The 132,620-nt window shown below is 54.3% G+C and overlaps 13 protein-coding genes and 2 long non-coding RNA genes across 30 annotated transcripts in view; 7 read left to right on the top strand and 8 right to left on the bottom strand.

Moving 5' to 3' along the window:
• The window catches only part of EDC3 (enhancer of mRNA decapping 3), a 21,775-nt gene extending 19,874 nt beyond the window's left edge, over positions 1–1,901 (bottom strand). The window contains exon 1 of one of the 3 annotated variants that reach the window (XM_058846509.1): positions 1,820–1,901. The gene's annotated coding sequence lies outside the window, so the exon portion shown is untranslated. Of the gene's footprint in view, positions 1–1,799 lie in introns of all 3 variants that reach the window. The other 2 variants (XM_058846510.1, XM_058846511.1) reach the window with 2 other exon arrangements.
• A 2,048-nt stretch (positions 1,902–3,949) lies between these two features.
• Positions 3,950–10,172, bottom strand: LOC131583293 (cytochrome P450 1A4-like). Its single transcript, XM_058847239.1, has 7 exons — positions 10,113–10,172; positions 8,082–8,960; positions 7,772–7,898; positions 7,430–7,519; positions 7,225–7,348; positions 6,700–6,786; positions 3,950–5,188 (listed from the first exon to the last, which is right to left on the bottom strand). Exons 2-7 carry the CDS (start codon positions 8,937–8,939, stop codon positions 4,882–4,884), a joined length of 1,593 nt encoding a protein of 530 aa, XP_058703222.1. The 5' UTR covers positions 8,940–8,960; positions 10,113–10,172; the 3' UTR covers positions 3,950–4,881.
• Positions 10,173–13,408: 3,236 nt separating this feature from the next.
• On the top strand, positions 13,409–17,515 carry LOC131583310 (cytochrome P450 1A5-like). Its single transcript, XM_058847264.1, has 7 exons — positions 13,409–13,568; positions 14,141–15,019; positions 15,613–15,739; positions 16,243–16,332; positions 16,414–16,537; positions 16,720–16,806; positions 17,022–17,515. The coding sequence occupies exons 2-7, from the start codon at positions 14,162–14,164 to the stop codon at positions 17,326–17,328; spliced, it is 1,593 nt and encodes a 530-aa protein (XP_058703247.1). The 5' UTR covers positions 13,409–13,568; positions 14,141–14,161; the 3' UTR covers positions 17,329–17,515.
• Positions 17,516–26,537: 9,022 nt separating this feature from the next.
• CSK (C-terminal Src kinase) lies at positions 26,538–36,416 on the top strand. Of its 2 annotated transcripts, none has more exons than XM_058847138.1 (13): positions 26,538–26,671; positions 31,611–31,686; positions 31,844–31,957; positions 32,341–32,453; positions 32,990–33,209; positions 33,502–33,595; positions 33,673–33,738; positions 33,879–33,978; positions 34,120–34,210; positions 34,719–34,792; positions 34,882–35,077; positions 35,266–35,352; positions 35,454–36,416. In XM_058847138.1, exons 2-13 carry the CDS (start codon positions 31,672–31,674, stop codon positions 35,634–35,636), a joined length of 1,353 nt encoding a protein of 450 aa, XP_058703121.1. In that variant the 5' UTR covers positions 26,538–26,671; positions 31,611–31,671; the 3' UTR covers positions 35,637–36,416. The 2 variants fall into 2 exon arrangements, with proteins under 2 accessions (XP_058703121.1, XP_058703122.1); XM_058847139.1 differs by lacking the exon at positions 26,538–26,671 and adding an exon at positions 31,267–31,390.
• A 7,035-nt stretch (positions 36,417–43,451) lies between these two features.
• CPLX3 (complexin 3) lies at positions 43,452–46,653 on the top strand. 2 transcript variants are annotated; one of them, XM_058846936.1, is made up of 4 exons: positions 43,452–43,737; positions 44,401–44,605; positions 44,942–45,029; positions 46,201–46,653. In XM_058846936.1, the coding sequence occupies exons 2-4, from the start codon at positions 44,445–44,447 to the stop codon at positions 46,423–46,425; spliced, it is 474 nt and encodes a 157-aa protein (XP_058702919.1). In that variant the 5' UTR covers positions 43,452–43,737; positions 44,401–44,444; the 3' UTR covers positions 46,426–46,653. The 2 variants fall into 2 exon arrangements, with proteins under 2 accessions (XP_058702919.1, XP_058702920.1); XM_058846937.1 differs by having other exon boundaries at positions 44,367–44,605.
• Positions 46,654–51,130: 4,477 nt separating this feature from the next.
• Positions 51,131–55,141, bottom strand: ULK3 (unc-51 like kinase 3). 5 transcript variants are annotated; one of them, XM_058846520.1, is made up of 15 exons: positions 54,898–55,138; positions 54,520–54,660; positions 54,235–54,355; positions 54,039–54,143; positions 53,643–53,959; positions 53,416–53,571; positions 53,234–53,339; positions 53,080–53,120; positions 52,888–52,990; positions 52,712–52,776; positions 52,516–52,594; positions 52,390–52,430; positions 52,261–52,308; positions 52,130–52,202; positions 51,131–51,963 (listed from the first exon to the last, which is right to left on the bottom strand). In XM_058846520.1, the coding sequence occupies exons 1-15, from the start codon at positions 55,117–55,119 to the stop codon at positions 51,947–51,949; spliced, it is 1,635 nt and encodes a 544-aa protein (XP_058702503.1). In that variant the 5' UTR covers positions 55,120–55,138; the 3' UTR covers positions 51,131–51,946. The 5 variants fall into 5 exon arrangements, 4 of the variants coding, with proteins under 4 accessions (XP_058702503.1, XP_058702505.1, XP_058702501.1 ...); XM_058846522.1 differs by having other exon boundaries at positions 52,130–52,184; positions 54,898–55,134; XM_058846518.1 differs by having other exon boundaries at positions 52,261–52,430; positions 54,898–55,141.
• Positions 55,142–55,242: 101 nt separating this feature from the next.
• On the bottom strand, positions 55,243–68,273 carry SCAMP2 (secretory carrier membrane protein 2). The gene is made up of 9 exons (XM_058846528.1): positions 68,141–68,273; positions 63,151–63,231; positions 62,559–62,648; positions 61,737–61,854; positions 60,965–61,093; positions 60,380–60,539; positions 59,761–59,862; positions 57,719–57,836; positions 55,243–56,670 (listed from the first exon to the last, which is right to left on the bottom strand). The coding sequence occupies exons 1-9, from the start codon at positions 68,195–68,197 to the stop codon at positions 56,524–56,526; spliced, it is 1,002 nt and encodes a 333-aa protein (XP_058702511.1). The 5' UTR covers positions 68,198–68,273; the 3' UTR covers positions 55,243–56,523.
• MPI (mannose phosphate isomerase) lies at positions 66,048–71,344 on the top strand. Of its 5 annotated transcripts, none has more exons than XM_058846525.1 (8): positions 66,048–67,640; positions 68,743–68,870; positions 69,154–69,354; positions 69,437–69,578; positions 69,873–70,055; positions 70,166–70,339; positions 70,444–70,652; positions 71,005–71,344. In XM_058846525.1, the coding sequence occupies exons 3-8, from the start codon at positions 69,160–69,162 to the stop codon at positions 71,221–71,223; spliced, it is 1,122 nt and encodes a 373-aa protein (XP_058702508.1). In that variant the 5' UTR covers positions 66,048–67,640; positions 68,743–68,870; positions 69,154–69,159; the 3' UTR covers positions 71,224–71,344. The 5 variants fall into 5 exon arrangements, with proteins under 5 accessions (XP_058702508.1, XP_058702507.1, XP_058702509.1 ...); XM_058846524.1 differs by having other exon boundaries at positions 66,048–67,739; XM_058846526.1 differs by having other exon boundaries at positions 67,573–67,683.
• A 591-nt stretch (positions 71,345–71,935) lies between these two features.
• FAM219B (family with sequence similarity 219 member B) lies at positions 71,936–75,344 on the bottom strand. Of its 2 annotated transcripts, none has more exons than XM_058846529.1 (6): positions 75,236–75,344; positions 73,649–73,751; positions 73,299–73,383; positions 72,940–73,017; positions 72,640–72,688; positions 71,936–72,487 (listed from the first exon to the last, which is right to left on the bottom strand). In XM_058846529.1, exons 1-6 carry the CDS (start codon positions 75,317–75,319, stop codon positions 72,329–72,331), a joined length of 558 nt encoding a protein of 185 aa, XP_058702512.1. In that variant the 5' UTR covers positions 75,320–75,344; the 3' UTR covers positions 71,936–72,328. The 2 variants fall into 2 exon arrangements, with proteins under 2 accessions (XP_058702512.1, XP_058702514.1); XM_058846531.1 differs by having other exon boundaries at positions 72,345–72,509.
• A 673-nt stretch (positions 75,345–76,017) lies between these two features.
• LOC131583220 (cytochrome c oxidase subunit 5A, mitochondrial) lies at positions 76,018–80,965 on the bottom strand. The gene is made up of 5 exons (XM_058847102.1): positions 80,709–80,965; positions 77,818–77,934; positions 77,124–77,245; positions 76,658–76,780; positions 76,018–76,174 (listed from the first exon to the last, which is right to left on the bottom strand). The coding sequence occupies exons 1-4, from the start codon at positions 80,791–80,793 to the stop codon at positions 76,667–76,669; spliced, it is 438 nt and encodes a 145-aa protein (XP_058703085.1). The 5' UTR covers positions 80,794–80,965; the 3' UTR covers positions 76,018–76,174; positions 76,658–76,666.
• Positions 80,966–82,755: 1,790 nt separating this feature from the next.
• Positions 82,756–85,347, bottom strand: RPP25 (ribonuclease P and MRP subunit p25). Its single transcript, XM_058847101.1, has one exon. The coding sequence runs from the start codon at positions 83,935–83,937 to the stop codon at positions 83,314–83,316; it is 624 nt and encodes a 207-aa protein (XP_058703084.1). The 5' UTR covers positions 83,938–85,347; the 3' UTR covers positions 82,756–83,313.
• A 4,836-nt stretch (positions 85,348–90,183) lies between these two features.
• SCAMP5 (secretory carrier membrane protein 5) lies at positions 90,184–97,514 on the top strand. 3 transcript variants are annotated; one of them, XM_058847244.1, is made up of 8 exons: positions 90,225–90,317; positions 91,224–91,317; positions 91,908–91,984; positions 92,256–92,384; positions 94,085–94,241; positions 94,880–94,981; positions 95,130–95,247; positions 95,356–97,514. In XM_058847244.1, the coding sequence occupies exons 3-8, from the start codon at positions 91,978–91,980 to the stop codon at positions 95,548–95,550; spliced, it is 708 nt and encodes a 235-aa protein (XP_058703227.1). In that variant the 5' UTR covers positions 90,225–90,317; positions 91,224–91,317; positions 91,908–91,977; the 3' UTR covers positions 95,551–97,514. The 3 variants fall into 3 exon arrangements, with proteins under 3 accessions (XP_058703226.1, XP_058703227.1, XP_058703228.1); XM_058847245.1 differs by lacking the exon at positions 91,224–91,317 and adding an exon at positions 91,412–91,490 and having other exon boundaries at positions 90,246–90,317; XM_058847243.1 differs by lacking the exon at positions 91,224–91,317 and having other exon boundaries at positions 90,184–90,317.
• LOC131583297 (uncharacterized) lies at positions 95,707–98,533 on the bottom strand. Its single transcript, XR_009278477.1, has 3 exons — positions 98,385–98,533; positions 97,607–97,878; positions 95,707–95,844 (listed from the first exon to the last, which is right to left on the bottom strand). It is a non-coding gene; the product is annotated as an uncharacterized LOC131583297 (long non-coding RNA).
• Positions 98,534–98,742: 209 nt separating this feature from the next.
• Positions 98,743–113,329, top strand: PPCDC (phosphopantothenoylcysteine decarboxylase). Its single transcript, XM_058847281.1, has 6 exons — positions 98,743–99,015; positions 100,446–100,610; positions 104,492–104,587; positions 106,851–106,979; positions 108,715–108,883; positions 112,714–113,329. The coding sequence occupies exons 2-6, from the start codon at positions 100,458–100,460 to the stop codon at positions 112,797–112,799; spliced, it is 633 nt and encodes a 210-aa protein (XP_058703264.1). The 5' UTR covers positions 98,743–99,015; positions 100,446–100,457; the 3' UTR covers positions 112,800–113,329.
• Positions 113,330–117,568: 4,239 nt separating this feature from the next.
• Positions 117,569–127,339, top strand: LOC131583096 (uncharacterized). The gene is made up of 3 exons (XR_009278442.1): positions 117,569–117,702; positions 123,428–123,672; positions 124,965–127,339. It is a non-coding gene; the product is annotated as an uncharacterized LOC131583096 (long non-coding RNA).
• Positions 127,340–132,620: the final 5,281 nt, after the last annotated feature.

Below are 132,620 nucleotides of genomic sequence, written 5' to 3'. Positions count from 1 at the left end.
GGGATGCTTCAAAGGGAAGAAAACACTGAATTTGGTCACAAAGCCATCAGTTCCTCAGGAGCAGCCTCCTCTCCTTCCTGTGGCTGTGTGTTTATATTAACCCATGATGACAATGTCTGCGTTCCAAGGAGATGGCTGATAAAGAGCACTCTCAAAACACAGATAACACATCCCTGGGTACCCACAAGAAAACTAAAACTTCATTCCATTTCCTGTTTTCTTTTTAATCTCCATTAGGAAACATGGCAAAGAGCTCAGTGCACATCATCGCCTCATGTGGATCCTTTCTAAAAACAACAGCCTCCTTTTAGGGAAAAAAACAAATGAAAAACAACCCCAAAACCAATAAATCTATGTTTGAATGGAAATAAAAATTAAACCATCCCAAGGTTGGATTAGGTGGCTGCAGGAAAACACAGAGGGATCCCAAATATTGTAAACACATGGACCTACCACAAGTAAACTCAACCTGCCCCATGGGTAAACTTAGGGGCCTCACAAGGTAAAAAGAGGGGGATCCCACATGGATAAACACAGGGAATCCCATGGATAAACACAGAGAAAACTCCATAGATAAATACAGGGAACCCCCCCATGGATAAACAGAGGGAACCCCCCATGGATAAACACAGAGAACCCCCCCATGGATAAACACAGAGAACCCCCCCATGGACAAACAGAGGGAACCCCCCATGGATAAACACAGAGAACCCCCATGGATAAACACAGGGAACCCCTCCATGGATAAACACAGGGAACCCCTCCATGGATAAACAGAGGGAACCCCCATGGATAAACAGAGGGAATCCCTCATGGATAAACAGAGGGAATCCCCCATGGATAAACACAGGAAACCCACATGGATAAACAGAGGGAACCCCCCATGGATAAACACGGGGAACCCCCATGGATAAACACAGAGAACCCCCCCATGGATAAACACAGAGAACCCCCCCATGGATAAACACAGAGAACCCCCATGGATAAACACAGGGAACCCCTCCATGGATAAACAGAGGGAACCCCCCCATGGATAAACACAGGAAACCCCCATGGATAAACACAGAGAACCCCCCCATGGATAAACACAGGGAACCCCCCCATGGATAAACACAGAGAACCCCCATGGATAAACACAGGGAACCCCCATGGATAAACACGGGGAACCCCCCCATGGATAAACACAGGGAACCCCTCCATGGATAAACACAGAGAAAACTCCATAGATAAATACAGGGAACCCCCCCATGGATAAACACAGGAAACCCCCATGGATAAACAGAGGGAACCCCCCATGGATAAACACAGAGAAAACTCCATGGATAAACACGGGGAACCCCCATGGATAAACACAGAGAACCCCCATGGATAAACACAGAGAACCCCCATGGATAAACACGGGGAACCCCATGGATAAACACGGGGAACCTCAAAACACAAGACCCCCCCACAACCAGAAGCCCCTCAAAGACAAACACAGGGCACGTCCACAGGACATCACCATAGGTACCATAGGCCCCCATCTACAAACACAGAGCCCCCATATACAAACGCAGAGCCCCCACAACTAAACGCGGGCCCCAGGAGCAAAGCACGGGCCCCCCCAGTTAAACCCAGCCGCTCCCAGCGCTGCCCCCTCAGAGCCGCCCCCGGCTCCACCTCCCCACCACGGGCCGCTCAGGCCGGGCAGGGCCTGGCGCCGCGACCGCGCCTCACGAGAACCCAGGAGAAGCCCAGCCCACCGGGAGGGAATCGTGCCAGCCCAGTCCGCTACGGCCGAAGCCCCGAGCTGTGCCCACCCTTCCACCACAGCCCTCACCCGCCGGTGCCGCCGCCGCCGCCGCTCCCGCCTCACAGCGGCCCCTCCGCCTCCCTGAGGGTGAGTGAGACGTCACTTCCGGTGCCGCTCCTCCCGCGCGGCGCTCCGGCCGCACACAGGACCATAGAGACGGGGACGGGAGAGAACTGTGCGCATGCGCAGTGCCCGCGCCGGGGCACTCCGGCAGCTGGGACACCAATGTCACCCCTGTGTCACACCCCTGTGTCACCCCTGTGTCACCCCTGTGTCACCCCTGTGTCACCCCTGTGTCACACCTGTGTCACACCCCTGTGTCACCCCTGTGTCACACCTGTGTCACCCCTGTGTCACCCCTGTGTCACACCTGTGTCACACCTGTGTCACCCCTGTGTCACACACCTGTGTCACACCCGTGTGTCACACACCTGTGTCACCCCTGTGTCACACACCTGTGTCACACACCTGTGTCACACACCTGTGTCACACACCTGTGTCACACCTGTGTCACACACCTGTGTCACCCCTGTGTCACACCTGTGTCACACACCTGTCACCTGTGCCCCTCCATCCTTTCAGTACACCATGCCTTCCATTTTCTCTATCCCTCCATCCCCTCCATCCATCCTCCATCCCTTCCATCATCTCCAGCACATAATCTTCTCTGAACTCTTCATCCCTCCCTTCTTTCCATCATCTCCTTATATCTGTCACCTCGGTTACACCTTCACATTCTCCATTCCCTCCATCCCTTCCATCATCTCCCTCCATCCCTTCCATCATCTCCTTATGTCTGTCACCTCGGTTACACCTTCACCTTCTCCATTCCCTCCATCCCTTCCATCATCTCCAGCACATAATCTTCTCTGAACTCTTCATCCCTCCCTTCTTTCCATCATCTCCTTATGTCTGTCACCTCGGTTACACCTTCACCTTCTCCATTCCCTCCATCCCTTCCATCACCTCCTTACATCCATCACCTCGGTTACACCTTCACCTTCTCCATTCCCTCATCCTCCCATCATCTCCCTCTATCCCTCCCATCACCTCCTTGTGTCTGTCACCTCAGTTACACCTTCACCTTCTCCATTCCCTCCATCCCTTCCATCATCTTCTTACATCTGTCACCTCGGTTACACCTCCACCTTCTCCATTCCCTCATCCTTCCATCATCTCCTTACATCCATCACCTCAGTTACACCTTCACCTTCTCCATTCCCTCATCCTTCCATCATCTCCCTCCATCCCTTCCATCATCTCCTTACATCCATCACCTCAGTTACACCTTCACCTTCTCCATTCCCTCCATCCCTTCCATCATCTTCTTACATCTGTCACCTCGGTTACACCTCCACCTTCTCCATTCCCTCATCCTTCCATCATCTCCTTACATCCATCACCTCAGTTACACCTTCACCTTCTCCATTCCCTCATCCTTCCATCATCTCCCTCCATCCCTTCCATCATCTCCTTACATCCATCACCTCAGTTACACCTTCACCTTCTCCATTCCCTCATCCTTCCATCATCTCCATCCCACCTCTGTCCCTCCACCCCTTCCCTCCCACCTCAAGGCTGCTCTGCTCCTCAGCACCACACCAAAATTGCCGATAACTCCATGCTCAGGTGTGGCTGGGAACCCTGGAGGGCTGATCCTCGCCACTTTGGGATGAACACACCCCAATTTCAATCGAGTCCTTCCTTATTTCCACGGCAATTTGGTGCTTATTGCCTTTTTTGGTTTGGTTTTTCAGGGATTTTTTGCAAAGCTTTGGATTTAGTGGTGCTCTGTGATGGGGATGGAACATCCCCCATGGCTGGCTCCCTGCAAGGCTGGCTTTCACCTGGCCACTCCATTTTTTCAGGGATAGAAAGCTACTCCCAGTTTTCAGCAAATCCCTGAGCTGACCCTGATGGGTTCTCTGCCTATCCCAGCTGAGACTTTACCCAGGAGAAGGACCAGAACCGGCTCCCTTCGGGATGAAATCCTCCTCCAATACCACTGGAGCCACAGCCCACTCATTTCCCACTGGAAAATCCCTGATCCAACACACCAACTCAGATTTTTAAGGATGATAGAGAAGCATAAAGTGTTTTTCCCCCCTCCCCCCCCCAAAAAAATCATTTCCCAATGGAATAGGATCAGAAAGAAACCCAAGAAACGTTGATATAGTTATTTATTGGGTTAGAAATACGGTGTGGCTTCCATCCCAGCACTGGGCTGCATTCCAAACAGGCACAAACAGGCAGGAATTGCTGCTCCGTTTGCCATGAGGCTTCACCTTCCCACTAAAAGCTGAAAGCAGCACAAGGCACCTCCCTCGATCCTGAAACCTTTGCTCCTTTTTCTGGGTATAGAAATCTATTGCTTGATTAAGGAAAATAAACTCCTGATATTAAAAAAGGCAGCAAATACAGGGTTATTCTGAAAGCTAGGAGTGTCCTACAGTTCCCTCTTCCTCAGTCCTTTGGGATTTCCCAGGGGGCTCCACAGTAGGGATTGATTTAAAATCTCAATTTGTGAGCACCACTGCTGATGTATTTTATTTTATTTTATTTTATTTTTTAATCAGTAGGAACACTCAGGAATTCACTCCACGAGTTTACATTCAAAGAATTCGGGTGTGTGGGTGCCCCCAGGATGGGTCCCCACAGGGTGGACTCTGCTGCAGCCTCCAAAGCCTTTCTGAAGCAGCGGGAAGAGCCCGTTCCCAGTGGCACAAAGGGTTGGAAAAGAGGATTTCAGCCTGTGGGATACTGCTGGGCAGGAGAGGAACCTACAGCTTTATTTATATAGTAAAATATATTATTTTATAATATACAGTGGCAGGTGGAGGACATGGCAAGCCTTGAGCATCGCACTCCCCACCACAGGCTGGACCTCTCCAAGAGACCTCCTGGGAGCATCCCTGTGGGAAGGGGTGATGGAGCTGGCTCCAGGGGCTGGGAAAAGCCTCACCAAGCCCAGCTGCCGTTCCCAGGAGAGGAACCAGCCTCTGGTGAAGCAGCACAGGCAGAGACTGAGCCTCAGCAACCACAGCAAGGCCGAGTGTCCGGCTCCCGGAGCTGCTTCCCCCAGCAGCAGCTCAGGCTGAGCTTTTCAAGGGAAAACGCTGCTGGATCTGGAAAGCCTCGCACTTCTTGTACTTCATGGTCAGTCCGTACTGGGGGGTGATGTCCACGTGCTCCCCAGGCCGCAGGCTGAACTGCAGCTGCTGCAGCAGCGTGGTGAGGAAGAGGAAGATCTCCCAGCGGCCGATGGTCTCCCCGAGGCAGCGCCGCTTGCCCAGCCCAAAGGCCAGCACCTTCTCAGCCTCCGTCCGGTTCAGTTCTGTCCCATCAGGGGTCAGGAACCGCTCGGGCTTGAAGGCTGAGGGCTCCTTCCAAAGGGTCCTGAGACAGAGAGGGGACACTCCTGAGGGGCGGTTTGGTCACAGAATGGTTTGGGGACATCAAAGCTTGACCAGTGCCACTCCCTGCCATGGGTGGGGACACCTTGCACCATCCCAGGCTGCTCCAAGCTTTGTCCAACCTGGCCTTGGGCACTGCCAGGGACCCAGGGGCAGCCACAGCTGCTCTGGGCAGCCCTGCCAGGGCCTGCCCACCTTCACAGGGAAGAATTTATTCCCAATATCCCACCTCACCCTGCCCTCTGGAAGTGGGAAGCCATTCCCCCTTGTGCTAGAGCTCCCTGTCCAGCTCTCTTGGAGCCTCTTTAGGCCCTGGAAGGGGCTCTGAGGTGTCCCCAGGTCCTGGCTCCAGAGCAGAGGGTCCAGCCCTTGGGCATCGTGACAGTTTTGACCCCCTGCAATGGGCCAGAGAGCAAAACCTGTCCTTGCAGAGAGGAGCTTTGCAGCACTGTCTCACTCCAGCATCCCAAACCCTGCCCCAATCTAAAACACAACCCCGTGTCAAACTCCATCAGCTCAGCCTGCTGAAACCTCTGTTCCAGGCTCGGGCTGTGTTTGCCCAGGCAGACACCAGAGATGGAATTAATTCCATCCATTCAATTCCAGCAGCCAGAAAACCTGCAGCTTCAGCACTGGGATCAGCCAGCAGCCCTTCAAACAGGAAAAACATGAACCAGGGTTGTTTTTTTTTTCCTTTTTGAATCCTCTCAGTACAACTTCCCAACCTGTCCCAGTGCAGCTGCTGGGAGATGCCAGGTGGGATTTAACAGTGTCCCAGCTGGGATATCATCTCTGCTCAGATATGTGGAATCCCCTCTGCCCTAAGGACAGCGTTCCCATTCCAGGCTCATGCCGGAGCAGGAGGGATATCAGAAGGTTTCTGGCCTTTTGGGGTATTTGGACCCCAACATCTTGAGCTGTGATCCAGAATTCCCCATTGGGAACACATTGTGTATTGAGCCTCAGATGCTCCCTGCTGGAATATCTCTGCAGGGAAGGGGTGGAAGCGCAGGATGGGGCTCTGCTTTCCAGTCCCCCCATCATTATCTGATTATATTATCTGATTATTATTACAGCTGATTACTGGCAATCACAACACAAGCCACTGAGTTTGACAGAGTCATGTCACTGCATTTTTCTCCCTTAAAAAGGGAACCCAGCAATTCCCACTGAGCACATCCAGAGCTGTCAGCTCAGATCACAGGATCTGGCAGCAGGATTGACCCATTCCTGATTATCTAGCAGCCTGAGCTTCCACATAAATGAGGTAATCCCTGGTGCTGGGGAAGAGCTGAAGCAGGTCCCAAGTCAAGCTGGACCAGCTCCATGCCCAGGAGAACCAAGGCTGCACTCAGCATCAAGCCCGCACCATTTTTGGTCCAATCTGCCTTTTTGTACGTGATCCAGTCATTTTTTGGCACGAGGATCAGCGTGATCTGAATGCCAGGAGAAGCCAGGGCAGCCCAGACGAGCAGGGGGGTTTGGAATACTCACTCATCGTGGTTCACTTGCCACTGGTTGATGAACACGCAGGTGTCCTTGGGGATGTAGTAACCGTTCAGCACTGTCGCTCTCGTCGTGCTGAAGGGAGCACAGGTGGAAAGGGAAGTTAGAGGAGACCCACAGCTCCTGACAAGTCAAAGCCCAGTGAGTCCTGCAGAGGTTTCATCTTCAAAGCCCTGTTTGTGCCCTTAGGACAGGCTAGGAAATACCCCAGATTGTATTTGGGAGATTTAATAGTCTTGGTTTCACTTTCCTCCAGCAGAAAAATTCCAGTTTCACTTGGCAGCTCATTCCAGACAAGTTGTGATGTGGTTCCTCCCAAGGCAGGAAGAAATATGAACCCAGCAAAGATTTGTGGGGTGACACCACCCTCAAAACAAAGGATTCAACCCCAGAAGGGCAACAAGCTGGAATATTTCCCCCTCACAGGGATCGATTCCCTGCTAAAGTGGCACCTCCCAGAAAACCACTCCAAAAAAAAAACCCAGATAAGATGTCAGCCACTCCAGCCCGTACCTGTGTGGGATGGTGAAGGGCACGAAGGAGGAATGCCTGAACATCTCCAGGATGAAAGCTTCCGTGTAGGGCAGCGTGCCCCGGTCCGACAGCCGCGGCCGCCTCTCCCGCCCAATGGTCCGGTCTGGGGGAGGTGGAGAGCAAGAAGGGGGTCAGGGCTGAGCAGAGAGGTTTGGCCCCAGAGGAATGTGGTTCGTGGACTCACCGAGCTCTTCCTGGATCTTCCTCTGGATGTCGGGGTACAAGGCACTGTACATGAGGCTCCAGGACAGGGCAGTTGCCACAGTGTCGAAGCCTAGATGGGCAGGGAAAAGGCATTCAGTTACCACAAGAGCACAGGTGAGTTGGTCTTTCACTGCTCCAGATCTTTGTTCCCCCATCAGCTGCCACCAGAAAGTTCCGGTCACCTCTCAGGAGGGCTTCCAACAGCATCTGCACACACCCAAACGTGACCAACGTGTCCACCCAGCAGCTGCGTGTCTTCACCCAGCCTCCAGCTTTGGGGTTCATCCCAAAGACAGAATGGTGCCCTCTGAAATGTTCCCACCTGCCCCGAAGAGGTCATTGACGATGTGGATGATCTTCTCGTTGGAGAGCTGGACGTGGGCATCCTCCCCGACGCTCTTGTCCTGGCAGTGCCCAATCAGCGAGTCCGTGATGTCCCGGATGTGCTCCTGGGGAAGACCTGGAGGCTCAGGGACACCGTGGACACACAGGGATGGGGAAAACTGCCCCAAATACTCGTGGGGAGGGGGGGAATAACTGCAGCTCAGAGGTCTCCGAGGGGCTTTACTGGGCGAGGCAGGGGCACACTTGCAAGCATCTCCCTCCACAAGCAAGAGCATCCAAGCCCTTACCTTATCAAAGCTGCTGTAATGCTCCTGCACAATTTTCTGCACGAAGGCGTTGAAGCGCCTGTTGATGTCCTTGAAGATCTCCATGGTGCGGCTGGGGAGGTACCGGAGCATGGGGATGAAGTCGGCTGGGTGGCCACCCCCGGCTACCTCTCCAAACTCATTGCCCAGGTTCACCAGGCTGAGCAGCTCCTGGTCCTCGTGCTCGTAGCGCTTGCCGAAGCACATGGCACAGATGACATTGGCCACCGACACCACCAGGTACTGGTTGAGGTCAAACCTCTTCTCCTCCTCCATCAGCTGCAGGAATTTGGTGACCAGGTACTCGGCCTCCTTGGAGACGTGCTCCTCCAGCAGGCAGCTGCAGGACGACGTGGGGCTGGGGGCGATGGAGAAGCTCTTCAGGGCACTCTGGGCCAGCTTCCTGCGCGCTTTCCACACCTCCCCGGAGTCGGGGCTGAACGCCAGGCTCTGCCCGTTGGAGATGTAGTGGAAGCTGTGGAGGTCGGGGCGCCCCATGAAGTCCTCTCCTTGCTTGACCAGGGCTTGTCTGATGGTGTCGAGCCCGCCGAGCACCAGCACGGGCCTCGTGCCGATGCGCACCTCCATCACGTCCCCGTAGCGCCGGCTCAGCCGCGTCAGCGCCAGGTGCGTGTCCTTGCGCAGCTCCAGCACGTTCCCCAGGATGGGATAGCCCCGCGGGCCCGGCGGCCTCCGCAGCCCCTCGGCCACGGCCTCCTGCTGCTGCTGCAGCCACTGGAGCAGCAGGAACACCAGGCAGAAGACGGCGGCCACCAGCATCACCTCGCTGGCCGACACCGCGCCGGGGCTCCCCAGCAGCCCCATGGCAGCCTTCAGCATCCCCGCCGGCTCGGAGCGGCCCTGGGCGAGGGAAACGGAGGCACGGCAAGAGCCGGCATCAGCCAGGGGCTCAGCGCTGCGGCTCTTCCTGACGCTGGCACGGGCAGCCGCAGCCCTGAACCAGCTCAGGGGCCGGAGCTGTCCCCGCATCGCTGGGGCTTTCCAGCGGCACAGGCTGCACATCCAAGAAGGCTCCAAACGCACCCACCCATCCCTTAAGGGGGACCTCAACCCGTCAGAGCCTCCAGCTACACCCCTTTCCCCGCGGCAGAGCCGGCGTGCAGAACCCTCAGGAAGAAAGCAAAGACGCGTTAGGAACTGGGGCTGGTCTCTAGGCTGAGACTCTTGGAGCAGCGACAGAGCAGCGCACGACAGGAGCAGAGCTGGGCTTCACTTCTCATCCGCAGCTGCTGCACTTTAGGAAACTCCTCGCACTAAAAAGCAGCTTTTTCGCTAGCCGGGAGTGGAAGGAATAGGTCCCCCAACTTTTTCTCTAGGTGCCAGGAAAGCAGTGGTGCTTTCTTAACCACAGGACCTTTATTTTCTCCTCTAAGTCTTTTTCAGAACACTTGGCCAGAGGAGAGCTGATCCTAATTCGAGTCACCGAGCAGGTGAAACACAGCAGTGCCAGGCATCGTCCCAAAGATCCATGGCTATCAAAAGCAGCTCTGACTGCAGCGGGGTGGGTGCACCCTGCTCACAGCTCTGTCACAAACCACGGAATCACAGAGTCCCTCAAGCTGGAAGAGACTCCTAAGCATCATCGAGTCCAACTCCCGGCTCCTCGCAGGATGAAATCCTCCCAAAAACCCCGAGCAGAGGTGGGAGGAGGTTGGCAGTCAAGTCGCCCCATCCCTTGGGTTTGGCAGGGTGCCACAGACCCCTTCAGAGGACACCCCTGGGGGGAAATCCTGGGGGATTCTGGGGACCTTGCACTGCAGAGGGTGCAGCCCAGCTGGGACCCCTTCCCAGCCCTCGGCAGCGGAAAGAGCCGTGAGGGGAACATTACCCCCAGGACCCCCAAAAATCACCTTCCAACAGGTGAGGGGAAGGATGCTGCTGGGGTCAGAAAGGGAGGACAGCCCACGGCGGGGGTGTCCATCACCCGGGGGTGCCGTGGGGGTGCTGGAAGGCCCGGGGGGTCCATGGCGGTGCGGGCTCTCCGGTACTCACCTCTGCGGGAGCGGCGCGGAGCGGCGGGAGGGGCCCGATCCCGGGACAGGTGCCCGCTCCCCGCCGCTCCTGCTTTATATGCATCGCCCCGCGCTCTGATTGGCCAGCCCGTCACCCGTCACGTGACCCCCAACTCCCCAAGAACTCCCCGGACCCCCCCAGGACCCCCCCCGAACCCCCTTCCCCTTTCTCCGGGACACTCGTGGATGCGGGACCCCCGCTCCCCGCGCATCTGGCGGAGGGGAGGCTGCGAGGCGGGCAGGGGAGGGAGAGGGGTCCCGGCAGGTCGCGGTGTGGGGTGCGGGGGTGGGGGGGTATCGGTGCCGCCCGTGGGTTCCAGCCCGGGGCGGGCATCGCGTGCGAAGAGGGCGGGATGTTTGGGCAAACCCGCACCGCCCCGGTCACTCCAGTCACGCTACCGGCAGGATCTTAAAGGCGCCGGTCCCGCGCCCCGCTGCTCCCCAGGACCCCCCCGGGGCTGCCCCGCCTGTTCTGCTCCCACCCAGACCCGGAGGGTCCCGTACACCCGCACCCGCAGCCCCGGGACATCCGCGCTGTGCGGAGCCGCGGGGACAGCGGGAGCGTGGGAAAACCGCCCCGGGGAGGGCGGTACGGGCCGGGAGCGGGGGGGATTGGGGGGTTTAACCCCCGCGAACACGCGGGGATGAGCGCGGACCACCAGCCGCGGCGTTTAAGCGATCGCGCATCCCCGCGGGGACCGTGCCCGTCCCGCCGCCGCTGAGCCCGGCGGGGCAGAGCGGGCGCCACCGGCTCCGTGCGTGGCTCCCCACCTCGCTCTGCGGGACCACCCCACAGTTCCCTAGGGTCCCCGTGGGGACGTGGGTGGCGGGGCAGCCCCGGGGGTCACGGCCCTGGCTGCCCCGACCTGGTTAAAGATTGTCCAGGTTCGCGTGAGAAGCCGCCGTGCCCTCTGTCACCTCTGTCCCCTGGGGACAGGGCGACCCGAGGGGCGAGGTGGGGTTGGGATGGGGCAGAGGGTGCAGCCGGAGGGAGAGTGGGCACATCGGGGAGCGATGCTCGATGTCCGATGGGGGACTCTGGCAGCCCCTAGCCCCGGTCTCTGGGGTGACGGGCCAGGTCCTGCCCTTCAGGGAGCACAAGGGGCACCAGCCCGCTCCCAAAATCTGCCCCCTCCGCCCGCATCCTTGTTCCCAGCCCAGCTGCCACGAGGTGGGAAATAGGCCAGGGGGTCCCGCCCCGCCGGGGGGTCCCAGAGGTGGCATTAGGGACATCGCGTGCGAAGGGGCTCCGGCCAGAGCCGGGAGTCAGTGACCCCGGGCACTCGCAGTCACGCTACGGGTGGGTGGGGGGGGAAATGGTTTTTAAAGGACCAGGGCGGTGGCCTCACGTCCAGGAGCCTGGCCCGGGGTCAAGGCGGCGCCGGAGCAGCTCAGGATCAGCTGCCCCCACGGCTGGCTGGGGCTTGGGGAGCTTGTGGGGGGATCTCCTGCGCTGGGGACAATGTTCGGAGTCAACAAGGGTGACCTCTGCCCCAGGATGCTGCATCACCTGCGGGGGGACAGCAGTGCCCCGGGCATTTGTGACCCCTCCACAGGACACGGCCATCCCAGCCTTTTCCAGCCGCGAGGAAAGGGGAGCACAAAGCGGGGAGGTACCGGTCGTGCCCACCTGAAACATCCCCTCTCCGCGACACCGAGCGGTGCCCCGCGCCGCAGGGCTGACCACGAATGTCACAAATGTCACAAATATGCCCCACGGATGGGGACACTCGGCACGGTGTCCATAAAGACACGTGTCCCCAGGTCCCTCAGCGAGGGGCGGCGCCGGGGGTGAGGGTGTTTTGAAGGTGTTTTTGGGATGTGAGGCTGCCTGGCACGCAAGGCAGCAGCTCTTAACTCTGTTCTCATCAGGAGGCAGCCTGCCTGCTTGGCAGCCACCGGCGAGCCGGGGAGGGCTGGGAAGGGGTGGAAAAGGGTCCTGCAGAACCTCTCCGGGACTCTCCTCAGCTTCTCCAGAGTTTTGGGATGTGATGGATGAGGAGTGGATGAGTTCAGGATCAGCGCAAGGTCTGAAACTCTGCTGGGGGGGGTCGGGGGTCACTCAGCTCCCCCCACCCCCAACCCGACCCCATGCAATGGGGTCCGGATAGATCCATTGGGATGGGAGGCGCTGGCAGGATCCAGCCAGCCCTGCTCCCGCAGCCTGCCTCCCCAAAAGCGTTCCCAAGGGTCTTGCCGGGGCTGGGAAGGCTGCGGCATTCCTGGGAATTATCAGCAGGAATATTAGCAGCCGGCGTTTTGTAACTGTTCTTGCCAAACATTAATGAACGGCGTCATTGCTATTAACGAGCCCGATTAGACCAGATGTTGAAAGCCTTTATTAAATATTAGCTCAGCTTTCACCTGGGCCAAATTCCCACCGGAATTTTCAAAGATTGAAGGAAACTTCGGGCCAAACCCCCAAGCTCTGGCTCAGTCCTGCTCATCCCAGCCGCACTTCCCAAACTCCCCTGAATTTTGCCCCGCCCGGAGAAGCAGCCTCGCTAGCTCGAACATTTCTCTGTCGGGTGCCACCCGGTGTTTTGCGGGGATGAACTGCCCCAGCCTTGCCCCGTTCTGCCCCTTCACCTGTCATATCTGCCGGGGTCACCTCCTCCCCTCTGCCCCGCCACTCCTCCTCCTCCTCCTCCTCCTCCTCCTCCTCGCTGCCTGTTTGCCCCGGAGGAGCCGGGGGAAGCGAGCCAGCCGCCTTCTCACGCAAACCTGGCCAATCGTTAACCTGAGCCTGGCTCTGCCCCTGGCCCGGATGATCCTGCCGCTCCCGGGACCTGCCGGCTGATTTCCCTAGGGATGGATCGGCAGGGCTGTGGGTGCCTCGCCACAAACGTGTCCCCTCGCTCACAGCCCGCAGCCCCCCAGCACCTGCCGAGTGCCCGTGCCGGTGACAGCCCACTCTGGCCTCTGGAAACGGCCTGGCCAGCCCAGAAAAGTTTTTTTTGGGAAATGCTAGCACCCACATTCCGTAGGCAAACGATGCTGCCTTCATGTCCTACATCGTCCCCATGGCAGGGCTTAGGGACACCTGCTTCCTCCCTGTCCTAGGAACCCCCTTCTTCCTCCCCACAGAGGCTCCAGGTCCCTGGCCAGGAGGAGAAGTCACCATTCGTGCCCCAGAGCCTGTTGGAGGGGAGAAAGGCTCTTCCTTGGCTTCCTGGGCAGGCTCCAGCCAGGCTCGGCCCAGTCTGTTAATGGGTAGCTATTCCCAAGGGCTTTGCAGCGTCCTGGTCCCATCCCTCGGGAGATAAATACCCAGTGAGGGGCGAGCTTAGAGAGCCTTGGACTTCCAGGTGGCACAAGAAAGAGCAGGCAGAGGAGAACGAGGTGACAGGAGAAGTTTGAGGAGGATTCCCCCTGCTCCCGGTGCCGATCTCTGCTGGGAGCCCTGGACAGTAAAAACCAGCCCAAGGACTTGCAGGTAGGAGCCAGCCTGTGCGTTTTGGGGAGGGAGGATTGAACATGGATACAGGATGGGAAGGTCAGTTTTGGGTGTCCCTGCTCACGCAGTGAGCTGTGTGCTCTCACAGAGCAGCCCTGTGGCATCCCTGCTCCCCAGAGTGCCCCAGGATTGTGGCCAGCAGCTCCATCCTCCTGCCTGTAACTCCTGATGGCTTTGGCAGCCCTAGAGCCACATTTATGGAGGAGCTGCTGTTCCTTTCCTCCTGCTTCCCTGCATGTGCCGAGCTGCAGTTTTGCACGCCCTGGGCAGGAGCCACGGCTGTGCCGGTGGGGCTTTGGGTTTCCAGCAGGGAAAGGGGTGTAGCTGGAGGCTCTGACGGGCTGAGGTCCCCCTTAAGGGATGGGTGGGTGCGTTTGGAGCCTTCTTGGATGTGCAGCCTGTGCCGCTGGAAAGCCCCAGCGATGCGGGGACAGCTCCGGCCCCTGAGCTGGTTCAGGGCTGCGGCTGCCCGTGCCAGCGTCAGGAAGAGCCGCAGCGCTGAGCCCCTGGCTGATGCCGGCTCTTGCCGTGCCTCCGTTTCCCTCGCCCAGGGCCGCTCCGAGCCGGCGGGGATGCTGAAGGCTGCCATGGGGCTGCTGGGGAGCCCCGGCGCGGTGTCGGCCAGCGAGGTGATGCTGGTGGCCGCCGTCTTCTGCCTGGTGTTCCTGCTGCTCCAGTGGCTGCAGCAGCAGCAGGAGGCCGTGGCCGAGGGGCTGCGGAGGCCGCCGGGCCCGCGGGGCTATCCCATCCTGGGGAACGTGCTGGAGCTGCGCAAGGACACGCACCTGGCGCTGACGCGGCTGAGCCGGCGCTACGGGGACGTGATGGAGGTGCGCATCGGCACGAGGCCCGTGCTGGTGCTCGGCGGGCTCGACACCATCAGACAAGCCCTGGTCAAGCAAGGAGAGGACTTCATGGGGCGCCCCGACCTCTACAGCTTCCGTTTTGTCACGGACGGGCAGAGCCTGACGTTCAGCCCCGACTCCGGGGAGGTGTGGAAAGCGCGCAGGAAGCTGGCCCAGAGTGCCCTGAAGAGCTTCTCCATCGCCCCCAGCCCCACGTCGTCCTGCAGCTGCCTGCTGGAGGAGCACGTCTCCAAGGAGGCCGAGTACCTGGTCACCAAATTCCTGCAGCTGATGGAGGAGGAGAAGAGGTTTGAGCCCTACCGGTACCTGGTGGTGTCGGTGGCCAATGTCATCTGTGCCATGTGCTTCGGCAAGCGCTACGAGCACGAGGACCAGGAGCTGCTCAGCCTGGTGAATTCTACCGAGAAGTTCACCAATGTGGCTGCTGCTGGCAACCCAGCCGACTTCATCCCCGTGCTCCAGTATCTCCCCAGCCGCAGCATGAAAATGTTTCTAGATTTCAACAGGTACTTACTCAGCTTTCTGCAGAAGAGGGTCAAGGAGCATTATGAGACCTACGATGAGGTAAGAGCTTGCAGGACCCTCAGCTGCTCTCCTCCCCGCTCTATCAGCACGGTGTTTTAGTTCTGGCGGCCAAGCAGCAATGGCCATTGTCCCACCCCAGTCCTCCTTCTCACAGATTCCTAGAATCTCATGGAATCATGGAATATCCTCAGTTGGCTCTCACGTGGATGATCCAGTCCCGCTCCTGGCCCTGCACACACACCCCAGAGATCCCACCCTGTGCCTCAGAGCTTTGTCCAAACTCCCCTGGAGCTCTGGCAACTTTGGGGCTGTGTCTGTTCCCTGGGGAGCCTGGTCAGAGCCCCACCACCCTCTGGGGGAGGAACCTTTTCCTGACGTCCCACCTGAACCTGCCCAGCCTCAGCTTCATGAGCCTCTCAGCATCTCCTCGATTCCCTGTGCGATGTGACCAGCCTGGTGGTTGAACATCTGCTCTGTGCCTGGGTTCCTGGGAGAGCCCTCTCCTTGTTTCCATCGGGACCACAGGAGCTGAGGGATGATGCTCCCCAGAGCTGGCGTGACCCCAGGCTCCCCCAGGAGCACCCAGCCCTCTGCCAGCCCTGCTCCATGACCTTGTCTCCTCTTCACCTCAGAACAACATCCGGGACATCACGGACTCCCTCATCGAGCAGTGCCTGGACAGAAAACCGGCAGCAAACACAGCCCTGCAGGTCCCCAAGGAGAAGATCGTCAACCTCGTCAACGACCTCTTTGGAGCAGGTATCCTCTCCCACCTTCCCTCAGCTGTGGCAGATGCTCTCAGATTTTCTCCGGCTCCTGCTGTCTCACCCTTGCCCAACACCAGCTGGTTTGGGTCTCAGCACTTGCTCTCCTGCTTGCTGGACCTTCCAGGGATACCTCCAGAGACCAGTCTGGGATATCAGCTCTGGAAAAGTGAAGGGCAGGGGTTACAGCTCAGCAGAGCCTCACAAGCAGGGGTGGCTTTCCTGGCTGTGGGAGATGTCTGTGGGCTGACTCATCTTTCTGTAGAAATTCCCCTAATTCCCAAGAAGTTGTACAAACCTGACACAACCCAGGAGCGGGACAGGTTGGGAAAGCAGGTTATTTTAGTGAAGTTTTTCTCTGGCAGAATAAAGCCCCAAGCCTTGCTGCGTGTCCAGGATGTCCCCTGCCTCCTCAGGCAGCCCAGAGCGTGATGGTCAGCCAGCAGGCCAGGGTGGGTGTCATGCTGAGCTCACCCACACCCCATCCTCTCTGCCCAGGCTTCGACACCGTGACCACAGCCCTGTCCTGGAGCCTCATGTACCTTGTGACGTACCCTGACATCCAGAGGAAGATCCAGGAAGAGCTCGGTGAGTCCATGAACCACATTCCTCTGGGGCCAAACCTCTCTGCTCAGCCCTGACCCCCTTCTCGCTCTCCACCTCCCCCAGACCGGACCATTGGGCGGGAGAGGCGGCCGCGGCTGTCGGACCGGGGCACGCTGCCCTACACGGAAGCTTTTATCCTGGAGATGTTCAGGCATTCCTCCTTCCTGCCCTTCACCATCCCACACAGGTACGGGAGGGCTGGCAGAGCTGCTCTGGGGGTGAGGCAGCCTTGAGGCACCATCTTACGGTTTGTGGAGGACACAACTGCCCCCACAGAACCGACACAGCCTTCAGGAGCAGCCTGACACTCCCCTGAGGATGCAGAAAAACCTTTGGGCTTGCCCAACTCTCCATCTTTTCTCTCCCCAGCACCACCAAGGACACGGTGTTGAACGGCTACTACATCCCAAAGGGTCGCTGCGTGTTCGTCAACCAGTGGCAAACGAACCATGATGAGTAAGTGTCTTGTGAGGCACAAACCCTCCTGTGGTGGCAAACAGGTCCCTTCCTGTGGTGGCAAACTGGTCCCTTCCTGTGGTGGCAAACAGGTCCCCTCCTGTAGTGCAAAACCATCAAGGATGTTCCTCCTGACAGTTCCCACCTTCCAATGTCCCACCGACACCCATGACCAGGAGAAACCATCTCAACATCTCTGATGTTCTCCCTTCCAGGAAGCTTTGGAAGGACCCAGAAACCTTCAGGCCTGAGCGTTTCCTCAGTGCTGATGGGACCAAATTGAACAAGGAGGAGGCGGAGCAGGTGTTGGTGTTTGGCCTGGGGAAGAGGAGGTGCATTGGAGAGAACATTGCCAGGTGGCAGGTGTTCCTCTTCCTGGCCACGCTGCTCCAGCAGCTGGAGTTCAGCGTCTGCAAGGGCAGCAGGGTGGACATGACCCCTCTCTACGGACTGTCCCTGAAGCACAAGAGGTGTGAGCACTTCCAGGTCAGGCAGCGCTTCCCCGTGAAGGACAGGAGCTGAGCGGTGACATCTCCAGAGTGTCCTGGCAGCAGGGCTGGCTCTGGAACAACTTTGTGGGGTGATGGGATAAACTGAAACCATTTGGAATCTTGTTTTATCTGCTTTGCTCTGTAGCAATTGTTGCCTGCTTTGTTTGCTGGTGTTTCTAGCGTTGGGTATTCCATTAAAAGTTGTCTATTCCACCACATCCAGTCTTGGGCTGTATCCTTTCGGAATCGCTCTCTGATAGATGCAGGACAGCCAAGCCAGGCCGTAACCCCACAGCCCCCATCATGATCTCCAAATTACAGAATTACAGAATTGTTTAGGTTGGAAAAGGCTTTAATATCACCAAGGCCACCACTAATCCTCATCCCCACATGCCACACGTTTTTACAGCCCCAGGGATTGTGACTCCACCAGTGACCACTTTTATGGTGAAGAAATTTTCCCATAATCCAAACTTCCCCTGGTGCAACTTGAGCCTTCATCTGCCTCCTTCACCATGGTCACTGGTGGCCCTGAAGGACACGGGGAAGGACACAGGGAAGGACACAGGGAAGGACACCTTCAGCCCTGGCTGCTGAGAAAGCCGAGCCTCTGCTGTTCTGGGCTGGAACAAAGGTGTTTTCACAGCAGGAAGAGAATGAGAATCAGGAATTGCTCCAGCTCAAATCCAAGAGTTTACATTGGCTGCCAGTCAGCCCATGCCAGCAGAGCCAGATGCCTCCTTTTCCCCAGCTCGCACGCAAAGCCACCCCAGCCAACGCCACCGCCCGGCAGCGGTGACACGGGGACAAGCACAACCCCCGGTGTGCTGCGCTCTGCTCCTGCACCCGTTCCCAGGGGAGAATTCTGCCCCCACAGCCCCAGACCCCGAGCAGTGGGGCTCCAGCCAGAGCTCCTGCCATGTCCAAATGCCAATCACTCATCAGGCGTTGCACAAAAGCTTCCCAGAAGAGGCACAGATGAAAGCGTGGTGGGGAAGAGAACGGGGAAGTCGATTGCCCAAGACTTCGGGGAGATCCTGGCTTGCCCAGACCCGCTAAACCAGCCTGGGGGAAAAGGAGTGACTCTGTGTGTCCAGGCTCAGTCGCCAGTTTGTGGTGGAGCACCGAGGTGACGCAGCCTCAGAGAGCCACCCGAATCCTTTGAGCCAGCACAAGCAGCTGTCGGTGTCACACCAGCTTTGTCTTTCCTGCTTAATGCCATAATCCAAATGTTGTAGGAGAAGCACTGGAAGGGAAGGTCCAGACCTGCTGCAGGCTACCAGAGGGAAAAAAGTGGAAGGATGCTTTAGCACAACCCACGAGGTTCACCAGCCAAATAACAGCTCCATCAACTACAGCAAGGACCAGAGCACCAGAGACCCAAAGCCACGTCCCACAAGGGACATCCCAAAGCCAGCATTCCCCTGCTGCAGGGCAAGGTGGGACCATCCACTGGAGGTTCATCTCGGTGAACGTGGTGACTCACAAGAGCAGCAAGACTGCCCAGGACTCATCGGTGCCGCGCTATCCCCGTGGGGCAGACCTGGCCCCACAGGTGATGCCGTGGGTCCACAGGCCCCGTTTGCTGCAGCCATTGCGTGACTCCCGTGCCCTGAAGGCCACCTGGATGTGCTGATAAGGCTGCAATAAGCAGGAGCAGATACAAAGGACAGCGGGAATGTTTTTCCCCTCTTTGCATGATGAGAGTTTTATTGCTCCGGGGCAGATACACAGCTGAATGTTAATATCAGTGGTGTGGAACAGCCCCTGGCTGGTGGAAGGGCTCCCCAAGATCCATTCATGGAGGGCTGAAGAAGTCACCCCTGTGTCAGGATGGAGCAGGGGAAGGGAAGAGGTTGGAGGGGAGAGGAATGAGCAGGCAAGTTATCCTTTCCTTCTCTTCATGGGGCTGGAGGCAAAGCAGCCTCTGTACAACTCCCTACCTACATTTAGCACCTCTCCCTCTCCTGGTGCTGCTGGAACCATCCCCCAGAGCTGTGGAAGACCTTTCCAGGCATTCTGCAAAGGCAGGAAGGACCCCTGAGACCTTGGTCTGAAATCCCTGCGTGCTCACCGCTCCTTGGACATCCCACCCAACAGCCCAGGTGCCAGGTGAGGCCCCAGTTTTCCTGCTGGGGTCCATAAAATCATAGAATTGAATCTCCTGATCTGGTGCTAGGGTCAGACATGCAAGATATATACTTTTATCTGTGATGCCTCACTCTGACACCCAAGAAAGCACTGAATTTCACATAGCACCGTGGAGACAGCTCTTAGAGTTAAGCCGAGAAATTGAAAATGTGTGTAAACTAGAGAGTTTTCTTGAGTCACTGGGTGAGAAAGTTAAAGGTTAAGGTTTAAACTGGTTTAAGAACAGAAGACAAGATGGAGGATCCAGGGTGTTGTCTCTTGTCCTTCTTCATCTTCTTCTTCTGTGGGTTTTTGGGTAATAATCAGTGATTGGGTAGAGAATGCTGCAGTGCAGCACACAGCTGTTGGGTCATTGGGTCACTAAGAAAAATAATTAACTTGGTATCTGTTAATTGGGTAAACAGACATATAAAAGACCTTGAGGAAGTTCATTGTTAGCCATTTTGCACCTTTCTATCTTAGTGCACGTAGCTCCTTGTACCCTGTATCCATTAATGTAGATAAAAGAAGAATAAATAACCAAGTCTGAACAAGAGAAAACTGCCTCCCTCTCATCAATCTCAGTCCAAGGGGAGAAAGAACCCAACCACGAGTGTCCCATCAGGACAATCTGGAAGACACCCCGAGGATCATCAGTGCAGCTCCTGGTGCTGCAGAGACACCCCAGCAATCGCACCCTGTGCCTCAGAGAGCATTGTCCAAACACCCCTGGAGCTCTGTGCCCACCCCTGATCAGTGCCCCACCACCCTCTGGGTGAGGAGCCTTTTCCAGCCTGAACCTCCCCTGTCCATCATCATCATCACTGCCACAAAAGCAACTCACAGTGGGTGAGAGGCTCCAGCTCCCCTATCTTTGCCTGCCCCTAATGACCTTCCTCAATTAAGTCTCCAATTACTCCCCGGGCAGTCTGCGAGCGCCACGGTTTCAGTACTGGAATCGGGGCAGTGATAAGCCGGGGAAGCTTTGATCACTCTGTGGAAAATTGCTTTTATGGCTGGTTTTAAAATGAGTCATGAGTCCAGTGATGGCAGCCGGGCTCCAGCTCCCCTTCCAAATGCTCCCAGCAGCCTCATCCATGCGGGGAAAGCTCTGGGCAGAACTTCTCCCTCTGCCTGGGACACCTGGGACACCTGGGACACCTGGGACACCTGGGACACCTGGGACACCTGGGACACCTGCCCCATGCCAGCACTCGGGCTGGGGGCATCTCCTCGCTGGGAAACGCAGCCCCCAGCCCCAAAATGCACCAGAACAACCTCCTGTGGCTCTCCTTGGGGGAAAAGAGGAGTTGCTCTAACACTGAATGACCCTCCTGATTAAAAGTGAACCTTGCACTTCCAGTTTCTGTTCTTCAGCTGGTTGGGATAAGTTACCAGGATTCATCTCCCCATTTTTAATTAAAAAATCCCTTAAAAAAGGGATTAATACTTCTGCCTCTCAGTTTTGCTAATATTATATATTATATATTACATATTATATATCATGTCTTATATCTTATATCTTATATCTTATATCTATTATATGTTATATGTTATATATTATATATTATAATATATATTATATTATATAGTATATAGTATATATTTTATATTATATATTATATATTATATATTATATATTATATATTATATATTATATATTATATATTATATATTATATATTATGCATTATACATTATACATTATATATTATATCCTATTGCTATATATATTATTATATATATATAATAATATATATATAATAATATAACCCTATAATATATTATATATTATATATTATATATTATATATTATATATTATGCATTATACATTATATCCTATTGCTATATATATTATTATGTATCTAATATATAACATAATGTATATAATAAATATATATAATACTATCAAAGAATATATTCTTATATAATTATAATATACTATATTATATATTAGATATTATATTATATGCTATTATATAATGTATAATATAATTATATAATATATATTATATAGTATATAAAACAAATAATAAATAATATATAAAATATAATGAAACTATATAATATACAATATTATAAAAATAAAATATAGAATATATATTATGTATTTTTAGAATTTTTTCATATTTATATATTATATTTCTATAATATATTTTTATGTTTTTATTAACATATTAATATTATATATAATAAATATTATTTTCCCAGCACTGGTGACAGAAGAAAGCCCCCCAACACCATCTTTTCTTTGCATTTCCACAGGGACACATCTGGGCTCTGAACTCCACACCGGTTCCTGCCTTTTTTTTGGGGGGATAAAAAAAAATCTCATCTCAGCCTCGATGAGCAGCTCGTGGGCTGTCACTGCTGTGCTGTGTGATAGACTGAAATTTAAGGAAAAAAGGGAAACAGCTAAGGAATTTCAGGCTGTTGGGCTGGTGGGAGCTTTTTCTCCTGGCCAATAATTGGTCATTTTTGAGAACTGACAGTAGTTTTGACCATTGAAAAGTGAGATCAAGCTGTGAGCACCAGCCTTTAAAACCTAAAGCCGGGAATTTCTCTTTCTCTTTGGTTTCTGGTTTTTGAAGCGGTGACAGAGCTCCGGTTCAGCCTCCTCCCGCCCTGGGCTGCTGGAGCTGGTGGATGCTGGCTCTCCACTCCATCCAGGCTGAACCTGTGGGTGGATCAGAGCTGGATCCAAAGGATCTGGGCACTTTAAACCTGGCACACGCGGTCCAGCGCTGCTCCCAAACCAGCGGGAACCCTTCCTCCTCCTCCCAGCCTCCCCTCCCTCCTCCCGCTGGGGGTTCGGGCTGATGGATCACCCCGTGCGAGGTACCTGTGAGTCAGAGGGCAGGAAAAAGGGCAAGGATGGAGTTTGTCCCCAGGCTGAGACACGGAGATAACTCCTCCCTGCTCAGGAGAAGCTCCAGGCTCCCAAGAATTCCCTCAAACCTGTGTCCCCCACCCTGGCAGGAATCCAGAAATAGAGAAACATTTCTTTGTTTGTCCTATTCTCCAAAAAGGTATTAATCTTATCACTGACAGAAAGGCTTCCAAATATCCCTGAGTAAACCAAGATTTATAATAAAATCATGTAAAAAGTAGTGTAATGTTTAGTACGTCACTGAAGTAAAAAATATAGATTTTAGAATGTTCAATACATAAATATGGGGGAAAAAAGAGTGTAGTTCTTAATTCTGCTTCTTCCTCCTACTCCATGATTCTGCAGTTTTTAAGAGCACAAAGAGTGATTGATTGAAAGTTAGTCAAAGTTTTAATTACATAAGTGATATAGAAAACTTATTTGTTAATATACAAAAACAATTCACGTGTTTATTGTTAATTGAATAAAAATAGATATAAAGATGAAACAGCCGCGTGGTTTTGGGGTCATTTTGTGCCTTCAAGTGAGCCAGGTTATGGTGAGTTAAACTTGTGCAGAAAGTCTGGAAAGACCTGCCAAGTTTTTTGATAACATCCTAATAAACACAAGAAACAAAATCCTAACGAGCTTTAAAGTTTTCCTCCTGACCCGGAGACAAACGGAGCTCCCCGTGAAGGAGAATCCTAAAATTCTCGTCTGAGAAGAGACAGAGAAATCCGTTTCGGGAAGTGCAGCATCAAACAGCGAAAAAATTTCAGCTGGTGCCCGGTGTGAGGATCGTGGGCTCAGAGATGGGAGCACCGGTGGCCACCGGGTCCCGAGAGCACCGGCAGTGCGAGCCAAAACCCTCCGGGGATGCTCCTCAAACTCTGCCTTGGCTGCAGGGTGTGGGCTGGAGAGCCGGGATGCTCAGGGCTGGCTGTCCCCTGGATGTCCCCAAGGCTGGCGCTGGTGGCTGGTGGGTCACACAGAGGGACAGAGCTCTCTTGTCCCCCCATAACAAGAGGTCACAGTTGTCTGCGCCACTGTCGCACCCCTAAAATCATCTCCTTGAGCCCCAGCGGGGTGGGCAGAGCAGGGCTGGTGCTGCCAGGGTGGGGGACACGGGCTCGGGGGTGAAAATCCACTGCTCTCCTTCAATTCAAAACATCCTGGGCTGCCCTGGAGAGCCCTGACATGAGGCTCTTCCCCACACCCGAGCGGGGTTTGGGGCCGCCATGGGGGGAGAGGCTCCCCGAGGAGCAGAAGCGGGATGGAGGGAGGGGAATCCTGACCCACTGAGGCTCTGCTGTCCCCTCCCGCCGGCCGTGAACGCCCTCCGGTGGCACCGGTGACACGGCTCCGCCACAGCCCGTGGCCCCGAGGAGCTCCGGGTTTCACATTTCTCGTGGGGAGGAACATTTGGGGAGGGGGATCTGTGGCAGACGGACCCCCCTGCAGAGCATCCCGCATCCCCCAGAGGCCCCGGGAGCCTCAGAGCCGGTCAAGCCCGGCTCCCTTCGGGGCTTTTCCAGCTGGAAGGTGAATTCTCCAGGCTGGGATGAGCTGCGAGAGCTGTCACGTTGCCTTTCCTCTGCTGTTCCCAGCCACAATCCTCGGCCGTCCCGTACATCCCAGGCAGGAACGCTTCCCTTTCCCTGCCCGCCCTTCTCGGGATCCCCCTGAGGCTTTGAGCTCCACTGGGAATAACCCGGCCAACCAGCCGGGGATGCAGAGAAGCGGCAGAGCGACAGGGCAGGAGATTTTCCATCCTTTACTCCGCCGCGATTTCACCCTCAGCTCCTCCTCCGCTGCTTTTTTTATTTTTTTTATTTTTTTCCTCTTCTCTTTATTTTCTTTCCCTGCCGATTCCAGCCGGCTGAAGGGCCCCCTCTCCTGGTGCAAGGCGGGGAGATGTCCATCCTGCCTCGCTGGCCTCGAATCCATCCTTCCCTTCCAACCAGGGGACCATTCACTCTCAAACCAAGACCCTTCCAGGGAAAAATTCCAGCCGGGACATCGCAGCAGCAGTGCCTGGAGGATCCCCCTCCGTTGTGTCACCTCCGCCAAATCCCCGCATGGTCCTTCCAGCCACCCTCAGGATGCTGAAGCTCCCGAGGCTTCAGGGGGAAGAGGAAACCCCCAGGGCCGAGCATTTCCCTGCTCCTGGGTCAGATGGACCGGGAACACCCGGCCCTGGGCACCATTCCCCCCCAAAGCTGGATTCCTGCCTGGTTTTATCCTCGCCAGCCTCCTGCTGCTGCCCAGCCCCGGCGAGGGGAGCTCCCTTGTGGATATTTGTGGACATTTATGGATATTTGTGGATATTTGTGGACTTTTATAGATATTTGTGGATATTTGTGGAATTCTGGTCACCCCAAAAATGCCGTGAGCGTGCAGGGCAGCTCGGGGTGCGCTCAGGGCCGGCTCCGTGCGAGGTTTGGTGACCGCGGGTGAGTTTTGGTGCATGAGCTGCTTTCAGTTCCTCGCAAAAAGGAGCCTGGGTGAGCCCCTTCCCACCTCCCCGAGGCCAAAGGGACATTCCGAGCCTCACGCGGGGAACTCGAGGCTGCAAAAGGGGTGCCTGACCCCAGTAACGCGTCCCTGGATCTTTCCTGAGCGCCGTTGGAGCAAGGATGCGCTTCCCAAAAAATGAACTGGGCTTTGCATCCCACTCCCGTGGATGCTGGGATCTCCCCGGTTCTGCACCCCGAGCTTCCCTGTCCCTGCCGTCCCTTTGTCCCCATGGAATCAGGGAATGGGTTAGGTTGGAAAGGACCTTAAAGATGTTATATTATATTATATTATATTATATTATATTATATTATATTATATTATATTATATTATATTATATTATATTATATTATATTATATTATATTATATTATATTATATTATATTATATTATATTATATTATATTATATTATATTATATTATATTATATTATATTATATTATATTATATTATATTATATTATATTATATTATATTATATTATATTATTTTTCATTGTAATTTGGACATTTTACCGTTATTTACTGTATGCTTTTTAACGATTTGTACTATTTTATTGGCATTTTAGCATCACTTCAGTACAACTTCGCACTCATGTGAGCACACATCGGGCAGGCCGGGGGTGGGTCTCGGTCCCGGTGCAGCTCCCGGTGCCGGTGGCGGTGCGGGTCCGGCTCCCGGTGCCGCGGGTCTCTCTGCCATTCCCATTGCCGGTGCAGGTCCCGTTACCGGTCCCGGTGCCGGGCTCGGTGCGGGGCGGATGCCGTTTCCAGTGCGGGTCTCGTTCCCGGTGCGTGTCGCCTTTGCGGGTCCCGCTGTGCCCTCTGTCCCCGCCGTTCCCGGTGTCGCTCCTGCTATTGGTCCCGCTGTCTGTCCTGGTGTCGGTCCTGCTGTCCCCTCTGTTCCCTCTATCGGTGCCTCTGTCCCCTCTGTCACTCTGTCTGTCCCCGCTGTCCGCCCTGTCCCCGGTGTCCCCTCTGTCCCTCTGTCTGTCCCCGGTGTCCCCTCTGTCCCCTCTGTCCCTCTGTCTGTCCCCGGTGTCCGCTGTGTCCCCTCTGTCCCTCTGTCTATCCCCTCTGTCTGTCCCTCTGTCTGTCCCCGGTGTCCCCTCTGTCTGTCCCTCTGTCTGTCCCCTCTGTCTGTCCCCTCTGTCTGTCCCCGGTGTCCCCTCTGTCCCCTCTGTCCCGCTGTCTGTCCCCGCTGTCTGCCCTGTCCGCTGTGTCCCCTCTGTCCCTCTGTCTGTCCCTTCTGTCCCTCTGTCTGTCCCCGGTGTCCGCTCTGTCCCCTCTGTCCCTCTGTCTGTCCCCTCTGTCTGTCCCCTCTGTCTGTCCCCTCTGTCCCTCTGTCTGTCCCCTCTGTCTGTCCCCTCTGTCTGTCCCCTCTGTCTGTCCCCGCTGTCCGCCCTGTCCCCGGTGTCCCCTCTGTCCCTCTGTCTGTCCCCGGTGTCCCTCTGTCTGTCCCCGGTGTCCGCTCTGTCCCCGCTGCCGTTCCCGGTTTGTGGCACTGCCGGCGGTGGCCGCCAGGTGGCGCCGCCGGTGCCCCCGCCCCGCAGCCGGCGCGGTGCTGGCGGCGCATGCGCGCTGCGCTCGGGGCGCTCCGGTTCCGGGCGCCGCTCCCTCGGTCCCTCCTTCCCTTCCCTCCCTCGCTCCGTCCCTCCGGCCCCGCCGCCCCGGGACCCCCGCGCCCCCCCGCGCTCCCCCAGCCGCGCTGGGCCCCGCCGCGCTCCGGCGGCGGCGGCGGCTCCGGCTTCCCCCGCCCCTTCCGCCCCCCCGCGCCCCCCCGCCGGCCCAGGCGAGCCCGGAGGCCCCGGCGGCGCCGCATGGAGCAGCGGGCGGCGGGCTGAGCCCCGGCCCGGAGGGAGGTGAGTGACGGCGGCACCGGCCGGGGCGACAGCGAGCGGGGCGCGGACAATGGGGCTGCGGAGGAGGAGGAGGGGGGGATGGGGGGGGTGTGAGGGGCTCCGGCCCCGCCTGACCCCCGCTGACCCCGGCACGGCCGCTCCCGCCCCGCCGCCGTCCCCGGGACCCCTCGTCCCGCTGCCCGTCCTGCCGGGAGGGACCCCCGCGCATCCATCCCTGCACCGTGCCGGGGGTCCCGCCGGGGGTTCCGCCTCCCCTGCCGCTGCATCCCCATCCCGTACAAAGGCCCGGGGGAACCGGAGAGATCCGCGGAGACCCGGCTGTTCCGAGGGGCTGGCGGCGGCGCCTTGTTGCTTTGAATGTTTTAAAATTTGGGGCTTTTTTTTTTTTTTGCTTTTTTTTTTTTTTTTTACTTCTTTTTTTATTATTTTTTTTCTTTCTTTCTTTTTTTTTTTTTTGGGCAATAAGGCGGCGGCGGGTTATTTATAGCCGCGGCTGTTGCTCGTTGGTTTAGCGAGAGCGAAAGGGGCTGTGCCGTCGGGCGGAAAAAAAAAAAAAAAAGAAGAAAAAAGAAAGAAAAAAAGTCCCCCCCCCACCCCCGACAAAAATCAAAAACGCCGGGCAAAAAGTCCGGGCGAAAAAGAAAAAAGCAAATCGGAGGTTTGAGGGCTGGGGAAGAGGAGGAGGAGGATGGCAGCCTTCCTCCCGGGACAGGGGTTTGTTCCCAGGGGAGGCACTCAGGAGCATCCCGGCAAGGCAGGGAGTGTCGGGAGAGCTCCCCGGAGGGGTGCGGGGGGTTTGGGAGGGATGAAGCCGTGGGATAACCCCAGGGAGTTTTGGGCTGCCTCTTTGCCCTTTGACCGCTGCCTCCCTCCAGATTTTCGGTCCTGTCCCCATCCCCAGGTGACAGCACGTGGGACAGGGATCCCGGGCTGATCTGTGGTGAAAAATCACCTCGGGGAATTTTTTATAGGATAAAGGAGGACCAGGAAAACCTCTCTGCAATGTGGGGCTGGGAGCAGCTTCTCTCCAGGCCTGTCCCCCAGGGTGCCTCCAGCTCTCTGACCAGCAGCATCTTCTCTTTCTCTTCAAAAAGAATTTAAAAACCCCAGGAAAAGAAGCTGCCATCCTCCTTCTCCTCTTTTTTGGCAGCAGGGCAGCCAGCGGGGGCTGCTTTGGGGGAGCAGCTCGGAAACGCTGCGAGCTGAGGTGAAGGAGGAGCGTTTTCCTTTCGATTAGAGTAATCGTAGGTGTTCGTTGTAATAACAGCAGATAAGATCTTTCAGAGGCAGGGAGGATGTTGTCTGGTTTGGGGTTGGTCTGGGTTTTTTTTTTTGTTTGTTTGTTTTTTTGAAGTTTAAAGGATTTCATCGGGAGATGGGGATGGGAACACACACCTGTTCCCCTTGGGAATGAGGCTTCTCTGCCATCCACAACCAAACTTGGTTTGAACAGAGTCATCCTGGTGCTGGGCAGGTGCTGCCCCCTCTCATGGTTGGGTTTGAGAGTGAAATGCAGCATCTTTCACCCACCCCATCCCATGGTGATGGTGCTCCTCAGGTGGGACTCGCTCTGGGGGTCCCAAATTCCCCTCCCAACCTGCCTGTGGGTCTGGCACCACTTGATTTTATTTTGATTGACGAGAGGAATGCTGTCCCCGGCTCATTTCCCGATGCCCTTTGGATTATCAGAGGTGTTGGCTGTACCTGCCCTGCCCACCTTGGCTGCTGGGCCGGCCTTCCTGCTGGGAAATGCAGGAGCAAGGCTGTGGGGGAGGTGTGGGGATGGACCTGGGGGGCTGAGATCCATCCCTGGGGGGTGAGATCCATCCCTGGGGGGTGAGATCCATCCCTGGGGGGGTGAGATCCATCCCTGTGGGGATCAGATCCATCCCTGGGGGGTGAGATCCATCCCTGGGGGGTGAGATCCATCCCTGGGGGGTGAGATCCATCCCTGGGGGATCAGATCCATCCCTGGGGGGTGAGATCCATCCCTGTGGGGGTGAGATCCATCCCTGTGGGGGTGAGATCCATCCCTGGGGGGATCAGATCCATCCCTGTGGGGATCAGATCCATCCCTGGGGGGATGAGATCCATCCCTGGGGGGATGAGATCCATCCCTGTGGGGATCAGATCCATCCCTGGGGGGGATGAGATCCATCCCTGGGGGGATGAGATCCATCCCTGTGGGGATCAGATCCATCCCTGGGGGGTGAGATCCATCCCTGGGGGGTGAGATCCATCCCTGGGGGATCAGATCCATCCTTGGGGGAGTGAGATCCGTCCCTGGGGCCCCTGCACGGATAGATGCTCCCCTGGGGAAAAGAGGCAGGCGGGTTTTGGCAGAGGCTGGGTTCACCTGAGCACATCCCAAGCCCCAATTCAGGCACAGGGAGCTCACACAAGGAACAAACCCTGGCCTGGCAGGGCTGGGAACAGCCAAACCCAGCACTCAGCTCTGCCCAATCAACCAGGCTGCTCCCTGGCTAATTTTTTTTAATTATTATGAATTTCTTTCATGTGCTGCCACACATCCTCCTTGAGGAGAGAAGGGGCGATGCCGTGTTTTCCCGGAAGGCACGAGATGCTGCTTTTAAGCTCTGGATTCCCTCCTCCAGCATCTCCAGGTCCTTCTCCCAGCCCAGCATCCCAGGGGATGCGCGGGGCTGGCGGAAGCGGGGCCGGGGCTGGCCCGGGTGACGCGCGGCAGGAACTGCTGGCTGTCACATGAGGCCATCGGGGGGCTGCTCAGCAGCTGCCCCGTGTGGTTTCCATCTCCTCCTCCTCTTCCTCCTCCTCCTCAAGTCTCAGCTTCGAAGCAGAAATTAGGTAACGATCAAAAGGAAAATGAGGCTCAGAGGAGGAGGGTCTGTGTCAGGCTGAGGGGCAGCCCCTGGTGCTGTAACCACCTCCCTCTTTAAAACTGAAAGGAAATTTATTGTGTGTAATTACAACAATGCCTCAGTCCGGTGTCGTGGATATCCACGATCCAGGAAGATAAAGAAGCCTGGGCTGTGTGAAGCGTGTTCTTGGTGGGGTTTGCTCAGGCAGTTTCCTCTTTAGCAAGGGAAAAAAATTCTCTTTATGAAGGCAGGCTATGAATTTTGTATCCTCGCTGCATTTGTCAAATATAAATGCCGGTGACATCCGTGAGCTGAAAGCCCAAACGAATGGCCTTGGGGATTGGGAGGATTCAGCTCCTGCACGGGGTGGGAAATGTGGGATGAACCTTTGGGCATCCCTTGCACTGGCTCCAGGGTTTTCCCAGCTGGTCACACCTCGGGCTCAGCCTCCATCCTGCTGATTTTGGGATATTCGGGAGTAAGGCCTGGCCGGTGGGAAGCGCTGACTCAGGGCTTTGGGCTGAGCTCTCCTTGAGCAACACCCGGAACCAGGCAGAGCTCGGTGTCCCCACGGGACGCTGGACGGGGAGCAGGGCTGAGAGCCCCAGCCATGGGAAACTCCCTCCTTAAACCTCCTTCCGTGCTTCAGCTAAATCCCTCCACGGCCTGAGAGAGCCGAGTTTATTCCCTGCTTTTCTGCTGCTGCGTTTCAGACTGGCGGGATCCAGACCCCTCTGGCTGAAATTTTTTGTTCCGTGCCAGGTGTAAATCCAAAATTTAAGCAAAGATCAGCTTGGAAGGGCAGGCTGTTGGAGCTGGGAATGTTCTGGGGGGTTGCACTCCCAGCTGGAGCTGCCCAGCTCTCCCCTGGATGCTGGCACTCCTGGCACTGTCCCATCAGGCTGGGTGCGGGTGCCATCTCCAGGGGCTTTTCCCAGCCTGGCTGGGAGAGAAACCGACCCACAGCTGTGGTGATGGAAACCCCTCTGGTCCCCAAACCTCGTCCTGGGGGCCAACACCTGAGCTTCGATGTCTCGGCTGCCGAGAGCAGAGCGCCGTGTGCCATGTCCCCACCCTGGGGAAGGTGAGGAAGGTGAGGAGGGTGAGGAAGGTGAGGAAGGTGGCAGCGTGACGCCTTTTCCAGAACGCTGCAGGCACGTGGTGGAAACAGGGCCGTGTTCTCACCGCGCTCTTCCTCCCCACGGCTCTGCCCCTTATCTCCTTCCTCCTCCCGTCCTCGGCCTTGCCCCCGTTTCACTTCCTCCTTCCCAAAATACTCCCGGCTGCTGACAGCAGGGCTGGTGTTGGTGACCCCGCTGGATGTGGTGAATTCACAGATATTAGGGTGGCTTTTGGGGGTTGCTCTGCCTGTGTCCCGCTCTGTGCCCCCCAGCCCGGCACGACCCCGCTGCCCCAGCCCAAGAAAGCCTGGTTTGATTCCGGGGCCGGTGATTTCATCCCTTGCCGGGGGCTGGAGCGGCGGGAATAAAGGCGGGTTTGTTCCCCTCCCACACACCCATCCCAGAGCACAGCACCCCCGGGCACTGCATCCCCCTGGGCTTTGGGAGCTGCACATTCCGCAGTCCCAGTGGTTTTTAGCCAGCGGGGAGTACTTCTGGTTTATTTCTTTTGGATCCCAGGCCTGGGAAGCTCTCTGGGCTGGATGTTTCCACATGTGGGTCACCAGGGAGAGCAGGGCTCTGGCTGTGCAGCCTGGGAGAGGAGTGGGATGGGCCTCCTAGAGGTCATCTCCATTCCCTTCCCTTCTCTGGACATCTCCACCCGTCCGCTCCACGCTGGATTTTTCCTTGGTGCAGATGCTGCGCTCAAAAACTCCGTTCTTAAGAAGCTGTATCCGTGCAAATGCCTCCTAATCCGGGTGAGCGGCTCCGCGCCGCTCCCGCCCCTGGCTGCGGGGGCTGAGCGCGCCCAGGCTTCCCACTTCCACCTCAGTTTGGGGATATTTTGGATCAGCACCTCGGGCAGGAGCTGTTCCTGGCGGGAGAAGAGGTGCTCAGCTGGCCCCTGAGCATCCTGTGGGGATCCTCGCTGCCGGTTCCCTCCGTGCCTGCTCTCAGCCGCCCTGTCCCCCCGTGCAGGTCTCATGGTACCGAGTGACGCGTCCCCCCTGTGAGAGTCGCTCCCCAGCCTCCTGAGAAGATGTCAGGGATGCAGGTGAGGCTGAGGAGGGGCGGGGATGGAGCCCTCCAGAGGTTTAAATAGACCCTGTTTGGGTTCTCAGCTGCAATGGGGGGACCCTGAGGGTGAGGGGTGCCAGGGGTGGGTGACACTCTCAGGCCAGGCTCTGATGGCACTCCCTGCTCCTGGCCAGGCCGTGTGGCCGTCCGGTACAGAATGTATCGCCAAGTACAACTTCCACGGTACCGCCGAGCAGGACCTGCCCTTCAGCAAAGGAGACGTCCTCACCATCGTCGCTGTCACCAAGGTAAAGCCTCCCCTTTCCCAGGGACACCGTCCTGCCACAGGCAGCCCCTGCTCCTGCCAGCCCCGCCGGGCGTGAATCGGGCCACGCGCTCCGTTAATTAATCCACGGCCTCGTTAGTTAAGGTTTCTCCGAAATGCCAGCGCCTCCTGGGAGGGATGGGAGAGGCAGCGCTCTGGGCTCCACTCCGGGGAAGGAAAAGAGGGGCTGTGGGTTTGGGGGGCTCTGGGAGAGGTCTTGGTTGGGTGGCCCCAGCAATGGGATGCCCTGCTCACCCCATCCTTCCTGCACGGGGGTACCGGGGCGCTCGGGGCAGCCCCAGAGGGCTCCTTGGGTGGGATACAGCCATCCCCAGGGCTGGTGGTGACATCCTGCTGTCCCCACAGGATCCCAACTGGTACAAGGCGAAGAACAAGGTGGGCCGCGAGGGCATCATTCCTGCTAACTACGTCCAGAAGCGGGAAGGGGTCAAAGCTGGCATCAAGCTCAGCCTCATGCCGTGAGTACCCAGCCAGGGCTCTGCCGAGGTGGCTGCGGGGGGAGGCGGCTTGGGCTGGAGCATCCCTGTCCCAGCAGAATGGACATTCCTCCCAGCGAGATCGGGGGGCACAAGGGGCAGCAGCGTGGATTTGGGATTGGGATTTGCCGCTGGGGAGAGCTCTGAGTGTTCTGGGAGGTTTCGGGAGGTGACAGATGGTTTAAGTTGGTTTTTTCCCCCCGAGGCTGGGGTTGTAAAGGCTGCTGGGAGGAAGAGGGAAGGTTGGGATGGGATAAGTACACAAGCGATGGGAGATGGAGAGGTTTGATGTTCCTGCCACATCCCAGAGCTGCCAGCGACTCCCAGTCTGGAGGAGGAGCCCGCTGGGAGCGTGCAGAGGGGCTGAATGCCAGCTCCAGGAGGGCAGCAGGGTGCCATGGAAGGAGCTGGCGTGGAGGAGCACGGCCAGGCAGGCAGGGACAAAAGCTGCTCCACATCCAAACACAGCCCCCCAGGGGTGCAGCCAGCCCTCACCCCACGCTCCGTGTGCCTTGCAGGTGGTTCCACGGGAAGATCACACGGGAGCAGGCGGAGAGGCTGCTGTACCCCCCTGAGACGGGGCTGTTCCTGGTGCGGGAGAGCACCAACTACCCCGGGGACTACACACTGTGCGTCAGCTGTGAGGGCAAGGTGGAGCACTACCGCATCATCTACTCCTCCAGCAAGCTCAGCATCGATGAGGAGGTCTACTTCGAGAACCTCATGCAGCTGGTGGAGGTGAGGCCTCAGCTGGCATCTCCGTCCAGCCCCCGTGGGGGACACACGGGGACATCGGAGCTTGTGTGGCTCTGGAGCTTGGGAGGCGGTGCGTGCTCTTCCTTCTCTGCTGACGCCCTGGGGTGGGGATGCTGGGGACAGAGGGACCTTGGGCTGCCACCGAGCCCATCCGTGGCCTGCTGCTGCCACCTGCTGGGACCTCAGAGCCCGGCAGGGCCTGCGCGGGACCCCCAGCCCTGGCTGTCCCCCGCGCCCCCCGGGCTGTCCCCCACGCCGCGCCGTGTCCCCCCAGCACTACACCACGGACGCGGACGGGCTCTGCACCCGCCTCATCAAGCCCAAGCTGATGGAGGGCACGGTGGCAGCGCAGGACGAGTTCTCCCGCAGTGAGTGGCCGTGCCCCCCTCCCCGGCCCCTGGGGACCCCCCCGGCACCCCCTCACTCCCCCTTCTCCCCCCTTCAGGCGGCTGGGCCCTCAACATGAAGGACCTCAAGTTGCTACAGATCATTGGCAAAGGGGAATTCGGAGGTGAGCCCGCTGTCCCCAGCCCGTGGTGGCCCTGAATGTGGTGGGGGGCTCCTCTGTAGGAGGGTCCAGGGTGCTGGTGGGGCCCCAGGAGGCTGGGATGCTTCCCAGTGCCTCCTGTGCCCATCTCTCCTGGCCTGCAGACGTGATGCTGGGGGATTACCGGGGGAACAAAGTCGCCGTGAAGTGCATTAAAAACGACGCCACAGCGCAGGCCTTCCTGGCAGAGGCGTCCGTCATGACGTGAGTGTCACCCTCAGCGGGGGGACAGCGGGAGGGAGGGGGCTCCTTTGTCCCTGTGAGCAGGGCTGGGTGGTCCCTGATGCCCCCTGGGAGCCCCTCCTGTCCCCAAATCCTCGCCCTGAGCCCTCGTGTGCCGCGCAGGCAGCTCCGACACAGCAACCTGGTGCAGCTCCTGGGGGTGATTGTGGAGGAGAAGAGTGGTCTTTACATCGTCACCGAGTACATGGCCAAGGTGAGACCCCCACCCCACCCCCTGCTCTGTCCCCCTGTGCCCCCCACGCTCCTGGGGCTTCACCCTGGCATGGCTGGGTCATCCTGGCTGGGGCTGCAGGGCTGCCTGGGGGTGTCCCACGTCCCATCCCTGGCTCCCAGGGGGGGTTGGCATCCCCAGATCTGCCCCATCACCGCAGGGGGGACGTTATCCTTGTGTCCCCTCGTTTGAAGGGACATCTCCCCTGCTCCTGCCCCATCATAAACGGGCATTGTCCCTGGATCCTGCCCCACAAGGGAGGGGACATCATCCACGGGTCCTGCCCCATTTTAAAGGGACATCATCCCCAGGTCCTGCCCCATAAGGGAGGGACATCATCCTCAGGTCCTGCCCCTTTTTAAAGGGACATCATCCCCGGATCCTGCCCCACGAGGGAGGGACATCATCCCCAGATCCTGCCCCACGAGGGAGGGGGCAGCAGGTGGGCTGCAGCCCCTGCTGAGCCCACATCTCTCCATCCCTCGTGCAGGGCAGCCTAGTAGATTACCTGCGGTCACGCGGGCGGTCGGTGCTCGGGGCAGACTGTCTGCTCAAGTTCTCCCTGTAAGTGCTGCATCCCCCTACCCTGACCTGCCCCACCCATGCTCTGGGACCGCCCTGCCGACCCCCCTTGTGCTGTCCACCCCTCCCAGAGATGTCTGTGAAGCCATGGAGTACCTGGAAGCCAACAACTTCGTGCACCGGGACCTGGCAGCGAGGAACGTGCTGGTCTCGGAGGACAACATCGCCAAGGTCAGCGATTTCGGGCTCACCAAGGAAGCCTCCTCCACACAGGACACGGGCAAGCTGCCCGTCAAGTGGACAGCACCAGAAGCACTTAGAGAAAAGGTGGGTGAGCCCAGGGGGATACGGTGGAAGCTGCAGGAAGGGGGAACATCCCAGGCTGCTCTAAAGATGGTGCTTGAGTGCTGCATCCCAATGTGGGAGCCCAAAACCAGCTGCCCTGAGGGTGGGGAATATCCCTTACCCCCCATCCCTGCTCACAGGGCTTCTCTCCCCTCCCTCCCTCCCTGCAGAAATTCTCCACCAAGTCGGACGTGTGGAGCTTCGGGATCCTCCTCTGGGAAATCTACTCCTTCGGGCGAGTGCCTTATCCGAGAATTGTGAGTGATGAGCCCCCCTCGGGGCTGGATTTCGGGGGGTGGGGTGGAGCTGAGCTCTGTTGTGGGAAGAGCCCCTCCCTGACACCCCCGATTTCCCCCAGCCCCTGAAGGACGTGGTGCCCCGTGTGGAGAAGGGCTATAAGATGGATGCTCCAGACGGTTGTCCGGCCGTCGTCTACGAGGTGATGAAGAAGTGCTGGACCCTGGACCCCGGCCACCGGCCGTCCTTCCACCAGCTCCGTGAACAGCTAGTGCATATCAAAGAGAAGGAGCTCTACCTGTGAGAGGGGGGCTCTGCCACCCCACAGCCGCAGGGGACCCACGCTGGGGGGGACCAGGGTGTGGGCAGCCCCCCTGCCCCACCACGGCACCAGGAGGGAGCCCCGGGGGTCTGGGTGTCCCCCTCCTTTGCCCCAATTCCCCCGGTTGCTTCCAAACTTCCAAATCTGTCAGTTTTTATTTTTATTTTCTAGGTTTGGGTTTGTTATTTTTCATTTTGGTCTCCCACGCTTTTTTTTTTTTTTTTAATTATTATTATTATTTTTGTGGGTGTTTTTTTTGTCATTTTCTCAGTTTTGGGGGGCGTTTATTGTTTTGGGTTGGTTTTTTGGTTTTTTTTTGTCGTTGTTTTTTTATTATTTCAAGCAGGGCCCAGCTGAGCGCCGGGCATTTTACTAAAGTACGAATCTTATTTTTTAATGTAATTAAAAGAAGAAAAAAAAAATAAGAAAAAAAAAAAAGAAAGAGAAAAGAAGGTTGTTAAAAGGAGAATAATAATAAATAAACCAATGAAACGGACACATGAAAAGGAAACCCCCAGCGACAGAAGTGATGGTTGACGGGGAGACGCTGGACTCGCCGCTCGGTCGGGAGAGCGCGGCCGCGTCCCCGCCAGACGCTTTTTATTTTTTGGGTTGTTTTGCTTTAAACTCGTTGCAATGTTTGCATGCTGTCTCCAGAGGCCTTTTTTTCCAGTCCTGTCCAGTGCTTTATTCTCATGTAATGCTACCGACTGTGAGATTAAAAACTGTAATAAAAAAAAACCATTCCATACGGACGCGGCACACCCTGCCTCCGCCCCCCTCTGTTGCCAGTGGGTCCGGGGGTCCCCCAGCAGGGAAAAAGGGAGGATGGACCCCCCATCTCCTCCCCAAACAGGTGGGGATGAGGCTCCATCCTGTGAGAACACGGTTGTGACGGGGGTGAAGCTGCCAAGGGGTGCCAAAGCTCCCCTTCAGTCCGGGCTTTGCTTTGTGATGCTCTGAGCGGGCAGGGGATACAGTTTGGGGTTGATTCCTGGACCTCTCTGCCTTCCCTCCCGCATCCCAGACCCCCTGAGTCCAAAGCTGTCCCCGTGGAATCCCTGGAGGGAGCTGGGTGGAGGTGGCGTCTGGCAGCTTTAGAATAGTTCCCCTCATCTGCAGGGAATTATTCAGCGTTAAAGCACGCCGGCTCTGCCGCCTGCCTGCTCGGCAAACCTCGGGCCAGAGCTCTCTGCTGGCTTTGGACCGGGGTTGGCACCGAGATTCCGCTTGGAGGAGCCGTTAAAGGGGAAAAAAGGAGCGATGGGACACGGGCAGAGCTCAGGGATGTGTGGGATGGAGCCTGCAGAGGGGAGATGTGCTACTGCCCCATTCCTTGGGACCTCGGGATGTCTGCAGGGCTGAGGATGAGGATGAGGATGAGGATGAGGATGAGGATGAGGATGTGATGTAGCTCCATAGGGCTTCCTCTCCCCTGGACTGACCCCTCTCCTGTTGTCCACGTCCCCCCCCCGGTTCCTCCCAGCGCTCCAGCAGGGCCCAGCCAGATAAGCAGCTTTACTTTTTGGGGCTTATGAAGATTAAAGTCATTTACAGGCAAAGCCTGCAAGAAACGGCTTTGGGAATGGTGAGAAATGCCCGGAACCTTCACGTGATGGGAGAGAGCAGGGAGAGGTCTGCTCCTGTCCCCCACTGTGTGCCCTGGGTTGCTGCTGGGGACAGACACCTGGCAGCCATCAAAAGATGGGGGAAACTCAGCCCAAAAATTATTTAGGTCCTAGATTATTTCGATTTTTTTTTTCTATTTTCCTCCAAATGGCACCACACTTCCTATTTTTGACTGTGCCTGGTCTCAGGGGTGCTGTTTGGTGCTTCAGCATCCTCTGGGATGTAGTTGAAGGATGCTGAGAGAACTGCTGGAAGAAATCACATTCCCCACTGCAAACCAGGGAATTTAACCCTGCCACCACAGTGCCTCAGTTTCCCCACACAGAGAGGGTTGCTCTGCCTTGGGGCTCTCTCGCTCATCCTGGATCCCTCCAAGTGATTTGTCCCGAGGGATGTCGGGGCTGTCCCCATCGGCAGCAGCGTGGGCAGAGGGGACAAGGCTGAGTGACACCCCGGGGCTCCCAAGTGCTGGCTCACATCATGTACCCTTCCTCCTCCTCCTCCTCCTCCTCCTCCCTCGGGCGATGAGATGGGCACTGGGCCCAGTTGTGTCAGCTCCCATCCTGCCTCAGATTCCCGGCGTGAATCATCCTGTGTGCAGGGCCTTATTGCCGTGGCACACCGGGACCTCTCCCCGGCGCTCCCGCAGGGAACAGGGACACGGAGTCTAAAAAAGCTCTGCAAAATCCGGTTCCGGCCCGCTCAGCGGGATCCCAGCTGGGGCTGGAGCTCGGCATCCCAGCTGGATCAGGACAGGGCTGAGGAGAGCTGGGATTTGGTGTGTGGAACCTGCCGGGGGTGAAAGGACCATCTCCATCTCCATCCTTCGCTTTTCCATCCCTGCACCTCACACTGAGCCAAATCATCCATTCCAGCACCGGCCCTGGCTTCCCCCGCTCCCCGCAGATCCTCTTTCCTCCCCAGCAGGGCTCCTTCCACAAGCTCTGCCTCTTCCCCGTGTCCCCGCACCCTGCCTGCCTTCCTCGCCCTAAACACCCCAAAATCCCCGTCTCCCTTCCAAGGACCCCAATTCCAGCTGCGGCAGCTGCTCGCTTCTCATTTCCCGGAGTGAAGAAGCCTCTGTCCCGAGGGGAGAGGGTGCTCTGAGCCCCCCACAAGCGGCTCAGTTCTCTCTGTGCTGCTTGCAGCTAATTACCAGCTCTAATTACTGCCCTTCTGCTCCATCCTCGGAGCAGAACCTCTGGCATCCCTCTCCGGCATCTGCGCGCTGCCGGCACCTCCTCCCCCCTCCACGATCGACTTTATCACAAGGACTATTTTTAGCGTGATGTACAAAGCCATTCCCATCACCGTTCCGTGGCGTTCACCTCTCTCTCTCTCCCCCTTTTTTTGTGCTTTTATTAAATTTTATTTTTTTATTTTATGGGGGTTTTTTTGTTTGATTTGGTTTGGGTTTTTTTGTTTTTATGGAGGGGAGGGTTAGGGTTTTTGGGGTTTGTTTTTTTTTGTTGGTTTTTTTTCTGGTTTTTTGGTTTTTGGGGGTTTTTTTTTTGGGTTTTGGTTTTTTTTTTTTTTTTCCTTCTGAGCACTCCAGGAAATGAAGACAAAGCTGGGAAGATCCCCCGTGGGAACGCTGCGTGTGTGTGGCCGTGTGTGTGTGTGTGTGTGTCGGGGCTGGCGTGTGCCTTTGCTCGGGGCTCGCTCTCCACCAGCGGCACGGAGCAGCACATGCTCTCCCCATGTGCCTGTTTACATGCTCTGTATGTCTGTCCCGCTGCATTTGTGTCACGGCTGGGCTGCAGACACTGCCGTGCGAGCCTCCCCCAGCACCTCCCTCCTCTTCCTCACCTCGCACAGCACCCTCCTCCCAGCGGGAATTGCAGCCGCCTGGCTTCTCTGCGGTGAGCTGCATCCCCTCCTCTTGTGCGGCACCCCAACACCTCTCTGGTCTCTGGGATAGGGGCTGTGAGTCCCGTGTGCCAGGAGCATTCCCAGCCCAAACCTCCATCCCTTGGGACAGGAGCTTTGTGTCCTGTGTGACCATTCCCAGCCCAAATCTCTCCATCCCTTGGGATGGGTGTTCTGCACCACAGGATCATTCCCAGCCCAAACCTCCATCCCTTGGGACAGGGGCTTTGTGTCCTGTGTGATCATTCCCACCCCAAATCCCCGCACCCCTTGGGATGGGTGTTCTGCACCACAGGACCATTCCCAGCCCAAACCTCCCAAATCCCAGCAATGCTGAGTCTGGCCAGCCCCGTGCTCAGTGACACAAAGATGAGAGCAGGGAATTCCAAGCGAATTGAGGGGACACCCCAGCAGCATCCCCGCTCCTGGCTTCCCATTCCCAGCACCACTCAGGGGCTCCCAGGGGCTCTGCCAGGACACCTCAAGGTGAGGAGGGATGCACTGGAATTTTTTCATCCTGTGGAGATGGTGCCAGCTTTTGGGATCTCAAAGGTTTGGTTCTGTAGGATTGGGGAGGTTTTCCATGGGAATGCCTCCGTAAGTCAGGGAAAGGCATCTTTGGTTTAATTTCCATCACAAGCCACGCTGCAGTCCGTCTTCCTCAGCTTTATGGAGTTCTGTTCGAATAAACACCAGGAAGAATTTCATTTGGTGATTTTTGCTAAAGTTTCTTCATTTCCTCTGTTAGCGACATGGTAGCACTTCGATCCCCGTGAAGGATCTCCCAGTAGGGATCCCACTGAAGGGATGTTTTCCTCAAGACCTTCAGGACGTTTTCCCTCAGCCTCCTGGGAGCTGGGTGGCCCCTAAGAGCAGTGGGACTCTCTGGATAGATGTTACCGTGCCTCATCCCCGCTCCCGAGGGGCGCAGCAGGGTATCCCTGTCCCCATCCCGCTGCAGGGTATCCCCATCCCCATCCCGCTGCAGGGTATCCCTGTCCCCATCCCACTGCAGGGTATCCCTGTCCCCATCCCGCTGCAGGGTATCCCTGTCCCCATCCCACTGCAGGGTATCCCTGTCCCCATCCCACTGCAGGGTATCCCTGTCCCCATCCCGCTGCAGGGTATCCCCATCCCGCTGCAGGGTATCCCCATCCCGCTGCAGGGTATCCCTGTCCCCATCCCACTGCAGGGTATCCCCATCCCACTGCAGGGTATCCCTGTCCCTATCCCACTGCAGGGTATCCCTGTCCCCATCCCGCTGCAGGGTATCCCTGTCCCCATCCCACTGCAGGGTATCCCTGTCCCCATCCCGCTGCAGGGTATCCCTGTGCCCATCCCGCTGCAGGGTATCCCTGTGCCCATCCCGCTGCAGGGTATCCCTGTGCCCATCCCGCTGCAGGGTATCCCTGTCCCCATCCCTCTGCAGGGTATCCCTGTCCCCATCCCGCTGCAGCACCCCATGGGCCGGCGGGAGGAGGGAAGGTGACTCTGCCCGGGGTCAGACCCAGCGCGGAGGCTCCCGAGGTGGCGGTGCCTGTCCCCATCACCGCAAGTGACAATCAGCTGCCAAGTGCCGGAGTGACTTCCCCCGGCAGCTGCGGCCTTTGGAAACGCCCTCTTCATTTCCCTCCCGTCGCGACTTTCCAGGATTCTCCCGGGGTCTCCAGAGGCTTAAACGTTCACGTTCCCTGGATTTCAGGCTGACAAGGATCTGATGGCCTTATTGGCATGGCCCTACAGCTCGAGGTCACCGAGCCTCCCCTTCTCCTCTGCTCCAGGACCCGGCGGTTCCGGGGCCATTCGGGGATCTCGGGAGCATCCTCGGGTTGTGGTAACTGTGCCTTTGGAGGCAGTTACCTGGAAAGAGGAGCGGGAATGATCCCTCTCAGCATGGCAGAGGGAGCTGCTTGCTTCCAATTTAAATCAGGTGTCAGCGCTGAGAGAGGATCCTCTTAACTTCCACCGTCTTGTCTGAGGCTGCGACGGGGGGACGTCTCATCTCGCTGCTGTCTAATCCGTGGAGATGTGTGATATAGCATAAGCTAATATAATAGGTCATGCAAGGATTTACATCTCATTACGGCAGGTTAGAGTCCTGGCAGGGAGGATGACTCATCCTCACTTGAATGTATTTCAGGGATGAGGAGCGGTTCAGCTGCCCAAGGAAAAGCAAATGGGGAAATCAACCACCTCGAAGCTTCATTTCCCAGCTCGCTGCACCCTCTGATTGTCCCCCCAGCTCTGCCTCCAGGTGGGCCACCGGCCCCTCCAGGAAAAGCCGAGGGGACGGGGGAGCAGCAGAACCTCTCTGGAGGTCCTTTCCTTTGCCTTTTGCCCCATTCCCAAAAACCCCGGGCTGCAAGAGGCTGCAGAGCCCGAGCTGGTGAGCGAGCATCCCTGCCCGAGGGACGGGATCCGAGGCGCTGTTTGCACCTAGCTGCCTTGGCCGAGCGTTTCTGCTCGTCAGGAGCTGTTTGCTCGCAGTTCCTCAGACAGGGAGGCTCCGTGGGAGCTGACCCATCTAACCCAGCTGGAAAAAATCGGTCCTGACTTCCAGTCTCTTATTGTTAATGGATGCTCGCAGCGAAATCCGGAGTGAGCGAAGCTCCCGGCACCGGCCGCATCCGAAATCTGCTCTGAGCCCACCCGAGGTTCGGGCCAGCAGCCAGGGGCACAACCAGAGGTGCTGGTTCTTCTCCCTGCTCGTCTTTTCAGCCACTCTGACAGCCGGAACACTCCACCACGCTGTTGGCGACGGGACATCTGCGGAGCGCCGGGGGCTCCCAGCCTATTTCTCAGCAGGCTGTGGCAGCTCGTTGTGGGTTAAAATTAATTTTCCATGGGTTTTCCATGGGAATGAGCTTGGGGGGAGGTGCAGATGGGTGTGAAAAGCAAAAATCATCACTTCAAAAAGCTGTTGAGGCTCCTGAGCTGCCAGCTCGGGGTGAGCAGCAGGCACAGGGGCACCTGCGTGCTGGGGATGCTGTGGGTGACGCTGGAGTTGTGCCAAACCGAGGAGCCTCCGAGGGACCTCCCTGGTCCCTTTTGCACGTTTGGATGGAATCAAGGGAAGTGCTGGCATCAATCAGGGGGCTCTGCTCTGCCAGGAGAGCCTTCACCGGGACCAATTCCCTGTCATCACCTCCAAGAGCCTGTTCCAATCCCGAAGAGCAGCCGTCACTGCCAAGCCGCTGACCAGATTATTATCCTAGAAAAACGCGTTGTTTTAAAATCAATTTTCCTCTTAAAACATCATTTTACCTTGGACGGGGGGGGGGATGGGAGGAGATGGGCCGATTTCCCCCTCCCTCAGTCACTTTGTTCTGTCGCTTCACAGCTGTTCCATCATTTTAATCTGCAGAGATTGTCTTTATATTTCGGAAATGAAATGATTTCCCGCAAGCTGGGATTGGGGTTTGGATCCGCGCTCATTTTTCACGAGCGGAGAAGAAACAAGGGAGAAATGTCTGTTAAAGCCAGGCTGGCCATCTGGAAGGGAGGTGCGTTGCTGATGCCATTAATTGCTCACTCCCCAAGGCCTGGAATGAGGCTGCAGTCAAAGGGAAGAGCAGGAGTGGGAGTGGGGTTGGAGAGAGTGAGGGAATGATGCAACAAAATCAATGCCTGTTCCATCCTCCTGATTTAGGTGATCAATGAACGCTTTCGTGCCTCTGTTCTGAGAGCGGCTTTGGTATTAATTAATATCATAAAATCACGGAATCACAGAATCCCACAATGGCTGGAATCAGAAGGGACCTTAAAGCTCTTCCAAGCTCCGTCCCCCTGCCATGGACAGGGACAGCTTCCACCACCCCAGGCTGCTCCAAGCCCTGTCCAGCCTGGCCTTGGACACTTCCAGAGATGGGAATACTTCCAGGGATATCATTAATAGGATAAGGGAGAGGCAGCAGCCCCTTGGATGGATGAGCAAACTACAGTTGTGATATTTGATATGGCTTATTCCGAGCGTCAAGCCCGGCTTTTCCTCCTGCCAGACCCCAAGGACGGGGAATAGAGTGGGAACAGGGGCACTGAGGTGGGTTTGCTCCCCGGTGGGATGAAGCAGCCGGGAGTCGGGGAGGGAAGGGTGTCCGGGGGGCTCCCCGCAGTGTCCCCGGGGAGCTCTGGGTGCTCCTTCTTCCTTCCCCGGCGGTGGCATCACTCGCGGTGCCCGGGGCGGGTCGGGACGGCGGCGGCTCCGCCTGGCGGAGGGGCCGGGGGGAGGCGGCGGGGCCGGGGGGAGGCGGAGGGGCCGGAGGGAGGCGGCGGGGCCGGGGGAGGCGGTACCGCCGCCGCCGCCGTGCAGGGACACACACACCGGAGCTGTGCGAGCCCCGGTGCTGCAGCGGCCGCTCCGCTCCCGGGAGCGCTCCGCCATGGGCGGCCGGGCTGCGCGGCCCCGCTGACCCCGCACGGCCCGGCGGCAGCTCCGGCATCCCTGAAGCTCCGGACTTCGCTGTCCCGGGAACTCCGCTTCGCTGAGCCGGGCTTCTCCATCTCTCAGTACTCCGGCATCCCGGGAACTCCGCACTCCACCGGCTCCGCTGCCCTTCACCGCTGGTCCCGGCACCTCGGGAATTCGGTACTCCGTCATCCCGGGCATTCATCTCCGCTGTCCCCATCTCCTCCATAACCCCGTGCCCCACCTCCCCGGGAAGCCATCTCCCCATCCCAGGCTCCTCCTCGGGCACCCCGGGAGCTCAACTCTCCGTCACCCCGGGAATTCATCCCCTCTCAGCCCCTCTCCTCCGTAGCCCCTCGGCACGGCTCCCCGGGAAATCCAGCTCCGCTGATCCCGGCTCCTCAGGAATTCGCTGCTGTGTGAGCTCGGCTCTGCCGATCCCGCATCCACAGCCCCGTATCCCAGCTCCCCGCGAACTCCTCTCCGCTGACCGCGGCTCCTCCCAGGGAACTCATCTCCCTGTTCCCACCTCCTCCTAACCCGGTGCCGCCGCTCCCCGGGAGCCCAGCTCGGCTCGCCCCGGCTCTTCCAGCCCCCGGTGTCCCAGCTCCCCGCTGCTCCCGTGCCCGGGGCTCATCTCCTCTGACCCCAGCTGCTCCAGGAGCTCCCATCCGCCGCATCCCGGAGATTCCCTACTCCCAGCACCCCAGCACCGACCATTTCTCTGCTCCCTGGCACTCCAGCTCCCCCCCTTAGCTCCGTTCCTCCTCGGAGGCTGCTCATCCTCCCCATCCCCATCTTCCCGAGAGCCCCGCCGTAACCCCCGGGCTGTCCCGGCCGCAGATCCGCGCTGCCCCCCGGCTCCCCGGGCCCCCGAAGGCGCGGCCATGGCGTTCATGGTGAAGAGCATGGTGGGGGGACAGCTGAAGAACCTCACGGGGGGCCTGGGCGGCGAGGAGAAGAGCGAGGGCGAGAAATCTCCGGCCGAGGCGCAGGGCATGACCCGCGAGGAGTATGAGGAATATCAGCGGCAGCTGGTGGAGGAGAAGTGAGTGCGAGCGGCACCGGCACGGGCTGGACCCCCGGAGCCCCGGGGGGAAGGGGCTGCTCCCGCTGCAATCCCGCATCCCGTGCGTGGGACGTGGGGGGAGCCAGAGCTGGGGACAGCAGGACCGTGAGGGGGTTTCGTGAGCCCCCTAATCCCTTAATCCTCTTCCTCACCCGGGAGATGGAATTGTTTTCTCCTTCCAGGCTGCGCTGGGGGGAGGAAATTGTGGGAAAACGGGACTTTTCAGAGAAAATGGGGGATGCTGAGGTTGGGGGCAAGCGCAAAGCCGGGGATGGAGGGCACGGGCTGCTGATGAGTGCCCCGTGTGCTCCGCAGGATGGAGAGAGACGCTCAGTTTGCCCAGCGCAAGGCGGAGAGAGCCACGGTCAGGTCCCACTTCCGAGACAAGTACAGGCTCCCCAAGGTACGGCTGAGCTGGGAACGGGGGGCACAAGGGGACCCGAGCTCCCGATGGAGCTCTGCAGGGAAAGGGACAAGGACCCCCTTGGCTGGCTGGGGTTTGAGCCTCAAAGCCCAAACGCAAATAAACTCCCCTCAAAAACCATCATTCTCCCCAAACTTTGGCCCCTTTCCTTCCCCCCGGGCACCACAGACCACCAGCCCGAGACAGTGGGACCCCCAGCCTTGCTGGATCCCCCTCTTCCTCGCTTTTGCCCCCCGAATCCAGCTGGGTGAGGTAAAACCACCTTCACCCCAGACTCCCTGGAGCCGGCAGTGAGCCTCTCCGGCTGGACTAGCCAGCTCCTCTCCCCGGATTATTTGGCGAACCTCTCCCACCTAAACTCCAATTTTGGAATTTCCACACCATGAATGATTCGTTAAAAACAATTTAATCAAGAGATAATTCAGCCTTTCTTGGAATTGTCACAAACTCTTCTCCCTCCAAACCCACCCTTTATTTAGGAAGAGTCACTCGGTGGTGAATACTCCAAATTGGAGCCGGGCTAATATTAGCTCCGAAGGGTCAGCTAAGCCAAGTGAGATTGCTCTGATTGTTCGGTGCTGTTCACCGAATTCATCCGGATTCATCCCCCTGCTTCCCACCCCCCTTTTAATAGCCAGGAAATAAACAGCTGGAGAATTTCTTTTACCCCCTGCCAAAAGCCAGAAAAGCCAGAGAAAGACGAGATTTTTTTATTCTCCGGGGAAAACTGGGATTTGTTTGGATCTGGCCCCACCATCCTTTCACTGCCTTCTCGTGCTTGAGATGTCCCTTCTCATCTTTTGACAAGTTTCTTCTGCTCATTCTTGATCCCGCTTGGCAGCCGGGCTGCCTCATCCCGAGTCTCCCCGTGGCTCCCGGCTCAGAGCTGATCCTCACCGCCGCTGGGAGCCGTCGTTAAGCATAAGCGCAGCTTAATTAAGTGCCTGACCCCCCGTAACGCGAGCTGGAAACCAGTTTGTACTGGTGCTGAGCGTGGGTTTCCATCTCGGCTCTCGCTCAGCCTGGATCAACATCCTCCCTTCCCGCACGGTCCTTGGAGCGGGCAGACAGCCCAAAGCCCCTCCTGCGATGCTCGCAGAAGCTCCCTCCCCTCTGTGCCCCCTCCTGACTCTCTCCCGACCCGTTCCAGAACGAAACAGATGACAACCAGATCCAGCTGGTGGGAGGCGACGTGGAGCTGCCCAAGGAGCTGGCCAAGATGATCGAGCAGGACAACGAGGAGGAGGAGGAGAAGAACTCGGTTATCGGCCAGCTCAGCAACATCCAGAACCTGGACCTTGATTCCTTGAAGGACAAAGCTTCGGCCACGCTAGAGGACCTGAAGCAATCGGCGGAGAAATGCTCCGTGATGTGATGGGGCTGAGCAGGGAGGGGACGCAGCGCAGGCTCTGCCGGGGGCTGCTGCCTGCAGCGGGGCCCCCAGCCACGTTGTCACCTTTGCCGTGTGTCACTCGGCTCCTCCTGAGCCCTGTGACCCCCCCGAGCCCCTGACCCAGCTGTCCCTGATGTGTGGTTTCCGTTTCGTTCTCCGGGCTGAGGTTAGAGCCGAGAGCCAGCATGTCCCCCCCGTACCCCAAAGTCTGGTGCCCGCAGCCAGACCCAGGAGGCTGCAGGGAACGAGAGCGACCTTGGAGAGTCACTGACCTTGGAGCGTCACTGACCTTGGAGCACGCTGTGGCTCTGCCTCCACCTTTCCACTCGGCCTCCTGGAAATGACCGGGAGGCTCCGATTCGCCTCGCAAGGACGAGGCAGGGTGTGGAACACCTCCCTCCCCGCTTCCCCAGCCCATCGCCCGAGAAACGACATCCCATCCCTGCAAGGAACACCCAGCCCCGTGCCCTTGAGGGCCCCTCCGGAGGAGCCAGCCCGGAAAGGACCTGCTACACGATCCCTGTGGGAAGGGAGGGTGCTGAAGCCTGAATTGACACCAGACAGGAGCAAAAGCCCTCCCCGGTGCTGAGCTGAGCCCGCAGCAGCCCTTCCCCGAGCAGTGCTGTCCCTCTCCTGGGATGGGATCCTGCCTTTGTTCCTTCCAGGAGAAGAACAAAGCCATGAGGGAATTTCTCCCCGTCCTCCCGCTCGTCGTGCTGTAGTCGTGCTGTGCTCGGTTGAGTGTCCCTCACCTCCTGTGCTGTCCCCGTGCCATGGCACTGTTATAACCGGTGGAATAAATACCAGGAGATGTCTATGCATTTATTTTTCTCCCCGAGCTCTGTTTGCCTGGCTAAATTTTCCCGTTTTCCTGGTTTTGGGGCTCCCCTTCCCAAGGCAGGGACAGAAGCTCCAAGGAAAACTCCGTGGCAGCGGAATCCCGAAGAAAGCACCTCTCACGTTTGGAACCAAAGGGATGCTACGAGCAGCTCGTTGGCAGCAGTCGGGTTTAAAATCAAACAAAATCCCCGTTTTTCCGCAGATTTTTTGGCTATTTCAATAGAAAACCTTCAGAAGGCTCAGTCTCACGGGCACTGCGGGATGTCCAGTGCACTGCTCCAAGCTCTCTGTGCTAGTGCAGGTGTGACTCCAGCCCCGGCAGCATCCCGGCAGGCAGGGGCCTCCTGTGGTGAGGCTTCCTGGAAAAACTTGGCACAGGCTGGGAATTTCTCGCTCCAAGTCCCGTGGGAGCTGATTAACTGCAGTTTGGTTTTGCAGGGGAGGATGGGTGATCCAGGAAAATGCAGGAGAGGGTGCTGGGAAACTGATATTATTATTATTATTATTATTATTATTATTATTATTATTATTATTATTATTATTATTACTATTATTATTTCTGGATCAAGCCTTGGCTGGGGCTTGTGCCCCCCCAGCCCCCCGACAATCCTGTGCCAGGGCCAGGTGGTTCTGGGGAGCTCCTGAGAGGACAGACACACAGACAGAGGCAGCTCAGGTGTGGACACACGTCTCCACAACCCTCCAGCCCCTGGGAGCGGGAGACTCCAGCAGCTCCAGGGACATCTGCTCCCGTCAGATCCCAAATCCAGCCGGGGAGAAGCGAGAGGAGAGATTGGCAGCGGCAGTTTTAGCTCTGGAAGGAGATCATACCTGATGAGGATCAGGCCGGGCTGATCTAATCCCCCAGCAGGAAAGGGATAGCAGGGAGCAGGCACGGCCCGAGCCCTTGGAGTTTAAATCCCGATCCCAAGGCACCATCAACCCATCCCACCGGAGAGCGGGATCCAAACCGGAGCGGGAGCCACGGGGATGCAGCCCCGCAGTTCATCCCCCGCAGAAAGCAGCCAGGATCCTCTCCCACACCTTTTCCTCGGCTCCCCCTTCCCTGCCCGCCGTGCCCGACCCCCGGGCTGTGCTCGGCGCTCTCCCGGCACACGTGCGGCCACGCAAAGGCCGCGTGAAGCTCGGCGGGTTTATTTTAGGAGGCACCGTGACCCCCGGGCATGTGAAAAGCCAGGCAGCCCCCGCTCCTCCCGCCCGGATCCCGCGATGTGTTAAGCCTCAGCAAAGCTTCCCCGGCAAAGAGAAGCAGCGGCAGCTCCGAGGATGCTCCTCCGAGGCTGCATCCCTGCTCCCAGCGCTGGGCGGCCGGCTGTGCGGGGAGGAGAGGCTGGGATGGAGAAATGAGGCTGGGATGGGGGAGGAGAGGCTGGGATGGGGGCAGGAGAGGCTGGGATGGAGAAATGAGGCTGGGATGGGGGAGGAGAGGCTGGGATGGGGGCAGGAGAGGCTGGGATGGGGGCAGGAGAGGCTGGGATGGAGGGAGGAGAGGCTGGGATGGGGGCAGGAGAGGCTGGGATGGAGAAATGAGGCTGGGATGGAGGGATGAGAGGCTGGGATGAAGGGAGGAGAGGCTGGGATGAAGGGAGGAGAGGCTGGGATGAAGGGAGGAGAGGCTGGGATGGGGGGAGGAGAGGCTGGGATGGAGAAATGAGGCTGGGATGGGGGCAGGAGAGGCTGGGATGGAGAAATGAGAGGCTGGGATGGAGAAATGAGGCTGGGATGGAGGGAGGAGAGGCTGGGATGGAGAAATGAGGCTGGGATGGGGGAGGAGAGGCTGGGATGGGGGCAGGAAAGGCTGGGATGGAGAAATGAGGCTGGGATGGAGGGATGAGAGGCTGGGATGGAGGGAGGAGAGGCTGGGATGGAGAAATGAGGCTGGGATGGAGAAATGAGGCTGGGATGGAGGGAGGAGAGGCTGGGATGGAGGGAGGAGAGGCTGGGATGGAGAAATGAGAGGCTGGGATGGAGAAATGAGAGGCTGGGATGGAGGGAGGAGAGGCTGGGATGGAGGCAGAAGAGGCTGGGATGGAGAAATGAGGCTGGGATGGAGGGAGGAGAGGCTGGGATGGGGGCAGGAGAGGCTGGGATGGAGGCAGAAGAGGCTGGGATGGGGGGATGAAGGGCAGGCAGCCCCCTCCTGCCTTTTCCCTGCCCACCAAGGGATGCATCCCAGCTTCCAGCCATTCCCGCTGCCGTATCCCGAGCATCCCTGCGGCCTCCACACCACGCGACTGCTCTGGGCATCAACACACAGACTAAAAATCTTAAAGCAAAGAATAAGTGTGGATTAAAGCAGAAAATGTATTCTTTTTCTCTCTCTTTTACAGGCTTTATATAATTCCCTCACCTATGGGGCTGGGATTGGGATGGGTTTGTCCAAGTAAACCCTTGCTGGCTGCTGGAAGATGCTGGCAGTAAGGAATTTTGTCAATAAAGTAAAATAAACTTTGTTGATGAAATAACATAAATTTTATTGACAAAACTCCTGCCCTCCTGTACCATCTCCATTCCTCAGCCAGCTGCATGATCTTCCTTCCTCCCACTGATGAGTGTGGGATGAGTGAGAGGTTTCCCCAACGGATAAAGCATTAAATGAGCAATTGTTAAAGCACTTGAAACAAATGAGCTGCCATGGAAGGTTGGGGAATCTCCCTTCTTCTTTTTGCAGGCAATTAAACCTCCCTGCATGGAAAGGGATGGCCCATCCATCCATGGACCCACTGCTGGTCCAACAATCGGGATTAATCCAGATTAACGAGCGCTGGGAAAGCCCAAGGTTGGCTCCACACACTGACCCAGCTGTCCCCAAGCCACCTTTGACCTCACATCAACCCACGAGGGTGACAACCCAGCTGCCAGCCCTGAGAGCCACCCCGTGAGGGTTGGAGGAGCCCTTTGGAAGGGCTGGGTGATGGCATGGATGGGAGGGGAGCGGAGCAGCTCCTCCCAGCGCTGCCGGGCTGGGCACCGCTCCCTTCGCGCCACCTTCCCTCGGTGACATTTGGGCAGCGCTCCGCCAAAAACCCCGCTGTGGGGGACACTCACATCCACCCGGACACAAAGCTGGGCCACTCTGGGCTCCATCACCACCGAGGGAGCATCCAGAGCCTCGTCCTGCTTCCGAGGGCTGGGGCTGGGCCGCGCTGGCGGCCGAGCGTGAAGGCAGATGCGATTATCCGCGCCGGCTGCCGCAGCCAGCCGGAGCAGCCGTCCCCGGCAGCCCTGCACTCGCCATAGGCTGGGGGAGGACACGGGCTTGGAAAGCACTTTAAAGCCTCGGGATATAATCTCTGCTCTGAATAATAATGATAGTAAGAATAAAAAGATATAAAAGTGCCTTATCGCATCTGCCCGGGAAGCTCCGCGTCGGGTTGAGCAGGATCTGGGGGGAGGCTGTCTTGGGAAGAGGTCATGGCTCACAATGTCCACGGGACACCCCAAAAATCCTCCTTGTCGTTGGTTTCAGCCCTTCTGCCTTCCCTCATGGCCCAGCCTGGCCCTTCCTCACCCGCCACAAAAATCTATTGGAGAAAACAGGATTTTACGTAATGGCTCGTGTTGTTCTGCTCCCTGTTTTACACACACACACAAAAAAATAAAAAGATGGTAAGTGAAAACAAGGTCAAACCTTGCTCTGGCTGCCTCGTGTCCCCGGGGAGCACAGGAAGGGAGAGCACTGCTAGAGCAGAGGAGGGGACACCCCAGCCCTGCTCCTGGGGGAACAGGGACAAGGGTCCCACCCCTCCCCGCTGGCTTCAGGACCCCAGGCTGGCTCTGGGTCCTCTTTTAGGCTTAAATCACAAACCCGAGTGCAGAGGAGGCAGAGAAATCAAAATTAAAGTTTATTAAAGACAATAAATTATATTCCCTTGAGATACAGTAGATTTTGAGACAAGTACCTTGTTTTGCAGGACAGGAAACCTCAGCACCCTGTACCAGTGACTCCTGGGATGCTGAGGAGTGGAGGGGGGCAGGCAGGATGCTGAGAGTGCCTCCCTGAAGGTGACTGATTGCTGCTCGTGCCCGACTCAGCGGGTCCCTGCTGAGCACTGCTCACGGTCGTGACACCGATGATGCAGCCAGAAGCTGTCACGCTCCAGGTTTAGGAAGGAAAAGCCACATTCCCAGTGCTCCAGCAGTGAGATGGAGGGAGCTCTGGCTGGGCTGGGACAGTGCAGTGGGTGCTGGACGAGCAGCAGTGGATGCAGAGGTAGATGCTGGGCGAGGAAGGCACAGCGGAGCATCCCTGTCCACCCTCAGTGCCCGGCCAGATTTGTGGACCTGGGCCGTGTGGGCTCCCCAAGAATTTGGGAGGTGGAAGAACCAGCCAGCCAAAAAAGCAGGGGGGATGTCCTGCCAGAGCCCAGGGCCAGGATAAAAATACCCTTCCCACAGCAGCCAGCGGAGGGAATTAGAGTGGAATAACCCGCCCGCTGTGGCAGGGGAGGCTGCAGCAGCAGACGGGAGAGGCAGGGCTGGCAGGGAAAGGAGCCAGCGCCTGGGAGAGGGGCAGATGTCCCTGTGGAGCCCCCGGGGCTGAGAGCCCGAGGTGACCCCCCAGGTGTCACCCTGGTGGCGGGGACAGAACCTCGTCTTGGCGCCGGTGTCTCCTGGCAGGGCGGTGAGCAGCTCCCGGGAGTCACTGCAAGGTACAGCCTGTGCCGGGGCACACAGCGCTCAGCGGGCTGCCCACGCCAGGGCTGTGCCAGGCAGGGGCTCCCGGGGCTGTGTGGGGTTGGGATCAGCCACAGGCAGGGATATCTCCATGGCTGCGGCAGCTGGAGGAATATTTCACAAGTCCCCTCGGAAAAGGGGGACTCACCGCTCCGGACGGACTCTGCCAGCGCCTCTTTGCCCATGGATTGTGCCTCCCGCATCTGCCAAGGGAGAGGGGCCTTTTCCAGCCTTTATCCTCCCCCAGCTCCCTCCAGAGCCCTCCCCCAGTCATCATACCTTGATCTGATCCTTCAGGTACTCGGCTCGGGCCATCAGGGTCTGGATCTGGTGGGGACAGAGAGAGGGTGCAGTCCTCCTGGGGCCAGGCCACGGGGGATGGCCGGCTGTCGCAAGGCTGGCACTCACCTCGGCATGGAGCAGCTCCCGCCGCCGCCCCGCCGGCTCCGCTGCGGGGAAAATGTGCCATGGGATGAGGGATGGGAGCACAGGACCCCTCCTTGCCCTAAAATCCCAGCCACAGTCCCAACTCACCGGCCAGGAGCAGCAGCAGCTCCCCCAAGCTCTGCTGGTACAGCTCCAGGGCGTCACTGTCATCCCTGCCTTCCTCCTCCTGCAACAGGCCCCGGGGGCTGGCTGTGGCTGGGGGGATCCAGCAGCCCCCTCCCCACCGGGTTTGCACCTTCCCCTTCCCTCGAGGGGTGAGGGGACCCCCAAGGCCACCCCTCACCTTGGCGATGGCAGCTGAAGCCACTTCCAGCGCCGTGCAGAGCCGAGGCTTGTCCTTGGCCATCTCTGCAAGGGGACACGGCTACGGGGATTGCCCAAAATCTTCACCCTTCAGCCCAAAACCCCACCACTGCCCCCTGCCAGCTCCAGCACTGGGGGATGCTCAATAATCACTACCTTTAAGGAGCTCTCTGGCCGGATTTCCTTTCTCCAGGAGGTTCTTGTTGCTGGAAGTGACCAACACCTTCAGCTCCTCTGCTCGGGAGATGTACTGCCTCACCTGTGCACATTTTGGGGGTGAGAAGACCCCCGATGTGGGATGCAGAGGATGGGGATGCTGCCCCCACCCCACCGGGGGTTTTAGCTCACCTTGGCCCGGATGGCTTCCTTGCGCCGAGCATCGCTTTCATCTGATGGAGAGAATGACCAAACACAGGGGTGGGTGAGTTGAAAACCGGCCTTCCCTGGGGTGCTGCCCCCCAGAAATACACCCAGGCCCCGCATAACCCCCGTGGGGACTCACAGTGCAGCGCTGGCACGAAATACTCCAGGGCTTTGCGGTAGAGGGAGAAGGCGGCACTGGCGTCTCCCTCCTGATCCTTCCTCACTGCCTCCACCACCAGATCGGTCTGGGGGACACAGGGGGGGTCTCAGGGCTTGGAACTCCCCCCCATTCCCCGGGAGCAGCCCCCAGCCCTCGCTCACCGCCTTGCCCAGGCTCTCGGGGCCGGGGATGTGCTCCATGTCCACGAAGGGGTGGGCAAAGAAGCACTCGAAGGAGATGCGCTTCCGAGGGTCCCTCTCCAGCAGCTGCCCGAGGAGATCCCGGCATTCCAGAGAGAGCTGGGGCCGGCTGGGAAGCTGGGCAGGGAAGGGGCTGAGCCCACTGAGCGCTGTGAGAACCCCCCCAGCTCCATCCCACCCCACGTTACCTCCACGGCCCGGTCGCTGCGGATCTTCTCCTCCAGCTCGGCGAAGGAGCGGGAAGCGAAGGGCGGCTTTCCAAAAAGTGCTTCTGTGGGAGGAAAAGGAGCGGTGGGGGGAGATGGAGAGGGGGAAAGCAGCCCTGAGTAGAGCCCCCCGGGGCAGTAAAAGCCAAGCCCACCGTAAAGGATGACACCCACGGACCACAGGTCCGCGCGGGAGTCGTAGTGCTGCCGACACACCATCTCAGGGGCCATGTAGAGCGGGGAGCCACGCAGCACGTGCTTCTCATCCCACGGGGACATGTACTGAGCAAAGCCGAAATCTGCCGGACACAGAGCTCGTGGGGGCACAGGGAGAAGGGATTTGCCCCCTCCCAGCCCCTCCTGGGGAGCTGTCCTGACCTGCCAGCTTCAGCTGGGGGTTCTCCGGGGAGCTCAGGAGGATGTTCTGCGGCTTCAGGTCCAGGTGGGAGATGTTGCGGTCGTGGAGGAACTTCAGGGCGCAGGCTGGGAGGACGGATGGGCACGTGATAGCACAGCCCTGCAGCCCAAAACCCTCGGGAAGGGTCCCTGGCAGAGCCAGGCGGGGTGTCCTCACCGAGCTGCTGCAGGAAGACGCGTGCCACCTTCTCGGGGAGCATCCGGCGCGTGCGGATGAAGCGGGAGAGGTCCCCCCCGGCACAGAACTCCATGATCAGGTAGATGTGGTCACTGTCCCACTGTGCAGCAATAACACCCAGCCAGTCCCACCCACACAGGCTCACCTGGAGCGATTTGCCCAATTGCTGGCACCAGGGATACACCCTTGGGAAGCGAGGATGGATCCATGCCAGAGGAGTTCTGCCCCAGAGCCACCCCGCACCCCGGGAAGCCCCCAGCCCACCTGGAAGTCCTTGAGCTCCACAATGTTGGGATGGCGGATGGTCTTGAGGATCTCGATCTCTGTCAGCAGGTTCTCCACCGACGCCCGGTTCAGGCTCCTCTTGTTGACGCATTTGATGGCCACCACCTCACGCGTGTCCCTCTGCCGAGGAGGGGGACAACGCTGGAGCCCCCCCAGCCAAGCGGCCACCCTGGGCTGCTCCCCCAGCGCGCCGGGTGGGGAGGGAAGGGAAGGAAGCCCTGCAAGGGGGCGGCCGGCGCCAGGTGGGGGCTACAGGGATGGAGCCCCATGTGGAGGACGGGAGAACGGGGGTCCCACGGGACTGGGGGGGCAGACTGAGGAGCAAAAAGGCGAACCCTGCGGCGGGCTCGGCCCTACCTTCCTGTAGGCCTTGTAGACGGTGGCGTACGTGCCGGAGCCGAGGGGCTCGGTGAGGATGAACTCATCGAGGCGCGGCGGGGCCCAGCCGGCCCCGGCCATGGCCCCTCCGGACCCCCGGTCCCGGCACTCGGGGCCCGGGAGCCGCTTCCGCCTTCCCGGCGCGCCACGGCGCAGGCCACGCCCACTGACACGCCCATAACGCGGGAAAACCACGCCCATGAACCATGGCCACGCCCACTCCTTTCATCCGCCAATCAAATCACGCCCCCTGGGTCACCCCTCCACTCAGGCCACGCCTATAGCCCCGCCCCCAATGATGGCCACGCCCCCTCCGCCGGCACCGACACCGCATCTGGACCGCATGAACTATTTTTTATTAATCATTTTTTAAACATTAAAAGATCAGACGCGGGGAGGGGAAAAAAAAACCCCAATAATACAGGAGGAAAAGGGTGTAAAAATACCGATTTCTGTATCCCAGCGTCCCCCTGCTGCCCCTCGCCAGCACAGGATGGAGGTCTAATACAACCCCCACCCCGGCAAAGGGGCACCACAAAGCCAAACCTGCATGAAACCCCCTCCCCGACACCCAAAACACGGGGCTGAAAGAGGGGGAGGTGGGAACCTGCCCCCATCCACCCCAGCACCTCCCCCACTTCCCAAGGGACATCCCATTTCGGGATGCAGTTGAACACACATCAAAACAGTTCCTTCCCAGCTAAAAAAAAGATCAAACTGGTGAGGAGGAAGGCAGGGAGGAGCCTTCCCTGGAGAAAGACTCATTCAAGGTTAGTTGGAGAAGGGCGTCACAGGCACTGTGTGACCTGGCAACCTCAGCTGCCCCAACCTGGAGCTGGGAGCCAAACCAAAATCCCTTTTCCCATCCCTCTCCTGCTTTCAGGTCACTGAGAAGACTCAACCTCCACTGATCCCTTCTCCCCCTCTCCGTGCCCAGGGCTGGCGCCTGCGGGATCCTTGCAGAAGCAAGGGATGTGCCCTGGGGGGGACCAGGGGAAATACAGCCCCCCACACACTCCCCCCTGCTCCCAGATTCTCCTTCGTGCCACCTTGTCCTGGCTCTCAGCAAGCCCAGCAGTTATGAGGTCAAAATACAGCATTGTGTGAGCGTAATAAACCAAAAGTACGGTTTCTGTTCTTAAAATCAACCACATCAACTACATGCACGTTACAAAACCCTCCCAAAACAGCAGATAATCAAATTCTTTGTAGCAAAGGCCGAGAGAAGAGAGAGAGTAAAATCAAAAACCTGTTCCCCCTCATTTTCCTGCTACAGACAGAGTGAGGGGAAGAAGAGACAAACACCCAGAAGGTCCTGGAGAGAGGAATATTTGCCTCAGAGAATGTCTTCCCCCATCTCCCCATACCCTAAAACAAGACAGGGAAAACTAATCATCCAAACCGTAGCTCAGCGGTAGTTAGAAAGAAACCTCTTCTCATCAGGAGTGTCGGCATCACAGAGCTCACGTGGTACCCCCAAAAAGTGCATTTTTAGAGAAAAAAATAATAATAAATGAAGGTTGAGGAGACGAGGGCAGAGGAAGCGAGGGAGGCAGCCCAGGAAGGGCTGGTTTTCCTGGGAAGGGCTGGATTTCCTGGGAAGGGCTAGTTTCCCCGGAAAGCACTCTGTGCAGCTGAGGAGGCTGCCCCGGCCGCTGCGTTCTGGAAGCTCCTGTTGGTGAGGATGCCTTGGGAAAACTCCTCCTGGGCCCTTTGGAAGCTGGCTCCTGTGCGCCGATACAGGGAATGCACCTGGGAAGAAGAGGGGAGGGAAAAGGGTGAATGAAACTGGGGTTGCTGCACACACCTCGCTTTGCCTTGGCTCCCCTGACAGCTGGAGAGGATGGGCTGCAGCCAGCGGCTCCATGGCTCCCAGCACGGGATGCTGCGGATTTCATTTGATGAAAAATGTGGAGTTCTCAGCAAAATAGCTGGTTTCAGACCCAAAACTCCCCACACTGTGATGGCTCAGACTTAACCCAGTATTGACTGCAGGGCAGGACCTGAAGGTGCCAACAGCATCAAGTATTTCCTTCAAGAGAAATGCAGGAGAAAAGAAGGAAGTACCAATAAAAGCAGGATCAGACCAGCCTGTCCTTGCCTTCTCCCAAGCTCCATTTCTGCTGTTCCTGCAGAAATCCAGCCCTGCTGTTGTCAGGCAGGAGAAAGGAGGAGGGTTGGGTTTAGGAACCGGTGGGAAGGCACTCGCTGGGATCCCAGCAGGCTCTGAGAAACCCCACAATGCTGTGGGAGCAGTGACTGAAAATCCCTGGATGCTGAACAGAGCCACAACCACCTCTGCTCTGCCAGCTTCAGGCAGGACAAGGGGCAATGGTTTTAAACTGCCAGAGGGCAGAGTTAGATGGGATATCAGGAGAAAAATCCTTCTCTGGGACAGTGGTGAAACCCTGGCACGGGTTACCCAGAGAACCTGGTACAGGTTTCCCAGTGGCTGCCCCTGGAACCCTGCAAATGTTCCAGGCCAGGTTGGATGGGGCTTGGAGCAACCTGGGATAGTGGAAAGTGTGCCTGCCTTTGGCAGAGGGGTAAGATGAGTTCTAAGGTCCCTTCCCAAATCATTTCATGATTCTATGACTCCAAAGGGAGGCTACTTCCCACTTCAAGAGTGTCCGAGAAATTTGATATTGATGCAGGAAACACAAGCAAAAATACATTTAATTAAAACCTCTTGACCCACCACTGTCCTGCTCCCGTCATCATTCCCAGGCAGGGGAAGGGAGGAGTCAAACCCAGGACCCCTGGGAGCAGCCTGAGCTCTGCTGGCCCCTGAGCCACTCACCTGCTTGAGGAGGAAGAGGGAGAGGACAGCGCAGAGCGTGAAGAACGCTGCCACCACCATCATGATCACCACCACGGCAAGGTTCTCGTGCACCTCCGACAGCGCCGCAATCCAGCCGCTGCCAGGGAGAGGAGAGCGGGGTGAGCATGGACAGCATTCCAGCACAGCTGGGGCACCAGAGGGACAGCTGCTTTAGGGGAAGGTTACAGGGGAGTACAAAACCAAACAGAGTTCATCCAGGCCCTTGTTTTGGAGATAGAGTTTCCATTTGCATTTTTAGAGGAGGATTGTGCTCATCCCACCCACGTTCCAGCCCTGTGCCCTCCCCTCAGGCAGCAAAATCAATACCCTTGGCGCCAACAGTGACTTCCCTGGGCACCTTCTCAAAATTCAGCCAAGTGGGGTAAAGATAGGCTGGAACAGTTAAATTGGAAGAGATCAGCTGGCAGGTCTGGAGCCTGGACCTGAGTGTCACCCTGACCGGGATGTAAGGGTCAGGAGTGGGAGGAAGAGGCAGGAAAGGATGGAGGTGGTGAAGCCCTGGCACAGTTTGCCCAAAGCAGCTGTGGCTGCTCCATCCCTGGAAATGACCCAGGCCAGGCTGGACAGGGCTTGGAGCAACCTGAGATAGTGGAAGGTGTCTGTGCCCATGGATTAGGTGAGTTTTAGGGTCCCTTCCAATCCAAACCATTCTGTGATTCCACAATTCCATGTTACCGGCACTGGGAGCTGCTGAAGGGAAGGGGCAGGGAGAACTCAAGGAGTTACCAGCACTTGGATGAAAATACCAAGACACCTCACTCAGAACACCTTCCTGGGTGCTGGAGAAAGGAACTTTTCCAACTGCTCAACCCAGCACGCCATGTGCCAGCAGGAGAGAGGAAATGGGTCCCATTCGATGTGTGGCACTGCTCCTCACGGCACAGGGAAGCGGAAAGGCACACCATGCACTGCAGCCAAAAATATCCGCGCTGTCTGGCGGGAGGAAACGGAGCAGAAAGCTCCAGACAGCCTCTCCAAGGCAGACTGAACCCCCTCTCCATCCCCCGTGACTCAAGCACGGGGGGAAGGCCAGGGACAGCTCTGCCCACGAGCCCTTCTGCAGGCAAAGGGCAAAAATAGGCAGCAGCTCCCACCTGGAGGCTTCCCCTCGGGAGAAGCACCACGGGCTGCTAACCTTTTTCCTGCGCTCCGTAACTCCGGAATGGGAGCTGCAGCCAAGGCAGCAAGGCGAAAGGAAAGGCTGTGCTCTCCCTGCAGGGCACAGCTGCTGACACGAGGCTGCTGGACCCGCTCCAGAAGCCCAAGCTCACCCTTCTGGACAATGTCACCCAGAAAGGGCGAGGCTAAAAGCTCTCTCTGCTTATCTCAGCCCACCAAGCGCACGCTCCAGAGAAATTTGGGAAGAGTTTGGGGACAGATTCATGGTGGGAGCAGCAGTACCAGGCTGAGCAGTACCCAGACTTCAGGTCAGAGATCCCTCAGCCCCACACTGCTGTCAGGGAAGGCTCCAGTTTAAACAAGGCAGATCTGGTTCACAGTAGAGGAGCAAATGTGATCTGTACTGAGTGAGGGAGAGGGCAGCAGAAGAGGCACAGAAGAGTTCTCACAGACTGGTTTGGGTTGGAAGGGGCCTCAAAACTCATCACATTCCATCCCCTGCCATGGGCAGGGACACCTTCCACTACCCCAGGGTGCTCCAAACCCCATCCAGCCTGGCCTTGGACACTGCCAGGGATCCAGGACAGCCACAGCTGCTCTGGGCACCCTGTGCCAGGGCCTGCCCACCCTCACAGGGAAGGATTTCTGCCCAATATCTGGTAATTCACATACTCCCCTTCTCATACTCCTTCACATACCAGGATTAGGATGGGAAGAGCAGGGGAGGGAGGCAGCCCAGCTGGGACCTGCCAAGGCTCTGAGAGGAAAACCACAGCAGGAAGAACAAGCAGCTGTCAGAACCAGGCCCCAGAGCTCCTGTCAGTCACAGCCCTGGTGAGAAAAGGGATCTGTGACATGGCAGGCAGCGAAGCCAAGATTACCTGTCTCCCCAGCCAGGAATTCCGACAGCCTGGATGATGTAGATTGCTATTTGGCAGAAGAAGATGAAAAAGAAGACGAAAAAGCTGAAGGAGCTGTCAGACCTGCGGGAGAGATGGCAACAGGAGTGAAACCCGTGATCCCTGCACTGAATCCATGCTCTGAGAGGAGAGGAACAGCTTCAGTGAACTCTTTTCTCCAGGGAAGAGCTGCTGAGGGGAGGTGACTTGGGGAGGAATTTGGGCACCCAAATGTGTCCACTGCAAATCCAGCGCTCTGCCCAGTGCAAGATGGGGTGAAGGCAGCTCCCTCAGCAAACTCTGTCTGCTCAACATCAGTGTATCAAAGAGTGTCTCAGAAATCAATAAAGTGAATAAAAAAATTAATTAAAAGCACCCTATGTCTGCCTAGGCTTGGATTTCAGGATGAAAAAGGATCACCATAATTAAGTTCTATTAGACAGATCTAATATGTTTAGCAACACAGTGGTTTGGGTTTATCTAATGATGCAAAGCACTGGAAAAATCCTGCGGGCAATACATGATGGGAACAGATAAACCCAAAGCTCCTCCCACTGAGAGATACAACCCTGTCACAGAAAAAAAAAAACCCAGCACTTGCCTGAAAGCCTTGTAAATTGGTCGGTACCAACAGAGAAAGGCACAAGGGGTGAATAAAATTAACCACAGAATCGAGAGACCAAAGTCCACTCCTCTGCTTTTGTCGACTGTGAACCATGCCAGGCAAGCGAGCAGGTTTAGGAGCAGGGTGATGGAATGCACTGTTTGGCGTGGGAGAGAGAGAAAAACAACATCAGCAAGCTCTTGGAAACTCCACAGCATCCCTAATGTCTTGCTGAACACATGGAGAGCTGCAGAAATTAAGGTGACTTCGGGCCATCTCATTTCCCTGCCTCCCTTGGAAAGGAAAGAGAGCACGACTTAAGAAGCTCATCTGATCCTGCTGCTCACGGCCAAATCTTAAATAGTTGTTCAAGCCTCCATTAAACAATTAAAATTCTGTCATGAATGAGCTATTCCCAAAGCATAAACTTGAGGTTCTTCACATTTACCTTCATAAGAAAGGAGGGAAATGTGATTTTAGCCTTGCTGACAACGCCAACAGCATTTATTGTGTGACAGAGCTCAGCTTTTCACACAGAACCTCCTCAAAAAGAATTCTGACTGCAGTTAAGTCATTACTCACACATCCACAAGTAATACAGCATCTTGCATATCCGCTGGTAGTCAGCTGGGATGTCTGCAGAAAAATCCTGATAGAAGCACGGCTTGATGGGACACCTCTTGGGGAGAGGTGGCCAGTTGTTCTGCCTCGCTGTGGAAGAGAGGAAGGAGCAGCTCTTCACTTGCTCTTCTCTTGTTTCAAAGACTAATTCCCACCCCAGAATTTCCAAGCAGCTGTTCAGCTATTGTTTAATTCATGCATTAAAACCTTGGCAGAGCCCAGGGGTCAGGCAGCTCCTACATCTGAGCAGGCAGCACAGCAGGAATGGGATAAACTGCTGGCAGAGCAGCCGTGTGCAGGGGTTTTCCCTTGAGGAAGGCAGGATTCCCCTGCACTGGCCAAAGGGCCATCCCAGCCACCATCACTCAGCCCTGCAAGCCCAGATTCAGCCACTCCAAACTGAGATTAGGGGGAAAAATATTGGGTTTCTGTGGTTAAGAGAGCCTTGAGGCTGAGAAGAGGAGCTTTGCTGCTCTCAGTGAGAAGCCTCAGCGTGGCAGTGTCACTCACCAGCTGTGACACGGGTACAGATCGGTGCTTGAGAGCTTTTGGTGGTGAAATGCAGCTGCTTGAGGTCAGGGACCCACCAGAGCTGGCCTCCAGCATCCCACCTCTGAGCTTCCCCAGCTGTGGGATGCCAGGCACTGTCCGACAAGGGCTGCCACAGGGAGTTTTCCTGAAATCCTGGCAAACCAAGTGATCCAGGCTGCCCTGGGCAGGAGTCAGTACTCACGGTCGATGCTGGCTGCGTGGCTCTGCAGTTCCCTTTCCTTCTTCTCCAGCTCAGCTGCCTTCCTCTCTAGCTCAGCTTGCTGCTGGAGCAGCCCTGCCTGTGCTGCTGCAGCCACAGCCTGGGGAGGGGACAGAGATCAGAGAGGTCAGCCCTGCCCTGGGCTGTGATGGCACCACCCGCTGCTGGGCTGGGAAGGAAGCTGAGCACAGGGTGACATAAAAGCTCAGCCTCAGACATCTCAAATCTGCCACTGGAGGACAAAATCAAGTTATCCTACAGGAAGATAGGGCTGGGAGGAGGAGCTTATCCATAGCTTCTTCTACCTCGCCGTTCACCTCACTGCTCTGAGCACCTCACAACAGAGTGGTGAGCAGGGTTCCTGGGCTTACCAGGACAATTCCCCTCCCAGCTGCCTGCCACACATCTTAAGGATCTCTTCTACCTGTTTCATATTCCGAGAAATTATTCTTTCTCCCAGCAGCCTCAGTCCTTTGGATGAGGTGGACCTGGCACTTATTCTCCTGGCACTGAGCATGTCTGGTCAGACACCAGAACTAAGCTAAAAGTATTAGCAGGACACATTCTGGGATTTCCAGAGGGAAGCCAGAGCCAACAGGACACAAGGCAAAGCAAGCTGTGCCACCAGAGGGACAGGGAAAGAGATATAAGGACTGTACGTGCCTATTCCCTCAAAGCTCTGCCTTGGAAATGCAGGTTGATAAGATCACCTGCAGCTTCCCAGTCACCACCCCAAGGAATCCTGTGCTCCCAGAGGCCCTGGGAGCTGGAGGAGGCTGGGAGGGCAGCAGAGAGGGGCTGTACCTGTGGCGTGGGCTCCACGGATGTCTGCAGCACGGCCGGCTGCGAGTGGCCCGAGGGCTGCGCCGCCGGCGTCGTCCGCGCCGCATTCGTCTGCAAGAGACCACGGGCAACCAGGGGAAAACATGGCAGGAGAAACACAACAGGCGCTCGGTGAACTGTTTAAACCACAAATCTCGGCTTCCTGCCCTCCTTCTTCCTCTCCTGGCTCACAGCAGCAGTCAGGGAATAAGGATGAGGCTCTTGCAGCCGTCCCTCAACGGCAGCACCAGGGCGGCTCAGCTCGCAGCCCAGGGAGCAAATAAATCCTGCTGTGTCCTGCCACAAACCATCTTCCCCTTCACACTTCATGGGGCTTCCCTGGGAGTCAGCAGCCAGCTGGAGAGGAGCTGTTCCATGAGAGTGGAGAGCTCCAGCTGGGAGCTTATTACTGCTCCAGTGCAGGAGCAATTGCCCACTTCTGCATGGCATGAGCCACAGGCATGGGGAAATCAGCTGTGAATTCCTCGTTTTTTAAGCTGCACCTACTAAGGGACCTTCTACACCACTAAAACCACCACCAGGTACACAGAACACAAAGACATGTGGCACATACCAGCTGAGAGCTCTCAGAAAAGGGGTTGAATTCATCCAAGCCACTTTGGCTGGTGTTTGTGAGCTGTGTCACTGAGGGGTCCTGGAGGGAGAGAGCACAAGGATAAATCAGCATTGGATAGCACTGACAGCACTGAATTGTTCAGTTTGGGAAAGGCCTTTAAGAACATCAGGTCCATCTTATCCATCCTGTCTGCTTTCCATCTGCTTGTCAGCTGAGAATTTGAGGGGGTGAAACACATCCCTGCCACAGGGAGATGGCCCTGGCTGGCATGAAATTTAAATATCCAAGGAGATGACTACCTGCAAGGCAAGACTTGTGAGCAGAAATAATCTCCTGTTCAGCCAAGAGGGATGTCTGAACAACCACAACATGCTTTTAGCACAGGAATGCTTTGTGCAGGTTACTTCTGCTCATCCACAGAGAGTTATTCCCAATTTCCAGGGACTTGACATCCCATGGTCAGGATGTCGCTGGGCCTCACAAAGCAAGCAGGGGAGCCACACAAAATGAGGTTTTAGATAAAGCTGATCTTGGCTGAGAGATGCCAGCAAGCTAAAATGCCAGTGATTGCTCTGGATAAGTGAAACACTCAGGAAAATTGAGCTGGAGGTGTGACACCAATTATTTTAGGAGGTTTTAATGCTGCTGGCATAACAGCTCTCACTTCTACTCACAGCACCTCCCACTCGTCTCCATCAAATCCTCTGATGTTTAAAAACAGGATCTCAGCACCTCAGAGCACCTCTCTCCCCTCACCTGCAATGTACACAGCTGCTTTTATCTCCTCTTTTCTACCTTCTCCTTTCCATGCAGAGATTCCTCTTGAGCAGCCAGATGTTGCCTCCTGGAGCACTCCTCTCCCCAGTTATTCCAGAAACAAGGCCCTTTTTGAACTCAGAAACCTCCTGCCTGGCAACCCGAGAGCTGGGTGTAGGTCAGAAAATTAAAAAGTGGCTTCACCTCCCTCCCTCAGCACCTCGTGCACCCAGACCAGCCCTTCTAATTCAGTGCTTCATTGGGGTGAGAATGAGCCGAGGCTGTGCTGGGCGTGTGGGGCTGAGGGTGCTGGGGCATGGAGGAAAATCCCTCTGGAGCCATTCCCGGAGTTGTAGCGCTGCCTTCTGCTGAGCAGGATCCACACAGAGCAGCTAATGAGTAACTCCACAGCTCCTGCATGGCAGACACTCCCCACCAACAGGTCACACTCGTTTGTGAATCACCCCGGGCTGAGGCATCGCGGATTCTCAGATGCTGCTCGGAGAAGTTCAACTCCCCAGAGAGGGAGGGCTGCAAAAAGTGGGAAGAAGCAGCAGGACTGCCACGCTGGAGATGAAACCTGCTTTCATTTCACTCCTGCCGCCTCTGGAAGCTTCAGCTGTGCAGAGATGTGGGCTGTCAGCACAAGCTTACACTTCCCCTCACATGGCAGTGCTACACATCAGCACAAACCCTTTAGTCCAGAGCACATGAGCCCCAGCTGGACTAAAATCCAGCAGAAAATAACTGCACAAGGAAGAGAAATTCCCTTTGAGATGTGGAAAGTGAAAGCTGCATAACCCTCCAGAGAGCCTGGGTGGTCAGGCTGGGAGGAGAGTGCTCGGGAATTGGGAGAAATGCTACAGCACCACTGTAAAACACACATTTTACTTCCCTGGCCTGATCTGCACCTAAAAGAAAGCTGGAGGCTCTCCAAGGGCAGGGAGAGCAGCACCACAGCTTCAGTTGCACCACAGTGTGATTCCCAAGGTAGACAAGCTCTCATCTTTCTGCATAGCTTTAAAAAAAAAATAAAAATAAAATCACTTAATTAAGCTGTAAGGCCAAGGCCCAGCAGTTCAGCTTAACTTGCCTGCTGTCGTGCAAGTGTGTCTAAAACAGGAACCCAAAGAGCAGGGAATTTGCAACAAAGCTGAAGTGTTGCTGAAGTGTTTGGACACGTGCCTGGGTAGGGCAGGAAGGAAAGCAGAGGGTGATCAGGGGCAGCAGCTTCCTCGAGCCCGGAGCAGGCAGTGAGGGATGAGCGAGCACCAGGAATGCAGAGATCAGTGAGGAGCTGCCCACAAACTTCATGTTTTTACAGTTATCTTCTGCCAGCTACACAGCAAAAAGCAGCTGGCCCTCCTGAAACAAGCCTTGGAAAGGATCAGGACAGAGGTTGAATTCAGAACCGCTTGGAGCTACAATAAGCGTGTCCAGCCACAACGCTCGTGCTCACAAATCCACGATTGGCTCGAGCTGTGGGATGCCACGAGCAGATTCCATTGGTAACCATTCTAACCATCACCTCCTCGAGTGCCAGGGATGTGTGACATTGTTTTCCACGGCTTCAGAAGCCCCCAGCACAGAACAACTCCACATCTTGACCAAACTGCTCTGCCACAAATATTAAAATTATTTTCAAATGCAGCTCAATACAAATACAAAGTTGCTGTTGTCCTGCTGAAAGGTTTGGATACAACAGGTTTGTGCAAGAAATGCTATTTTTTCTTTTCTTTCTGTTCCCACAGATGAAAGAAACAGAATGAGAGGCCTCTCTAGATGAGATCAAGGAAAATGAGCTCAACCTAGAATCCCCTGGAGCTTAACACAGTTGTCAAAATATCACAGTATTACCCCAAATATAACCAGTCCTGCAGACTCAGAGTGCTGCCACTGCCTGGAAGATGCACCAAGAGAAATCTTTAGGATTTTATTATTGATATCTCTGAAAAGGATGGAAGTTTCCAGCTCTGTCCGAAGCTTGAATCAAAGTTTTGGAGGCAGCTGCCACTTCCAGCAGGTTACTAGATAAAAGAAGGAAGTTAATCATCTCTCATTAACTGGTTACAATAAGTAACAGAGCAGCCAGAGATATTTTTAACAGGACCAAAGCAGCTCATTTTACACAAAGCTTAACGAACATCATGAGCAAAGTCTCCTGAAAAGGCAGAAACCCTGGTCACGTCAGGATCTGAGGAGGATGAAGCACTGAACTGGGAGCTCCAGCAAGGAGGGACAACCCTGGTGCTGTGGCAAGAGAGATCCACGGGCTGGGAGGGTGAGGAGGCTTTTGCTCCTTCCAGAGCATGTCAGGGGGTGTCAGTGGGACACTGTCACCCCAGCACAGAGCCAACACCTGGATCCAGCCCCTGGCAGGGAACAGGCTGTCCCACAGGCTGGGATTCCATTTCAAACCAGACCAACGAGGCTTTGAGGCTCCAGGAAGCAGCAGTCAAAAATTCCTCTCAACCAGCTGCTGGGGACTTGGGAATTTCTCTTGAAAAAAAGAAATAAGGTAAGACAAAAACTTGCAGCCCCAAGAGGAGGATACAGAACCTCCCACAAGGACCAGATGAGCTGCAAAGAGCTGTCACAGGAGAATCCACGGTGGGACGTGTGTTAATCCTCGTTAAGAAGTGAGCCTGACATGGGAGTTACTGGCTGGAAATCACCTTCAACCTTTTTTTGTTTGAACAGTGAATACAGAGTGAGCACGGCCCTGTTCTGTCAGATACCAGGACAGCTTTAATGTGCACAAAGCAGCTGAAAGGAGACAACAAGAAAGATGGAGATGGATTTTTACAAGGGCCTGAAGTGACAGGAGAACAGAGAATGGTTTCAAACTGACACAGATTAAATTGGATATTAGGAGGATCTTCCCTGTGAGGGTGTGAAGGCCCTGGCACAGGGCCAGAGAAGCTGTGGCTGCCCCTGGATCCCTGGAAGTGTCCCAGGACAGGCTGGATGGGGCTTGGAGCAGCCTGGGACAGTGGAAGGTGTCCCTGCCCGTGGGTGACTGGATGAGCTTTAATTTCCCTTCCAATCCAAACAGTTCTGTGATTCTAGGAATATTTACTTCCTCAGAGCCAAAGTAACAAATCCCATGTCCATGAAAGGCAATATATTCCACCCCCTGGAACAAATATGAGAGGAACACGATCGTCCCAACTCTTCCCATTCCTCAGAGTCACAAGACCATATGAATACAAAGACCAAAATGAAAGTGAGGAAGAAAGAATTTTTTCACTCTGATTCCTCAAAAGACTCAGGTTCATCAACAAACAATTTGCGTTTGGCTCAGCCCTGGAATCCAAGGTCAGGAAAACACTCCTTCCTGTGGATCACATCCCAGCCAAGCAGTGAAGCTGAGCCTGAGCTCACAGATGGGATCCAAAGGCCAGACACTGATTTTCACACCACTGCACCAGCACCACGTCCCAGAGGCTGTTCCAGGCCAACTCCCTGCATAAATGACCCCAATTTTCAGAGGTTAATCCCAGAGAGGAGAAACCCAGCGAACACAGACCAAGTCCTCAGTGACCTTAACAGGAATCCCCTGCTTTGAGCCACGAAGCTTTGCCTTAGGAACTCACTTTTAAGCGCCTTAAAAACAGACCCAGAGAGACCCAGCGGACAATCAGGGCACCACGCAGCACGGCCAAGAGAGCTCCAGCGATGGATTATTTTTAATAAGACCTCGGAATAGGCATTCCCAGCTGTTGTGCATCGTGAGAGGCAGCAAACCCACTCCAAACGCCGCTGCCTGGCGAGGTGAGGGAGGGGAGGCTGTGCCTGGCTGCGAGGGCGGTGGGAGAGCCCTCCCCGAGGTGAGGAGGCCCGGGGACAGAGCAGGAGGGCCCCTGAGGGGGGTCACAGAGCTCGGGAGTGACCAGCGGGGAGCTGCGGGCAGGGTACGGGTCCCCCGCCCCGGGGGATACGGAGAAGGGCCCCAGAGCCCCGGCCAGACGGGGATGCGGGGCGGGGGAGCGGGACCCCGGCACGGGCGGACTTTCGGGCAGCGGGTCCCAGGCCGCCCTCAGGGCCGGGGGTCGCGGCCCCTCACGCCCCGCCGGTCCCGCCCCTCCCTCTCATTGGCCGAGATGCAGAGAAGCGGCTCCGCCATTGGCCGGCGGCGCTTCACTCAGTGCCACGTCCCGGCGTGCGGAGCACGGGGGGGCCCGGCCGAGCTGGGCCGAGCCAGCGGCGGCCGCCCGAGCCCCGCGCCCACCTGGAAGGGGTTGATGTCCACCGGGTCGGCGAACGGGTTGGTGTCGAAGCCCGACATGGGCGCGGTCCGCTCCTGCTCCTCTCCCGTCGCCGCCGCCGCTCCTGGCGCTTCCGGGGCACCCGCGTGACCGGGAGCCGCGTGACGTCACGGCGGCGCGTACGTCTCGCGCGGGGTTAACCCCATGGGCGTGGCCGCGTGACGTCACAGCGGCGCTTATAGCCGGCGGGGGGAGGGGGGGAAGGGGAGGGGGGCAGGTCCTGGCCGGCCGAGCCATGGCGGAGATCCGGGGTGAGCGGGGCACGGGCACCCACCGCCCGCCCGGGGGATGGGGGCTGTGGGCTGGGCCACGGCGATCCCTCCCCACGGGACCCCTCCCCACGGGACCCCTCCAAGGCGCTGGGCCGAGCGCCCCCAGCCCGAGCGCCCCCCAGATCGCCGTGTGATAGTTGAAAATCGTCCCCTCAGACAGTCTCCTCTCCCATGCCCGTGGTCCTCTCCCTCCCTGACACCCTGTCAACCTGCCCCGCGGGATCTGTGGGTGTCCGGAAGGATTTTAGGGAGTTCTTTCTGTGCCCCGCTAACACTTGTCTTCCCTCCCGCAGTGTTCCCCCTCTCCTGCGTGGTGCAGAACTATTCCTGGGGGAAGGTGGGCCTGGAAAGCGAGGTGGCCAAGCTGGTGGCCAGTGGTGACCCCCAGGTCCAGATCCAGCCTGACCAGCCCTACGCTGAGGTGAGTGTGTCTCTGTGTCTGTTCTGTCCGTGTCTCCGTCCCATCTGTGTGTCCATCCATGTGTTCGTCCCACACTGTGGCTGTGGCTCTGGCCATCCCCGCGTCCTGCCGGGACGTGATGCTGACCCCGAGCTGTCCCACGTCCTCTGGCCTGGAGGGAAGCTCGGCAATGACTCAGCCCCCGAGGGAGCTGCCAGGGATCACCTCTGGGGCCGGTCAGCCTCTGGAAAAGCCCGAGTCATCCGTGTTGGCTGCCCGGCTCAGGGTGCCCCCTGTCTCACAGCTGTGGATGGGCACACACCCCCGGGGCGATGCCCTCATCCGGGATAACCGCATCCCACAAAAGACCCTGGGCCAGTGGATCGCCGACAACCCCGCCTGCCTGGGGGCCAAGGTGAAGGACGCCTTCCAGGGACACCTGCCCTTCCTGTTCAAGGTGCTGTCGGTCAACACCGCCCTGTCTGTCCAGGCGCACCCCAACAAGGTAGGGAGAGCCCCGGGTGGGCAGCCCAGCCGGACCCCGTGTCCCTGGGGAGGTCACCCAGCTCCCTCTCCCCTCTCTCCAGGAGCTGGCAGCGAAGCTCCATGCCCAGTTCCCTGAGCACTATCCCGATGCCAACCACAAGCCCGAAATGGCCATCGCCCTCACCCCCTTCGAGGGCATGTGTGGCTTCCGGCCGGTGGAGGAGATTGTCTCCTTTCTCCAGAGTAAGGATGGAGGGAGGGTGCATGGTCAGGCTGGAGTGGGGATGGTGGCCATGCTCCTTTGGGGTGGGGATGGTGCTCTCTGGGGATGGCATTCAGGGTGGGGATGGTGGCCATGCTCCCCTGGGTTTGGAGTGTGGATGGAGGCTGTGGTCCCTTGGGATGGAGTTCAGGGTGAGGGCAGTGCTCCCCAGGGATGGGATTGGGTGTGGGCATGGTGAGTGTGCTCTCCTGGCTTGGGGGTGCTGGTTCTCCCCTGGGCTGGGGGGCTGGCTCTGACTGGGGCTGGCCTCACAGATGTCCCCGAGCTTCGGGCACTGATCGGGGAGGTGGCAGCGGAGCAGCTGGAGCGCAGTGGGAGTGACGACCCCCGTGGGGTCTCAGCCGCCCTCCGCGTGTGCTTCACCCGCCTCATGAAGAGCGAGAAGAAGTTCTTCGTGGACCAGCTGAACATGCTGGTGAAGAGGATCTCCCAGGAAGGTGGGCCCTGGCTGTAACACCCCAAACCAGTTTGGGGGGCTGTGTTTAGGGGAGAGGCTGGGGCACCCCCAGCCCCCTCCCGACGCTGGGCCTGGTCCCTTCTTGTGCAGCAGCGGAAGGGAAGGACACATCGGGGAGCAGCGGGGACCTGCTGCTGCGGCTGCACTCCCAGTACCCAGGGGACATTGGCTGCTTCACCATTTATTTCCTGAACGTGGTGAGGCTGGAGCCGGGGGAGGCCATGTTCCTGGGAGCCAATGAGCCCCACGCCTACCTGCACGGAGGTGAGTGTCGGGGGGGCTCTCCTACCCCAGCATCCTGCAAGGACTGGCCCTGGGGACAGGCAGAAGGGCTGGGGTGGGCTGACAGCGCTGTCTCGTCCCTGCAGACTGCGTAGAGATCATGGCGTGCTCGGATAACACAGTGCGCGCCGGGCTCACCCCCAAGTTCATTGATGTGCTCACCTTGTGTGAGATGCTCAACTACACACCAGCACCCAGCAGCTCCAAGATCTTCCCAGCGGCGCAGAGCCAGCTCGATCCCCATGTCTACCTCTATGACCCACCTGTGCCAGACTTCAGCATCCTGAGGATAGAGGTGAGCGATGACAGACCCGTGCTGGGGACACCAGCTGGGCTCCAGGTGGGACAGCCCAACACTCACCTTTATAATCAGTGTCCTGGCAAGGAGGGAGGGATGCTTGGGCATAATGGGGTGCTGGTCTAAGTATCCTTCCCCTGTTCCCTCTGCCTGGGAACCTTCTCCAGCAGCTCTGGGCGGAGGGAGAACCGGGAAAAAGTCTTGGGTGGCCTCAGCCAAGCCGAGGTCCCTGGGCTTGGGCTGCTGCAGGCACAGCAAAGGGGTGGGGATGGGGACAAGCCCCTTCCAGCTCTCCAGAGAGGAGGAAAGCAGAGGGGGACTCCAGCCACAGTGACATTTCCCTTGGCAGATCCCTGCCTCCATCAAGCTGTACCTCGTCTCTGCCATGGACTCTGCCAGCATCTTGCTGGTGATCCAAGGGACGGCCGTGGGCACCTCCACAGCCGCAGCCTCCGAAATGTCCCTGCACCGTGGCTCCGTGCTCTTCATCTCGGCCAACGAGAGCATCTCCCTCCACCTCTCCTCGCCCGACGGGATGCTGCTCTTCCGAGCCTGCTGCCTCCTCTGAGCAGGACCTGGGACACTTCCTCCACAGCACTCCATGTTTGAGTAGATAGAAACTGGTGTGGGCAAAGTCTTCTCGCTTGAAAGTTTTCCCTCCACCTATTAAATCCCAAAACTAACCCTGATGTATAGAAAGAGCAATTCCGTGGATCGACTCCTTGGATGTGGCACAGAGCAGAGCAGGCTCAGGCTTTCTGCTGCTTCTGGTGGGCTCTTCCCGAGCCTGGCTGATGGCAGCCAGTGTCACCCTTCCCTGGCTGTAAAAGGGGGCACATGGGGGGGTGATGGAGTGGGAGACCCTCCACTGCTGTGAATAAAGAGGTGACTTTGTCCCTTTGTCCCTGGCAAAGGGCAGTGTGGTGGAGGGAGCCAGAGAGGCTGGGAGCAGCTCCAGCATCCCCCCAACACTGGCTGTGAATCCCCCCCTATTGCTCCTCAGACACAGGAAAGGAGTAAAATGTGATGAGGCAAAACAGGAGCCCCACTCACAGCACCAGCACCCCTTGTGAGTAATGAGATCTGCTTTATTGAGTGCTCCCTTTTACAAGTAAAATACAAAAACAACCATGCCCCCCACCCCATTGGTTTAGGTCTCTTGACATGAAATATTTAAATAAGGTTTCTGTAAAAGAAGCTGATTGTCCTCTACATCATAGAGCAGGACCATGGTTTAAGGCAGCATTTATGGTTTGCAGCAGGGGGGCTCTCCAGTCCCCCAAATACAAGCCCTGTGTGGAGCTGGGACGGGGGCCTGAGCTGTGTCTCCCCTGTATCAAAGCAGCGTTGAGGAGAATGGGAATAAGCCATTAGCTCCAACCCTAGAAACTCCCAAATCCTTCCCTTTATATCCCTGTGGAGGTGCTGGGCTCTGCCTGACCTCCCTTCCCACCCCAGCCAAGTGCCAGGTCCCATCCAGGACACCAAAATGTCACTGTGCCACCTCCCCCTGCTATTGCTGAGTGTAAGGAGAAGTCTTTTGGGGTCAGTTGGTCTCTGCCACGAGCAGCATCGTTCAGTCCTTGTGTCACCGTCCTGGCGTGAGACCTGGACACCCACCACCCATCCCACGGGACAAAGAAAGTGCTGGATTTTGACCTGTTCTTGTGCAGCTACTGAATCGTGCAGGAGAGATTTTCTCCAAAACAACAGGGGCAAGAAGAGGAGGCAGCGGGTTTTGGGGGGATGAGATCCAGATCTTCATCATCAGGGACCTCGTCGAGGTGGTACCCGTCCTGCAGCAGCTGCCGGCTCAGGTCCTGGGTCACCTGCTGCGGGGGACAAAGCGGGGCTCTGCAGGATGGACACACATCCACGCTCTGTGGGGTGATGCTTCCAGCCCCCAGCCAGAGCCTCGAGGGGTCAGGGGAGTGAAGGAGCCCGTGGGGACCCCACAGTGTCAGAGCCAAAGCCCCACACTTGCCTCAGCGGAGGAGTATCCTGAGGAACACCTGGATCCTGGCTCCCCATCACTAAGGGGAAAAAGAATGGGGTCTTTAGGATGCAGATAAAGGGGATTTGGAGGGGGAAAGGAGCTGGCAGTGCAACCCCAAGGGATCTTGGGAATCTGGGACAACAGGAGCGTCTCACTGCTCTGAGGTGCCCAGTACCATCAGGGATGTTCTACCAGTGACAAGGAAAATCAACCCCCCAAAAAAGCCATCTGGGAGCATTCCCAGCCTCAAAATTGTAGGATATTTACCCCAAATCCTGGGATATTCACCTATCTGAGTCAAAGGAGACCAGGTTTTCATCAGCTGTCTGGCTGAGTGCCGTGTAGCCCTTGTTGAACTTCACAGACCTGCCAGAAAACAGAGTGAGACCAACACAGAAACACATCCATGGAGCTGAGCCAGGGCTGGAATCCCACTCCTTCCACCCAGGATACCCAAATAAATCCATACCACCAAATCATCCCGCAAAAAAAGAAAAAAGCAGTATATTTTATTATTCTGGATGATCCCAGCCAAACAGAGCCAGCAGAATAAGGTCCAAACTCTTATATTTTTAATCCTCTGAGCTTCCCAGTCTCCCCAAGAAAAGTGAAAAATACATTTTGAAAACAGGAAGAGGAGATCAGACCTTTTAGGAGTTGGTTTTGGGGCAGTGGGTGCCCCCAGCAGCCCCTGCCTTCGCAGTGCTGTCTTTGCCAGCTCCCGCTGCCTCTCTGAAAGCCAAGCACAGGGATAGAGAGAAGAATTCCCAAGTGCTCCCAAAGCGTTTATTATTTTGGGGAATGGGTGAGGAGGGTGTTGCAGGTGAGCGTGGCTGGAGTGCAGTGCTTTCCAAAGGCATCCCTATGGGTTTTTAATGGGGTTTTATAAAGGTTTTATCCCACCAAAGGTAAAAAAGGGCTTTTGGTAACTCCAGCTGTGGGAGAGAGATGGAAATGACACCCAAAGTGCCAGCAGAGACCACCAAGCATCACTTACTCAGCTTGGCCTGAATAGAGGGAGGTTTGCTCATGATGTATGGACCCCTTTTCTCCACTACATCTGTCCCTTTGTTCAGCCTCTTCTTTTCAGCCCAAATCAGCTAAAAAAAGAGTGGAAGAAGTATTCAGCATCTCTCCATGAGGATGAAGCAAGGCAGAGTCATCTCGGAGCACTGGATCATGCCTGGGAGCTCAAGGTCAGCAGGGAAATCTGTCCCCAGGTTGGCTGGGAAGGAACAGCTCCTCTTGCCAGCCTGGGAGGAGGGAGGGAGGAAAAGGAATAAGCAGATCTGTTAGCAGATGAAAAGATTATTTGGGAATGGTGATGCTAATTAAAAGCACAGGCAGTCACCACCAGTTCCTGTACAAACCTGGCTGCAGTAATACCTGGGAAAAGGTGGTGGAGGAGATTTACTAAGAGGTAAATCAAACAGAAAGGTAAGGATTGTATATTTTAAATTTGGGGTTTGAGCCTTTCAAGTTTCTCCTTTTATCCAATTATTGTCACGGAGAACCAACACTCCCAGGAGCAAGGGGAAGGAAAAACCTCCACAAACACAAGAAATAATGAAGAAAATAGAGGGAAAATCAGAGAGAGTTGACACAGGAGGGACGTGGAATTAAAGGAACAAGGCAGAGGACTTGGGATGGTGATTGGAGAGCACAGCCAGGATTAACCTCAGGGTCTTAAACCGGAATCAGCAGGAGAGCTTTACCGTGAGAATAACCAGGCAGGCAGTGGCCCCCTGGATCCCTGTGGATGTGCCATACCCTTTCCTAGCCAGCTGATGCTGTGCTGATACACCCGGGGGTATGTGTACATATATATATATACATATATATATACACACATTTATTTATTTGTATTTATATACTGCGTACAGTACTGGGACATATTGCCCCACACACATACCCCATGCTGCCCCATGGATGTATCCCAGCCCCATAACCCCCCTGCACACACCCCACACAGCCCTACAGACACTCCCAGCCCCATAACCCCTGTGCACACACCCCACACTGCCCCATGGATGTACCCCAGCCCCATAACCCCCCTGCACACACCCCACACAGCCCTACAGACACTCCCAGCCCCATAACCCCTGTGCACACACCCCACACTGCCCCATGGATGTACCCCAGCCCCATAACCCCTGTGCACACACCCCACACTGCCCCATGGATGTACCCCAGCCCCATAACCCCTGTGCACACACCCCACACTGCCCCATGGATGTACCCCAGCCCCATAACCCCTGTGCACACACCCCACACTGCCCCATGGATGTACCCCAGCCCCATAACCCCTGTGCACACACCCCACACTGCCCTATGGATGTACCCCAGCCCCATAACCCCTGTGCACACACCCCACACTGCCCCATGGATGTACCCCAGCCCCACACCCCACTCTGCCCTAGAGATGCCCCATGCCCACACTCCACAGTGCCCATGCCGTACCTCAGCCCCACAGCCCCCATGCAGCGATGCCATCCAGCCCCATACCCACGATGCACATACCCCACACGGCCTCACGCTCGCCGCCCAGCCCCGCACCCCCATCCCTCCCGTACACCGCACGTACCCCCGGGCCCCGCCAGCCGCCGGCTCCGCTGGCGGCGGGACCGGGACCGGGACCTGCCCCGGCTCCGCCGCTGCCCGTCGCCATGGCCGCCCCTGGCCCCGCCCATCGCCCGCCCGCCAATGGCAGCGCGGGGCGCGGGGGGCTCAGCCAATGGGAGGCGAGGAAAAGGCGCGTCCCCTTCCGCGCATGCGGGGCGGGACCGGGCAGCGGGACGGGGCGGCGGGAGCGGGCAGCGGGGACGGGGCCGGGCAGCAAGAGATCCTGCCTCGCACGGCTCTTGCCCTGAGTACACTGTGCAGAAACAAATTCTTGTTTTCCCATAAATTCCCCTCTTCTAGGAGGAAAATAACAACGGAATTAAGATATTTCCCTTCTCCTTCCACCCACTTTTGTGGTTTTTTTTTTCTTTCCCAAAGCCTTGCCTGGGCCAAAGCTGAATGGAAAACAGGGACAATGTCTATCCCAGAACACATTATTCCCTTCCCTGTGAGGACATGACCCTTGCAAACAATGGAGCTTCATCTGAGGCTTTGAACATCATCCTGGGGAAATGCCTCCTCCTGGGCCTTGTTCTCCTCCTCCCCAAAACTATGCACACAGGAACCATGCTCTCCAAACACCTCCTTCTCCTCCCCTCCCAGAGCCAGGTGTTTGGGAAGGCTCTGGACACGGGCTTTGCAGACTAATTAACAATTCAGAAGCTCATAAGAGCACATTTATGGTTTGCTCCTCCTTTTTCCCTACAAAAGCAACAGGAAATAACCACATGAGGTGCTGGTACATCAGTCAAACCAGTTTTTCCTTTATTAGGCCGGACTTCACAGCACTTCCATTGTGACTCAATAAAGGAAGAAGTTATTTCAGGTAAGATTTGAACTTTGTCTTTCCAGGTGACCGTGTACAGTCAGGTAGCATCAGTAAAACGCTTTACTAGTGCACCTGGAAGAGAAAAGAACAAGGAAAAAAAAAAAAAAAGCCATTAAAGAAGTAGCCTAGAATTTCCACAAAGTTTCCATGAGGTCCCAAATGAGTTATTTCCATCCCTTTTACCTTGTTTAACCACCCTCAGCTCAAAAATGCAGGTACTGCATTCCCAGCACAGCTGATTCAGGACCCCTGGCATCAAGACATTGTATCCCAGGGCAAGGAGGAGGAAAAGGACTTAGAAGATGCAGAATCAAGCACTACTTGCAGCAGTCTGACACACAGTATCTCTATTCTATATTTAATATTTAAAAAAAGAATATGACACTGGCCCTCTCCTGAGGAAACTGAGTTAAGAGGCTTCACTTCCACAAGGATTTTTATTTAGGGCTTTATTTTAGTCTGGGATTAGAGCACATTAGGGTCTTGCCTATGCTGTCTTTGCCAGGAGTACAGGAGTCCCATGCCAAGAGTCTGGGAAGCAACATCAAACCTTACCAACAAGGTTTATGCTTTGTCCAGGCCCAGTTCCTCTGGAGTGGAGATTCCAAGTTCACTCAAAGTTGGTCTAAGCTCCTGGATAACGTAAGGATAGATTTCCTTGTGGGGTCCTGCCTTGTCCTGAAAAAAAAACCAAAAAACAAAGAATGGAGTTACTTCAACACACACATCTCCAAAGCCTCCCACCTCAGCTCTTGCTTGTGCCAGAGCAGAGCTCCTGGCCTCTAGGGCTGAAGTAAAAGTCCTGGCTTCTCCTAACTCCCTGGCGAGGCTGGATTCAGGTTTCAAGGAGCTGGTTTCAGGTGTTTTCCAAGAGAGCTCTCTGAGTTACTTCTCTCGGTCCCCCAAGAAGCTTTGTGCTCATCATGGAGCCATTGATTCTGGCAGCAGGAAAAGTGAGGTTTCCCTCTGCAGCAGGAAAAAGCCAGGGCTCCAGCAATGGCAAGAGAGCACTTCCACCCACCTTTACAACTTCTAGGATGCGGACAGCGCTGGCAAAGTCATTTAACCGTCTGCAGGCCCTCAGAGCCGCATCGATGATTTTGGGCTCCGGGACCAGGTCGTAACCCACCAGTGTGTTTATGCCTGTAGAGACAAGGAAACACCAAGGGGAACTTGGAACCAGCTTGTCACACTCTCCAAAGGAACCCCTTGCTGTGTACTCCCTTCCTCTCCCACAGAAAACCCCAGGTGCTGCTGCAATTATCCCTCTGGCTGTAATTATCTCCTTATGCAATCACATATTTAAGGCCTGGCTGGGGAAGTTTAATAAAACTTGGCAACTCCACAGCAAACTGGAGATAGCCAGACAAAAAGTCTGTAGGGAGTTCATGGCCAAGCCATTAGCAAAAATCCAAAGAAAAATGAGCATATTAGAGCTCAAACACACTTTCCTTGGAGCAAATGTTACTCTCCCTCCCATCCAGGTGTTAAGATCATGGAATCACAGAATGATTTGGGTTGGAAGGGACCTCAAAGATGTTATGGGCAGGGACACCTTCCACTAGACCAGGTTACTCCAAGCCCTGTCCAGCCTGGCCTTGGACATTTCCAGGGATGGAGTGGATGACGTGTGTGCACAAAACACCAACAAAAGTTATTTCTGGTCACAGAACTTCTATTAACTCCAGATTATGCATCCCTGTTCTTCAACGTACCTTTCCTGAGCTCCCAGGCATCGATATCTGGCTTGTTGAAATATGTCACCCAGCGAGCATCAAATTCTTCATCTGACTCTTGTGACCCATGAGAGTAGCAGCGGGCAGGAAGCACAGCTGAATTAAGAAAAAAAGGAACAAACTAGGAGCAAAAGGAAGATAACACTACTTTAGTCCTGACCAAGAGACCAGAAGCTGTAAAATACAGATTTCCCCTGTTACAGTCACTCCGGATCAGTCCTGGATGAGCCTTGGGTAACTAATTAAATATCATGGTTTATGTTGTGGCAAAGTGTCTACTTTGTTCCCTATCAGACTTCCAAAGTTCCCAGAGCATTGATCAGACACACAAAACCACCTCTGGATACCAGTCCTTAAGAGGTTTTCTGGCATTTCTTTTTTTCTGTAAAATACAGGAATTCTCCCTCTTCCCACAGCCAAGTGAGACTGAGAAGCTTTAACATTCACATCCTTCACCAACAAAATGCAATTCCTACAGAGGCTCTCAAAAGCAAAGGGATGAGATATTCCTTCCAGCAGAAGGGCAGGAGGAAGGAAAAAAAAATCACTGTGTCTGTCCAAGAGAAAACTCCTGGATCTCAAGGTTGCAATTGCATTAATATTTGATAATTAATCACAAAAGCAGATTGTATGCTAATGCACAAACTAGTCTGATATGATCATCAATTCATTTCTTCACTTACCACTATCACAAATTGCTGGGTTTTTGTATGAAGTTGTCTTTTTTACCCCACAAAGGCTGGAACTATTTCCCAGGGGAATCAAACTAAAGGACCACAAGCCTGGTGCTTCCTTTCCCCACTGCTAATCTCACTCCACTAATATTTGCAGAGAGGTCACACACCAGATACGACCTTGGAGCTCAAAGCTCTGCTTCACAGAAGTCAAATTTAGCTCCTGACTTTTTCTTTCTTAACCCAGCATGAACCACTCACAGTGACCAAATAAACCCTTTAGGGTTTTATTTAAAACAAAAAACCAAAACAAAACAAAAAAAACACCAAAAAAAAACTACACAGAACTGGGCTGTATTTTTGCTGATACACTTCTCTTTGCTCTCATTAATGACAGCCCAATTAGCAGGCAATTTGCTTTTTTAACAAAATTTAACCCAGTCCAACATTTCAGCTGCAGTACTGGTTTAGGCAATGGAAGCATGAAAATAGCTTTATTTATTTTAGCTATGGAAAAGCAAACAACAGGCCTAGACAGAATTAAAATGCTCTTTTGGCTTCTGTAGGGAAATTCCCCCTCCTTTCCCTTCCAAAGCAGACCTTTGACCCTGCTTCCTGCAACAAATCACCTGCACAGCTGAACTCAGAGCAAAAACAGGGCTCTATAAATGCTCCTTGGACACTGCTGAAAACGCCTCAGTTTTCACCTGGTTGAAGGAGAATCCTTATTTTTTCTAAGAAAAAAATCCCAATATCCTATGGAGAAACAGCAAATCTCAGCTGGAGTAAAGCCTAAATTGAAGAGTTCAAATGCCATCTTTAAGTCAAAATCTAAAGTTTTTCTTCAACAAAACCATTCCCTTGATCCAGGAGGCAAATACAGACCATAAGAATTAAGATTTCCAGGGTGTGTTTCTCAATTGCTGCCACGTTTCTTTTTCACATGAATGTTTGTATCTGGTTAATGGACTCTGAGCGTCCCTCTGCCCTGAGTTTCAGCGGGGTCCATCAAGGTCACTGTCACACACATGACGTGTGTGTGTGACAGCCAAGCCACACCAACCTATCCAGGCAGAGATTCCCAACTCAAGGAAGAAACAAAGGGCAAGTACCTTCACTCTAAAGTAAACTCAACAGGCATTAAGAAGCCTAAAATCACCTAATATGACACAGAAACATGTTAAAGCTTCTCCGTGAGGGCTGGAATTGGTCAGTTTTCTCTGGTAACAAGCACAGAAGGAAAACACACATGAAGAAAAACATTAATTTACTGAAAATCTGAGAACAAGGAGCCCAGGAATTAAGCAGGGAAGGTTTTGCAGCAACAGAGGCCTCCCAGGAAGGGGTCACAGTAGGGTTAAGTGTGGAGTTTGGAGAGTTCGGAGTTCCAAGACCATGGAAAAGAAGAACACAGAGCCTACTGGAAACAAGGCCCAGGAGCAGCCGGGTTCAGCAGCTCAAAGGAACAGCGAGCAAAGACTTTCAGTGGATTTAAAACAACAAAAGACCAAAGGTGATGAGCAGCATCTAAGTAATCCTGTGCTTATTATTTAAAAAGACACAGCGACAGGCTCCCTAAGGCAGCTGTTTAACTCACACGTGCCGCAGCAGAGGCACACACAAGGCTCCCAGCATTATTAGTGTCTGTTAACTAGGTATTAATTGCGATGCAGAAGTTAATTAGGTATTAATTACGATGCACAGGCAGTGTATTTATTCTCTGCAGTCTCTGTCTTCCAGCCCTGCCACCATGGCCATCATCACACCACGCTGCCTGGGGCTGCTCCTCCTCCTCCCCCTATTAACTGGGGCGTTAATAAAGTGTTAATATTATAAATAAAATTAATTGGGGTGTTAATTAGGAGGGTGAGGGCTGGCGCAGAGCTGGAGCGGAGCCGGGAGTACCGGCGCCCTGGTGCTGCGGAGGTCACCCCCAGCCTCCATCAATGTCACCTTGGCGGGGGGCGCAGGGAAAGCGCCGCCGCCCCCCGGAGGTGCCCGGTTTCCCCTGAGGCAGTGCCCGTGCGGGGTCCCGGGGGCGGCGGCCGGAGCGGCGGGGGCGGCCCGCGCTAGGCCGCGGGGTCACCGCAAGGACACGCCGGGCCCCGCCGCCTCACGCCCCGCCGGGCCGGGAGCTCGGGCGCGAACCGTGGCGGCATCGCGGCGGGAGGGACGGAAACGAGTGCGGCCGCTCACCTGCTGGGCCGGCGGGCCGGCGGACGGCAGCGCGGAGGCCGGAGACGGCACAGCGGCGGAGGAGAGAGGCGCTGGCGGCCAGCATGGCGGCGGGCTGTGAAGGAGGGAGACAGCACCGGGCACCGGGGGCACGCCGCTGGCTCCTACACCGCACCGAGAGGGAGGGAGGGACGGAGGTGAGGGCCGGGGAGGGGGGCGCGGAGGCGGGGACGGCAGCGCGGCGGCGACGGACCGGGAGCGCGGCGGGGCGGGAGGCCGCGGGGACGGGCTGGGGGCGCGGCGGGGCGGGGCCGCCGCCATCTTGGGGCGGGGCCGGCCGCCATTTTGTAGGTGAGGGGAGCGCCTGTGGGGGTTCGTCGCCTCACTGAGCAGCTCCTCTGGAGTGTTTGGGTCGGCTTGGAGAGGGTCGGGTCGGCTTGGAGGGGATCGGGCTGCTGCTGCCCCCATTTAGTCGAGCCCGCGCAGCCCCAGTGCAGCCTCCCTGTCTCTGTCAATGGACACTCGGTCCGTGTGAGGGGAATGGGCTCAGAGCGGCTCAGCTGCCGCTTCCCCAGTTCTCTGAATGTGTCCCTGTCCCCACACCGTGAGCTGCTGCCCTCAGCCACCATCGCACCGACCTGGGCACGAAATCCCCCCAAAACTCGCCCCTAAGGCTGTGCCTCAGCAGTGCCGCACAAAAACATGGTGATTATGCCACTCGCCATGTCCCCTGGTATCATCATCCTGTTTTATTATTTTCTCATGCAGGAAGCCTTCAGTCCACAGCCAGCGAAGCAAGCACGGTAAAATCCCCAGTGCTGCCTCCGTGATTAGAAACTACCTGCCTATGAAACAAATTAAGAAGATCTTGCAAATTAACAAGATAAGGAGAAAGAAGTGATTTTTATTCTTTTTTTTCCTTGCTCAGAGAAATGTGAGGTGGCAGAAATGGAGGTGAAGGGCTGTTAGTGTTCAACTGTGTGGCTCCCACAGTCCTCAGGCTCTGATCAGAGTGTTTATGGAGCGATTTATTAATTACATGTTTATTAATTCATTTTATTAGTGATTTTTAATGCATTTGGGGTAGGTGCCTGTACCCAGTGCTCCCGTGTGGCATGGAGGGTTGATTCTGAATGGGGTCTGCACTGGAGAAAGAAACTGGGAAGAGCTGGATGGGACAGAGTCCAAACCTTTCCCAGCCCAAAACCCACAAACAAACAAAAAAAAATCATTAACATAAAAAGCCAGTTGGAAATTAATGTTCAAGTAAAGGGAATCAATCTGCAGCAGAGCAGATAAGCAGGAGCCTCTGGCCCGAGGAGCAGCTGCCTGCTGAGGGAGATAACAAGGTCACTGCCTCACAAAACAGACCCTGCTTCTTCCTCCTCCTCTCCTTTCATTCCCGCTCCCAGCCAAGCAAGCCCTTGACAAAGAGGGAATGCTGAACGTCCCTGTAGAGCGGGAGTGAGGCAGGCAGATAAGACAGCTGCAGCCAGAGAATCCCTCACATGTGGATTTTGGGAAGGGTTTGCTCCTTAATACTGATTAATTCATCCCGCAGTGCCCCTGGGTGCTGGGCAGAGGGAACCAGGTGGATCAGGGCTTGGCATCCCATAACCCATCCCCCAAATCTCCTGTCTCCACTGGAACTGGGCTTTGCCAGCTGCTGCTGTGCTGGCACAGGAGACCCCAGTCCTGTTCTTCCAAGGGACAGAGTTTGGCTGGGATCCCCTTGTCCTGAGTTGGCAGCAGCGTTCACTGCACTGATCCATAGCCAGCAGCCAAGATGACACCCCCATTTTCCCATAGACATATCTCAACTATTTCTAAAGAGCTTTCATTTTCCATTAATTTCTCTTTACCCCCTGGAAGCAGCAGGGATTTTGCTCCGAAGCACTCTGCAGCCAAGGCACGACTCCAAAACCTCCTTATCCTGTGCTGGGCACTGCATCCAGTCACGATAACCCCCTGCCCAACGCTTCCATTGCCCCCAGCTCCCCGCACCATGGTTTCCCCCGACTCCTGACCAGAGTATCCAGTGTGGATTGTTTTATTTCCTTGTGCTGTCCCACAGGCAGGCAGCACAGTGCAGTGCTTGGCTCTGTGGGTGCAGGGAGGGAGGCAACCCCCGTGCTTGTTTGGGTGGTTTTTCTCGGATGAATCACAGCCCCACAGGATGCTGAGCCCGGCATTAATAACTCTGACAGCTCCTCAGCAGCGGGTTTGATAATGAAGGTTTTATTCCAACAAGCTTGGGGCAAACCCATCTCTCCTGATGGATGAGGCGTTGCAGTGGGGAGTGATGGTGGTGGTCTGGGCACCCCTCGGCTGCTCTGGCTCCGTGGGAGTCGCTGCAGGATGTGGCTGGTGGTCACGGTGTCCCTGCGTGGCTGAATTAGAGGTCACCAGCTCCCCCCCCCCACATCCTCACCTGCTTCAATCCATAACCAGGAGATGGTGGGTTTAAATGTTTAACCCTCACGCCAGATCTGGAGACCCCCATCCACAGGGGTCAAGGAGCAGCAAGTGGGGACAGGTCAGGGGGAGCCTGCAGCCCAGCAGTGAGCCCGGAATGAGTGAATATTCCTGCCTCAATACCTGGCTGGTGGGGTGGGAGGCATTGGGGTCAGTGGTCCAGCTGGCCAGTGGTGGTCCCCAAGCCCCTGGGGCTGTCAGACACCTGTACCTGCAGCTTCTTGGGCAGCAGCTCCTCGCAGGGAGGCGGCAGTGGCCGCTTCAGCCCCTTGGTGGAGGATCCCGATGTGTTTTCTCCCGCCTCATGCCGGGGTTCTGGGGGCTGGTATCCCGTCTGGTTGGGATCCAGGGGGTCCCGGGAGAGCAGGATGCAGATGGAGGGGACATTCTTGTGGACAGTCAGGTTTTGTGCGGGGCCGTTGGGCAGCGGGTCCTGATTCTCCCAGACCTCCAGCACGGTTTTGTAGCGTACCTTGGTGACCTGGTGGAGCCCTCCCAGCTTGCGCTTCATGATCTCCACGCAGGTGATGGTCTTGGTGACCGCCCTGCCGCAGCCGCTGAACACGATCTGCCGCCTGCCCTTCAGCTCCATCTGGGCCATGGCAAAGTTCATCAGGTTCCTGATCTTGCTGCCCTCCTTCACTTTCATCTCCACCACGTCCGGGGGCAGGTCTGGGAAGGGCAATGGCATCTCCTCCTCCGAGGTCCTCACCTTTCGGAAGTTCTCCATTCTGGACTGGACAGCGGGCTTGGCTCTCCCTCCTTCGGCAGCCATCCTTCACCTCTTCCCGGTGGATCCACACAGGCTCCTAGTCCCCAGTGACCATAGCAGGGCTGACTTTGCTGCCCTCCAGCCCAACCCTGTGTCCTGCAACCACCAGCCCCTTCCCCTTGGCTCTCCGGGGGCTGGCAGTGGGCTTGGTGGCAGTGCCAGAGGCTGTCTCCTGTGGGAGACAGGGCTGCAGGATCCCCTGGGTGCTCCCAGTTGCTCCCAGCAGGGATAACAGGCAGCTCCAGCTCTCGGTGATGCTTGGGCTCCTCCGCTCCCACTGCAGCACTCGCTTCTGCTGCTCTTTGCTTCATTCTGGACTTCAGCAGCCCCCAGAGCTGTTCTGTGTAATTAGCAGATCCTCCCCCTCTCCCTCCCCTTCCTCCCCTCCTCCTCCTCCCCTGCTCAGCCGCCCATCCCAGCACCCAGCGCCTTCCTTCATCCCTGCCAGGCAAAGGGGAGGGCAGGGAACCCAGGTCTCTGTCCCGGAACAGAGAAGGGAAGGAGGGGAGGGTGGAAGGCAGAGAGAGAAGCTCACTCTTGCCTTCATAATGTTCCCAAAGTCCTGCCCCCTTAAAGAGAACCTGGTCCCTTCTCTCGGCGCTCGCTCCTCTCAAAGACACCCACTGCTAACTGCAAATGTCACCCTGCCTGCCTGCCCTGCAGCATTCCCAGAGGGATGCAGAATCCCAGCCACGCTATGTCCAAGGATGGCACAAAGATGCAGCAGGTACTTCGGGAAGTACTTTGGAGTCTGAGCTCAACCCTTATTAGCCATGAGAGAAACCAGTGGAAGCCGCAGCCAGGAGAAAGCCTGGCAGATGGCATCGCAGGCAAGCATGCACTGAGTGTGCCAGGGCTCTGCTCCCCCCAACACCCCGCATCCTCAGCCTCGGCTCTGCCGGCAGGAAAACCTCTCAATTCCCAAAGCTCCGAGGAGCAGATGCCGTGGCAGAGGTGGTTTTCACGGGCAATTTCTCTCTCTCTTCCCCGCTCCTCCTCCTTCCCTATGCCTCCCTCTCCCCGCTGCTCTTCCAGTCCCTGTCCCTCATTCATCTCCACTTTCCCAACGTGGAGCTGCCCACTGTGGGCTCATCGTTACATGTACTGGCAACAAATCCCAGAAAATCCCTGTTGCAGGCCAGGAGATGTCCCCTTCCTGCCCCCAATCCCTTCCCGGAGCGGAGGCGACGTTCCTGCCCCAGGCTGGCCCTCTGCCCGCCCCTGTCACCGGCCTGTCCCCTCCCGCCCCGCTGGCCGGGGGATCATTGCACAGTGGAAAGACATGAGAGTATTGACTTGCAGTCAAATCTTATCGGCCTCTGGAGGCACCTGGATTGGTTTCACTCCGAGCAGGGCTTGAAAAAAAAAAAAAAATGAACAAACAAACGAACAAACAAACAAATCGATCCCATGTCCGTGGTGGTGAAGGCAGGATGTGGCTGTCGTCTCCTATCCGGGGAGAATCCTACATCCCTGTGGTCCCCAAAGCAGCTTTCTGTGGGGAGCACTGCCTAAATGGGGGTGGATACGGGACACCCCCTGATCCAATCACTGGACTGGGGTCTGGGTGTGTCTGTGGGCAGTGGGATGGGATGGGATCCTCCATCCACAAGCACTGTGCTGGAAAGCCCCTGGAGATGCAGAGCGTTGTTTCCCAATCCATCTAACCCTCCCTGAGACTCCTTGGGCACAGAGAGGGAAACTAAGGCAGGGAAAGCAACGCACCCAGGCTCATCCCCAGCACCAGATTCAGGCTTTCAGCATTCCCAAGTCCCTTCTGGTGCTCTGCAGTAGTGAGCAAACCTATTCCCTGTGCTCCCACCATGGATTCCTCACTGCTATGACACAAAACAATGACATTTCTCCATCTTTCCATTTCACAGCACTTTGTGGAAACCTTGCAGAAGGCACTTGGCTCCTTCCTGGGGTAGGCAGGGATGGATTAAGCCCCTCAGAGAAATTCCTGCCTTCAAAATGCCCTAAACCCCTGGCAAAATAATCAGAAAGGATTTTAGTGACTGTGAAATCCCTCAGGGTCATTATCCAGGTAGCCTGGGAGAGTTACATGGACACAGAAGGCTGACAGCTCCAGGGCTCTGGGCAAGCCCTGGTGCTGGCTGAACCATCCAGCCCCTCTTTCCTGGCCCAGAACCAGCTCCTGCCTCCTGCAGCCCATTTTCCATGGCGTCCTGGCGCTTCTCCACCATCGGATGATGGAAGCAGCAGCAGCTTCTTCCCCCACCCCATCTCTCATTGCTACTCAATGAACTCTGCTTATCACAGCCTCCGAAATGGAGGCGGGAGAGGTGCAATCACAGAAAGGCTTCCAGAGGGTGCATTCGCCTCAAGGCCAAGGCTGTGCTGGGAGCAGGGGGGGCATTAATGACAGGGGCTTATTTTCCCTCTGCAGCGCTTAAAATGTAAATGAACTTCATTATTAGCAACTCCGTTGCTAATTACCATCTGAAGCTATTCATTAGCCTGTCAGCTTATTTGTTGGAGGACAACAGAGTGGATGGGTTACTCCAAGCCATGGAATAGCTGAAATGAGCTCAGCGGGGTGGAAGAGGAAAAGCAGGGATGGGGGGACAAAGGCACAGACAGTTCCAGCCGTGGGGGATCAGGGAAACAAAAGCTGGAAAAGAGGATGGGGACTCCTTCAAAATGGAGAAGCAAATGGGAAAGGCAGGAGTGATGAAAAAATAAAAGTAAAGGAATTACACACTGAGTATTGTCTGTCTGTCCTTCCTGAGCAGCCACTCTGGTTACCAAAGTGGGACCCAGGGAGTGGTTTCTTCTTCCCTTTTCCCATTACAGTTTCTCTCTGAGCATTCCACTGTCCCATGCCGGAGGAGTTCCAAATACCTGTGGGATCCTCTTGCCTGGTCCCAACCCCACAGGAGGTGTGAGCTTGTAAGAGCTATTTGGAAGAGCAGCCCAGAGGAGAGCTGGGGGTGGCAAGAATGGAGAGGGCTGCTGGACACAGCACAGAATGCAGCCAAACTTGGAAAAGTGGGGAAGAACCCCCAGAAACATAGTCTTAACAGAGATGAGGGCAGCTGGAGAGGAGTAGTAACCCGAGCCCCTGTCCTCCACCTGCCCTCTCCATATTTTCTTTCATCCAAGGTGGCCCTGCTCAGGAGCAGGACGGAAAGTGGGAGCATCCGATACAAGGAAGGTCTCGGTGCTGTTGCCCATCTCTGCGTCACATCGGCCCGGCTCAGGTCTCAGCCTCTCATCACGTTGCACTCGGCAGCGGGCTGATGCCAGGGCTGATTGTAACCCTGGCAAAAGGCGTGCAGAGGGACCCCCAGGATGCCACAGCTACAGGGATCCCCTGCCCCCATCCCAACCAGGGTTCTGGAGCTGCTGCTTCCCAGGAGCAGCTCCCTGACAATGTAGGCCAGGGTGCAGGGGCTGTGTCAAGATGCCAGAGGAACCCTCAGAGCATCCTAGGGTTGCACCAGCTCTCTGCTGAGTTCTTATTCCTATCGTAAGCAGAAAATTACAGAGCTCAAGATAATCCTCATTTTGAATAGCCCGACAGTGAAAGAAAAGGGAAAAATCCCTTTCATAAGACAAATCCCTTTGCAGAGCTCCAGCATGATAAGCAGAGGGATGTTTTAAGGACCTTGAGGATATTAATAAATGGGAATGTTCCTCATGAACCCCACCTGGGACCCCAACCCACCCCCTGCCTGTGTCCCAGGAACTCTTTTTAAGCTCAACCCAGGGGTCTCAGTCCTAGTCTCAGCTGTGTCAGGACTGGTCTCTGGGTCAGCTGCAGCTGGTCTGGACTCCAGCCTCCAGACTGATCCTAAACTGAACCTGTGGATTTATTTCCTTGTTTTTGAACCTGTTTGCCGGCTGGGAATTTGCTGGTTGATCCGGCCTTTTCTTTGGACCTGCCCATCCTCTCCAGCCTGCCCTGCTCAGGAAGTGTGGGATGGGCAGGGAGGCTCTTCCCCCTGTTATCCCTTGGCTCTGTAGGCATTCCCTGTGAAGGACGGGAGCACATATCCATCACATCCATTTGATTTCTGAATATCCCTGACTGTAAAACCTGCAGGCAGACAGGAATGTGGTACTGCTGAAGGCAAGGATCAGCTCTGTAGGTGACCACTCCCAAAGCCTCAGTGGGATGGGAAGGTGCTGGGGCAGCAGAGATGCAGGTGGGGAGGAAATTTAGGTCAGAGAAAGCTGGAGAGATGAGAAATAAGGGACAAGAAATCAGCCCTAAATCTCCAGTGTGCTCAGTGCCCACAGGCAGAGCCAGAGCAGCTCTCCAAGGCGCTGAGCTTCCCCAGGCAGGAGTGGGAATCCATGACCCCATCACCTCCTCCCTTTCCTTGCCTGCTGCTGGGCAGGGCATGGAGCTGGATGTGCAGGGCTCCCTGCTCTCTGTGGGGAACAGCTCAGAGTCCAAGACCCAGAAAGGGGTCAGAGTGGACAGCTGGGCCACCTGCCATGGGGTCATCTGTGGCACACTGGTTTTCCTGCTTCCCTCTATTTTACCATCTGTGAAGCAGGCATTTTCCATGTTTCTGCCAGGGTTCCTTCCTTGCATCCCCACAGCAACGCTGTTCCCCCGCTGAAGGGGTTTGGCCACCAGGGCTCACTGGTGTAAAGAGATTTTGCTGCTTCCTTGCCCAGCTGTTCTCATCTTCCTGTGGTGGGATGTTGTTCTTGCTGCCCTACCATGACCCTCAAGGCTGGAGCCTGGGAAAGGAGGATGACTTAGTTGTCAAATAAAGCCATTTTCACAACACTTCCCTGATATTCTCACAAACACCAAGGCAGGAGGTCCAAGTGGTGTGCACAGAACTCTGTGTGATGACACAGAGAACAAGGCACACAGCCTATGCAGCTCTCAGGCTGATTTGGGATTTATATTCCTTTTAGGAGCTTTTGAACCCTGTCCTGTCTGTGAATCAGTCCAATCCCTTCCCCTGCCCTCTAAATCCCAACCCTGGCATTGCTGGCAAAAACAATCTACAGTTCCTCTGCCCTTCATGCAAGCCATTAATTAATCACTGCTTCCAGAATGAAACACATCAGGGCGTGGACATGGAGTACCCCAAACCTGGCCCTGCTTGTGTGACCTGCTGGTTTACCATTGCCTCCTGGATACAGGGAGCCTGTGTATCCTGCCAGGGGCTGTCCCCCAGAGCCCCTGCCCTACCGAAGGTGGTCTTCTACCCGCATAGTACTTGCCATGCCATGAGTAGGAGACAATTCACCCCTTCTCTACAGAACCCACATCCCTATAAAGCCCCCCAAGCTCCATAGAGCACTCCCAGCCCTGTAGATCCCCTACTCCTGTAAAGCCCCCCAAGCCCCATGGAGCACTGCCAGCCCCATGGAGCCCCACAATCCCTACAGAGCACGCCCAGCCCTGTAGAGCCCCTACCCCTGTAAAGCCCCCCAAGCCCCATGGAGCACTGCCAGCCCCATGGAGCCCCACAATCCCTACAGAGCACGCCCAGCCCTGTAGAGCCCCTACTCCTGTAAAGCCCCCCAAGCCCCATGGAGCACCGCCAGCCCCATGGAGCCCCACAATCCCTACAGAGCACTCCCAGCCCTGTAGAGCCCCTACTCCTGTAAAGCCCCCCAAGCCCCATGGAGCACTGCCAGCCCCATGGAGCCCCACAATCCCTACAGAGCACACCCAGCCCTACAGAGCCCCTACTCCTGTAAAGCCCCCCAAGCCCCATGGAGCACTGCCAGCCCCATGGAGCCCCACAATCCCTACAGAGCACACCCAGCCCTACAGAGCCCCTACTCCTGTAAAGCCCCCCAAGCCCCATGGAGCACTGCCAGCCCCATGGAGCCCCACAATCCCTACAGAGCACGCCCAGCCCTACAGAGCCGCTACTCCTGTAAAGGCCCCCAAGCCCCATGGAGCACTGCCAGCCCCATGGAGCCCCACAATCCCTACAGAGCACACCCAGCCCTACAGAGCCGCTACTCCTGTAAAGCCCCCCAAGCCCCATGGAGCACTGCCAGCCCCATGGAGCCCCACAATCCCTACAGAGCACGCCCAGCCCTACAGAGCCGCTACTCCTGTAAAGCCCCCCAAGCCCCATGGAGCACTGCCAGCCCCATGGAGCCCCACAATCCCTACAGAGCACGCCCAGCCCTGTAGAGCCCCAAATACAGGCCCCGCCCCCTTCCCCTCGGCCCCGCCCCTCCATCTGGCGGCATCAGGACCCTGGACAGCGGCGAGCGCTCTCGCGAGATCCCGGCGCTGCCCATGGCCCGGGCGGCGGCGGCGCCGCAGTCTCGCGAGAGCGCGGTCGCTGCGGCAGGAGCAGCACCGGGCGGGCGGGCGGCCGCCGCCACCCGCCGGGGACCGGAGGGGACGGGACGGATCACGCCACGTGGTGAGTCCCCGGAGTGCGGAGAGGAGAAACGCCTCGGGTTGAGGGCGCTGGATGCTCCCCCCAGGTGCCCTTTGCACCGACCTCCCGCTCTGCAGCCCGCTTGCGGGGGGGGATGCGCGGGATGGGGGCAGCCGCGGTGACCCTGCACACGCGTGGGTGCACCGGGGACCGAGCGGGGGTTGGGCCGCCCTTTTCTCCGATCCAGGCCGCTGCTGGGAGGCCTCTCCCGCTTTGAGCTGGGGATGCGTGGGGCACGCAGCCCTTCACGCGTGGAAACGCACGGGCAGGGACCCACGGCGAGAGCGAGCCCTGCCTGCCCTCCCAAAACCCACCCCACGCACCAGAGGGCTTTCTTCTCGGTGCCATCCCCCGGGTGATCCCCCTCCTTTGCCCATCCACTCCACCATATTCCAGCCCCTCCATCATATCCCTAAATTTGCACAACAACCCCACCCGAACTGATGGATGTGCCGGTGTTTTGGCCCCACCGTGGCGCAGGTGCGGGCTCGGGGGGTGCCTGCCCGTGGGTCCCCGCTCCCGACACACGTGGCTAGGGGCGGCCGGGCGGACGTCACCGAGCCCGAGCAGCTCGTATTTATAGCACGGGCGGGATGCAAGCATCCGGGGGCTGCCCGCCGATGTCAGGAGACGCCGAGCCCTGGGGGTTCGTTGTGTCTTTGGCGCTGGAGGGTGCGAGAAGACCCCCAGAGAGAACCCCCCAAATCCTGCTGGGAGCTCCAGGCACCAACTGCCGGGACTCCGTGTCCTGGGAAATGTGTTGACTGCTGCCAGCTCTGTCTGGATAGCTGGGAAAGGGAAAAACCTGCAGGCAGGTGGGGGGATACGCCATCTTCACGCTTCTATTTAAAATCTCAGGTCTTAATTTTTTGTCTTAATTCACGATAGTTTTCACTTCTGGCAAAGAGCTGAGCTTGGAATGGTCTGGGATGGTCCTGAGATGCCGAGCTCTCCCTTTCCCACCTGCATGCTCTGGAATGAGGTGCCAAATGACATGAGTAATTGTTAAGCCAGGCACTCAAGTGACTCATTAGTGACAATCGCCACTGATTTTTTTTTTTTTTTTTTTTTCCCAGCTGATTTCTCTGCTCTGATTTCCCTACTCCCTTTTTGGCCTTGTTTTTGGCTTGGGCTTGCAGAGATGGCAGCTACAAGGTAGCCAGGTAGTCCCTTGTGCTAGAATTCAGCAAAAATAACAATAATACATTTTTAAAAATACTTATTTTGGGGCCAGATCATGAACTTGAGGGTTTCAAACAGCCCACAGCCACCTCCTTTCCACTGCTGTCCTACCTGGCCCTCTCCTGGATGTAGGTCAGTTGGGAGTGGGAGGCCCTACATCACTGGATCCTCTCGTAATCTTCTGCCTTAACTGGTACATAAGCCTGAGCCCGAGGAGCCAGGATTTATCACAGTGCCAGCCAGGTGCCAGTCTGGATGTGTGATAGTCCAGAGTGTCACACAAGTGAAGCAAACTGCTGTTCTTGAGTTGTTTGGGAGAGGGGGGAAGGTGAAGGTTTCTGCAGAGGTCCCTGACCACTTCAATCAACCTTTCCTCTTGTTATCCTCCAGCTTTGATAAAGCTCCCACATTTTTCCCAAGTATTTTTCCTGAGGAGCAGAGAGGCTGAGCCTGTGCCAGCATGGCAGGTATGGGGGGGGCTCTGGAGATCATCATGGGCTATACTGGCCATAATGTCATCTCATTAGTCACCAGTGGGGTGGTGGATGTCCATGGCTGCAGGACTGGTGTAGCCAGTGAGGGCTGAATTTGATCCTTTTGGGTGGGCTGGTAATAGTTTCCATGGGAAATCCTTAACTTCTGTGTAAAACTTGTCAGTTCTTGGGGTTACTTAGGAAGTCTCTGGGTTTTTCTTCAGCTCTGGGCAGTGCCTGACAGCAGTGAAACTTTTCCTTGCAGAAAAGGTGAACAACTTCCCTCCCCTGCCCAAATTCATCCCCCTGAAGCCATGTTTCTACCAGGACTTCGATGCGGAGATCCCGCCGCAGCACCGGACCATGGCCAAGCGGCTTTACTACCTCTGGATGTGTGAGTGGCTGTGGGGGAATGGCTACAGTGGGATTTGTTTGCCTCTCCAAAGGCTGCTCCTCTGGAAGCTGCCAGCTGAAAGGGCAGGGCAAGGTCAGGGGAAGCCCTTCTCCCCCTCCAAGCCTTGGTGTCTCCTGTTAAAACTCAGGAATGAGAGGTGGGCTGCAGCATCCCATGGATTCCAGCCCTTCCAACCTCCAGGATGGAGCTGTGGAGCTCAGTGTTCCAGGGTCATTGGTGGTTACACTGATGTCCTGCTGTAAGGAGGAGACGGCTCAGACTGGAGGGCTGGTGTGCCTGCTCTCCAAAACGTGGAGCTTGAGGCTTCCCAGAGCTTGCCCGTTCCTCTTGCATGTCTCTGTGTGCCGTGCTGTGCTAACAGAGCTGTCACCAGCTTCCAGCTCTTCCAACTATCCTGGATCTCTCTCTTCTTCGCCAACCCTGGGCAGGGATCAGAGCCAGAGGGACAGGTCATACCCCAACATAGGTGGAAACATGCACAGCTCAGGGCAAGCTGCCACCAGCATTTCATTTCTTTTTAGAAGAACTTAGTTCCCTTATCAGGCATTTCCGCTGAACTTTGGAAGGATCCGTGCCCAGGGAGTGACTGGTGCTTTAGGGGCAGGTTAGGAAGAGCTGAGCTAACACCACAGGGGTTGTGTGTTCCTGCTTTTGGCATGGCACCAGGCTGGCATCCCTGGGGCTGTGTCCTGTCAGGATGGTGACCCCGGAGTAGCTTCCTCATGTCACGAGGGTTTACTTGTTTTAGGCATGGGAGGAAAAAAGCTGTGCACCCCCAGGAAAGCTCTCTTGGGGGTGTCCAATTCCCTCCCAATCCCAACCAAGATGTTCTTCCTCTTAAAGTAACAGAGCTTGGTTCTTGCTCCTCAGCACAAGCACGAGCTCTCAGAGCCAGCTGCTGTCCCTTGGGTTTTGCATCTGGAGCTCTTCTCTGGGTCATTTTCTCCCCACCAGCCCCTCAGACACCCGTCACAGAGTGACTGGAAGGTCCTTTCATGTCCCTTAGGGCAGCCCGGGCAGCTGAGCTCCTTCCCTTGCCAGCTGCAGCTCTCAGGCAGGCAGCGGTGGGAGGGCTTTCGTTCTCGTCGAAATAATGAATCATTCTCCCAACTCGGAGGCGTCAGAAGGCAGCTGAGCCTTCTCTGCTTTGTCCTGTGTCTGCTGAGCTGGGATTCATAGTCGGAGCCCTTGTGTGGCCTGATCCCAAGCAGGGGTGGGCGAGTGAAATGTATCACCCCCTGAACTGGCGAGGCGGGGTCAGGAGTTCAAGATTTTGGCTCTCAGTGGTGCTCAGGGAATTCCTACACAAGCTCCTTCAGCAAAGATGTATCTGGAGCAAGCAAAAAACTTCATCACAATTCCTCCAGTTTCCTTATAAGTGGAAATGTGTGCTGGCTTGATTGGAGTGGGAGGATATGACTCCTGCCGATCTTCAGAGCCCTGGAGATGCTTAGGGAATTACAACTCTGAGAGATGATACATTGATTTTCCTCCTGTTACACTCAGCTGAGGCCTGACCCCATTTGGCCCAGCCAGCCTGGGAATGTGCTCCCAGCTTAATTTAAGGGAAGCCCAGTTAGGGCAGGACTCGGAGGCCGCATCCCTGGGGTCGGGGTCCTTGGTGTCTCAGTGCCACCCTTGTGTCCGTGCTACTCTGCTCTGTGTGTGTGTGTTTGCAGTGAACAGCATCACCTTGGCAGTGAATCTCGTGGGCTGCCTCGCGTGGCTCATTGGAGGCGGCGGAGCTGTAAATTTTGGACTGGCAATTCTCTGGCTCATTCTCTTTACGCCCTGCTCCTATGTCTGCTGGTTTAGACCTATTTACAAAGCTTTCAAGTAAGTGGTTGCACCTGAGCCTGGCTTCTTTTTGCCTTGTTTTCCTTCGTAAATGGTCAGTGTTTAGCTTGGGGCATTGCCTGACTAATTGGGGGAATTCCTTTCTGTGCAGCCCTTTAGCTTTACTTTCTAACCTTCAAAACCAGAGTGTTTGGGATTTCCTGGGGGCCAAACCCCCCCATCAGGCGATGTAAGGATACTTTCTGTGAGCCTCTGTGCAGCAGTGGGGGACAATGGTGAGGATGCAGCTGGGCTGCCACTTTCCCTCTCGTCCCTGAGGCATCTTTTATATTTTTCCACAAATCCTCGAGGTGTTTGTACAGATTACCCATGGTGCTGAGGTCAATCCCGAAATCAAGAGCATTTATTCCCCATGTGGGGTGGTGTGAGCCGAGAGCTGTGTCCCAACACAGATGGCCTCAAGCCCAGCTGACTGAGCCATAGGGAGGGTCTGGTGCCCCGTGGCTTTCCCAGCTGTCCCTGGACCACCTCCAGCCTCTTGCAGTTTCTCCTTTGCCTTTAATTTTGCTTTTCATCACCCTCCTGCTAAACCACAGCCAGGTCTGAAACGTAGGAGCATCTCCCTTCCCTTGGAGTGCAGCAGGGAGGTGCAGGAGTGACTGAGCCTTCTCTTGCAGGACAGACAGTTCCTTCAGCTTCATGGCCTTCTTCTTCACCTTCATGGCCCAGCTGGTGATCAGCATTATCCAGGCAGTGGGGATCCCTGGATGGGGGGTCTGGTAAGGAAAGTGCTGCTGTGTTGGTCACTGTGGTATTTTAGTGTCCTAACTGGTTCTGTCCTTGGGGCAGATGGTTTGAGGAGCTGGGAGGGCTGCTGGCAGTTTGGGAGAGCTGGTGAATGAACCGGTTGTTTTCATCTCCTTGCAGTGGCTGGATTGCAGCAATTTCCTTCTTTGGGACCAACGTGGGCTCGGCTGTCGTGATGCTCATCCCCACCGTGCTCTTCACAGCTATGGCAGTCTTCTCCTTCATTGCTCTCACCATGGTATGGCAGGAAAAACAGGGTTTCCACGTTGCTTTGGGGGGCCCTCGCTGCCTCCTGGGAGCTCTGCGCCAGCCACAGGTGCTCAGCCCCTCCGGATTTTCCCTGCAGGTGCACAAGTTTTACCGGGGCAGCGGCGGGAGCTTCAGCAAAGCGCAGGAGGAGTGGACCACGGGGGCCTGGAAGAACCCCCACGTGCAGCAGGCGGCCCAGAATGCGGCCATGGGGGCGGCGCAGGGTGCCATGATGCAGCACGAGACGCAGTACTCGGCCACCCCCAACTACACCTACTCCAACGAGATGTGAGCAGCAGCGGGACTGTCCTCGGGAGGAAGAGCTGGGGGGGAAAAAGGGAGGAGGAAGCCTGAGCCGAGTTTCTGCAGCTGTCTCAGAAAGTCAGAGTGTACCATAATGGTGGTTCTTTTCCCATCTTTGTAACGAGATCCTTTGGGATTTTTTTCTTTCCTTTTTTTTTTCTGTTTTTCTTGTCTTGAGCTCTTCTTTTCTCCTTTCTTTTTCATTCTGAAGAGGCCGTGAGTTGACCTGCAGGGCTGTTGTTGTGTGTGGTAGTCAGTGTCCATTCATGTGTCTTCTTTTTCCCTGTGGAATAGTGTACGGTGGTGGTTTTTTAATTACTGTGGTGATAGGTGTACGTTAGAACCTCATCAGCCAAAAGCCCCCCCAAGCTCCCAAAAAGGGAAAAAGAGCAACCAGCACCCATCTTCCCTCTTGGAATAAGCCCTGAACAGGTTTTTGATGTGTGTGAGTTTTCTCTTTCAGTTGGTAGTGTCCAGCCACTTGCCACTGTCTCAGCAAGGGCAAGCAATCTTGGGAATTCTTTTTTCTTTTGCTTTTTAACTAGCAGGTGGCTGGCTGATATAGCATTAAAGAAAAAAAAAAAAAAAAAAGGGAAAAAAAAAAGATAAGAAACCCTCAATCCTGCTGTTGATATGCTGGAAGCCAAGAGATTCCTAATCTACTCCCTGGCTCAGGATCTACAACTTCTCTCAGTGTGTGGTGTTGTGAGTAGTTTACACTTTGACGTGGAGGACCAGTGTGTGTGCGTGCGCGTGTGTGTGCATTGGGGAGCAAGGACAGGTTTTCCCTGTGGGATACAACCATCCCATTCCAGATTCTGCATCCTGAGTCTGGTTTTTTTAAAGGCTTCTGTTTTGAAAAGCAGCTGTAATACCAACAAGAGTGTTCCTCAGAGGACCTACGCTTGGGCAAGGCTGCGGGTCAAATCTTGCCACTCCGTATCCCAGCACATCCAAACAGTCTCGCTGCTCATGGAAACAGCCAGGCCAAGTTTTGTCCCCGTTAGCTTTGGAGGTTTGTGCTAGTTTAAGTCTCTTAAGGAAACCTCCAGGCTGGAGGTAAGGACCGCTCACTTGCGCTCCTAAAGAGCGTGGCAGGATGCGGCTGTGTGTTTTCCTGGTGCAGAAATCCCTGTCAGGCCCAAATCCCTGCCCAGTTTGGGGATGCTGGACATTAAATAATGATCCTGCACTCTAGCAGGAGGCAGCTGAGCTCAAACCAATACTTCTTGGGGAAGGTGACTGGCACACTCTGGAAAAGATTATGAGTGGGAGCATAAATGGGATGGATGCTGCAGGGCAGGAGTAGGGAAAGCTACTTCTCCAAGATGCTTTTCAACTCTAAATGCACTTTAAATAAGCCAAATTTTTCTCCAAGTCCTCGAAAAGCAGCCCAAACAGAATCCAATCCAGCCCCTTGGCTCCAGTATCTCCTGCTTGGCACAGGGAAGGAGCTCAGAGTGCCACCAGCCAGGACTGTGCGAGTCCCCAGCCCCTTATCTCACCCCTCCAGCCCTCCAGTGATGCTTGGATGTGACCCCTGCCCCTGAGAATCACCCCAAAAAGGATCTTCTCCAGCAAAGCACACCAAGACTAGTTTCCTTTTTAAGGGTATCACTTCAGTCATTCTGCAATAGGCAGTCGTCTCTTGACCAGACTAAAATGCAGCTACTGATAAAATGCCTGTCTGTGTGTGTGTGTGTATATATTTATGTATAAAATGTCAGGAGAAAAGTAATCCTTTGCTAAGCCTATTATGTACTTAATCAGGTTTAAATATTGTGCAATCCATTTCTAGCTCGCCTAAAACTTACTCTGCCAAACCACGTGCTCTGTCATCCGTGTCTGAGAAATGATGGATTAAGTGACTTCACCTCTTGCATTGACAATAAGATACATCAATAATAATAACTGTAATGAGCTGTAACTAACAGGCATTGCTTCAGCACCTAACCCTCCTCTCCAATGTGTCTCCTGAGTGTGTGAGCTCTGAAATGTTGCCCCATGGCTCCAGCCAGGTGGGAAACTCCACTCCTTGTTCTCACCTTGGTTATTTGTAAGCTGTCCCTGCTCCAGGTGGGGCTGATGTGTGATCAAAGCGTGGTGCTCCTGAAGCCCACGGGGTGGGAGAGGTGGGGTGCTGCTGCACAAGAGACTTCTCGGGATGGAACACCCCTGGGGTTCTCCTGAGGTCTCCCTGCTGCCTTCCACGTCCTGCAGCCAGCAAAGCAGAGCCCTGTGCCTCTTGCTGTCCTTGCTGCTTGTTTGTAGCCAGTATCAGAGGGATGTCCAAATAACTGCTGCTTTGGAGCAGAATCTGCAAAGGGCTGGGCACCATGTGCTGCCCCAGATCTGCTGTGTCCACATAATGATGGAATGATCTGGGTGGGAAGGGACCTTACAGCTCATCCAGCAGGAAAACCTTCCACTATCCCAGGGTGTTCCCAGCCCTGTCCAGCCTGGCCTTGGACACTTTCAGGGATGGGGCACAGCTTCTCTGGGCACCCTGTGCCAAGGCACAATTCCTTCCCAATATCCCACCTAACCCTGCCCTCTGGCATGGGAAGCCATTCCCCCTCGTCCTGTCTGTGCCTCAGACAATGAATATTCTGTCCTTTAAGCCACTTTTCCCTGCCAACTCTGCGTGCCTGCCCTGAATCCTGCAGGAAAGGTTTCACTCCTGGTCTCTAACACTTTCCTAGGCTCAGATACCACCCCTGTCACCTGAGGGGCCCTCAGACCCTCTCTTCGACCCCGTTTCCCACACGCCTTCTACACCGAGCTTTTCTGGACTTTGTTACGTTCCAAAACCTTGTCACGAACCAGGATCCCCGTTAAGACTTCTTCCTGAGCAGCCTGAAGCCACCCGCTTGCCCTTAGCGAGATCCCTCTCATGGGCACGACTGGGGCACAGAGGGGCACAGAGTCCTCCCGACCGGTAGCACGGGACTGAGCCCTCAGGAGTCGCCATGACACCGCTTCCTCCGGCCCGCCGGGCGCGCGGGCGCGCGCGCTGCCCGCACCAATCAGCGCCGTGGGCGGGAGCAGTACGCACCAATCAGCGCCGTGGGCGGGAGCAGTACGCACCAATCAGCGCCGTGGGCGGGAGCAGTACGCACCAATCAGCGCCGTGGGCGGGAGCAGTACGCACCAATCAGCGCTGTCCGTGCACCAGTTCCCGGCACCCCCCGTGGCTGCCGGGCTGCGGCCCCGTTCCCGCCCGGAGCCCGCGGCCCTCAGGCCCCTCACGTCCCTCACGCCCCCCCGGCCCTACCTCGAACGGTACCGGAGCGCTCTTTGGTGCCTTCTGAGAGCCCCCGGGGCTTCTCGGTGCTGCTGTGCGGCCTTCTGGGGCCGATTTCAGCATCGCTGCCGCATAAAAGTCGATTTCATTAACCCTTAAGGGCCTGTAAATTGCTTGTTTTCTGGTGGCTGCTTCCCCACAGCTGTTTGGGTAAGAGGAGAGCGGCAGCCCAGCACTTTTTTATCGTTATATTACGTATCTTATTATACATACAGCTTTTATTATAATCTTCTGGCATTATTTTATAGTTTTATTTGCCGCTTTTTTAAAATTTGTGCCCTTTTAAAATTTTCACCTTTTTACCATTGTTTTACCATATTTATCATTATTTTACTATTTTAATAATTGTTTTATAATGTTACAATTTTTAACTCTTTCATCATTACTTAATAAGAATTTTGAAAGTTTCCTACTTAAAGATTTACATTTTAATACCCATGCTTTAATTTGTGGATCCTTCGGTGGAGTTAATTGTGGAAACATCCTAAGGATGCATTAAGTAGATAATAATTTTTATTATTTTATGATTAATAATAATCTGATTTTGAATAGATATAGGTAAATATGTGAAGCATGGTGTAGCATTAAAATCTCTCAGCCAATGTCCTGCTATATTTCCTCAGCTCTTAATTACCTTTGCTAATCAGCAAAGCTGAAATTGGGCTTTTAGTGGAAGGTGTCCCTGCCCATGGCAGGGGATGGGATTTGGTCACTTTAATTTCCCTTCCAACCCAAACCAGGCTGTGATCCTGTGAAATTCCTCTCTCCAACCTCTGAGTTGCTCCCAAAAATCAGAGCAGCCTGTGTCCATCTTCTTTCCACCCAAAGTGATTCCAAGCAGCTTAGTTTGAACAGCAAGGACGTCACTAAATGGACAAACTTTGCTGGGTGCAGTGATTTTTCAAGAACTGGATTTACTCTTTGCTACTTAATCATTAATTGATTATATGTGAGATACTTGTGTCGATTTCCCCACCAAAACATTAATTTCTGATTTTTATCAGCAGCATAGGGAGGTCAGGAAGAAGCAGCAGACCTGAATTAGAGCTGCTAGGGAATAATTTTTAGTGCTTATTTAGGAGCACAGTAAGAAACAAGATGGTTGTGCATACAATGAGTCCCCACATTTTTAATTATTAAGACATCCCTGTGCATTTATTAATCACCAGAGAGTGCAAAGGGAAAGCAACACAGCAGGGGGTTGTTTGCCTTTACAGAACTTGGTGTAAAATTTTATCCCAAATTGATTTATTTATATGTCTTAAATTCTTGGCTGTGCTCAACATGAGAGAGTCTTAATTTTGGGGGCATGAACTTTACAGGGTGCTTTTGTGGCCTCTCTGCTCAAGTTTTAGTAGTCTGTTTCCCAGTATCCGAGAGAAAAATGTAATTAAACATTGAGCTGCCCTTAAAGTTCTGCTGGTGCTAAAATCCTTGTGGGATGACCCAGAGTCATCCCATTTTTCTGAATGACTCTCGGTCCTTCAGAGTCCAGGTCGGATCTTGGGAATGTGTTGGGATTGGAGCTGTGCTTGGAGGCTCTGTTAGTCCAGCGTCTTTGTTTTCCTGTCCTTGCACAGTTGGATTGGAGCATGGAGCCCATCTCCCTGCCAGAACCAGGCATGTCTGCAGGAAACAGCTCATCTGTGGCACGGGAGAAATTCCATGTGCTGGTGGGAGTGACTGGAAGTGTGGCTGCCCTCAAGCTGCCCCTGCTCGTGTCAGAGTTGCTGAAAATCCCTGGGGTGAGTGAAGCTGTTGGTGGAGCTTTGCAAAATTGGAGTTACCCTGGTTTTGAGGAGAGATCACATGGCTTCTGCTGAAATGACAAGTTCCTCCTAGGGGGCCCTTTAGTTCAAAAATTTCTGTGAGGAAGATTCCACCTGTTTTTAATTTTTTTTTTCCCTTATCATTTCATACTTGAAAATATCTTTGCTTTGGGTAGGTTTTTTTTTCTGGAGTTTGTCCTTGTCAGTCAAGTTATCAGATGTGGTTGCAGACAGAGGTGATGCTTCTGAAACTTGAAATCTCCAGGCTATTGCAGTTTTCCATGGGTGGGATGTGGCTTTTCCAAATGTGATCCAGAAAGGAAAAATAGACCTTGTAAAACCAGAAATGGAAAACACAAGCTGCTATATGTGTTTGTGTAGTATTTTTTTACTCTTTGTTGTCTGGAGTAACAGAGATGCCCAGCAGAGGCCACTGGTGACTAATCAGGAATGGAAATGTGATCTTTTCTGCTGTAGGATAAAGTTAAACATAGAAAACTTTAAGGTTTTTAGAAATGGAGGAAATATTTTGGAGCAGTGAAAGAAGAACGTGTCGGGGCAAGGGGGTGCACTGAAATCTGCAGATGTATTGGATTAGATAAATATCCTTTGGGATGACTGGGGAGGCTGTACCTTGTGGGTGCATGGAGTAGAAGCTTGATGTTGATATCCAGGCTGGAAAGGGTGCTGGAGATGAGGCATGTGTGGCAAAGTGAGGCCTCAGTTAATTAATGACTTGACCTGATGTGATTATTGAGGTCAAAGGTCCCAGCCTGAAATAAGAGAGACAAAGAAAAATGACATCAAGGAGAGGGGTGACCAGCCAGAGATAGAGATCTTCTGATCCTCTCCTTCTTGAATTACCGTGGCGATTGTCGGTTTTCCTTTGCTCCTGGAGCTTGGGACATCCTTCTGTGCAGGTGACAGGCAGAATGCAAATGACCCATGGTAGGAATGTGGCTCAAACCCTTTACTTCTCTCTGAGTGTTGGTTTCATAATCAAAGGCTGCAGACAGCTGGACTCAAACTCTCTGTGCAGCTGCAGAAGTCTGTGACATCCAGTGCAGACTTTGTGGCCACTCATTTTAGGGCAGAAAAAGCAAAAGTGGGTCATCTGGGAGGTGACTCTTAATCAAAGTTATTTACTCATTTCTGCTGTGATTTCAAGGCCTGCTGAGTCAGTGTAACATGGAGTTTGTTGAGTCCTGCACCAGGCTGTTGCATCAATTTCTTTACTGCTGGAGCAGAACTTTACAAGCAGGCAGGGCAGGAGCAGAGGAAAGGCTTTGATACCAGAGGAGATGTGGTCACAGGCTTGCAACCAGAGTGGTTAGTTTAAATTGATGTTTTGCTTGAAATGGTCTGCGGTGAGCAACTTGGCAGAGTGATTTTGCTGCTCATTAAACTTTAACACCTTCTCCAGGGTGCCAGTGGATGTGACACTGCCTTTTGCTTGACTTGCCCTTGTCTTGTCCTGGAAGTGTCTGAGGCTGGGTTGGAAAGGGCTTGGAGCACCCTGGGATAGTGGAAGGTGTCCCTGCCCATGGCAGGGGGTGCTACTGGAACCTTTAATTTCCTTTCCAATCCAAACCAGACTGTGATCCTAGGATAAAGAAAGGCAAGGACAGACTTTTCCATGGGCAAAATGTTTTGTTCTTGAAGTTCCAGGATGTCACCTGGACTTCAGGTTCAAATCACACCCTGCCACTTCATTGTGCACCTGCCAGGCAGCCTCAGCTTGTCAGTGCCATTTAACAGAGGAGCTGCTCATTCTCATGTGCTCAGGCTGTCTGGAAAGATTTTGCTGTCAGAACTGAGAAAGCCATTAAAAAATAATCATATGCACCTCCTTACTCTCAGCAGAAAGGGCTGTGCCAAGAGAATCCTCTGTCAGAGACCAGCAATGTTGCCTGAGCACAGGAGAGCAGTTTTGTGGTAAAATTTGTTTTGGAGATTTGGCTTAAGCCAAAGACCTCTAACTAATCTAAACTGTCTCCAGTGAGGGAGTTTGAGTATGGCCAGACTGCCTTTGCAGTTGAAGATATCCCCAGGCAAGCAGAGGGTGTGCCAGGTAAATAGAAAGAATAAACTGTGTAGGCTAAAGTGATCTTGAGATCACTGACCTCTTCCCAGTGTAGCTGACTTGAAGGAATTGCTGAGAACAAGGGAATCAGGAGCCCACCACAGCAGGAAACCTGCATTAGGGAGAATATTTAACTCACAGAACAGCTTTCCTGGGGGGTGGTGGGATTTCGGCCACCAGCACTCAGACTCCTTGAATGGAATTCCTTCTGGAATGTTCTGGCCTGGAATGGTTGGATGCAGTGTTCACCAGCCAGAGCTCTTCCCTAGTCCTGGGCTTATGCTTGGAAAAAATAAATATTTTTTTTTTAATGGTACCACTTCAGAGAGCAGCTGTCCTCCTTCAAACTTCACAGTGGCCTTTAAACCCCCCCAAATAAATAAATTTTCCTGCAGACTGAGGTTAACACCTCGCCCGAGGCCCATGGCGCAGCGGAGTGGCGATAGCACCTTTGTGGGTGTCACTGCTTGGCTCGAGCAGCTTCCTGTGGGGTGAGGTTAGAATGGAAATAATAGTTAGCTAGTGCCTGTGAGTGTGATTTTCTTACTCAAAAACACTACAGACACCTGTGATTTTCAGTCAGAGGTGCTTTGAGAAAAACAGACATTTAGAAGAGGCAAAAAAGCAAATGTACAGTACCAAAAATGTGTCAGGCAGCTGTATTGTCCTTTCCTTCAAAAAACCGGGAAAATTACCAGTGGCCACAATTAGCCAAGGCTGGGATTTTCCAATGCTTCCAGCTGTTAATTCAAGTCTCATAGGATGCAAGGAGCCAGCACTGCTTCATTCCCAGTGAAATAAATGGTATTGGGAGCTGGATCCATGTGCTCTGTCACATCAGTGCTGCTGTTGCAGGAAACTTGGAGCTTGGAGGTTTCCAGCAGCTGATTGTAGGAAAGAGTGCATACACTAAGTATCTAATCAGTTTTCTACCTCAAGGTACAGTTTTCCAGCAGGAAGGAGCTGCTGGTGGGGCTGATTTCTCCCCATCTCACTGTCAGATGAACAGAACCATGCAGTGGGTTTTGGGAGCTGCTGGAAGAAGCAGGCAATGGCAAATACCATGGAAAAAAGGGTATTTTTCACTGTAATCAGCAGCCTTGACGTTTGCCTTCCTCATCACCAGTCTTCAGAGTGCTCCATCCGTGTGCTGGCGTGCCTCTTGACCCAAGAAACATCTTTAGGAGGCATTTCAGCTGGAAATTCAGCTCCATGTCCTGCATGGGCAGTCAGCATGCAGAGCTGACACTGGCTGATCACTGTGAACTCTGGTTAACTGCCTGTGGCAGGAGCTGTTGGTAACACTTATCAGAGCTGCGGGACACATAGAAAACAGGGAAAAGCCCCCTTTTCCACTTGGGAAGATTTCTGAAAGTGGAAACCTTTTGTAAGTTTTTCAGATAAACATCTGAAGGATGGGATAGGCATTCCCCAGTAGACACCAATAAATGAAGGAAGGTTCCAGTGGCTTTGCAGGTTTATCTGAGATTTCAGAGGGAACTCTCATGTGCTCACCCAGTCTCTCTTTGTGGAAGCCACTGGTTGTGTTGCACAGAAACCCTGTGCTGTGGACACATGTGCACAGAGGTTTTCCTTTTTGCTTGGCAGGTGAGGACCTGTGTGTTTGAGGCAGACATGAAATGACTTTCTGGCTCCTGTGGATGCCTGTGGTGGCCTGGTCTTTCGGCTGTGAATAGGGGAGGCTCTCTGAGAAGCCACAAAACCTTCAAAATTGTCCTCAAGTCTAACCAGTGGTCTTTTTCTTTCTGCTTAGCTCGAGGTGAAGGTGGTCACTACTGAGAGAGCAAAACATTTCTACAATGCCCAGGAGATTCCTGTTACCCTCTATGGTGATGAAGAGGAGTGGCAGGTGAGTTGTTCTTGCAAACAGAACCATTCTAGGTTTTCTTGCAAGAAACCACATTTAGTTTTTTTTTAAACCTGGGCCAAGACTCACTCCTCGGTCTAGTAATATATCTTTGGAAAATGGCTTTTGAGGAATGTGCTGTAAATGAGGAGGAAGAGAGAGGCTACCCTGACACATTGCAGGATTTTGTCCTGCAGCAAGCAGGGAGGGTAACAGCAGTCGCTCTTCACCCTGCGCCCAGCTGCTCTGAGAGGAGTGTCAGGAAATGTCAAGACAGCCACTGCAGAGCCATGGTGAGCATGTTTAGTGCTTGTCATGAGTCATACTTGTCACACAGGCAGCAGCTTCATTCTGCCTAGCTCAGCTGTCAGGGCTGTGAACATCTCTGCTCCCTGCGAAATGGCTTTTTCTCCTGACTGCAGTTTTAGTGACACACTTTGAGAGTCCTTGAGTAGGAAGAGATTCATTGTACAAGCATCAAGATTTGTTTTTCCATACATTTTATCCGTGCTTTGCAGTGCTGATCTGAGCACAAGGTGCTCTCTCCTTACCCCTATTCGTGCTCACATATGAGCATCGCTTTTAAGTGGACAGAAACATGCCAATGGCAAGGGCCAGGAAACCTTCTGGCTGGTCTCAGGGATTGGTGGATACCTACTGGATCCCAGGGTGCTACAGTCTCAGGCAGCTATTTCTGAGGAACCCTCAGTGGGGTGATAGAAGAGGTGCAGGTCAGGCTTTGAGGTCTGCTGGCACACTGGAGAGAAGGCACGGTGCCCTTGTGGTGAGAAATAATCACGGAATGGTTTGGGTTAGAAGGGACCTCAAAGATCATCCATTTCCACCCTCCTGCCATGGGTAGGGACACCTTCCACTATCCCTATTGGTTGCTCCAAGCCACATCCAACCTGGCCTAGAGCATTTCCAGGGATGGGGCAGCCATGGTTTCCCTGGGCAACCTGTGCCAGGGCCTCACCACCCTCACAGGGAACAATTTCTTCCATTATCCCATCTAACCCTGGCCTCTGGCAGCTGGAAGCCATTTCCCCTTGCCCTGTTGCTCCAGGCCCTTGTAAATAGCCTCTCTCCATCTTGCTGGCTCCTTCAGGCACTGGAAGGGCACAATTAGGTCATCCCAAAACCTTCTCTTCTCCAGGCTGAACACTGCCAGTTCTCTCAGCCTTTCCTTTTGGGAGAGGTGCTCCATCCTTCTGATCAGCTTGACAGCCTCCTCTGGGCTCACTGTGACAGCCTGCTCAGCATCTCTTTGTGAGATACTTCACTCTGGTAATAAAATGACAAGAAAGAATAGAAGTGAGTGGAGGAGGTGGGAAAGGTGCTCAGGAAGCCCCAGCTTTTCGGATGCTGCCTTTTTGTTGTGGCTTCCCATGACTCAGAGAAGGAGCAGTTTGTGGCCCTGACGCAGCCCATGCTGGCCTGTGGTTGGATGTCCTCTGGGGAATAAGCACCTGATGCTGTTTGCTGCTTCTCAGGACTCTTTCCTGGTTAACTGAGCTCTTAAAACCAGGGTTGGTTTTAAGACCAACCTTGGACAATTCGGGGCTTTAGTGAAAACAGAAATATGCACTCAAGAGTGAATGTGTCAAGGAGAAGTTGTGGCTGCCCCATCCCTGGAAGTGTTCAGGGGTTGGATGGGCCTTGGAGAAACTTGGTCAAGTGGAAGGTGTCCCTGCCCATGGGACAAGGTGAGCTTTAAGGTCCCTCCCAACCCAGACCATTCAGTGATTCAAAGAGCCAAGAGAGGAGGGAAGTGCCAAACTGGATAATCCTGATCCATCACAGAGAAAGCCAACAGGACACTGTTCCCTGCAGTACTTAGGAGGGTTACCTTTGCTGCTGTGAGAGTAAGTAGGGTTGTGCATCCTAATTAAAAGTGATTTGTTCAGTTAGGGGTCTGTACCTCATGAGAAGCCAGTGGGCAGCTTCACTTCAATGTGAAGCTTATAAATCACATGGGCTCCCCAGGAAATGTACCCCTGGTTTGGGCCTGCCTGGCTCAGCTGGCTGGAGGATGGAACTCTTAGGAGTAGTTCCAAAGGGATGCTGTGGGTGGGGACAGCTCTTGGCTATGAATTGAAATCTGTGGTTATCAGATGTGTGAATTGTCTTGTGGGGAAAGGATGCTACCATCCCTTAAATTCCGTAAGCATAATTCCACAGGGATTCCGTAAGGAGTTGTGTTTCCTGAGGTAGGATTGATAAGGTGTGTGAAGATTTGGTGCTCTCCACCTGGTTTCCCCCACAGCTGTGGAAGGGCCGCTCAGACCCCGTCCTGCACATTGAGCTCCGGCGCTGGGCTGACCTCATGGTGGTGGCACCTCTGGACGCCAACACGCTGGCAAAGGTCGCCAATGGCATCTGTGACAACCTGCTGGTGAGTACCCAGGCTCTGCCTGCCACTGCTGCCACCCCTGAGGACTGCCTGGCCTTGCCCCCATGGAATCTTGGTGCTTCTGCAGCATCATCAACAGTGAGATTTGCACGTTCTGTTCCCGCTTCATCTGCTTGTCTCTCTCTTCCCCAGCATGGTTCCCCTACTCCTTCTCTTTCTTTCCCTGACCTAATCCCTTCCCACTCCTCGGCTCTGTCAGTCTCTCATGTTATTTTCTGGTCCCTGTTTTGTGTCTTCCCTGCTTTTTCTGGAGGGTGGCATTTCCTTCTGCCTCCATCCTCTCTCTCTGTCACTTGTACACACAAACACGTGCTCACTCACTTTTGAGTTCCTCTACATTTTTTCCATGCAATCTGGAAAGACACCTGTGAGATCAGATAAAACTGTTTACTTCCTGCTACTTCACCACCTCCCTCACCTAACATAGCACAGACTTTCAAACATGCTCATGCCCACTTACCCCCCTCTCTCAGCTACAGAGGCTTTTGCTTGTTCAGGCTTGTTTTTTAGTATTTCAAGTGCTCTTGAGGCTCTTCAGCCTAATCAGAAAGTGTATTTAAAGGGAGTGTGCTTCGTTGTTGGGTGCTGGGGACCTTCAGTGGGGCTGAATATTTTGTGGCCAGGCATTAACCACACAGAAGATCTCAGGAAGCTGCAGATCTGTGTGACCTACAGCCTTTTGGGTAAGAAATATATATATGTATATGAACATACAAATGAACAAAATCCACCCAGAGAAGGTCACTGGGGACCTGAGAGAAGCCAGAAAGAACTGTGGGAAGGACAAGCAATGTCTTGTCCTTCTGGGTCCCTTGTGGATGGTGGTTTAGCAGAGGGAATAGCTCAGGAAGAATGTCAGGGATGTGTGGCTTCACTGTCTCCTGCCAGTCTTCGAGAGCCTTGTGAAGGGAAGAGGCAGCTCCAGGAAAGGAAAGTGAGTGCTGGAGGTGCTGGTTGGCAGTTCAGAACAGATTCCGTCAGATTTCCTTGTGCTGGGAGGGGTTCAGGTCACAGGGTATAAAAAATGATGGGCAGGGTTCCTGTAAGAACTCTGTGATCTGAGCTGCTCCCTTGGGGAACTCCTTTGTTTGAAATGCTGCAAGGCCTGGGGAATCTGATGGACATTGCACTAACAACCAGCATTTATCTTTCCAAGGGGATGAGATGATCCTGTAAGTGCTGAGGAGTCAAATTTGATTGCCTGTAGCACACAGGAGCTGCCAGATGCTTTGTAACCCGCCAGCATCTCCTGCAGCAGCTCAGATGCACTCGTGTTCTCCTTTGTTGTATCCTGGAAGCAGCACTGCTTCCCTTGTGGGGAGTTATGGATCCAGCTGGCATATCATGTCAGAAAAACTCACTGCCAGCTTTCAGTGTTCAGCTTTGCAACTGGCTTATCTGAAGTGTTGCCCTGGGGGTTTCTCTGGAGCTGATAAGATCTGTGGCCACCTCTCAGCTTCTCTATCTCTCACACAGTCTGTACACCTCCTGTTCCAGAGCTGCTGACTGTAGCAGGGTGGGATTTATCCTCCCCAGAGGATAGCCTCCCTCTTCTTTCTTGCCTGTCAGAGATGAACTTGGCTGGAATATGCTACAAATTAGTCTCAGCCCATGGGTTAGTCCAGCTGCACTGAGAACAACAGCCAGGCTGGAAAGGTGCAGCAAAGGGATGGGAAGGAGAGAGGAAATCCAAGCCCTCTCTTGGCTTCTCCCGCAGACTTGTGTCATCCGTGCGTGGGACCTGAGCAAACCCCTGCTCTTCTGCCCAGCCATGAATACGGCCATGTGGGAGCATCCCATCACAGCTCGGCAGGTGGAGCAGCTGAAGGGCTTTGGTTACACGGAGATCCCCTGTGTGGTGAAGAAACTTGTGTGTGGAGATGAAGGTCAGTCCTTTCCCATGGCTCCTGCCCCTTTCCCTTCCTCATCCGGGAGGGATGTGCTGCCTTTTGCTGTGTGGCCACAGAGATGTTGAACTGCCATGGCTTGTACAAACAATTTGGAGCTTTGCCCTGTGTTATCCCTCATCATTAATTTTTAAGTAGCCTTAAGAGCATTCAGCTGAGCCTGATATTGAACAGAAATGCTCATTTAGGAAGAGAGGAGATCAAAGAGAAGGAAGGTTCTTGTGGCGAGAGTTATCAGCCTGGGATTTGGGTGTCCTGACTTTGCCCTCTGCTTGGACTGAGGGCTGTTTTCATCGTGCCTCAGTTCCTCAGCTCCATCATTGGGATTAAATCTCATCCCTGAGAGCAGACAATGAGAAAACCCCTTTGCAGATGCAGCTGGGGATGTAGCTGGACACACATTTAACATTTGTTGTTGTTGTTGCCTGGGTTACTTTTTAGCTTCCCAAACAAGTTCTGGTGTGGGGTTTTGACACCAGAGTTCTGTGAAGTGAAAGAGGGGTGTGGAGGAAGTTCAGATTCAATAAATTTAGCTTGCAGTGCTAAGAAATAATGGTCTCATTTGAGTTTTAGTAGCTGCTTTAAATTGAGGTATTTTGACTTTTGGGAAGGTTTTGATACAAACCATTTGGATGAATGGGTTTGCTTTTTTTATTACCATTTTATTGGGGAAATCTCTGTAAAACATCCCCCAGTTCCAGCCACAGCAGCTATTACCTACAGAGTATTATGCACCTACTTCTGTGTAGCAGTCCCAGCTCCAGCAGGATTATAACCATCCTGTCAGTCCAATAAACAGTTTGTGACAGAGACACGCTGTTAAAATGTCCCTTGTGGTTAAATTCTAGGCCTAGATTGATTTTGGAATCCTAGGTGCAATGCCTCTGGAGATTTGTACTTTCAGAACTGAAAACCAAGAAATATTTACAATTAGGTTAGTGTAGTCAAGGGACTCAGACATCAGTTGAAATATCCTGGGTGATTAGCCTTCCACTGGGATTTTAGATATGATTGCATCAAATTTCTTCATATCCAGCTCAGCTGTCTCAGCTGTGAGAGCAAATTCCTGAAGGAGCTTGGAGGAGAGGGGTGCAGGGATGGCAGGAGCAGCCACATTTGGCTGGACTTCACTTGTGCTCATGAGTCAATTCCCAACAAGATCTTCCTGATGGCAAACACCAGGACTTTTCATGGCAGCTTGTAGGGAGGTTATGGGAGGGCACTAATGGATTCCATCTCTCTGAAGACCCAAACTAGTCTCCACAACTGACTTTTTTTCACCCCTTCCCCTTTTCTCAGGCCTTTCACCCCACAGCCTCTTCCTCACTCATTTTGGTTTTGTGGCTTCCATCCATGCAGGGCTTTCCCTGGTTTTCACACAAGCAGCACGTAGCAAAGCTCACATCTGGTGCAGGAGAGATTCAGTTTGCACCAGTTTTGTCTGTTGACACTGTGGTTTGTTTTGCTCTAGGAGGTTTCTCTTCCTCACCCCATGTGGCTGGGTCTCACCTAAAATGCATCAGATCCTCACTGCCCCCAAGTTTTACCTGATGAATTCTTCTCCCTTAGTAAAGGGTGGGTTTAGACAGAAAGTCAGCTAAAAGACTTAGAACACCAAACTGAGCTTCTTGATTAAATAGTTTCCATACCTTCATCATCCTTGGCTGGATATCTAGAGCCTTGCACACTGGCAGATTTCCACCTGTAGGCATGAGCTGTGCTGTAAGAGTATGCTTTGCTGAACCTAAAAGTCCAGCACTGAATTGCCAGAGGTGTTGGAGTAGTGGGTGCTGGAGGAAGAAGTCAGACCTTGGAAGTGTTCTGGAAGGGTGTAGCTCTGTGAAACCATGCAGAGGGAGTGTCTCTTGTCAGGTGCAGCTCTTCTCCCTGAGCTTAGGAGAGCAGAAGGGTCCAAATCTGCCTGCAGCTTTTCCACAGGATGCTCCAGGCCTCCTGGGATTGACAGGTCTGACAAAGAGGAAAACGACACCTCCCAGAACTAACTTTTGCTGAGCAGTAAATTATGAGACCAATTAAGCAGCAGGACAAAGTATCAAGAGAGACTCCTTTTCAGTCTTTCGAAAGAGACAAATACCTGTGGGAGAAGCATCTTTCCTCAGCTCCAGGCAAATTAGAAGAGTGAATGGCCTCAGTTCCCAGAGCTGAGTTCAGCACACAAGGTTAGACGAGGTGATTTAATCATCTCAGTCTTTAATATTCTGAGCCTGAGTTAAAAACTGTTTCAAAGGTGTTATAGATACATATTATATTATTGGCTTTTCACAAATATTAAAAAGAATGTTATATGTATAAGGTTAGAAAACTGTTGTATTAATACAGTTCCTTCTATTTCTGAAATGATGAAAATTAGAAATAGTTGTATAATACATATATATGTTGAGCTATGGCATAGTATTAAAACAAAAACTATTTTTGTTTGTATAACCCAAAGACTGAAAAAGATAGTTAGAGACTCCCCTGCATTCTTAGATTATCTTATCCAGATGAAGACAGCAATGACCAGAGCTCTGGGGGAGGAATTTATTGCATTTCTGTTATCAGGGAATGTGAAACTCCTCGGTGGAGCCAAGAAGATTGATTTACTGGGGAGGGGGCGATTTAAAACTAAACAAAAGAACATCTAAAAGTTAGGAGGAATGTTTGAATTATGTATGGAAATTTATGAATATGTAGTAGGGTTCTGTTTTTAAGGGACAATCCTTTGTTAGTAAGGTGTGCCCTTGGCTGAATGCTGAGGCACCCGGCCCTATTTATATATTTTACTTCATTTCTATCTCCTAATTGTCTTTCTATTAAGCTTTTTAAATTTTATATGAAAAATATGTGAACCTCGTTTTTCACAATAGAGAAGCAGCAGCACAGCATAGATTAGATGTTCATCTTGCAGATAACCAGGCACAAAGGAAAAGCCTTTCCATTTTGTTCTGTCCAACACTCAGCCTTCTCCAAGAGTTGCTCCCAACATTCAGGCTGGTGGGAATCCACAGCAGCTTTCTCTAATGGAGGTCTTTTCTCTCAGGCAGAATCATGGGAATGGTATGGATTTGTCAAGCCTTTTGTATAGGCAGAGACCATTTCACAAATGTTGAATTTGGGTTGGTCAATCAATAAGGCAGTTTATGAATTTGTTGATAAGGGACGAGCAAGCAGCGCTGGGGACGCTCCACCAACACATCCGCCTTACCCGTGGTCCCTGCCTCTTTTATAGGCAGTTTCTTGTTGGGCTGTGCATTCTGTGCTGGGGTACAAGTCCAGGCAAGCCCAAACATGTTGGCTATCTCCCCAGCAGCAGTGGCTGCAAACCCCCACAGGGTCTGGACAAAGCTCCAACATGTGGCCAGGTTACACTCTTAGCAAGCAGGTAACAGCAGTAACAAGTTTTTACATGTTCACACAAGCCCGCTGTTTTCTTTATACATAAAGAGTGGATACAATTCATAATTATTTGCTAAGCAATTCCATAGTGGCAAAAATACATAACAGCAAAAGCTAGCAATTCACAGCAAAGGGATTTAAACAAAAATAATGAAATCATTTTTGAAATCAACCTTTGTCTCTTGTCCATGCTTTACTTTAAGATCAATATTGTTTATACTGATTCCATGGTGTGTTTCCGTAATGACACAAATCACTATGTAACATTTCACACAAAGATAGTGGAAAACACAATTTTAGATTTATATATACCCCAGAGAAAGGAGGTGAGATGGGGAATTTTGCTCCACACACTTTTTTTTAGGTTGCCCACACCCTGGATTTCACAATGTGGTTTTGCTCTTGCCCTGCAGGCCGAGGTGCCATGGCAGAAGTGTGGACCATCGTGGAAAGAGTTAAAAGGATTCTTGAAGAATGGGATGTGCCAAGGCAGAGCTGATGTTTTGACATGTAAATGGTGGTTTTGTGCCTTGTGATGGTTTGGAGATAAAGCCAGCAGGAAGCTGGGCTCAGCTGCCCTGGTACCCATCACAGGCATACCTTTAGCTGCTCTTCAACAGAAGGAGCCAACGGTTGTCTTCCAGCTGGTTCCAAACTGAAATGTGGTACCTCACCACAGACTTCCAAAAAACAGAGCCAAGAATGTGCTGCTTTAGTGTGGAAAACCCTGTGGTATCTTGGGCATAACGATCCCTTCCCGAGGCTGCTCAGCTCCCAGTGCTTTGCACCTGCTCTGTTCTGGGCAGGCTGCAGAAGCTGTTGGAGCTCCAGTGGCTCTAGAGAGGAAAAGGCCCTGCAAATTCTGGTGCAGGGTAATTCCAGACCCTTTTAGCAAGTGTCTAGCAAGACTATTCCTGCTGTCCAAAGTCTGGTCCATAGCTGTGCTGGCTGCATGTTCCCAGCAGGAGTCACTATCTAAAAAGCATTTTCCCTCTGGGAACTTAATAAAAAAAGGAGGTTTTAATCCTGTCCCTGATGAGTTGCCTCTTGTAACTGCTTTGGGAGGGGTTCTGAGCCAATATCTTTTCTAAGTTGTTGTGTCTGCTTATGTTTTTTTTTATCAGATACAGAGGAAAAATGACTGAAAGGAGTCCTTTTGCCCTTTTGTAGCTGTTGTCTGGAGAGGGATGCAGGTATCAGCCTCATTCCAAAGTGCTTCCTGCCCATGTGGGTGCCAGAGTCAGGAAACAAGCAGGCCAGGCCCTCATGGAAAGCCAAGGGTGGGTGTTTCCCATGGGAATGAAGTCAAACTTCATCTCTGATGACCTTTTCAGCTTGAAAGTTAATTGCCTGGCATGAATAAATTGGGAAATCCTGTGCCCTTGTGGGCCAGACCAGGCAGGGCTCCCCCAGTCCAGCCTTTCCTTGGGAACACGATCTTGCCTCCTGAAGGGTTTGGGAGCTGTGGAACATGCTGCTCTAGCAGAGCACTGCTTACCTATGGAGTTCATTTTTGACTAAATCCAAACAAATTTGAGGCCTTGGGTACAGCATGTGCACCCTGTCTGTGGGGGAAACCTCCAGCCTGCTGTGCACAAGGGAAGAGGTCACTAGGTTAGGTTTGCTTGACTTATCCATCCCACACAAATAAAACCTCTGAACTTTCCCTGTTTTGGCTCTTCCACTGACAGAGATCCAGGGAGTCACAATTTCTGAGAAGGATCCTGGTGTGAGCAGAGCTTGTGGCTCACACAGAGGCCTGTAGTGGTGTTGTGGCTGTGACTTCTGCATTTTGCCAGGATTTATGGAGTGACCTGCATCATTTGCTCATGTTCTTAGCTCTCAGCCTCTCAGAGAACATTCCCTTAAGCTCACTGACAGTAGCAGAGATGTTTCTGGCTTCCATGAGTTTTTATGGTGAATGGTGTTTCTGCTGCTCACAGGGAAATGTGTGTTTTGGCTGCTACAACTGGCACTTGTCCTTGGGGCTCTGTCGTGACTATCTCCTGTGCCTGGAGTTGTTTATCCTTCCTCCTGCTCCTTGACTTGGCAGCACAGAAAATCCAACAGAGATTCCTCTATCCCAGGACAAAACACCAAGGCCCTGATAAGAGCCTTGCTCTCTCCCGAGCCTGCTTTGCCACCTTGAGCTACTCCAGAAATGTTGACAAGTGATCCTCTGTGCACTGTGATATTTTCATTGGAAGCAGGTTGTGATAGCATTCCAGGCTGGGATAAACCCCTGCCCAAATCACCTTTCCTTCAGGGCAAATAGAAGAAAAAGTTACTTTCTTCTGGGAAGCAGCTTCCAGCCTGGTACAGGGGAGGTGTGGCAGCCCACGGGCTTGAGCTGCTCCCTGAGGAAAAGGAGCAGGAATAGAACTGGGGGAAGCCCTGTGTGCTTGAGGAGGTGACTTTGGGACAGTGTTTTTCTAGGATGAGGCTTGAAGGTGATGATGGACCTGATTCCAAAGCAGGGCTCTGTGCTGTCTTGGGGAATAGACACTGCCAGGCTCTTCTTAGCCAGTGAGGTCAGCAAGAGGTGTTGAAGGATGGATCCCTCGGGGCATTCAGGCTTCCACCTCCATCCCTCACAGCTCTGTGTGCAACCCCGCTTCACAGGGCAGGCCCAAAACACTTCCCATGAGCTTTTTCTTTTCCTTCAGCTCTTCTTTCTGAGCCACATGCTGATTTTTTGTTTCACTTTCCCATTAAACTCCCGGATGACCGAGGCAGCACTCCCATGAATCCTGCTGCGTTGCAATTTCATTCATCCCGCTTAAAACTGTTTCTTTCAGCATGGCTTGGGAGCGATAAAGCCGGGACAAAAGCTGAGTGAAGGCAGCAGCCCAGCTCCTTTCCTGGGCTTGGACATGCCTCTCAGCATCCCTGGCTCTGGCTGCTTCCCCCATGGGATCCCCAATGGGATCCCTTTGCTGCTTGGATTCGGGGAGCACTGGAGGATGGAGATGCCGTGGTGCTGTTTTGGTCTGGCTTTGATCAGGAGTTAGCTCCCCAGCTTGACTTGGGATGGGAATTGCATCATCTCACATGTATCATCCCACTCCTCCATCTTGGGAGTCTGCAGCAGGAAAAAAAAATCTGAAAAAAGTGACAAAACCTCCCTATATTTAGACTTTGAGCAGCGGTGCCTCCGTGCTGTGCCTGGTGCACCTGCTTTGCACCCCAGGGCTGCGGATTTGGCACCGGCCCCTCCCTGGGTGTGGGGATGCTGCCCACTCCGGATCCCCAAAGCATGTGAGGTGGCAGGAAGTGGGCTTATCCCCGACCACAGCCCAGCCAGGCACTGAGGGAGGCCAGGGGTTGCCACAGGGTGACACGGGGGATGGTGGTAGGTTTTTTCCTTTCCTTGCTCTGGCAGGGTTCAAAAGAACACCATGAGACACAAATCTTCGTCCTGTAAGATTGCAGTGACAGTGGAAAAGGGAGATGATCCAAAGGGATAGTGGTGATTCCAACCTCTGCCCTCATGTTTGGCTTTCCATGTGCCTAATTTTTTTGTCTGGCCAGCCCTCCTGACCTGGGAGATGCTGGGAAGCAGCAGCACAACCATGACTGGTGATAAGGCTGGTGCCAAAAGACACAGCAGGGTTTGGCACAGACTCCTTGGCACCAGCAATGCTGATAGCTTGGCTTTGGTGGGGCAATCTCCCAGTTAAAACTTGCAGGTGCAGGGTTCTTTCCCTGGCCATCTGCCTCGGTAGGTGCTTGAAAAATTGTTTCCAGGAATAATTGAGCATAATTAGAGCTTGAATTCCCTGGAGCAGGGATGCTCAGAGATGCACAGAGGACTGAAATAATCCGATGGGGCAGTTCCCTGCTAGGTCTCACCCTGTCTGGGGTTTTATTAGTGGGATCTCATGTTGTTCTTTAGATGGAGATGGGGATTTTTCTCTGGGAATGCTGGCTTTGGTGTTGTACCTCACTTTTCTGACTTTCCAGGGAAAACAGGATAAAGGGGATGGAATGAATAAAAAGCCTTTGTGCTGTCCAGAGAGATGAGGAATAAAGGTCACTTTAGTCATCACAGTAAAGATAAAATGAATATACTCTTGACCACAGGCTCCTGGGATCCTAAAGGGAAATTAGCTCTGCATAGAGACTCTTAAAATCAGGCTCCAGCAAATGTGATCGCAAAGACCCCTCAGTCTGAAACTGGGGAGTGCCTGGTGTACTTCCAATCCCCTGTTCCATGGCATTCAACCCCTGGCAAGTCATGGTTGGCTACATCCAGCTGTGGGAGGAGAGGACCCCAGCGACCCTTTGTCCCTCTGGTCCCACAGAAATATCCAGGAAATCCCCCCACATCCTTCTTTCAGGGCTGGGCAAGCATGCCAGGACAGGCAGCGCCAAAACAAGCTGGGGGAGGGCCAGCACAGCGATAAAAGCTTTATAAAAGAGATTTATTCCTCCATGGCTCCTTGGATGGCTGGAAGAGCTTTTCCCCAGGAGTGCAGTACCCCCAAAAGCAGCCTGAGCCCCCTGGCCTGGCTCTGCTGTCTTGCTTGATTTCCACAGGGTGCTTGGGTAGTTTATAGTTTTGGAGAAATATGATTCATGAACTCCAGTGTGATAACGATGAGGGAGGAAAGAAAAGCCACGTCAACCTGAAGGAATGTGGCTGGTAGGGAGCCCAGCCTGCGGCTGGCAAAAGCCCTGGGAGAGGGAATCAGGCGTAAAAAGGGACAACATGAGAACATGAGCCTGAAAAAATAGCTGAAAGCCTCCCACCCCTGCTTCAGGAGCTCTTGTCCCCCAAATACACTGCAGCTCTGAGGCCATGGGATGGCTCCAGATAAACTCCATGGACACGGGTCACCCAAACTTCCTAACTGGGGATAGTTGATGCCCTGAGCTGTTGTGTTTGCACAGAGCTGACTGTGCTCCCTCCACACCTCTGCTCTGCTTCCCCGAGGATCAGGAACCGGCGTGGGGTCTGGGAGCCATGCCAGAGCATGCCAAAGCATGCCAAAGCAAGCTCCTGTGTGAGTGGCAGGTGAGGGAAGCATTGTCCTTCATCTCCCTGCTCTGCTGGGCAGCACCTGCTGGGCACATGGCTTGGGAAGCCACTGTTGTGCCGAGATTTCCTTCAGCAGTGGGAATGAGGGTGGCAGGGAAAGCCCTGACCTGGTTCCTGCTGCCCCCTGTGCAAACACATCATGTTTCGCCATCCCGGCAAACATAGCCCCTTTATAAAGGCAGCAGAATTTGGCTATGATGAGAGAATACGGCCATTATCACAAAGAATTCCAGCTCTGGGACGTGCCAAGGCACAAGGCAGACCTCTGCCCCTTGTTTCCATCCAGAATATCCTTCCTGAGGGCGGAGAGCTCCTCTTCTTACAGCATCCCCAGGGAGTCTGCATCCTGCATACCCTCGGGGTGAGTCTGCTCTGAGATGCTCTGGGTGGATATTATTTACAGCAGCATTTTTCATCGATAGGAAATCGCTCTTGCTGCCGGGAAAACGCCGCTGAGGTGCTGGCAGGGTGCGGGCAGGGTGTAGCTGGAGCACCCAAATGCCTGCAGCCCGTGAACCCTGCCAGTTGCCTGAGCAGAGAGTCAATATTGACCCTCTGTCAGCGCTTGCACGCACCGGCACTCCCGCTGCCAAAGCAGAACAAAGCCCAGCGCGTCCCTCCAGCACCGCCTCTCTGTGCCGGCTCTTTAAAAACAATCACCATTCAATTGTTGGGTCTGCTGGGGCTTTGTTGGAAGTCAAATACCTGGGACAAGCCATGGAGAAAGAGAGCTCCAGCTGCTCTGCTTCTTACTCCTCACCTTTCTCTCCATCCCCTGACCCACCATCCATTCTCTCCCGGGGCAGCCATCCAAGCTGGATCGCTGCAGGGAAGGGACATCACCTCACATCCCCGTCTCATCCCCAGCTCCTCGGAGGGCACTGTTGTGCCAGAGCTTGGACATGGGAACTGGCAGCACCCCAGGGAAATAAAAGCTGAAGTGCTTTGAAGGCTTGGCCTCTGAAGGGGGAAGGTGATGGGGGAGCGCAGAGGAACCAAAACCCAGTAGCAGAGGAACAGGGGAAGGGCAAAGGGGAAGTGAAAGCAGCTGTGATTACTGAAAGCTCAAATGTGAAAGAGTGGGAGCACTATCTGTGGGGCTCTCACTTCCCTGTCTGAGCAGGTTTTCATGGCTTTGGGCTATTTTTAACCCTGTTCCTGTCTTTGCTCATAAATTCCACTCTGGGGTGGGTGGGGTTGGTGTCACGGGAGGTAGGTGCCACATGTGCCATCAGAGTTTGGAGTTTGGGGACTGCTGAGCATCCCTGCATGGTGGGGTCTGGTGGGGGGGGTGGGTCACACAGCATTCCTGGTCTGCTGAACAGGGAACTGTTCCCTGCCAGGGATACAGCTATATCCAAGCTGCATCATCCTTTTCCATCCCCTTTCCATCCCATGGCACATGGTCTGTATCTGCACGTTTGATCTCCAAATAAGAAGGTATTTTAGTCTTTTAAGCAGACTCACAAATATATGGTTCCTGTCCCCAAATATTTTCTGCAGGATTGGGCATCTGGTGGTGGGGCAGAGTAGGGTATTTGGGTCCATCAAGCACCTCAGTAAAAGCCTTTTTAACATGAAACACCATCAACAAGGGCTGAGAGAGCTCCTAGTCTGGTGTCAAGCAAAACTTTTCTTTCTCCAAAAATAATTAGTGATGCCTCCTCTAAACGGTCCTTATCCCTGCAGCCTCCACTTTTGGTTTTGAGTAACAAAATTCTGCACATGTGTGGATTTAAGCAATTTAACAGCACTAATTAAAACAGTGTCCCATCCCTGGAAAGAGTCAGTGTAACTCGGCGGTGACCTCGGCTGGGCTGTGTGACTGCTGTCCTCTGTGGGACCCCAAACCTGGGCTTAAAGTTAAGCCTGGGATTAGAAGCTGTGCTGAAGCCAGCGGGGTGAGTCCCTCGCTGTCCTGAGTCAGCAGTGGCTGCACAGGGAAGCCCAGGAGCGGGCAGGGCGCCTGGCAGCTCTTGCGGTGTTGGATGCTCAAAGGAGGGAGCTGGCTGAGCATCCCCTGAGCTGTAAGGGACAGAAACCCCAGTAAAATTAACACCACTCTGTCGTTAAAGGACACAAAATGATTCACACAAACACCTTTCAGCGTTAGAACAGGAAGGAACCGACCTTTATTCTCTCACTCCAATATTTATAGATTCTCAACAATGATCAGGGGTTGGATAATTAAGTTACCACCTTCCCAAGCACACTAGTCATGCAAAACATCCATCAAAAGACATTTCTTAGAAGGAATGTGATAAACAACTTATATTTATAGAACTTTCATGGGAAAGTAACTAAAACTATGAAAACATTATCAGAAGGCTTTAGTTTTCAGGGCAACACCACTCTCACAAACACACTGGATTTAACCCACTTTGCGCCTTGTCCTGCTGTGGAAGAAGCATCCTCACTCTCCCCAAGAATTCTCCCAGGGTCTGCCTTCCTTTTAAAGCCTGGTTTTTCTCTTCCCTTTGCTCCTTTAATGCTGCTGGGTCAATTTGCCCCTGTTTCCTCTATACCGGCCTTAAATTCCCTAATTAACAGGTCAATGCAGTCAGTCCTGTTCCAGGGATGGGCAGGGAGGCAGATCCACTTCTGTGCCAAGGAGGGGATGCAGAAGGAAACATCTGGGGACTTTCCCTCTGAATTAAACCAACACGAGAAAGAAAGGATAATATAATTAGGTAAGGGGAAAGGCAGAAGAAAAGTCACTCCCTGAAACCCAACTCCCCACGGGAATTCGGCAGGGAGATCACAGGCGAAGCTGGGTCAGATGCACTGGAACATTTCCAGGCCTAGAGCGTTTAAATAGGAAGGTTATGTACCTGGGAGATTTATTTCATCTCTTAATTGGTTGTTTGTTTACTTGACTCGGGAGCTCTTTGCTCGCGTTTGCTTTGCTGGCTCACTCAGCTGCTGAAAATCCCGGCAGGTCGCGTCCCGACCCGGCCAGTGCCGGGCATGGGGCTGTCCTTCGGCTCCGGCTCCTCCTCATGACCCCGTCCCATCCCTCCGGAGCCCGCGGCCCTCCCATGGCTCCCGGGTGTGCCGGTGGGATGCTCCAGCTGAGCTTCCACAGCGCCAGCGTCTCCTCTTCCCTTGTGGAAACCAGGAGATGGTGGGGATGGACCCCTCTGGGCCAGGATTTGAGGCTCTCCCGAGCATCCTGCCAGGCCCAGCAGAGGATGAGATGCAAAACGCCACGGGTTTGGGCTTGGTTTCTCCCCTGGTCTTGGTTCTCTGCTAGCCTCAGCCTGCACAAAATTCTGGAGGAAAATCAGCTTTCTCCTACCATGGCTCTGGAGAGAAGTTTTAGAAACACCTGGAGAAGTGCAACAGCTTCTCTCTCAACCTCCTCTCTTGTTTGTATATGCATTTTATGCTAATTTTCTCTTGTTTTTTATCTCGGCTTATGTTAATTTCCCCTTTCCAGGCGTGCCCAGACAATGGGCGCGAGGTGCCCTGGGCTCTTTGGCCCAGCGGGTGTCCTGATAGCAGACTGTCCCCTCCACCTCGTGCTTGGATGGAGGAACCTCTTTTCTCCCTCCCTGGAGCCACTGGATCCTTATCTCAGCCTGGCATCCATCCCTGGAGGGGAGAGGGGAAGCTGTGATCCTGGCTCTGTCGATAAGGAGCAGCCACCCAGATGGATCAGTGGGATGACCTTGGGAGCAGCAGCCTGGGGGCGATGGGGAAACCGAAGATAACGGTGGGGGGATCATGCCCAAGATGAGCTGGCAGCGCCCTTGAAATGAGGCAGGTGTTTCCAAAACAGGCGGGTTGGCCCCAAAATACCTCCCAGCTCCGGGGCTCTCCTGGAACTGATGTCAGCAGTGGCCACGTGTGTTTTGGAAGAGCTGATGGGCATCGGTGCAGGAATGTGAGGATGTGGGGCTTTTTTTTTTGCCATGGGTTTTTGGGTTGCAAATGTGTTAATGTCTGGGGGGCTTTTTTGTTTGTTTTTTTCAAAATCAATCCCTTTCTCAATCTTTGCTGGATGCAGAGGAATACACATTGCTAAGAGATAAATCAGGGCCTCTGCTCCTCCTCCTCCTCCTCCTTCTCCTTACTCACCACTTCTTCTCTCCTTCCTCCCTTTGAAGTCTGCATCAACACTGATAATTAAAACCATGTTTGGGAAAAGTTTATTGATTTATCCTCTGGAATTTCTTTTTCCTCCTGGACTTTTTAACTGCTGTCATGGAGAAGGACTTCCCCATGTGCTGCCCACATGTTTTTGTGGGGATATGATGGGGATTTTTGGGAAGGCACCGACTTACAACTATCCCAGGCCATGATGGTGTCTCCAAGCTTTAAGGCTGTGAGAGCACCCTGTGCTGCCTCCCCAATCTGTCCCAAATCCCTCAGAGTCAAATCCAGCAGGACACAGCAACCCAGCCCCAGGCTATCCACTGAGCCCCACGAGATGTTTGGAGCAGCAAGGAGGTCAGGAAGCCAGGAAGCCTCCAAGCTGAGAGATGGGGACATCCGAGTCGAGATCAGAAGCCAATTTTATTGTGTACAAGGTGTTTATATAGGGTTTTACTTGTATGCCACTTGTATAAGGTTCTGATTTTGGTAACAATTTCCCTTTGGTTACACATTCTTCATGACATCAGTTACCTGGAAATCATTACAAAGTTTCACAACATACCTCTTGGTCACTTCTACCCCAGGGAGTAAGGAGTAGGAGTCTCTCCCATCTGTGTCTCTCCCATGGTTTCTGTTTGATTAGGCCTAAGATACTAGGCTCCTTTATCAGTTCTATTGTACTCTCTGTTTTATTCCCCAGAAATTAGTGCTGACCTGAGCCAGTGGGATGAGAGGACCAAAGATTGTGGGGAATTTTTCCCTCTTGCTGCAGGATGTTGGGGGAAAAAATGTGTCAGGCTGTGATGATGGGCCACGCTGGGTAAGCCTTCTCCAAAAATTCATCATTGCTTGGGGCTGAAAAGTCCTGCTGGGGCAAGAAGGCCCAAGCTGGAATTGTGAGCTGGGAATCGCCTTCTGGAGAGCAGATAGGATTCTGCACTGAGCCTAGTTCTGCTGCTGCTGCTGAGCTTTGATAGGAAAGTGCTGGGTTTTGGGACTGTGGAGGACAGCGAAGGCTCACCCAGGATTTTCCTGGGCTGGGATTTATGTTTGCCACTGGCCAGCTGATGAAAAGTCTGGAAAACCCAGCACCTGCCATGTCTTGCAGAGCCAGTGGCTTGGCGTAGGCAAAGCCCAGGCCACTAATTACCTGCCTGAGGACAAAAAACTCGTGGATTTGTGTTTTCTTAGTGTCTGATCCAAGTAGGTCCCCATCCAAGTGGCACCAAGAGTGCCCCAGGGAGATCTGGCGTCCTTCTGGAGAACATGCAAAGCAGGAAAAGCTTTGAAAGCCAGAAGAAGGAGGAGATCCCTGGGTGTCACCGAGCATCTCCTCTGGGCCTGGCTGATGCAATGTGAGCCCTTCCAAAGGCTGGGGAGCCCTGGGAAGTCCCCAGGAACTTTAGTGGCATCAAGGCCAGTTGCCAACTGGGGCTGGGGAGTCCCCAGCCCAAGGGCAGATGCTGAACTGGGGCCAAGCTGTGATTCCCTGTGGGAAGTGCTGATCCAGCTGCTGTGGATCAGACAGCATCAGATATCCCTGAGGGGGGGTCAGCCAGGAGTAAACCTCCTTCTAACAGGTTTCCATGAGCTGCAAGATGATGAGGACGTGGATTTGGGATGGGGAAGAGCAAGGCAGGGAGTCATTTCAGCCCTATGCCCTGAGGAGCCATTCCTCCTCTCCTCTGCCTGGCGTGATAAAACCATCCCTGAAATGGCAGCATGCTTTATCCCAGCACCACCTCATTCTCAGCCCTCTTTCCTGAGGGTTTCCACAATAAAAGCCCTACTGAGGGAACTGGGGTCAGCCCCAGTGTCGGTGTCCCAGTAACAGAGGCATGGAAAAGGACAGCTTGTACATCCAAGCTGTCAGCTGGGGGATGTCCTGTCCCACACCAGGCTGGAGAAGGTCCTGCAGCCCCATCCAGGGATGCTGAAGAAGGCACAGCCAAGACCTTCATCATTTATTATTTTCTTTTCCTTTCCAGGCACTGAAAATTGCTGCGTGGGAAGAGACGTGTCTGAAGGTGATGAATGGCTTTGCTATGTTTGCCAAGCAGAAGTTTTCTTTTGATGGGCACCAAAACACCTGGGCTTGCCCTTCCTGGCTGGAAGAGTGAAATTCCCTAAAACAGCTCACAAATAAAGGCCAAATCAGTAGTTTCAGGAGAAAAAGAGGAAGGCTGAAGGTGCCACTGCAGAGGAGGGGAGAGGCCAGGCTCAGCAGTCTGAGGTATGTGACGTCCATGTGCTGCTTCTGTCCCAGCCAAGGGGATTTTCCAATGCCCTGGATGTGAGCAGGGCACGCTCCATCCCTCCCACCAGTCCTGGCTCAAAGGAACTGGGTTAGATGAGCATCCTTCAGCCTGGAGGTGGGGATGGAGGCTCCCAGGTCCCAGGGGTGCAGCACCCCAACCTCAGCTCCTTGGTTTACATGTTGTAATTGGGGTTTTCCCATAGCAGGAAGATTGTGGTGTTCCCTCTGCTTCCTTGGAGGAGCAGCATGTGGGCTATGAATCATGCCTTGGGGAGCAGAAAGGAGATCTTCAGGGCTTGCTCCCTGCTCCTCTAAATATCCGTCCATCCATTCATCATCCATCCATCTATCCATCCATCCATCCATGATCCATCCGTCCATCCATCCATCATCCATCCATCCATCCATCCATCATCCATCCATCCATCCATCCATCCATCCATCATCCATCATCCATCCATCCATCATCCATCCATCATCCATCATCCATCATCCATCCATCCATCCATCATCCATCATCCATCATCCATCCAACATCCATCCATCCATCCATCCATCCATCCATCCATCCATCCATCCATCCATCATCCATCCATCCATCCATCATCCATCCATCATCCATCATCCATCCATCCATCCATCATCCATCCATCCATCCATCATCCATCCATCATCCATCATCCATCCATCCATCATCCATCCATCCATCCATCCATCCATCATCCATCATCCATCCATCATCCATCCATCCATCATCCATCCATCATCCATCATCCATCATCCATCATCCATCCATCATCCATCCATCATCCATCCATCCATCCATCATCCCTCCCTCCCTCCCTCCCTCCCTCCCTCCCTCCCTCCCTCCCTCCCTCCCTCCCTCCCTCCCTCCCTCCCTCCCTCCCTCCCTCCCTCCCTCCCTTCATCTGTCCATCTATCCTGTCTTGAGCCATTGCACCAAGCCCAGGTGCTCCCTGTCATCGCAAGCTCTCTGCCACTGCTGTTTTCCTCCCTGAGGGTGGAATCACAGGGTTTGGGGGCTGTGTATGTTGGTGCAGATCATTTATCCTGGGTTATCTGCTCTGTTTAGCATGTATTTGTACTTTCTCATGGTAATTCTGAGAAGCAGAACCCAGGCTGCAAAAACTTCAGTGGGCTGGCACGGATGAATCTTTTCAGAGTAACATTTTTAAGCTAAAGAAAAAAAGAGAGACTTACTTATTTTTAATTGCTTTATTCTTGTTTTTTTTTTTTTAACTACTTAGCTGGTTCTTCAAGGCATTCCAGCCCCAGCAGCATCCCGTGGTGAGAAGTTCCCTGGATGAATGTGCAGCCTTAACTCACCTCTGCCAGGACAGGGACCTGGCAGTGGAGCATCACCAGTAATTTTCCACCCATCTCCACGCTGTGGAAATACACCCAGGCATGGAAAAAGCCTAGAAGGGAATAAAGAAGACACTTGGCCAGTACAGCTTGGCTGGCTCCCAGCTGAAGGAAAAGCTTCAGGTTCATCCCCAGCTCTCCAGTGCTTGGCAGGCTCGGCTGCCTCAGCTTCTACAAACGGGACAGGCCAGCAGCATCCCTGCCAAAACCCCGGGTGCTCCTACTCCAACGGCTCCCTGTGCCCACGGGTTTGCTGCAAGACAGAAAGGGGGGAAAGTGGCCTTTTTGTGGGGTTTGGTTGGGACTTTTTCCTTCTTCTCACCGCAGAGAAAAGGAGAAGGAAATACTTGGCATGGAGGGCGGAGCGAGGGGGAGGTTGGGGACAGCGGGGATGTGGTGGTGGGAGATGAGCAGTCCCTTTATGAGGCTCTAATTACTCCAGCCAAAACCCACAACATCGCATTATCCCGATGAGGTTTTTACGAGGGCAGTAAGATGTCCCAGCCTGCCGGGGCGGTGATTGCAAGCCCATGGCCTCGGGCTCTCCGAGGAGCCGCTGGTGCTCCTGCTGCAATTCGATTCCAGCTCGGCAAGAGCGTCCGGCCCGTTTCCCAACCTCGCGGTACTAATCCCTTGTAGCTCAGTGGTGCAGCAATAACCCCCGGAGCCACCACCGCCTCTCACTGCCGGCGGCTGCAGAGCACAAGATGTTCCTAGACAAGGCTCCTCACACCCTGTGCAGCCCGGCAAACAAGGGCGGCTTCCCAAATCCCACCAGCATCCTGCCCCCAGCAGCTTCCCATGGAAAACACCCTCACAGAGTCACTGTCCCCAGCCTTCCTTGAAAACTCAGGTTGCTGTGAAAACAGTGGTGAAACAGGCTGGGAAGAGGGCATCAAGGGCAGACGTGACCGAGGTCTGTGATATCCTGATGAGTCCAGAGAAGATAAGTGATGAGAGGGTGATGACTCGCTGCCTCTTGTGCAAAACCCAGGACCAGCATGTCCAAAGGATTTTTCTCCATAGGATTTCTCCTGACACAGGAGGATGAAGGCAGATTCAAAAAGCAATTCCTGGAAGAGGAAACCACCCAGGACACCAAGACCATCACCAGCTCACTCTGCTGAGTGTAGAAGCTCACTGAGGTCTTGATGTTTTCCTGGGATCCTCTGCTTCAGCCGATGGTTGTGGAGGAAGAAAACCCATCAGCGAGGTGTTGCTCCCACATCCAAGGCACAGGGTAGCAGTCAGTTCCTGGGGACAGACTGGCCAAGAGTTGGCCAAGCTCCAGGGTCAGGACTGGCAGGCAGGAGCAGGAGCAGGAGCAGGAGTGGGTTATGTGGTGGAGGTGGACATGAAGAAAACAAGATATCCCCATTCCCAAGGCTGCTGAAGGAAGCTGGAGACAGCAGGATTTAACCCCATGGGACGAATGAGTCAGTCACAGGGATGACCACAAGGATCTGTTATCACAAGGATCTGTTATCAGTGGAAAATCTATCTCATGAGGGCATCAAAGGTAGATCCTTGTGTGCCAAAAGGAAGGGAGAAGGGGAGAAAAAGAGGACAAAGATCCTCTGTGTCAGACAAAGAGAGTTCTGTGGCCCCCAGCCCCTCTGGGACGGTGCAGGAGGAGATTCAAAGCCCCAGGTCCTTCTATTTGAGAGCTTCTTCAGCCCATCCTGGCAGCCCAAGGGCTGGGGGAGCGGGGAGGGCAAGGTCTCACTCTCTGACAGCACCACGGAGCCCCAAGCTGGGCCCAGCACATGTTACTCACCTTGAAACTATGTGAGTAAACAGAGAAGGCTCCTCTTCCCGGTCCCACCTCAGCAATTAGGCTGCAGACTGAATCCACCCCAGCAGATCACAGATCACGGGGATGCTCTGCTCTCTCCTCTGGTGAGTCCTCAGGCCAAGCTACCCAGGAGAGGACAATGATGAAGCTCTAGTTGGCCTCCAGGCCCATCCCCTCCTATATGGAGCTTCTTGGAGATGTCCCACCAGGAGGAAAACAGCCCTTTCCTGTCACTTATGGTGTTTTTATAGTGTATCACCATTTTTTGCGGCTGAGCAGCAGCGACACTCATGGCTCACTCTGACATGGGGGAAGTGGAGCCAGCTGGGAAGAGCCCTGTTGAGAGACTTGACACCAGCTAGGAGGAGGAAGAAGAGATGATCCCACAGGAAAGGGACCTCCCTGCTAGCACAGCAAAAGCCTCTGAGCTCCAGGGATTTTGTGGGCACCACTGCAGCCATGAGTCCCATTGGATCCTGATCCACCTTGGTCCTTGGGCCACAGAGGCTTGGCTCTTCTCTGTGGAAAACCTTCATCCATCTTGGTATCCTCTTCCCCACCAGTGCCTAGAGGAAGAGGAGAGACCACCCTGGTCCACCCTATAGGAAAGAGAGCAGCCTCCAGAGCAGGACTGGAGCCAGCCCAGAGCCAGGGAGCCTTGCAGAGGGCTGGAGCCTTTCCAGGACTGACAGTGGTTTCTGCAGGCAGGAGAGGGAATAAAATGGTCAAATTCCTCACAATTCCATGCCTGTCCTCCCACACAGAGTGAAGGAATGTGGGAGATACCACAGCAATGCCATGCAAATACCCTGGAGAGGTGAACCTACTCCTGACCCCAGCTAGGGAGAGAACAAAAACTGTTTTAAAGACTTTTAGAGCATCTTGATGCATCCATGGCAGGCTCGTAGGCACTGGATGGCTGGGAGGCAGCTGATGGGTCGATAGCCTGAAGGAGCACTGAACACAGGGACATCAGAGAACTGGTGGAGACAGAGCCTTGTAGCCATTCCCACACTGGAAATCATGTAGAAATAAATTAATTAACCATTCCAGAGCTTTAGGTACAGGCAGCATCATCTGTGCTGGCACAGACGCAGGGATTCTCTTTGGGGAGATGGGAGGAGAAGGGGAAGAAGGTCCATGTGTTGCTGAGGTTCAAACCAGGTGACCTCAAGCAGAGCAGAAAAAGGAGGGGGGAATTAAAAAGCGATAATAAATGGCAGCTTCCTCAGGTTGATCCCTTGTAAGGCTTACTCAGAGTTACATCATGGCGCTTATTAGGATGCAGATCCCTGAGAGCCACAGCTCCAGAGCCTCTGGAAGGATCCCTGGGGATGTGAGGCCCCCTGGCCAGCAGCCAGGGCATTAGGGATGGCACCCCAGTCCCAGCTGTGCCACAAAGGGACTTGGCTTCCTTTCGGAGCCCAGAGAAGTGAGGGGTGTTGGGGCACGGGGCTGGCTCCTGTCTGTGCTCATCCCGGTGTTCCTGTGGCTGGGACAGCACAGCTGCTGCTGGCCAGAGCAGAGGGCAGCTCGCCAGCTTCCCTGGCTCGGCTGTCAGCACTCCCAAGGCTCTGCCAGGACCACAGCTCTATTCCTCACCACACAGCACTGAGCAAGGCGCTTTCCCTGCCCTGGCTGCTCTCTTCCTCTGAACTGGGAATGCTGGGGTGTCTCTGGAGGTGCCCAAGGAACAAACCTGGCTAGGGGGCTGCTTCCCAGTGGAAGGGAAGGATGCGGAGGTGGGTCTCACAGGGGAATCCCAGCCCAGGAATCTCTGCTCCTGGGTGTGAGATTCCTGCTAAAGGCTTTCTCTCATGCCCCAGGATGCTCCTGATGCTGGTGAGAAACTGTGCCGTGAGACTGGCCTGGATGTTCCATGGGTATCCATCCTTGGCTTTGGGGGTGTTTCTGCAGACAGGGAGCAGATGAGCCACTCCAGTGCCTGCATCCGGCAGATAATCCTGCTGGGAGTGGGGAGCATGGCAGGAGCACCCCCAGCACTGCCACTGTCCCAGGGCTTCCCACAGAGGGAGCATCCAAATGTGCCAAGCTTAGCAAGTCCGGCCGTGGAATTCAGCGCTGGAGCCATGGACTCCAGGCCCACATCCTGATGCACAAGGGGCTTTCCTCAGCTTTGGGTGGGTTCCATCAGCCTGCAGGCTGTTCCAAGGGGTTTCTCCCTCCCTGCATCCTCCACCAGGGCTTTTCAGGATTTCACCTCCCATACTGGGAAACAAAAGCAAAAAGAAACACTACGGCTTTTTTATTATGAAGTGCAGGAACGGCGTGTGAATGCTCAGGCAGTAATTCAAGTGGGAACATGGAGCTGGAAAACTTTCAGCTCCCAAACTTGACCCAAGCCTCAGCACTTGGCTTTGTGCTGCTCATTCATCCACAGAGTTATTTTTGGATTCCTCCTCCTGGGAGAACAGGATTAGGTTTTTTTTTCAGTGTTTCTTGGAGAGCAGCTTGCTGAAGGAGTGACTTAGCAGAGAAAAACCCTCTTAGCTGGTGAGGTCCACTCGATTCCATGATTCTGGGTGGGAAGGTGATGATGTTTCATGTCCCTTGGGGATTTATTCCCACTCTGCTCTTGCTGGGGCTTGGATATCTCATTACCTACGGATAATTATCTAGAGATAATGAGGTACCTGCATCTCTGGGTTGCTGGGCCTTGTCTTTATTGCTTTCCTGGGGCAGCAAGCAGGGTAGGCTGGGATCTTTATTTATTCACCAATAACTGTAGGCCCTTGTAGCAATGGGGAACAAAGAGAGACGGAGTCCTGATGCCTCCGAAGGCGATCCCTTAATGCAGAAATATCTTTTATATCTTTAATCTCCGAAACCCCAAGCGCAGCCTAACAGAACTCAACAGAAGAAGCGTTCCCATTGGCTGGCTCAGCTGCAATGCGGCTGGCCTCGCGTCCTAGCAGCCAATCAGCTTCCCGCTCACATGTTGTCCACGCGTTCTTCAGCCAATCACAATGTCGCTCTCAACTGACTCCCCCCCCCTCACTCCCACCGGCCCCTCAGCCCTCAGGCCCCTTTTGCTGAGGGTAAGTTTAACCGCTTTAACAATTATTTATTACCCCGTATCCCACAGGCCCTGGCAGGATCCAAATCAAAGTTTTGAAGGAGATAAAGCTGGAAGAATGTTGGATGAGCAACCAGACTTGTCCATGCCATATTTTGTTACAATCATAGGATGGCTTGGGTTGTAACGGACTTCAAAATTTGTCCAGTTGCGAACCTAATTTTCTCCTGGTTCAGTCTAAAGGGGGCTCCTACCCTGGATAGAAGGAGATCCAGAGCAAAGAGGGGTGGAAGAAGCTGTAAAGACCCACCCCAAAAAACTCTCAGAGCATGGGATGTGACTTCCAGGACAGGGAGGGATGTGGGACTGGGTATTTCTGCGGATTTCTGGGTCTTCTCCTCTCACTGCCAGCACTCACTCAAAGTCCTGGAAGGAGCTGGCAGCTCCCAAGGCTTCAACTCCTTGGCTCCATAAGAAATGAGTGGGATGAGGAGTCCCTCTCTTCCCGATAAGTGTACTTTAAATTTAACCACAATAGCAGCTGTTGGGAGCCCTCCCTAGAACCCTCCCTAATCCTTCCCCCCCACCACTCCATCCCTTCATCCCTGCTTTCCTCTGCCCCCCTCCTCCAGCCAGGCTGTGTGTGGGAAATTGGGACTGTCTGTACAGCTCTCTTATTCCAATTAGCTCGCTAATTAGAGCCTCATCAGGGGAGCTGCTGCCGCCAAGGATATCTCCAAGGTGTCACTGCTAAGGAGGAAGTCCTTGGCTGGAGCCGTGGGGATGGTGGGGTGGGATAAAGTCCCCTCTTGTCCTCTTGGACACAGCAACAGGTGCCAGTGTCACAAATTCCTTGTAGTGGGATGGAATTTGGGGATTGTGAAAAACGAGGTTCACCTATTTTTCATATAAAATTTAAGAAGTTTAATAGAAAGACAGTTAGGAGATAGAAATAAAGTAAAATGTACAAATATAGTCGGGTGCCTCAGCACTCAGCCAAGAGAGCACACTTCACTAACAAAGGATTGTCCCTTAAAAACAGAACCCTAATACATATTCATAAATTCTCATACATGATTCAAACATTCCTCTTAAGTTTTAGATGTTCTTTTGTTTAGTTTTAAATCACCCCTTCCTCAATAGATCAATCTTCTCGACTCCCTTGAGTCTTACAGTCCCTGATAACAGAGCTTCCATAAATTCCTCCTTTGGAGTACTGATCACTGCTGTCTTCATCTGAATAAGATAATTGAAGAATGCAGGGGGGTTTCTGGCTATCTTTTTCAGTCTCGGGGTTATATAAACAAAAGTAGTTTTTGCTTTAATACCATGCTACTGCCTAACATATATATATATATATATATATATATATTATACCACTATTTCTAATTTTCATCAATAACAGAACTAGAAGGAACTATATTAATACAACAAAGTTTTCTAACCTTATATGCATAACATTAATTTTAATATTTGCGAAAATAACATAACATAATATAATATAATATAATATAATATAATATAATATAATATAATATAATATAATATAATATAATATAATATAATATAATATAATATAATATAATATAATATAATATAATATAATATAATATAATATAATATAATATATATAGTATAATATAGTATAATATGCACATATAACAGGGATTTTTTTGGGGACCAGGAGGATTTGCCTTCATTCCATATGTGGACATGTTTCAGCTGTAGAGGAGGACCCCATCCATCTCCCACTCCCCTCCAAATGGCTCCTGAGCCAAAGAAACCATCTCTGGTTTGGTTCTGTTGGATAATTTGGAGGATTGCCAAATGATTTGAGGTGTGGAGAGGGGTTGTCTACTCCTTAGAGGCAAACCCAAGGTCTTTTTGGAGGGAAGCTGTAGGGTTTGTTGCTGCAGGTGACCTTTACATCCCACTTCTCCCTGTCAGCAGGGGATCAGTTGAGTAGCTGATCTCTCCTGAACCTAAAGCATGACTTTATGGGGAAGCAAATCAAAGAGAAGAGGGGAAAAAAAGAGGGAAAAGGAATGAAGGTAGATGTTCCTGAACAGATCTGCCACAGGAGGAGGTGATGGACAGGCCTGTGACCTGCAAACCACCCACCTTTCTCCATCACTCGAACCCCTGTCCAGCATCACTCTGGATTCTGCCCTCCTAGAGGGGGTTAAATCCTTCTGAGGGGCTTAATTAGCACCAGAACAAATTGGGGAGCAAAAGCTGGGACAAGAACTGACCCGTTCTGGGGCATGGGAGAAGTGGTGTGGCTGGGGAGCAGCAATGAACTCTGAATGCTACCTGGAGGCACATACTCCCACCTGGAGCCTCCACATCCCTGTGTCTGCCAGAGTGAGCCCCAGGATGGGTGTCCCACCTCAGACATGGAATTTGGGGACCCTGCAGGCATTGGCAACGTGAAGCCAGCAGGTTTCCTGAGCATTTAGAGGGAGCCAAAGCCCAGGAAACAACAGATTGAACGGAGATGCTGAGGCTCAAAAAGAAAATTGAAGACCACATGGCCAAAATCTGATGGAATCAGTGGCCCAAATTTGATGAAATCCTCACCTCCCTGGGCCCACAGCAACCCTGTGGGGATTCTGGGGCTGCTCTCATCACTAGGTACCAAACAGAGGATGCTGATGGATGGAGGGGCAAACAGGGTGGGAATGGCCATGCCCCGAGTGGGAATCA

The sequence above is a fragment of the Poecile atricapillus genome, chromosome 11 (assembly GCF_030490865.1).
Source record: "Poecile atricapillus isolate bPoeAtr1 chromosome 11, bPoeAtr1.hap1, whole genome shotgun sequence".
NCBI classification, from domain to species: domain Eukaryota; kingdom Metazoa; phylum Chordata; class Aves; order Passeriformes; family Paridae; genus Poecile; species Poecile atricapillus.
The sequence above is the reverse complement of the archived record's forward strand: the minus strand, read 5'-3'. Positions and strand labels throughout refer to the sequence as shown.

What these genes read in the sequence shown, in the direction of transcription:
- LOC131583293 (XM_058847239.1), bottom strand. Translation starts at nt 8,939, where the DNA reads ATGCTGAAGGCTGCCATGGGGCTGCTGGGGAGCCCCGGCGCGGTGTCG. An exon ending in CAATGACCTCTTCGGGGCAG is followed by an intron (nt 7,520 to 7,771) that starts GTGGGAACATTT and finishes CTGCCCATCTAG; the next exon opens with GCTTCGACACTGTGGCAACT. An exon ending in CCCTTCACCATCCCACACAG is followed by an intron (nt 6,787 to 7,224) that starts GTACGGGCTGGA and finishes TGCTCCCTTCAG; the next exon opens with CACGACGAGAGCGACAGTGC.
- LOC131583310 (XM_058847264.1), top strand. Translation starts at nt 14,162, where the DNA reads ATGCTGAAGGCTGCCATGGGGCTGCTGGGGAGCCCCGGCGCGGTGTCG. An exon ending in CAACGACCTCTTTGGAGCAG is followed by an intron (nt 15,740 to 16,242) that starts GTATCCTCTCCC and finishes CTCTCTGCCCAG; the next exon opens with GCTTCGACACCGTGACCACA. An exon ending in CCCTTCACCATCCCACACAG is followed by an intron (nt 16,538 to 16,719) that starts GTACGGGAGGGC and finishes TTCTCTCCCCAG; the next exon opens with CACCACCAAGGACACGGTGT.
- CSK (XM_058847138.1), top strand. An exon ending in TGTCTGCTCAAGTTCTCCCT is followed by an intron (nt 34,793 to 34,881) that starts GTAAGTGCTGCA and finishes CACCCCTCCCAG; the next exon opens with AGATGTCTGTGAAGCCATGG. An exon ending in CAGAAGCACTTAGAGAAAAG is followed by an intron (nt 35,078 to 35,265) that starts GTGGGTGAGCCC and finishes CCCTCCCTGCAG; the next exon opens with AAATTCTCCACCAAGTCGGA.
- CPLX3 (XM_058846936.1), top strand. Translation starts at nt 44,445, where the DNA reads ATGGCGTTCATGGTGAAGAGCATGGTGGGGGGACAGCTGAAGAACCTC. An exon ending in CGGCAGCTGGTGGAGGAGAA is followed by an intron (nt 44,606 to 44,941) that starts GTGAGTGCGAGC and finishes TGTGCTCCGCAG; the next exon opens with GATGGAGAGAGACGCTCAGT. An exon ending in ACAAGTACAGGCTCCCCAAG is followed by an intron (nt 45,030 to 46,200) that starts GTACGGCTGAGC and finishes GACCCGTTCCAG; the next exon opens with AACGAAACAGATGACAACCA.
- ULK3 (XM_058846518.1), bottom strand. Translation starts at nt 55,119, where the DNA reads ATGGGCGTGGTTTTCCCGCGTTATGGGCGTGTCAGTGGGCGTGGCCTG. An exon ending in TCTACAAGGCCTACAGGAAG is followed by an intron (nt 54,661 to 54,897) that starts GTAGGGCCGAGC and finishes CCTCCTCGGCAG; the next exon opens with AGGGACACGCGTGAGGTGGT. An exon ending in CTTCAGCTGCCATCGCCAAG is followed by an intron (nt 52,595 to 52,711) that starts GTGAGGGGTGGC and finishes GGCCTGTTGCAG; the next exon opens with GAGGAGGAAGGCAGGGATGA.
- SCAMP2 (XM_058846528.1), bottom strand. Translation starts at nt 68,197, where the DNA reads ATGTCGGGCTTCGACACCAACCCGTTCGCCGACCCGGTGGACATCAAC. An exon ending in TTTCTGAGAGCTCTCAGCTG is followed by an intron (nt 62,649 to 63,150) that starts GTATGTGCCACA and finishes GGTCTCTTGCAG; the next exon opens with ACGAATGCGGCGCGGACGAC. An exon ending in ATTCCTGGCTGGGGAGACAG is followed by an intron (nt 57,837 to 59,760) that starts GTAATCTTGGCT and finishes TCTCCCTGGCAG; the next exon opens with CGGCTGGATTGCGGCGCTGT.
- MPI (XM_058846523.1), top strand. An exon ending in GAAGAGGATCTCCCAGGAAG is followed by an intron (nt 70,056 to 70,165) that starts GTGGGCCCTGGC and finishes CTTCTTGTGCAG; the next exon opens with CAGCGGAAGGGAAGGACACA. An exon ending in TCAGCATCCTGAGGATAGAG is followed by an intron (nt 70,653 to 71,004) that starts GTGAGCGATGAC and finishes TTCCCTTGGCAG; the next exon opens with ATCCCTGCCTCCATCAAGCT.
- FAM219B (XM_058846529.1), bottom strand. Translation starts at nt 75,319, where the DNA reads ATGGCGACGGGCAGCGGCGGAGCCGGGGCAGGTCCCGGTCCCGGTCCC. An exon ending in CCAAAACCAACTCCTAAAAG is followed by an intron (nt 73,018 to 73,298) that starts GTCTGATCTCCT and finishes GTTTTCTGGCAG; the next exon opens with GTCTGTGAAGTTCAACAAGG. An exon ending in GTCTCCTTTGACTCAGATAG is followed by an intron (nt 72,689 to 72,939) that starts GTGAATATCCCA and finishes TTTTCCCCTTAG; the next exon opens with TGATGGGGAGCCAGGATCCA.
- LOC131583220 (XM_058847102.1), bottom strand. Translation starts at nt 80,793, where the DNA reads ATGCTGGCCGCCAGCGCCTCTCTCCTCCGCCGCTGTGCCGTCTCCGGC. An exon ending in CCGGCCCGCCGGCCCAGCAG is followed by an intron (nt 77,935 to 80,708) that starts GTGAGCGGCCGC and finishes TTCTTAATTCAG; the next exon opens with CTGTGCTTCCTGCCCGCTGC. An exon ending in TGCCTGGGAGCTCAGGAAAG is followed by an intron (nt 77,246 to 77,817) that starts GTACGTTGAAGA and finishes TTGTCTCTACAG; the next exon opens with GCATAAACACACTGGTGGGT.
- RPP25 (XM_058847101.1), bottom strand. Translation starts at nt 83,937, where the DNA reads ATGGCTGCCGAAGGAGGGAGAGCCAAGCCCGCTGTCCAGTCCAGAATG.
- SCAMP5 (XM_058847243.1), top strand. An exon ending in GCTTTACTACCTCTGGATGT is followed by an intron (nt 92,385 to 94,084) that starts GTGAGTGGCTGT and finishes GTGTGTTTGCAG; the next exon opens with TGAACAGCATCACCTTGGCA. An exon ending in CCTTCATTGCTCTCACCATG is followed by an intron (nt 95,248 to 95,355) that starts GTATGGCAGGAA and finishes TTTTCCCTGCAG; the next exon opens with GTGCACAAGTTTTACCGGGG.
- PPCDC (XM_058847281.1), top strand. Translation starts at nt 100,458, where the DNA reads ATGGAGCCCATCTCCCTGCCAGAACCAGGCATGTCTGCAGGAAACAGC. An exon ending in AGTTGCTGAAAATCCCTGGG is followed by an intron (nt 100,611 to 104,491) that starts GTGAGTGAAGCT and finishes CTTTCTGCTTAG; the next exon opens with CTCGAGGTGAAGGTGGTCAC. An exon ending in GCATCTGTGACAACCTGCTG is followed by an intron (nt 106,980 to 108,714) that starts GTGAGTACCCAG and finishes CTTCTCCCGCAG; the next exon opens with ACTTGTGTCATCCGTGCGTG.